The sequence below is a fragment of the Dendrobates tinctorius genome, unplaced genomic scaffold (assembly GCF_039654945.1).
Source record: "Dendrobates tinctorius isolate UK_male_01 unplaced genomic scaffold, ASM3965494v1 ptg000116l, whole genome shotgun sequence".
Classification (NCBI taxonomy): domain Eukaryota; kingdom Metazoa; phylum Chordata; class Amphibia; order Anura; family Dendrobatidae; genus Dendrobates; species Dendrobates tinctorius.
Window position 1 is genome coordinate 38,704,221 of NW_027361784.1, and position 144,179 is coordinate 38,848,399.

Sequence of the window (144,179 nt, forward strand, 5' to 3'; positions counted from 1 at the left end):
AGAGAGGCTGGGGGCGGAGCCAATATAAAAGGGGCTCAGGACGCCAGGAAGTGTCAGACAACGGAGCAGGAGAGAAGGAGCCAGGAAGCTAGAGCGTGCCAGAGAGCCAGAGAGAGAGCCAGAGCCAAAGCAAGGAGCAGAGAGCAGCGAATGGAGAGGCAAAAGGGAGATTCGCCACTGACCGAAGGGGATGGCACCGAGCCACCCGACTCCAGCCCGCGGCCGCGGCCGCCACCACCCGACTCCAGCCCGCAGCTGTGGCCTCTCCGCTGCCACCCGTGGCCGCCACCGCTCCACTCCAGCCCGTGGTCGCTGCCTGCCCTTCGCCGCCCGCGGCCCCCACAGCTCAGCTCCGCCCGCGGCTTTGGCCTGTTCACCGTGCCGCTACCTGTCCGCAGCTGGTGGCTGTGGCTTACACGTCCCAGTCCCCGGGCAACGCCATCCCGCCTACATCGGGAGGTCCAACGCAGAGGGACTCTTCGGTGGCCTGCTGTGCCCTCACTTCGCCTGGACATAGGAAATTCCGAAGCCTCTGTCAGATCCTCATCGGCAGGGCCCAGCAGCTGAAACATCGAAGCAACACTGACCATCACTCTGCTGGACATCAGAGAGGATAAGTGACATGTTGTAATTAATACTCAGGACCCGTAGTTGGCCATACCTCTGCTCTATAGTGACTGGTCTTTGCCAAGTTAGTTGTGTTCTTTTTAACATTGTATTCTTGTTTTGATCCCTGCGAGGATATCTATTGTTAGCATGTTTGGTTGCTCAAGATAGCCCTAAGGCCTATATATATAAAAGTTACATCTTGAGTCTATCCCGTCTCCCGTCTCATCACTGCATCCCGCATACCTGCTATTACTACAGTACCACTCCAACTCAGATCCTGATACTGCAGCTGCCAATCCCAATTTTGGGTTAGCTGACACGGAGAGACGTGACTAAGGTCACTGACTATCAGAATACGGAGACTGACAGATTGTACGGACAGCTTGGATCAAGTAAATAGGTTCTTGTTCACATGCAGTAACAGGAAACAGTTCAGGAACTGGCCGCACCAGGACCAGGAATTTGAGTTCAAGACACTGGCGGCACCAGGACCATGGATGCAGGTATAGGCACTGCAGACATGGTTTCAGGATTAAGTTACCACCGAAGTGGTCACATGAACAAGTACAAACTATACTAGACAAATGGGAAACAAGATATGGGAATAACTTAGCAGACGAAGGGTGGGGAGCCAGGAAACATACAGTTGCACACACCAACACCACTAAGGCTAATTTCACACTAGCATTTCCTGGAGCTGCGGAGGGATGTGCATGGCCATCGTGAAGCTCCGCCCATGGCCGCACCTCCTCCGGTCAGCTCCGCCTATGGGCACATGATGCTGCATGTGACCTGCGTATAATATCTTTTAGCATTGGGTACTCAGGCCATGCGCAGGTATGCCAAGCACACCAAAATGCAACACGGTGCGCTTGGCGCAGGTTGGCGCACCGTCAAAAGGACGCATGCTCCGGCAAACACATACCTGCGCATGGCCTGCGTACCCAATGCTAAAGATAGGGTATGCAGGTCGCATGCAGCATCATGCACCCATAGGCGGAGCTTACTGGAGGAGGCGCAGCCTGGGCGGAGCTTCACGGTGGCCGTGCATATCCCTCCGCAGCTCCAGGAAATGCAAGTGTGAAACTAGCCTAACACTGACTATAGGGGCTGATGAGGCACCTCCCTATTGGGGAAAGTGCCTTTTATACAAGATGACTCCCAGTGATTGGCTGGGAAATATCTTGCAGGTGAACACTTAACTATATTCCTCCCAGTTGTTAGCAAGTAATAGACACATTTGCCAACAAGATGGTATTATACGCAAACATCATTGACCTACCAAACAGTTGGAGAGCCACAAGTTGGAGTGGTCTAGAGGCTACATTCAGCCGTCCAAGGACTAAGGTCAGTTACTACCCAAGAAATCTTTGCAAGTAAAAAAAAATAACATTTATTGTGTTTTGCTTCTGTTTCAATAGGGTCATCCAGGGAAAGGAAAAACACCAATCGTTATTACTCATCACCCAATTAGTCTGTTGGAAAAACCCCTTTGAGTTGCGTTATTTACTGGAGATTCAGTGGTTTTAGGTTAAGGAAATGATAAAATCTTTTAGAATTTTACCTTGTGAAAATGTTAAGACACCTGTCACATATCCGTCTATGGGATTTTTTAGCCTGCAGGAAGATGACCCTCATTATATCAGGTCACAGATCTCAATACAGATCTCTGCGTATTAACATTCTTCTTGAGGGACAGAGATCTGTGAGAATTTATTCTAAAGTGAATGAAAATGTTCACCTGAAAAGGTAATTAAGTACATTTGTATTTTGTCTCAGTCTCACAGCTCAACACATTTAGGTCATAGTGACTCACATAAGCTCTGCTCCTTTTAAAGAAATGATGTTGGACTTTAAAGCTGGAAAGTTTAGAATTTCTGAGATTCTCATAGCTCAGGGCTAGTACATTACAAACTTGGAAACTCACCCAGAATATCCGGGACCAGGAGGCTACCAATAAAGAAGGGAAACCTCCCTAATTGCCGGAGGAAGTGGCAAATTGTACAGATGACAACAAGGAGTCTTGGAACATCACAGAAAGTGTGTGTCAGAAGAGTATAGCATCACCTTAATTGACTTTAAAGGGTGTGATCAAGGCATGGTATGGGCAAGGCAGAGAAAAGGAGCAATGGCTAAACAGGAGGAAATGTTGGGTTTTGCATGGCAATTTATTTATCTATTACAGATCACATAGTGTGCATCGCTATATTGCAGTCTGTGGGTGTAAATGGGCCATTATGACCATCGATCGGTAAAGATTTACTGGTCGGAGGTAATTTAGGGCCACCGGTTCTGTCCCTGTCAATGGACTCCTATACAGTGTAAATATTTACATTCATTAACATTACTGGGGTTAAGCTGGACCTCATTCTGACCATCCGTCTGTTTAACCCCTTCTGCTCTGATCCGCTTATCCTCCTGGTATTCTGACCTTCGGAACCTTACCTGACCACACTTTTGTCTCTTCCTTCTGTTTATGATGCACCCTCCTGGCTTCTGACCTTGGACTCCTTGACGATCCTGTTTCACGGCTCGCCAGTGAGAAGTGACTAGCATTACAACGAGCACATGCACCGCCACCATTTCATTCTCGTGGGATATTTCAGAGGACCATTCTCTAGATTTATGTATGTCAGCATCCAGACTCCCAGCAAACTACTGTATATTTCCTATGGATAAGAAATATCTTTTTCAAGTAATAACTAAGGAATTACTCTTCGGGATACAAATGGTTAATATGTGAAAACGGAGAGTTCATAAATACAATTCATCTACGGAACAATATGAATGTGGAGAATCAAAAGTGTCCAAGACCTCTGAGCCAACGTCATGAGAAGGATATTTAGTCTGTATACGTGGGATTGTAATATATATGCATTTTTTAAAGCAGAAAAGTTCATAAAATCTCCTCTTCTTAAATGAGGGGAAGCCAACAGTAAATTAAGGCGCTATCTACTTTGTGCATTTGCTGAGTGCTGCGGGTTAGTTGGTTATTGGTATTTGAATCAGAGGCTAGAAGGACTTTCCTCTTCGGAATAGTCCATAATTTCCGTCTGAGTTTGTTCAGTAAATTCTCATTAGTGACTGTGTTAGTGAACAGCCCAAACAGAGATGGGTAATTGGATAGACTACATTTTGAGATTTAAGACAGATGCAGCGAGAACATTTTTGCTAGATATAAGCCAAAATTTACTACATGTAACTAGTTTAAAAAAATTATCAAAATATGAAAAAAAGTCCAAAAGTTATTCCATTATTGATGCTTTGAAAATGATTCAATCCCCCTTAGGTGAGTATTTTTTTATTCGGTCAATGAACCCTATGACATGAGAAAGGAAAGAATACAAAAAATCTAACATGTGTTACAGGTAAATTATTCTGAAAGAATAGCTAAACTTATTATTTTATCTAATTAATGATACATCTTATTTCCTTCTCAGAAACACCATGGTGAAGGTGGGTGCTGTTTAACTGCTTAGTTTATGCTCTTTTACATGCTGCTTTGAACTGCTACTCTGGCAATAATCCTCACGCAAACACGCAAACACTGTTTACAAACATTCAGATCTTTGCAAAGGCAAAAGCTGGTCCATAATTAAGTAGTGACCTCAAAGAAGCTATTTACTGACAAGTCTAAATAAAGGAAATGTTAGATGTACTCTTTAGTTTAAAATGGATAAAACTTTTAATACTGTATCATATTTTTTTTTTCCAGAAAAGATAATCTTATCAGATTTCAAAGGACGGATTCCAGGATATATAAAATATTTAGTAAAGTTCTCAGACTGGGTAAAAAGTTAAAGAAGTCACATTCACCCTCACCGATTCTGCTTTGCTCCCATTTTGACCCTTGCCTCCCAGCTGATCACTACTTTCTGGTCTCGCCTCGACCCAGAAAAATTTATCTCATCAATTATTGCCTAGGGTAGGTGTTTTTTTTTTTATTTTTCACCAGCCTGAGCCCAAACCCCTACAAATGAAATGAGTAAAATAGAATTCAGATTTTATTGTAATATTTATGTTTGGTGTATACCTTGCTTTACTGTAGCATGCACAATCTCTAGAGGCATAAAGTACTTATACCTGGGATTAGAATAAATATGTTTTCTTAAGTAATGTCATGATGAGATACGCTAACGGAATAGAATCCATAAACTGCAGATTGTTTCCATACAACGCTCGGTTCCACCACATTAATATATATATATAAAAAAAAAACCAACATCCTACAAATAGGACAATAAACATAATTAGTTACAATACAGCGGCGGAAAACGGTGTAATCTCTTTCGTACTTCTCTACAATAACTTTGCTGGTTCTACAGTCAAATGAATCAGGGTAACAGATTAGCAGCGATGATGGGTGGTGATTATGTGTATTTTGGCAAATGTTATTGCTTGATAGAATTATTCATAAGCTCCATTTTGTATGTTTATCCGATATTCATTTTACGCACTAATAAAAGAATTTCAAATCAACAGACTATAATACATTAACTTTGCATCGTCTCATTAAAATTTTAATATGCTGTTAAAAAAGCAGATAATATACTCAACGAATATGCAAATGAACGTCGACGTGCTAAATAATACATTTTTTTTTTAGTCTTGCGTGCAAAGCTGCTGTTTACTAAACGTGAAAAATGAACTCTTACGTTCTCTACTTGTAAAAATAAAAAAGAAATAAAGGAAACAATGTCCCTCATTAATTGTAAGGTGCTCATAAGGTATAGCCTGTACATTAGTTATTTCAGCTTTAGCAATGACTCTAAATGTATGTAAGGGGATTCTATAACCTACAGCCTGTAGCTAAGTCATTTCAGATGAAATAATGTCTGTAAATAAATGTAAGAAGTGTCATAAGCTACAGCCTATAGCTAAGTTATTTCAGATTTAATAATGAGTATAAATGTATGAAAGGTGCTCCATAAGTCACAGCCTATAGATTAGTTATTTCAGGTTTAACAAAGACTCTAAATATTTGTAAGGGGTTCCATAAGCTACAGCCTATAACTAAGTTATTTAAGCTGAAATAATGACTGCAAATAAATGTAAGATGCTGCATAAGTTACAGCCTGCTACTAAGTTAATACAGCTTAAGCAATGAGTCTAAAATGAATGCATGGAGTTCCATAAACTACAGCCTATAACTACATTGTTTAAACTTGAACAGTGCTCTAAATAAATATGAGGTTGCATAAGCTACAGCCAATAACTAATAGATTAAAAACACATGAGACATGCACAAAAGTGAACAAGTCGGTAGGACAGTGTTCACACCACCCAAAGACTGAAACACCAAAAAAACACAGTATGACAAACGTGCAAAAATACTCTGTTGTATAAATTATATATAACAGTAAACAGCCAGTGCTAGTAAAAAGATGATAACAAAAACAGGGCACTTAGTTGATACGTTTTTTGCAAAAAATGTATACTAAGCCACTTCACCAACATCATGGTATACCCATCTCAGAGCAGTCCTATCTAATGTATTTAAAACCTGATCATGTGAACAGTACCTATATGAGCAGGATTCAGAAAGGCGCTTCCTGATGTGGATATGCTGTGAGAGATGGCTTTTTATGTGCATGTCTCACAAGAGAGGGGCGGGAATCTCCCAAAACTTGCATAAGTAAGAAGCTAATAGATTAAAAACACATGAGACATGCACAAAAGTGAACAGGTCAGTAGGACAGTGTTCACACCACCCAAAGACTGAAACACAGAAAAAACACAGTGTGGCAAACGTGCAAAATACTCTGCTGTACAAAATTATATATATACTGTTATATATAATTTTTACAAGAGTATTTTTGCACGTTTGTTATACTGTGTTTTTTCTGTGTTTCAGCCAATAACTAATACAGCTTTAACAATGACTCTAAATGGTATGCAGGTACGGACTGGGGCTGAAATTCAGCCCTGGCATTTGAAATCACACAGACCAATGTTGTCCCCGTCCCCAAGCACCAGATGGGATATATTACTAATATCAACACAGATGGAGGAAAGGAAGATTTACTACAAGACTCATATTTCTAATGATACCGGTGGCCTGCTGGGGTAAGTGACGGAGTCAGCGACTTAGTGCTCCTTCACAACTCTTAACAGTATGGGTGTCTTGAAAACACCAATTCTGTAAGCAACATAGCAGACAAGGCGGCCCACAACCAGACAGGCCCTTCTGGCATTTGTCAGAATTGCCAGATGGCCAGACCGGCCCTGATGGTATGTAAGAGGTTCCATAAGCTGCAGCCTATAACTATGTTATTTCAGCTTACATAAAAACTGTAAATAAATGTTAGAGGCTGCACAAGTTACAGCTTAAATTAATACAGCTTTCACAATGACTTTAAATGTATGTAAGAGGTTGCATAAGCTACAGCCTACAACTAAGTTATTACAGCTTTAACAATTATTCACACTGTATGTAAGGTGCTCCATAAGCTACAGCCTGTAACTAAGTTATTACAGCTTAAATAATGACTGTAAGGTAGATGTGTGGCGCCCCTGAGGGTTCAGTCGCCACAGAGGTACTGCACCTCCTCCTGAGGTGTGGTACCCCACCATTCAGGTAAGGTGGAGACACCTGACCACACTCCAACACCTGCATCCCACACAACATAGTAGTGTAGCAAAGCACCCTTTGGTGGCTCCCTGCTTGGAACACAAAGATTGCTGGGAGGTGGGTGGAGCTTAGTCTGCACCAAAAGGTTGGGAAGAGTTTAGGATTTAGTGAGTCTGACGGAGTCAGTCAGAGAGAGAAGATCCCCGGAGAGGGATGGATGAGGGAAGTGCTGCAGCGGACCTCAGTGACCTGGGTCTGCTGGCACAGGAAAGAGACATTGATGGGAAGCCTGACTCTTCATAAGAAAGATAGATTTGAACGGAACGTAAGGAGAAAGGAGGACTGAGGATTAGGGTTAGAGCAGAACCCTTCCCAAGTTCACAGCACAAGGCCGGGGTCTGGTCCCCGAGGTTGTAGGGATACTAATGGTCCTGCAGCAGACACCAGAGGAATAGAAGTTGTCACCACTTTATTCCCACACAAGACTTGGGGGCACAACAGCAACGTGAGTGAGCCGGGACTTGGTAGCAAGGAGTCCCTGAAGCAGGCTACAGCTGTCTGCCATACAAGTAGAGTTCATAGGAACATCTGACAGGAGGAACTCCAGTGTAACTCAGTACTGAGAGTACTTCACTATAGGCGCGAAAGGGAGACGTTCAGAAAAGGCACATATGTTGGCAGAGTATTGGAACGAGTACTTCATCTTGCCTGGAGGTTGGCTGAGCTCCTGACCTGGAGGACACGGCACGGATGTGGGCACCTGTATGCTTAACAGACTGTGAGTAAAGCTTTGGAACTACATGCCCTGGTGTCCTCCGCCTATTCCTGCGCCAACACCCTCAGCGCTGCTACATCTCTGTGCCTGACACTGCACCATCTACGTCTCTCCTCTATCTCTTCACCTACACTGCCCTGGGACTACTGCCCTACCTGTGGAGTGCCACAACATCATTGCTGCACTACACCATCTGTCCCAGAGGATCTGTCTGCAGCGTCGGCTTAACATCTCCATTGCCGAACACCACAGGTGGCGTCATGAACCATTCAATGAACATTTCTGCTATTTACAATGGGTGCCCAGGGCCACGGACCGGGTCATAGCTGCCGTGACAACAACCCCATTCGTGGAGATCCGCGGACCCGGTACCAAGTACCCCGCCGCCCTGGATGTGAGGCCGACCGACCCAGATGTAAGGGGATGAATAGATTATAGTCTATAACTGATTTATTACAGCTTAAAAAATGTCCATACTGTACATGATTTCAGAAGTTACAGCGTATGCCTAAATTATCAAAGCTTAAGCAAAGGCTTCAAATAAATGTAAAGAGCTGCATAATCAACAGTTAACAAAGATTAAAGTGGTCATTCAGGACTATTTATTTTTTTTGTTGTGGGTCTAAGATTTAACAGGCTGGTAGTTACTTGCTATCTTCCTATTGTGCCCAGCACTGATATCTGCCAGCACAGAGTAATCACATACCACTCCTGCCAGTGAGCAGTGGCTTCCTCTGACGTCCCATCAATAGAGCAGCAGCTTCTCTTCTGCTCTACTCTGTAAGCTGGGAGTGACTGCTGACTTTATGCTGATTGACAGCCAGCCTAACTGCGAGGAGCCAGCTGTCGATCAGCATGACACCATCAGTCACGCTCCATCGACAGAGTAGCCTGAAAGAAGAGGCTGCTGTTTGTCCTGCTGTGATTTTACTGTACGCAGCAGATGACTTGACGGCTTTTTAAGGGACATCTGTGTGTAAAAATCGGACAGCACTCGCATGGTTCGAGAGATGTGCAATTTTTTTTCTCACACCCATAGGCTTGCATTGGCAAGTCTCGGACGATATACGCATACAATCATAACATTCTGCAATTTTACACAAATGCTGAATACGTCTGAGAAATAAAAATGCTGATCTGGATCGTCCCATATAGGGCCGAGTGCTACGCCATGTTTTCTTGTATAGCACTTGGCCGTATTCTACGGTAGTGTGAATCCGGCCTAAGACTAAGCTTCACGCAACATTTGTTGTGACTTCAAAGACCTGCTCTGTGCTTGATGCCATAGTGAAGATGGAGGAAGAGGATATTGTCTATGGTGGTGAAGTAAAGAAGAAGCTGGAAGGATCTGCATGGATTACCAACAAGGGGCTATGGTGTATGGAAAGGTGAGCATTATTTTTTTCACCCTACATGTATTAGGGTTCGGGGGTTTTGGGAGACAATCGAGCTTAATATGGCACATTTGGTTTTCATTGGATAAATTCCATGCAAATCAAATTTCCAGGTCAAATTTGAGAGATCTGCCAAATGCAATTTCCTCCAGATCCACTCATCACTATGATTCAACAATCCTCTGAGGAAATGTACCATGTATTTCTATGTATATTGAAAGTTTTATTTTTTGGTATACCTGGAGAGCCACAGGTTAGAGATTGCTAACAATGGTGGTCACTCCAATATATGATGTGTTAGGCTTTATGTTGTGGTCTTCTGATTTTTCTAACTTAGTTGTTGTCAAGAGAGGGGAACTTTGAGTTTAATTTTGCGTAAAAATTGAGATTTTTGTCAATTTCGACCAATTACGTTAACATTTTTGCAATGTCAGAAAATGTAAATATTTCGGAATTTAGCTTTATAACTTTTTCCCCAAAAACTGATTTTTCTACTTTTCCTCTTGTCCAAATTTGAGATGTACTAAATTAAGGTGACAGAAAACAAAATGTCAACCCTTTCAACAATTACCGAGATACAGTCTTATTTTCCCGATTTACCGTGCTTTTTTTTGTTTGTGCAATTATTACTTTCTTTCCAATTTAATTTTATTGACCTTCCGATTCTAAGCAAGTTTTAAAGCCAATAGCAATACGACCATCTGTTATTTTTTCAATAGACAAAGTGACATGAAAAACTCCAGAGGAATAGTGCAGTGTAAATTCTGCACTTCGCCAACATGAACACAATTACTTTATATGACATTTTGAAGAATTTACATTTATAGTTTGTATTCCGTCTGGAGGATGACCCAGAATAACCCGGCAGTATGGAATTTCATTAAAAGAAGAGAAAACAGAACAACAGTCGACATAGAAAACTTATCTTTTATTGATTTTATAGTTTTTTACATTTGAGATAGAGGAGAATAAATGTTAGTGAGGTGAAGAAAAAAAACCTCAATGCATGGAATAGAATATTTCCAGGAAAGGTTGAATAGGTGTTGTGGCATTAGTGCTTTCACCCCCCTCATAGGACGATGATAATATAACAATATGTAGCATTTTTCCAGTTTAACGTATGATATGTTAGAAAATGTAATTTAATTGTCATTGGCTTTTATTGACCTTGTATGAAAGGTCTTTTTCTAATGGTTCTGAGAGGCTGTAATATCCGTAGCAGGGAAAAAGGTAAACATTGGATTCGAAAAGTAGGAAGAGGAAAGAGTATGAAGAAAGAAGGAAAATGGAGAAGGGAGGATAGAAAGTAGGAGCCAATGGGAAAAAGATATGGGAGAAGGATTAAAAAATGAAACAAAAGAGAAAGGTATTAAAAAATGAAAAGAAAAAGAAAAAACAGAAGTAAGGAAGGAAAAGGATGGGAAGGAAATAAAAGCAGGAAAGAACAGAGAAAAAGGGAATAAAGAGGAAGAGAAAAGAAGAATAATGAAAAAAGGGAAAAGTAGTAAAAAAAGAAATAAAGGAATTAGAGTAAGAGGAAAAGAATGAAGATGGAATAGGAAAGAAATCAGGATGGAGAAGGAAGGGAATGAAGATGGAACAGGAAAATAATCAGCATGGAGGAGGAAGAGATGAAGATGGAACAGGAAAATAATCAAGATGGAGGAGGAAGAAAATGAAAATAGACCAGGGAGAAAATCAGGATGGACGAGTAAGAGAATGAAGACGGAACATGAAAAAAATCAGGATAGAGGAGGAAGAACATGAGGATGAAACAGGAAAATAATCAGGATGGAGGAGGAAGAGAATGAAGATGGAACAGGAGAAAAATCAGGATGGAGAAGGAAGAGAATGAAGACGGAACAGGAGAAAAATCAGGATGGAGAAGGAAGAGAATGAAGACGAAACATGAAAAAAAATCAGAAAAGAGGAGGAAGAGCATGAGCATGGAACAGGAAAATAATCAGGATGGAGGAGGAAAAGAATGAAGATGGAACAGGAAAATCAGCACGGAGGAGGAAGAGAATGAAGATGGAACAGGAAAAATAGCATGGAGGAGGAAGAGAATGAAGATGGAACAGGAAAAAAATTAGGATAGAGGAGGAAGAGAATGAGGATGGAACAGGAAAAAAAATCAGGATGTTGGAGGAAGAGAATGAATATGGGACAGGAAAAAAAATCAGGATATTGGAGGAAAAGAATGAAGATGGAACAGGGAAAATAGCATGGAGGAGGAAGAGAATGAAGATGGAACAGGAGAAAAATTAGGATGGAGGAGGAAGAGAATGAATATGTGACAGGAAAAAAAATCAGGATGTTGGAGGAAGAGAATGAAGATGGAACAGGAAAAATAGCATGGAGGAGGAAGAGAATGAAGATGGAGCAGGAAAAAATCAGGATGGAGGAGGAAGAGAATGATGATGGAACAGGAAAAAAATCAAGATGTTGGAGGAAGAGAATGAATATGGGACAAGAAAAAAAAATCAGGATGTTGGAGGAAGAGCATGAGGATGGAACAAGAGAATAATCAGGATGAGGAGGAAGAGAATGAAAATGGAACAGGAAAAAATCAGCATGGAGGAGGAAGAGAATGAAGATGGAACAGTAGAAAAATCAGGATGGAGGAGGAAGAGAATGAAGATGGAACTGGAAAAAAAATCAGGACAGAAGAGAAAGAGAATGAATATGGGACAGGAAAAATATCAGCCTGAAGGAGGAAGAGAATGGAGATGGAAATAAATCAGGCTGGAGAAGGAACAGAATGAGGATGGAACATGAAAAAAATCAGCATGGAGGAGAATGGAGATGTAACAGGAAAATAATCAGGATGTAGGAGGAAGCGAATGATGATGGAGCAGGAAATAAACCAGGATGGAGAAGGAAGATAATGAAGGAAACATGAAAGAAAAGGATGGAGGAGGAAGAGAATAAAGATGGAACAGGAAAATAATCAGGATGGAGGAGGAAAAAAATGAAGATGGAACAGGAAAATAATCAGGATGCAGGAGGAGGAGATTGATAGCAAAGCTGGAAATGAAAGAAGAAGGGGATAAAAATTAGGTTGTAGCTGTAAGAGAATTAAGATGGAGTAAGCAGAGAATTAAAACAAAGGACAAATATAATATTGGTAGAGCAGGAAGAAAATAAGGATGTACAAGGAGGAGATGGAATGCAGTGCAGATAGAAATTAAGCATAGAGGAGAAAGAGAATAACAAAAGAGGCAAAAATAAAGATGTCCCTGGAAGAGAATTAAAATGGAGGGAGAACAGAATGAAAATGTAAGACAAAGCTAACAAAGGTGTAGATTAAAGAGAATATAGATATAGTAGGAAAAGGGTGTAAATTGGGAAATAAGAATGTAATGAAGGCAGTACAGAAAAGGAAAGACTACTGTTAAATTGGAAACTGTGTGGACCACTTATGTTCAAAACTACTTTTTTTAAAGAAAAAAATGTAAGGCTTAGATAAAATCATCATATTTATGGGAAGTCTATCAAGAGAGATGAGTCGATATGCCACATGAATATTTTGAAATATCAATATTTAATTATATAACTTTATGAGCTATGATAATGCAGATGACATTGAAAGAAAAATTCACTTTACTTTTTCCTCTTACGAATTTCATCTTCATAATTTTTTATATATATTTTATTCATATATGTCCTAAAAGTGTGTGCAAACCAACTGTGTAATGTCTTTCAGCTTCGGTTTAACAGGAGCCTACAATCTCAGAGAATACCAGTGCTGTGGAAGACCACCTGCCTGGTGCCAGTTCCCAAGATCACCTTTCCAACTTCCCTACACGACTATCGTCCAGTGGCCTTAACATCGCATGCTATGAAGTCGTTGGAGAGAATAGAACTTACCTACTTGCGCCCGAGGGTGAGGGCATACACTCACCCCCTGCAGTTTGCGCACCAGCAGAGATTGGGGGTGGATGATGCTGTAGTATCTCTGCTACATACAATACATTCATTCTTGGACAATGATGGAACTGCAGTGCACGCCATGTTCTTTGACTTCTCTAGTGCTTTCAACACCTTACAGCCGCTCTTATTACGAAATAAGTTGACTGATATGGCAGTGGATGAGGGGATGGTGAACTGGATAAGCGACGACCTGATGGACAGGCCGCAGTTTATAAGGATGGGGGAGGTGGTATCTGTGAGTGTACGGAGCAGTGTGGGAGCCCCTCAGGGTACAGTGCTGTCGTCCTTCCTCTTCACATTGTATACAGCTGACTTTCAGAATAAATCCGATTTCTGTCACCTCCAAAAATTCTCAGATTGTAGGAGGCATTGTGGGGGACTGGGGGGAGGAGGAAAACAGAAGGGTGGTTTCTGACTTTGTGGATTGGTGCCAGACTAACTGTCTAGAACTAAATGTAAAGAAAACCAAGGAGATGGTGGAGAGTTATAGAAGGAAAAAAGATGACTACTTACCGATCACTTTTGCTGGCCAGAAGGTGGAGAGGGTTGAGACCTACAAATATTTGGGTGTTCACCTTGACAGCAAGCTTGATTGGAGGTGTCATACAGAGAAGATTCACAAGAAGGGAATGAGCAGACTGTACTTTCTGCGGAAGCTCAGGTCCTTCAATGTGTGCTGTAAAATGCTGGAAATGTTCTACCAGTCCGTTGTAGCAAGCGCCATCTTTTTTGCTATCATTTGCTGGGGCTGTAGTGTGCGAGTAGCTCACACCAATAAGCTCAACAAACTTATCAAGAAGGCAAGAGCGGCTGTCGGCCTCCATCTTGACTCTTTTGAGGAGGTAGAAGATAGGATTCAAAAGAAGTGCAGGGCTATAATGAACAATAATACACACCCACTAAACGAGCTGTTATTGACTCAGAAGAGCACATTCAGCAGCCGTCTAATCCTACTAAGGTGCAAGAAAGAGAACTTCAGGAAATCGTTTGTGCCTACTGCTATGGGGATGTCGAACAATTCACTAAGGGTGAAAGATGGCTATGACCTAGGGCCGGCGCACTAATGTAAAGGATCAGAGACTTGTGTACCTTTGTTTGTTATGTATTGTGGTTATTCATGTGCAGGATCTGTATCTAGTAATTACTCTAGGTAATGCTATTTGTAATGTAATGTATTAATGCTGTTCGTAATGTTTTGTTTGTAATGCTGTGGTGATGCTGCTGTGATACCATCATTTCCCTCGGGATCAATAAAGTGTATTGTATCGTACATATATATTATTTTTATTTTATATTTTTTTAATATTTCAATTCGCTATATTGTTTTCATTAATATTAATCCTTTCCACTACATTACATTGTCAAAACATGCACTGCGGCCTTTAGCTATTAGCCTGAATGGCTCCAGATGTTGCCCATTACCTATTTCACCACTTTCTTTGTCTCTTGCACCAACTACTTGCCCTCCACACTATCTTTCTACATAACAATGATTGCTTGTTCCCTCTTCCTTTATCCCCACTTCTATGGCATGTCCTTTTACTTCTCATCTTCTCATCCTGTTCTCCGGTCATCTCCTCTTCCCCTTCCTCCCAGTAGCTCAATCAAGTCATTCACCGTTTTCTTTTTCTCCTAACACTGCACAGGTTCGCTCCTCGCCCAATCTATTCCTTTTTTTTCCTAGTTTCACCTCATTTCGCTGCAGATTTTGTTTCTTTCCTATTGTTCTTTTGTCATCTTCTCGTTTTTTCTCATACTATATTATTTTATTTTCAATGTTATATACATATATGTTATTTATTTTTTCCCTATCCCTTTTACAATCCTTTCATTAGTCCAGTTCTCAATTTTCTCTCCTTCCCCTCTCCTCCTCTTCCATATACTCCTCCTTTTTTTATAATCTCGTGGGCGTTTTCTTTAGTTGAAGTCACACCTCCAGCCTTTTTAAGTCCTCTGCCCTTGAGCACTTACTATGCAATTAGTTTTTTCAAAACGACGCATGCGGAGGCGTCCACATACATCCGCACAACCTGCGCACCCAATGCTAAAGATAGGGTATGCAGGCCGCATGCAGAAGTATGCTGATGTAGGCGGAGCTGACCAGAGGAGGTGCGGCCTTGGGCGGAGCTTCACAGAGGAAGTCCGCAGACAGCCGCAGATCCTCCATACGCAAATGTGAACCTAGCCTAAGCCACTCTGAGGAGATCTCTAGTTCGCAGTTCATGCTAGACAGCCTAGTAGAAGCACCACTGCAGCATGAAACGGCTGTCATCCCTTCCACTCCTGCTCCCATCCTCCCGCGCCGATGTTTTAAAGTATTGGAATAAAGAAGTTTTTTTTTATCGGTGAGTGCCATCCATTTCTTTCAATTTTGGGAAACATGAATGCGGCCAAGTACAGAGATATTCTGGATGAAAACCTCTTCCAGAGTGCTCTGGACCTCAGACTTGGCCGAAGGTTCACCTTCCAACAAGACAATGACCCTAAGCACACAGCTAAAATAACAAAGGAGTGGCTTCAGAACAACTCTGTGACCATTCTTGCCTGGCCCAGCCAAAGCCCTGACCTAAACCCAATTGAGCATCTCTAGAGAGACCGGAAAATGGCTGTGCACCATGTTCACCATCCAACCTGACGAAACTGGAGAGGATCTGCAAGGAAGAATGGCAGAGGATCCCCAAATCCAGGGGTGAAAAACTTGTTGCATCATTCCCAAGAAGACTCATGGCTGTACTAGCTCAAAAGCTGCTTCTACTCAATACTGAGCAAAGGGTCTGAATACTTATGACTAGAGTTGAGCGAAACGGGTCGGTCAAATTCAAAAAATGCCGACTTTAGCTAAAGTTGTGTTTCGCCGATCGAAACCCGACCATAGCATGAAGTCGCATTTCAAATAATGCTTCCAGCACCTTTTCTCAGCCAATGATTGAGGACGCACACTGTGGGCAATGCGATGACATGGGCAGCGGCCATCACCATCTTAGAGAAGGGCATTGAAGTGATTGGCTGGCTTTGTGTGGCGTCACAGTGGGTATAAAAGGCCGTGGCCGCCGACCTCCATCTTACTTCTGCCGATCTTAGAATAGGGAGAGGTGCTGCTGCTGATTCTGAACAGGGAGAGCGTTAGGCAGGGAAGAAGAAAAAAAAATTGCTTCTGCTGATAGCGCTTTTCACTGTACAGTTAGTGTGCAGTGAAAGAGGAGGATTTTTGTTGTGTGCAGCAGCGCTGGTGGTGATTAGGCTGTCTTTTAAGGCTACCTGCTAGCTGCATTGCTGTGTGCACACTGCTGTTCAAACTGCTTTTTTCAAAGCACTCCAACTTTTATTATTTTGTTCTGGTGAGTTACCGAGCGTTCATTTTTTCACACACCATATAGCGGTGTACGCTCCTCACACACTACCGTGTACCGCCTTGTATCACGGACAAATAGAAGCTATCTGTGTGTGACTCTGGAAAAACAAGCCGAGGAGATTTTCCATTTTTCCAGACCTACACCTTATAGAGCTGTCTGCTTTTCAAACAGTTTCGTATATCTGCTGTTTGATAACGGTCAAAACTAGACAGAGACAACGTGTGTCAGTCCATATGCAAATAGATGGAGATTGACAATTTTCCATACAGACACCGGATAGCGGTGTACACTCCTCACACACTACCATGCACCGCCTTGTATCACGGACAAATAGAAGCTTTCTGTGTGTGACTCTGGAAAAACAAGCCAAGGAGATTTTCCATTTTTCCAGACCTACACCTTAGAGAGCTGTCCGCTTTTTCAAACAGTTTCTTATATCTGCTGTTTGATAACGGTCAAAGCTAGACAGACAGCGTGTGTTAGTCCGTAAACAAATAGACGGAGATTGACAATTTTCCATACAGACACCGTATAGAGCTGTCCGATTCTCAAACAGTATTGTATATCTGCCGTTTGCATTACAGTCACATCTATACAGAGTCAGCGTGTGTGTGTGACACACCGTAAATACCTATATGGAGATTGTTAGTTACACAAAAAACGAATACACATGTACACTTCTGATACAGTTCTGTATATCTGCCTGTTGGATTACGGTCAAATACATACTGTGAGAGCGTCTGTGACTAACAAAATATATTCGTATATTTAATTTTTTTAATATACCTTACACAGCTGGACGCTCCTCATACAGTACCATCTCTCTGCTGGTATTTTTGGTACATTTTCCCAAACAAGAGGAAGTATGGTGGAAGAGGCAGCGGACGTGGGCAGGGGGGCGCAGCTGGTTCTGATGGTGGTGATGCATCGGCTGGTTCTGGCAAAAGTACAATAGCAGCTAAGGCAGGAGGTGTTGAGCCTGCGTCATCGCCTGGCCCAAGAAGGCCTGTAAGGTTCCCTTTTCTTGGAGTAGGAAAACCGCTTTTAAAGCCGGAGCATCACGAACAGGTTTTGGCATACATTGCCGAAACAGCCACCAGCTCAATTGTCTTCTCTTCTGAACGTTCGAAACCTGCAAGCACGGAGTAGTCAGTGCAGGGTTCTGGTCAGGAAAAACACCTTTCCTTCTGTCCTTCACCCCCTCCAAAAGTTAGGGATGCGGCAGCCCACACTTCAGATTACTCTATGGAGCTCTTTACACATACCATGCCTGGTTTAGCCAGTCAAATCCTGAATTCCCCAGTCCAAGATGAATCTGACATGGAGTGCACTGATGCACAGCCACTGCTAGATGATTCTGCTGGTACATTCACCCAGAGCAATACATTACCCTCGCAGTCTACTGAGCCAGAAGCTGACCCTGATGAAACTCAGGTGCCCCTTCCTGCATACTATGCCACCTTACACGGTGACACAGAGGAAGGTAAAGAGGAAGGTGCAGATGACTTTGAAGAGGAGGTGATGGATGACCCAGTTTTTGACCCACATTGGCATTCATTGGGGGAGGAGGGTGGCGCTGGCAATAGTTCAGATAAGGAGAAGGATCCGCAGCAGGCATTGACAACGCATCAGCGGTTATCTGCCAGACCCATAGCTGTCCAAAAACGTGGACCAAAAACTAAAAGAGTTGCAGGACAGCTTGGCCAGACGGTCAACTTAGCACAGCGTGCAAGGCCAGAAAATGTATACCATAGTAGGAAGAGTGCAGTGTGGCACTTCTTTGTCCAAAATCCTACTGATGAGGCAAAGGTTACCTGTAAGAAGTGCGGAAGGACCTTTAGCCGAGGTAAACAACTCCGAAATTTGAATACCAGTTGCATGCTTAGACATTTAATTAACATGCACTTACAAGCGTGGAAGGACTACAAAACCTCAGGTAGCACATGTGGACCTGCTCCGACTGAAGGTAGCCAGCAACACTCCATTGCTTCCCCCACTGTAAGACCACCGCCACCGTTAAGCACACCACCAGCACTAAATATGGAGGTGTCGTCGCAAGGCCAAAGCACTCAAGGAATCACAATGGTTTTGCAACACAACACTGAATCTAGGCCATCACCACCAATGCCATCACCAAACCCCTCTCACTCCATCTGGTCCACCGCTACTTCCCCCCATATTCAGCTCTCCAGTCCAGCTCACCCTACCAGACACTCTGAGTAGGACAAGAAACTACTCATCCTCTCATTTGCATACACTGTGTTTGAACGCCAACATTGCCAAACTAATCTCATTAGAGATGATGCCCTACCGTTTGGTTGAAAGCGAAGCTGTCCCACGCTATGACCTACCCAGTCGGCACTTCTTTTCTCAAAAAGCCATCCCTGCCCTACACCGGCATGTGAAAGACTGCTTTGTCCATGCACTAAAACAGTCAGTGAGTGGAAAGGTGCACCTCACAACAGATGCATGGACCAGTAGGCATGGCCAGTGCAGTTACATGTCCATCACTGCGCACTGGGTTAATGTGGTGGATGCAGGCTCCACAGGGGACAGCGGCGGTGGAACATTGCTGCCTAGTCCACAGTATAGGAAACAGTTTGCTGTAGGCTTTCGACCCTCCTCCTCCTCCGTCATCAGCAAAAGCTTGTCCACAGAGCGCAGTTGCACAAGCAATCCATCCGCAGCTGGCAGTGTTGCACACGAGGTGTCCCACTATTGAACAGCTAGTGGTAAGCGTCAGCAGGCTGTGTTAAAGATGATGTCTTTGGGCAACAACAGACACACCGCAGAGGTACTGGCCGACTATTTACAGCGACAAACTGAGACATGGCTGGGCAGTCTACATCTTGAGACATGCAAGGTAGTCAGTGATAACGGCCGTAATTTTGTGGCAGCCATAGCCCATGCAAAACTCATACACATACCTTGCCTGACTCATACTTTGAACCTGGTGGTGCAGTGCTTCCTTAATAATTATCCGGAGTTAACATCCCTGCTCCATAAGGTGCGAAGACTGTGCTCGCACATCCATCCCTCAAACGTCCACTCCACTCTTATGCAGAAGCTGCAGCGATTGCTCCACCTCCCCAAGCACCACCTAATCATAGACGTTGCAACAAGGTGGAACTCCACCCTGCACATGCTTCAGAGGCTGTGCGAACAAAGGCAGGCTGTAATTCATTTGTGGGAGGATACAAAGGCAGGCAGTTTGAGGGAAGACATGGAATTGTCGGGTGTGCAGTGGTCAAAGCTGAAAGACCTCTGTAAAGTCCTTCAGTGTTTTGAGGAATGCACACGGCTGGTAAGCACAGACATCGCCATCATAAGCATGAGCATCCCAATTATGCATCTGCTCATGCAATGTTTGACGCACATTAAGGATCAGGCATCTGCAGCGGAGGAGGAGGAGGGAAGCCTTGCTGACAGTCAGCCATTGTCTGGTCAGGGAACTGTCCTGGACGAGGTGGAGGAAGAGGAGGAAGAGGAGGAGGATGATTATTTTGGGCAGGAGGATGCTTCTCAGGGGGCAAGAGAAAATGTTGGCGTTCCACGGTCAGGTACAGTGTTTGTGCGTGACTGTAGGGATGTGGATTTGCCAGAAAGTGCTCCTTCACCCAGCAGTGGCAGTGCATCATTGACACCTGGAACATTGGCCCACATGTGCGATTATGCCTTGCGGAACCTAAAAAGGGACCCCTGCTTTGCCAAAATGATGAGGGATGACGACTACTGGCTGGCCAGCATCGTCGATCCATGCTACAAAGGCAAATTACACAACATCATGCCACAGGAGAACCTAGAGATAATATTGGCTAATAAACAAGCAACCCTGGCGAACCGTTTGTTTGAGGTTTTCCCAGCACACAGCAGCGGTGCTGGTTCTCCCACGAGCCGTAGTGGGCACAATGGAAGAGGTGTTCATGGTGCACACAGCCGAAGTGATGTTGGAGACAGGGGTTTAATGACCACGTTGTGGAATGATTTCTCAAGCACCGCTCACACGATTGCTAATACTGCATCGATTAAAAGCGACAGGAGACAGCAGTTGTCAACTATGGTTACAAACTACTTCTCCCATATCGATGTTCTCCCTCACAGGTCATTCCAATTTGACTATTGGGCCTCTAAACTGGACACCTGTTTTGAATTGGCACAATATGCCTTACAGGAGCTCGCTTGCCCTGCTGCTAGTGTGTTATCTGAAAGAGTCTTCAGCGCTGCTGGATCAATCCTGACAGAAAAAAGGACCCGTCTGTCGATGCTGATGCTCTAACCTTCATTAAAATGAACCATGCATGGGTTTCAAAGGATTTTGTCCCACCTTCCTCTGATGACACATAGGTTGCCAGTAAACTGCCTCGCTTTTGTCCTCCTCTTCCTCGGACTTGCCCAATTCCGCCCTTTGCAGCAGCTGAATGTCCAGTCAACACATCAACATATGCCATTTTTTAAACCTCCGTAACTGGGCTGCCCACCCCCTAAGGGCTGGGGTCAACACCTGGCGCACCCGGGCAAGTGCCATTGCTCTGAACAGGTGGATGGGCCCTCTGATGGCCGACGGCACTGGCACAGGGCCCCTCATAGTACAATGCAGTGTCTCTGATGGTGGGGGTGCCCACTCGCCATCAGACACACCAGCGTACTATGAGGGGCACTGTGCCAGTACCGTCGATCATGAGTGTGCCCTGTTGTGAACTCATTTTCTGGTTTACCTCTGGCTTCTGGCGAGGGTGGTGGAGCTGGCTGTGTTGACAGAGGAGTCGTGAGTTCTCCATCCGGGCTCCGTCTAGTGGTGACAGTAGGTAATGAAACTGATCTAAATGGCAGAGACCTGCCACCTGAGGAGGAGGACTGTGAATGGACATCAGGAGTCTCTGACTAGATTTAAGACAGCCGACTCCCTAATTTTGTGCTGGTGATTTTTCCTGCCCTGAGGTTCGGGTTTCCAGTCCTGTTCCTGCCTTCTCAAGCTAAGTGTGCTCTGCTATTTTTTCACATGAGATTTGGTCTGGTTTACTCAGTTTTTGTGGTCAGCCAGCCCCTGCTGGGGCTGTGCTGAATTTCCATTCTTATGTCTCTGTTTATGCCAGTTTGCTTTTGTCCCTGATCAGATTGGTCTCTTTTGCTCTGTCTTCAGAGTGCTGATATAGGGAATTGAAGTCTAGCAACTTCAGGGTTTTTGTTATCAGAAAGTGTTGGACATTTTTTGGCAGGGTTTTGCACGTGATTGCAGACAGCATCTTTCCTTTCCTGTCCTTTCTAGTTAGTGTGGGCCCCATCGTTTGCTCAGCCTATTTTTCTATCTGTGTTTGTGTTTTCATCTTGTCTCACCGACAATACATGTTTGGGGGCTGTCTATTGCTTTGGAGTCTGCTCTGGGGCAGTTTAGATTTCCCCTTTTCTTGCTTTAGGCTTATTTAGTTCTCCGGCTGTGACAAGGCGTCTAGGATCATCTTAGTTACGCTCCACGGCTACTGCTAGTTGTGTGGATAGGATCAGGTGTCTGCAATCTGCTTAGTTACCAACCTCTCTGTTTTTTTGTGGCTTGGCTTGTTTTTGTTTTTCCTCCTCGGTGACTCATCCATAACAGTGCCCCCCCTGCTGGGTCATGGCCACAGCACTTGCAAGTTGCAATACTTACCTCTACCTACTCCACCGCTGTGTAGTCTGGGCAGTTAAATCCTTCACAGGGACGGCCACTTGTAATTTGGTGTATTGATCGATTATGGTTAAAATGTAGCTATGGCCTGTCCTGCTGGCCTCTACCTTCAGATGATCAATGGCTACCATCTGTAATGGACGTCAACTTACAAGCGGATGCAGTGGTGCTTTATGATCACCTTTCACAGTTGTGATAGTCACAGATGTGTGACATTCCTGCCACCTCTCCTCTCATGCCAATCCAATAGAATCAGCTACGGCCTGTGGCTTCTGTCTTTTGCACTCCAAAATGACCAGACACATCATGATAGGCAGTGAGGACCATGTCTACATCTCTCCCTGTGATGACAATTTGATGGAGATGAATAACGGTGATGTGATCCACGCTACTGCGATAAAGCAATCCTTTCTTCACAAAGAACTGTTTTCGCTGTCTCCACAGACACAGTAATTGAGGGTCTGCATCGCCTCTGCAACATCTACCGGGAGGTTTTCCCGTGATGAGTAATTCCGAAATTTCTGCTAACACTCGACTTTCTGTCTGTACTTGTAATCATGTGGTTTCCAGTAGCGGAGAGTCTGGACTGGCTTACTGAGATTGAAATATATATGAAGAATTAAAAATACCACAACTGTTGTGAGTTCATTTTCCCCTTCACCATCGATGTCTGATGAACTCCCTTTTCTGGTGAAGGAAGGTAGTGAGGCTGATTACCAAACACCTGATCTGGTAGATGATGACTGGGTAACAGGAACTTCTGAATGGATATAAGGCAGCCGACGCCCTTCTGAGTCGCTGGTGATTTCTCTGCTGGATTCTTGGAGACCAGTCTGACTCCTGCTTCCCAAAGATAAGTTTTTGCTCTGCTTTTGAACTTATTAGTTTTGTTTTGTTTACCTTGTTTTTGGGAGTTCAACCATCCCCGGTCGGGGGTGTGCTGAGTTCCATTTTTGTCTCTGATCAGTTTGTCTCTTTGCTCTGTTTTCAGAATTTACCTGAGTGCTGATATAGTCATTTTGAAGTCCTAGCGACTTCAGGGCCTGTTTTTCCTATCAGACGGTTGGGACATTTTTTGGTAGGGTTTTTTTACGGATTGCAGACAGCAGCTTTTCTATCCTGTCCTTTTTATTTAACTTGGGCCCCATCGTTTGCTCAACCTATTGTCACGCGGCGGCTGCCGTGCACTCCTTCCCTTACCTCCCCCCGGCCCCAGCTCACCCGCTCGCCGGTGGCCTCCTCGCTTCGGCGCCGGCTGCTGCGGTTCACGGTGCGGTCTCTCCCGGCCATCCTTCCTCGGCCGGCGACCGCCTCCGTCCGGCCCTCTGGATCGCGCCAGGTGCGCCCCCCCGCTCCTCCTCCTCGGCGGGCGCGCGTCCACTCTATGGCCGGGCGCGCGCTCTCCTCCTCCTGAGGACGCGCACCTCCTCCTCCAACTGGAGGTCACGACCCGGGAGGCCTCCCACTTCCCTATATCAGGCCGCCTCCTCCTGCTGGCGATGCCTGACTATCACTAGACCTTGCTAGTGACTCTGGCCCGCTCTCCTTGTGCTTCCCAGCCTCCTGACCTTCCGTTACTCATTCCTCCTTGTTCTCTCTCCTAGGCTCAGTGTCTCCAAGCCGTGTCCGTCACTTCAGTGTCTCCAAGCCGTGCCCGTCACTTCAGTGTCTCCAAGCCAAGCCCGTCACTTCAGTGTCTCAAGTCTTGCCCGTCACTCCTGTGTCTCCAAGCCGTGCCGTCTCTCCTTTGTCTCCTAGCCGTGCCCGTCTCTTCTGTGCCGCCAAGCCGTGCCGTCTGTCCAGTGTCTCCAATCCGGATCTACCTGTCTGTCCGCTGATACGTTCCCTGGGTACCAGCTGCCGTGGTGATAGTTACCTGCGGGCTTGCCCCATACACTCCCTGTATAGGGGGTGGTCCACCAGGTCAGCTCGTCCCTCGGGAGGTTCGTTGCCACGGTCTAGTGGGTCCACCCCAGGAGTACCTTACAGCATAGTCAGGCCATGGATCCCGCTGGTACCTCGACCCCGACCTAAAAGGAACTTTTGTTCCTTCGTGAGAACCAGGCGAGGATCATGTCGTTCCTCAAATCGATGGAGTCCCGACTGTCGTCTTTGCAGACCTCCGATCCGGGAATTGCCTCCCAAATCTCCGGCTTACAGCAGGAACTGGCTCAGCAGCGCGACACCCAGGCCCATATTTTGAATTATATAGCCTCTGTAGATAACCGCTTACTAGCTCTACAGACGGCAGCCGCTGTCCCGGCGCCTGTGGCAGTTCCACACTCCTCCCCCCAGTTGGCCAAACCCCCACGCTATAGCAGAGATCCCAAACTCTGTCGGGGGTTCATTAACCAGTGCCAGTTGCATTTCGAGTTGGCACCCCTACAGTATCCCTCCAACTGGGCCAAGGTGGCCTTTATGATTTCCCACTTTGAGGGTGAGGCACTGGCCTGGGTAAATCCCTTGTGGGAGCGTGATGACCCGATAGTCTCCCAGCTCGCGACCTTCTTGGAGACCTTTCGTAAGGTCTTCGATGAGCCCGGTCGCCTGGTCTCCGCCACTGAGTCTTTATTTTGCCTTCGCCAGGGTACCCTCTCGGTGGGACAGTACGCCATCCAGTTCCGTACGTTATCCTCTGAGCTTGGGTGGAACAATGAAGCCCTGGTAGGGGCTTTTTGGCGTGGCTTGTCGGTCCGAATCAAGGACGAGTTGGCAGGCAGGGATACACCCACATCTTTGGAGGATCTCATCTCGCTGGCAACACGAATTGATTTGCGTTTCCGGGAGCGTTCCTGCGAGGTCGCCAGGGAGAGAAGGCCCACTCGTTTTTCCTCTCCGACACACAGCCCTCCACGCTCGCGGTCCTCCGCCTCGGCCGCAGCTCCCGAACCCATGCAAGTGGACGACTCAGGCCCGCGGAGCTACGCCGCCTGGAGAGACTCGCTCACGGTCTTTGTCTTTATTGTGGCAGCGCCTCCCATCTCCTGTGTTCCTGTCCTGTGAGGCCGGGAAACTCCTCCGCCTAGGACAGGTAAGAGAGGCCTCCCTAGGTGTCGTTGATACCTCTCTACCCCTGACCCTTTCTGTTTTGTTTCTCCTGGGCTCCAAATGTTTTTCGGAGATAGCCTATATTGACTCAGGGGCTGCTGGAAATTTTATCCAACTCGAGGCGGTGAAGAGATTAGGGATACCTGTCAGGTCCTTGGAGGTTCCCCGGGAGTTAGCCTCTGTCGACAGCGTTCCCTTGCGCGAGGCCGTTACCCTGGTCACTGAAGAGCTGGAGTTACAGATCGGGGTTCTGCACCGTGAAAGGATAGCCTTCTTCGTGCTGCCGTCTTTGTCCCACACCGTGCTCCTGGGCCTTCCGTGGTTGCGGATGCATGAACCTGTCCTGGATTGGCGGTCCGGAGACGTTCTTCGCTGGGGCCGCTTCTGCCAGACTAGATGTCTCCGTCCAGTACAACCCCTCAAATGCTCGTCTCCTGTCTCGGGCCCTGCGGAGTTGCCTTCGGCTTACTGGGCCTTTTCGGACGTCTTCGATAAGAAGGAGGCAGAGGTCCTTCCACCGCACCGGCAATATGATTGTCCTATCGAGCTTGTTCCTGGTTCAACCCCGCCCCGGGGGCAGATCTATCCGTTGAGTCCACTCGAGTCCCAGGCCATGACCGATTATGTACAGGAGAATTTGGCCAGGGGCTTCATCCGGAAGTCATCTTCTCCCGCTGGAGCTGGGTTCTTTTTTGTCAAAAAGAAAGACGGGTCTCTGCGCCCCTGTATTGACTATCGAGGTCTCAACGAGATTACCGTTAAGAATAGATATCCTCTACCTCTCATCCCCGAGTTGTTCGACCGGCTACGTGGGGCGCGAATCTTTTCTAAATTGGATCTCCGTGGAGCCTACAATCTCATCCGTATTCGCTCTGGAGATGAGTGGAAGACCGCCTTCAACACCAGGGATGGACACTACGAGTATCTCGTCATGCCCTTTGGGTTATGCAACGCTCCCGCGGTCTTTCAGGAATTTGTGAACGACATTTTCCGAGACCTTCTGTATTCCTGTGTGGTCGTGTACCTCGACGATATCCTTGTCTTCTCTCCTGATCTGTCCACCCACAGAAGAGATGTCCGCCGAGTACTGTTCCGTTTGAGGGAGAATCGCCTGTACGCCAAATTGGAGAAGTGCGCCTTTGAACAGTCTTCTCTTCCATTTCTAGGCTATATCATCTCCGACTCTGGCCTGCGTATGGATCCTGAGAAGGTCTCTGCCGTGCTTAACTGGCCACGTCCTCAAGGGGTGAAAGCCATTCAGCGCTTTCTCGGCTTCGCAAACTACTATCGGCAGTTCATCCCCCATTTTTCCTCTTTGACTGGCTCTATCTCGTCTTTGATCCGTAAAGGAGCCAACCCGCACGTCTGGACCCCTGAAGCAGAGGGAGCCTTTTTATCTCTGAAACGAGCATTTGCCACGGCTCCCGTACTCCATCGCCCTGAGGTCAACAAACCATTCGTCCTCGAAGTAGATGCATCCGCGACTGGAGCTGGAGCGGTTTTGTCTCAAAAGTCTTCCTCTGGTAGGCTCGTTACGTGCGGTTTTTTTTCCAAATCATTCTCCATCCCAGAGCGGAATTATTCCATCGGAGACCGAGAACTGCTTGCCATCAAGTTAGCCCTAGAGGAGTGGAGATACTTACTGGAGGGCGCCGCACATCCCTTCACAATCTTCACTGACCATAAAAATCTAGCTTACCTTCGGTCTGCACAAAGACTCAACCCTCGGCAAGCCAGGTGGTCTCTGTTCTTCGGTCGATTCGATTTTGACCTGCATTTTCGTCCAGGTAACAAGAACCTCAAAGCCAACGCCTTGTCCAGGTCCTCTCTTTCCGCAGATGTCGAGGAAGAACCCGCGCATATCTTGGACCCATCCAGGTTCATCACCGTGGCACCGCTTTCTCTCCTCGCAACCCCACCAGGCAAGACTTTTGTTCCGGAGAAGGACCGAAGACGAATCCTCCACTGGGGTCATGCTTCCAAGCTGGCTGGTCATCTCGGCCATAAAAAGACACTTCTCCTGGTGTCCCGCTATTACTGGTGGCCGACTCTTTCCCAGGATGTCCGGGATTTCGTCGCCTCCTGCCTCTCGTGTGTCAAGATCAAGGTGCCTAGGCAGCTGCCTTCTGGTCTTCTACATCCGCTTCCAATACCCTCGTCTCCTTGGCAACACATTGCCATGGACTTTATTACGGACCTACCCTCGTCTGCCAACTGTACTGTCGTCTTAGTGGTGGTAGATAGGTTTTCTAAGATGGCACACTTCATCCCTCTTCCCGGCTTGCCATCGGCCCCAGCCTTGGCGAAGATTTTCGTTCAGCACATCTTCCGTCTTCATGGACTGCCCCAACATATTGTTTCAGACAGAGGAGTCCAGTTCACCTCTCGCTTTTGGAGAGCCCTATGCAGATCGATGCATGTCACCCTCGACTTCTCCTCTTCTTACCACCCACAGTCCAACGGTCAGGCAGAACGAACGAATCAAAGTTTGGTAAATTACCTCCGGCATTTTTCTAACATCCACCAAGATGACTGGTCTGAACTACTCCCGTGGGCTGAGTTCGCCTATAATAATCACGTCAGTGAGTCTTCTGGCAAGTCCCCTTTCTTTGTCGTCTACGGTCAACATCCTGGTGTTCCTCTACCGGTTCCTCCCGCCTCGGGTGTACCGGCGGCTGATCTTCTGTCCGGTGAATTCTCCAGGATCTGGCAGGAGACCAAGACCGCTCTCGAGTTGGTACGTAACAGGGTTAAGAGACACGCAGACAAGAGGCACCTGGATGTCCCGCCATATCACCCAGGTGATAAAGTTTGGCTAGCCTCCAAGTTTATTCGCCTCAAAATCCCGTCCCATAAGCTGGGTCCCCGCTATATTGGACCTTTTGAGGTCTTGTCCCGTATTAATGATGTCTCCTACAAACTACGGCTTCCCGCCTCTCTCCGCATCCCTAATGCTTTTCATGTGTCTTTGCTTAAGCCAGTCATCTTCAATCGTTTCCTTTCTAAGGCCCCTCACTCACCTCCGCCTGCCTCCGCAGACGATGTATTTGAGGTTAGAGATATTTTGGCCATGAGAAAGCAAAAAGGGAAAACCTTTTTTTTGGTTGATTGGAAGGGCTTTGGCCCTGAGGAGAGGTCCTGGGAGCCCCAGGAGAATATCCAAGCTCCTCGAATCTTGGCTAAATTTTTTTCCGGTCTGCGGAGGGGGGTGCGTAAGGAGGGGGGTACTGTCACGCGGCGGCTGCCGCGCACTCCTTCCCTTACCTCCCCCCGGCCCCAGCTCACCCGCTCGCCGGTGGCCTCCTCGCTTCGGCGCCGGCTGCTGCAGTCCACGGCGCGGTCTCTCCCGGCCATCCTTCCTTGGCCGGCGACCGCCTCCGTCCGGCCCTCTGGATCGCGCCAGGTGCGCTCCCCCGCTCCTCCTCCTCGGCGGGCGCGCGTCCACTCTATGGCCGGGCGCGCGCTCTCCTCTTCCTGAGGACGCGCGCCTCCTCCTCCAACTGGAGGTCACGACCCGGAAGGCCTCCCACTTCCCTATATCAGGCCGCCTCCTCCTACTGGCGATGCCTGACTATCACTAGACCTTGCTAGTGACTCTGGCCCGCTCTCCTTGTGCTTCCCAGCCTCCTGACCTTCCGTTACTCATTCCTCCTTGTTCTCTCTCCTAGGCTCAGTGTCTCCAAGCCGTGTCTGTCACTTCAGTGTCTCCAAGCTGTGCCCGTCACTTCAGTGTCTCCAAGCCGAGCCCGTCACTTCAGTGTCTCAAGTCTTGCCCGTCACTCCTGTGTCTCCAAGCCGTGCCGTCTCTCCTTTGTCTCCTAGCCGTGCCCGTCTCTTCTGTGCCGCCAAGCCGTGCCGTCTGTCCAGTGTCTCCAATCCGGATCTACCTGTCTGTCCGCTGATACGTTCCCTGGGTACCAGCTGCCGTGGTGATAGTTACCCGCGGGCTTGCCCCATACACTCCCTGTATAGGGGGTGGTCCACCTGGTCAGCTCGCCCTCGGGAGGTTCGTTGCCACGGTCTAGTGGGTCCACCCCAGGAGTACCTTACACCTATCTTTCTATCTGTGTTAGTGTTTTCATCTTGCTTCACCGTCATTATATGTTGGGGGCTGCCTTTTGCTTTGGGGTCTGCTCTGGGGCAGTTTAGATTTCCCCTTTCTTTCTTTAGGCCTATTTAGTTCTCCGGCTGTGATCGAGGGGTCTAGGGCATCGTAGGAACACCTCACGGCTACTTTTAGTTGTTGTGGATAGGATCAGGGGTCTGCAATCCGATAGCTACCAACCTCTCTGGTTTTCTGGACTTAGCTTGTATTTTTGTTTTTTCCTCCTTCGGTGACTCATTCATAACAGAATCACCAGTCATACCGCAGATCCTAGGGTACTCAATAGCAGGAAAGAATTGTAAAAAAAAAAAAAGAGTTTGTCAGAATTTCTTTTTGCGTATATTTTTTCCTCTATGTCTCTGAGGCCGTAGGGGGAATTTTTTTTTCTCAATGGAGATGAAGCAATTGTCTGATCGTGTGGAGCAGCTCACTGCTGAAGTGCGGGGAATTTCTGCCTATCTTGCTCATTCACAAGCTGCTGAACCAAAGATCCCTACTCCTGATGTGTTTTTTGGGGATTGGTCTAAATTTTTGAATTTTAAGAATAATTGTAAATTATTTTTTGCATTGAAGCCTAACTCGTCTGGGAGCTCCGCGCAGCAGGTTAAAATTGTCATCTCTTTGCTGCGCGGTGATCCCCAGGATTGGGCATTTTCTTTGAAACCTGATGATCCTATTCTTACTAATGTGAGCGCATTTTTTCAAGCCTTGGGGTTGTTGTATGATGAACCTAATGCTATTGATGAGGCTGAAAAGGCCCTGTTGGCATTGAGCCAGGGTCGGGATTCTTCAGAGTTGTACTGTCAAAAATTCCGAAAGTGGGCGGTCCTTACTACCTGGAATGATGGTGCCTTGGCAGCTCTCTTTCGGAAGGGTTTGTCAGAAACCATAAAAGATACTATGGTGGGATTTCCTGTTCCCTCTGGTCTTGACGATTCTATGTCATTAGCCATTCAGGTTGATCGGCATTTGCGTGAACGCAAAACTGCACGAGAGGTGTTGCCACCTGTTGAACAAATGTCTGAACCTATGTAATGTGATAGAGTTTTGTCTAGGGCGCAACGTCAGGAGTTCAGAAGGCGTAATAAGCTGTGTTTCTTCTGTGGTGATGCCTCGCATATAATTTCTGTCTGCCCTAATCGAGAGAAATGTTTTGCACACACATTTGCTGTGGGTGGTGTTCAACCTAAGTTTTTTCTGGCAATTACTCTGATCTGCTCCCTGTCCACATTTTCCGCTAAGACTTTTGTGGATTCGGGAGCAGCTCTGAACCTGATGGACTTGGATTTTGCTAAACGTTGTGGATTTCCTATGACACCTCTGCGGATGACTATCCCTTTGAGGGGTATTGATGCTACTCCTTTGGCAAAGAATAAACCTCAGTTTTGGACCCAGGTGGTAATGCGGGTCGCCCCAGACCATCAAGAGAATTGCAGATTTTTGGTGTTGCATAATTTGCATGATACCATTGTTCTGGGGTTTCCCTGGTTGCAAATCCATAATCCAGTTTTGGATTGGAAATCTGTGTCTGTGGTGAGTTGGGGTTGTCGGTGTGCCCTTAGTGATGCTCCTGTTTTCTCCACCTCTCCCCAGTTGCATGATGTTCCTGACTATTTGGCTGATTTTTATGATGTATTTAGTGGTAATGAGTCTGCGTCTTTGCCTCCTCATAGGAGTTATGACTGTGCAATTGAGCTGAGCCCTGGGTGTAAATTTCCCAAGGGTCGACTTTTCAAGTTATCTGTACCCGAGCACGAGGCTATGCGATCCTATATTAATGAGTCGTTGGAGAAGGGTCATATTAGACCATCCTCTTCAACCTTAGGTGCTGTTTTTTTTTTCATGGCTAAGAAAGATGGGTCATTAAGGCCTTGTATTGACTATCGTTCCCTCAACAAAATTACTGTTAAATATCACTATCTGTTACCCCTGATTTCTGATCTATTCTCCAGAGATAAAGGTGCTTGCTGGTTTACAAAGCTTGACCTCAGGGGGGCGTATAATCTTATTCGCATTAAGCATGGGGATGAATTGAAGACGGCGTTTAATACTCCGGAGGGACATTTTGAGTACCTGGTGATGCCTTTTGGGCTCACTAATGCCCCTTCTGTCTTCCAGTGCTTCATGAATGATATTTTCAAAGACTTGGTGGATACATTTTTTATCATCTATCTGGATGATATTTTGATCTTTTCCAAGGATTAGGACTCTCATGTGGAACATGTTCGGACTGTGTTCCGGATTTTGAGGGAGAATGCCCTGTATGTCAAGGGATCGAAATGCCTTTTTGGTGTACAGAGGATTTCGTTTTTGGGATTTGTTTTGTCTCCGTCAACTATTGAAATGGACCCGGCCATGGTACAGGCCATTTATGATTGGGTTCAGCCCACTTCTTTGAAGGCCCTCCAGAAGTTTTTGGGTTTTGCTAATTTTTATCGTAAATTTAAAGCTAATTTTTCTGGTATTGCCAAGCGATTGACTGATTTGACTAAGAAGGGTGCTGATGTGCTGAATTGGTCTCCGGAGGCTGTTTCTTCCTTTCAGGAGCTGAAGCAAAGGTTCACTTCTGCTCCGGTTTTGCGGCAACCTGATGTCTCACTCCCGTTTAAGGTAGAGGTGGATGCTTCTGAGATTGGTGCAGGAGCTGTTTTGTCCCAAAAAGATCCTGTAACATCTAAAATGAATCCCTGTGCTTTCTTTTCCCGAAAGTTCTCCCCATCCGAACGTAACTATGATGTGGGGAATCGGGAACTGTTAGCCATGAAATGGGCATTTGAGGAGTGGAGACATTGGTTGGAGGGAGCTAAACATCAAGTCGTGGTCCTTACTGACCACTAGAATTTGATTTACCTGGAGTCGGCCAAACGCTTGAATCCTAGACAGGCTAGGTGGGCCTTGTTTTTCACACGTTTTGATTTTGTGGTCTCTTTTCTTCCGGGCACTAAGAATGTCAAGGCAGACACCCTCTCTAGGAGTTTCTTTGCTGATTCTCCTGTTGTGACCAAGCCTGCTACCATCTTAGGTGAGGGGGTGGTTCTTTCTGCCATCTCGTCCGATTTGAGATGTGCTCTGGAAGAGTTTAAGGAGGACAAACCTGAGCGTTGTCCCATTGGAAAATTGTATGTTCCTGACCAGTGGAGGAAGAGAGTGATGTCTGAAGTTCATTGCTCTGCATTGGCTGGTCATCCAGGTATTTTTGGTACTAGAGATTTGGTGAGTCGGTCTTTTTGGTGGCCCGCCTTGTCTCGTGATGTCAGGAATTTTGTGCAGTCCTGTGGGACTTGCTCTCGGTCTAAACCTTGTTCTCACTCTAGTGGGTTGTTGATGCCTTTGCCGGTGCCAAGGAGGCCATGGACCCATATTTCAATGGATTTTATCTCTGATATGCCTGTCTCTCAGAGAATGACTGTTATTTGGGTGATTTGTGATAGATTCTCTAAGATGGTCCATCTTGTACCACTCCCTAAGTTGCCATCTTCCTCAGAGTTGGTGCCCTTGTTTTTGCAACAGATGGTTCGCTTGCACGGGATTCCTGAGAACATTGTATCTGACAGAGGAGTTCAGTTTGTGTCTAGATTTTGGAGGACTTTCTCTTCCAAGCTGGGAATTCAGTTGTCCTTCTCCTCTGCATTTCACCCTTAGACCAATGGGCAGATGGAGAGAATAAACCAGACTTTGGAGTCGTATTTGAGATGTTTTATTTCTGCTGATCAGGATGATTGGGTTTCATTTTTGCCCTTGGCTCAATTTGCTTTAAATAATAGAGCTAGTTCTGCCACTTTGATGTCACCTTTTTTTTGTAACTTTGGGTTTCATCCTCAATTCTCTTCAGGGCAGGTGGAGCCTTCTGCTTGCCCAGGTGTTGACACTGTGGTGGAGAGAATGCACCAGATCTGGGACCAAGTGGTGGATAAGTTGTCTCTCTCCCAGGAAAAGGCCCAGCAGTTTTCCAACTGGCATAGGACCATTGGTCCCCAGTTTAAGGTGGGTGATATGGTTTGGTTGTCATCAAAGAATATCGCTATGAAGGTGGCTTCTCCAAAGTTTAAACCTAGATTTATTGGACCTTACAAGATTTTGGAGATTCTTAATCCAGTCTCTTTTCGATTGGCTATTCCTGTTACATTTAAGAACCATAACGTGTTTCATAAGTCTCTGATAAAGAGGTTTGTTGAGCCAGTAGTTCCTGTGGTGGCACCTCCTGACCCGGTATTGGTTGAAGGTAATGTGGAATATGAGGTTGAGAAGATACTGGATTCTCGCCTGGCTAGACAGGGACTCCAGTATTTGGTTAAATGGAAAGGTTATGGCCAGGAGGATAATTCTTGGGTCCCTGCATCCGATATTCATGCCGAAAGATTGGTTCGTGCCTTTCATCGGGCCCATCCTGATCGCCCTGGTGGTGTGGATGAGGGTTCGGTGACCCTTCCTCAAGGGGGAGGTACTGTTGTGAGTTCATTTTCCCCTTCACCGTCGATGTCTGATGAACTCCCTCATCTGGTGAAGGAAGGTAGTGAGGCTGATTACCAAACACCTGATCTGGTAGATGATGACTGGGTAACAGGAACTTCTGAATGGATATAAGGCAGCCGACGCCCTTCTGAGTCGCTGGTGATTTCTCTGCTGGATTCTTGGAGACCAGTCTGACTCCTGCTTCCCAAAGATAAGTTTTTGCTCTGCTTTTGAACTTATTAGTTTTGTTTTGTTTACCTTGTTTTTTGGAGTTCAGCCATAATAATAATAATAATAAATTTTATTTTTATAGCGCCGACATATTCCGCAGCACTTTACATTTCAGAGGGGATTTGTACAGACAATAGACATTACAGCATAACAATAATCACATATAGTAGATTATAACAAATACCAAGAGGAGTGAGGGCCCTGCTCGCAAGCTTACAGTCTATGAGGAAAGAGGGAGACACGAAAGGTGGGTGGTAACAGTTGCTCTGATTGTATGGACCAGCCATAATGTTAAGTGTGTAACAGTACAGACACAGAGGGCTAATGGATGCATAAAGCATGTGGGAACATGATGCTGGGAACCTGGTTATGGTAAAACTTTTGGCTCTGCCACACAGGGATAGGTTAGGTTAATGTGTTGAGGCGATAGGCCAGTCTGAATAAATGCGTTTTCAGGACACGCTTAAAATTGTGGGGATTGGGGACTAATCGTATTGACCTGGGAAGTGCATTCCAAAGAATTGGCGCGGCACGTGTAAAGTCTTGGAGACGGGAGTGGGAGGTTCTGACTATTGAGGATACTAACCTCAGGTCATCAGCAGAACGGAGGGCGCGGGTAGGGTGGTATACTGAAACAAGGGAGGAGATGTAGGGTGGTGCTGAGCCATGGAGGGCTTTGTGGGTGAGGGTAATAAGTTTATACTGAATTCTGGAGTGGATGGGTAGCCAGTGTAATGACTGGCACAAGGTAGAGGCATCGGTGTAACGATTGGTGAGGAATATGATCCTGGCTGCAGCATTCAAGACAGATTGGAGAGGGGAGAGTTTGGTAAGAGGGAGACTGATTAGAAGAGAGTTACAATAGTCGAGACGAGAATGAATAAGAGAAACAGTAAGAGTTTTTGCAGAGTCAAAAGTAAGAAAAGGTCGAATTCTAGAAATGTTTTTGAGGTGCAGATGACAAGAGCGAGCCAGTGATCGAATGTGGGGGGCAAAGGAAAGCTCGGAATCAAGTATGACCCCAAGACAGCGGGCATGTTGCTGGGGAGTAATAGTGGAACCACACACTGAAATGGCAATGTCGGGTGTAGGTACATTAGTAGCGGGAGGAAACACCAGGAGTTCAGTCTTTGACAGGTTCAGTTTCAGATATAGTGAGGACATGATATTAGACACAGCGTTTAGACAATCGCCAGTGTTTTCTAGAAAGGCTGGCGTGATGTCAGGAGAAGAAGCATATAATTGGGTGTCATCAGCATAGAGATGGTACTGGAAACCAAATCTACTGATTGTTTGACCAATAGGGGCAGTGTACAAGGAGAAGAGGAGGGGGCCTAGAACCGATCCTTGAGGAACCCCAACAGTAAGGGGAAGGTGAGAGGAGGAGGAACCGGCAAAAGAAACAGTAAAGGAGCGGTCGGTGAGATAGGAGGAGAACCAGGAGAGAACGGTGTCCTTGAGGCCAATGGAATGGAGCATAGTGAGGAGGAGCTGATGATCCACAGTGTCGAATGCTGCAGAGAGATCCAAGAGAATTAGCATGGAGTAATGACCATTTGATTTAGCTGTTAGCAGATCATTAGAGACTTTAGTGAGGGCAGTTTCAGTGGAGTGTAAAGAGCGGAAACCGGATTGGAGAGGGTCGAGAACAGAGTTTTCTGAGAGATAGCGGATAAGACGGGAGTGGACCAGGCGTTCCAGGAGTTTAGAGATGAAGGGAAGATTAGAGACAGGTCTATAGTTAGCGGCATAGTTTTGGTCGAGGGATGGTTTTTTAAGTAGTGGATGTATGATGGCATGCTTAAATGAGGAGGGAAAAATACCAGAAGAGAGAGAGAGGTTAAATATTTTAGTTAGGTGAGGGGTGACAGCAGGGGAAAGGGACTGGAGGAGATGTGACGGAAATGGGTCACTGGTACAAGTAGTTGGGCGAGAAGATGCAAGGAGCCTGCTTACTTCTTCTTCTGTGACTGGTTCAAAATCAGAGAGTGAGTTAGATGCAGTGGGGGAGGGAGGACAGTGCATGGTATGAGGGGATTTGGAGATAATTTCCTGTCGGATCTGTTCAATTTTTTCTTTGAAGTAATTGGCCAGATCGTCAGCTCGGAGCTCCGTGGTTGGGGCCTGTACTCTTGGATTGAGTAGAGAATGAAAAGTGTCAAAGAGACGTTTCAGGTTATTGGACAGTGAGGTGATGAGGGTGTTGAAATAGGTTTGTTTGGAGAGGTGAAGGGCAGTGTTGTATGTTCTAAGCATAAACTTAAAATGGATGAAATCTTCGTGTAGATTGGATTTTCTCCACAGACGTTCGGCGCACCTGGAGCACCGCTGCAGGAAACGTGTTTGCACCGTGTGCCAGGGTTGTCGCCGTCTGTGTTGTGGTGTTCTATTTATAGGGGGTGCAAATTCATCCAGGGCACTTTGAAGTGTTTCATTGTAATGTTTCAATGCAGAATCAGGACATGAGAGGGAGGAGATTGGGGCCAATGAAGACTGCAAGTTCTTCAGAAGTTTCTGGGTGTTAATGGCCTGTATGTTTCTATAAGTCTGGACAGTGGGGGTGACCTGAGCAGCCTGGCAGTTCTTTATAGAGAATGAAAGAAGATTGTGGTCAGAGAGCGGGAGAGGGGAGTTTGCAAAATCATCCACTGCACAAAGCCGAGAGAAGACCAAGTCGAGGGAGTTTCCGTCTTCATGCGTTGGAGAATTAGTAAGCTGCGAAAGGCCAAATGAGGAGGTTAGAGATAAAAGGTGAGTAGCAGATGGGGAGAGGGGAAGAGCAATGGGGATGTTGAAATCTCCCATGATGAGGGTAGGGATGTCACAGGAGAGAAAATGTGGAAGCCAAGTGGCAAAATGATCCAGGAACTGATGGGAGGGGCCGGGAGGACAATACACCACCGCCACTCGCATGGAGAAGGGGGTGTAGAGTCTGACGGCATGGACCTCAAAAGAAGGGAAGACAAGTGAGGGTACTTGAGGGATAACCTGAAAGGTACATTTTGGTGATAGGAGCAGACCAACGCCTCCACCAGCTCTATTGTCTGATCTTGGGGTATGAGAGAAGTGTAGCCCCCCGTATGAAAGAGCAGCAGCAGCGGTAGTATCTGACTGCTGGATCCAGGTTTCAGTAAGAGCCAGGAGGTTAAGAAAATTAGAAAGGAAGAAGTCATGAATGAAGGAGAGTTTGTTACACACTGAGCGAGAATTCCAAAGTGCACAATTAAGAGAGACAGATGGCATGAAATTAATAAGATTAGAGGGGTTTCTGAGTGTAGCAGTGGGGGGGTTTGACTTTCTATAACATGGGGGACCAGGGTTGGGAGCAATGTCTCCTGCAACTAGGAGAAAGAGGATAGAAAGAGTGAGCAGATGGTTAAGTGATTTGTGAGAGCGTCTCTGGTGTTGAATGGTGGGACTGACTGGATCTGTGCAATTTAACAATGTGAAAAGAGCGTGAGTGCTATACATAGGAGAGGAAAGGAGTGAGGGGCCAATATGGATGGAGTGTGGAGAGTTAATGCCAGGGCGGTGGATGTGTGTGAATGCAGCGGCCAGGATATAAATTACACAAATGCATATGGTATATATTTGTTGTACTCCAAATGTACAGAGAGTAGATGTATATAAATGTCTTACCTGTCTAACTGCCATGTTATAACTGCCAGAAGTACTTTGATACATGTGCATAAATGCCACCCCTGCATAAATGCTCCCCCTAGCTAGGTCTGAATATATAGGAGGTTAAGGCTAAGTTTTTTTTTTTTTATTTTGGCTCTCTCTTCTCGTTAATCAATCACACTAAATTGAGACACCAGGACCCAATAAAATGTTGTGGTCAAATAAACACATGTCCAGCACTACATGGATCATAAAGCACTTTGAAAAGTTTCTTGACCTCACAACATAAGGGGACAAGCAGAGTAAGTTGAAAAAAACTATATACCAGATATAAGCTTGCAGAGTTGAAAACACATAGATAGCATTCAGGATTAACTGCTTGCTGACATTGAATGGAGACACAGGAGTGGATTCAGAGCAGAGATTGGAAAAGCTGGTTACCAGATATAAGCTTGCAGAGTTGAAAACACATAGATAGCATTCAGGATTAACTGCTTGCTGACATTGAATGGAGACACAGGAGTGGATTCAGAGCAGAGATTGGAAAAGCTGGTTACCAGATATAAGCTTGCAGAGTTGAAAACACATAGATAGCATTCAGGATTAACTGCTTGCTGACATTGAATGGAGACACAGGAGTGGATTCAGAGCAGAGATTGCAAAAGCTGGTTACCAGATATAAGCTTGCAGAGTTGAAAACACATAGATAGCATTCAGGATTAACTGCTTGCTGACATTGAATGGAGACACAGGAGTGGATTCAGAGCAGAGATTGGAAAAGCTGGTTACCTGTATGAAGAGAATAGAGATGCGTGTCACATTCATCCATGTTATAACTGCCAGAAGTACTTTGATACATGTACTTCGATTACATGTGCATAAATGCCACCCCTGCATCCCAGTCGGGGATGTGCTGAGTTCCATTTTTGTCTCTGATCAGTTTGCCTCTTTGCTCTGTCTTCAGAATTTACCTGAGTGCTGATATAGTCATTTTGAAGTCCTAGCGACTTCAGGGCCTGTTTTTCCTATCAGATGGTTGGGACATTTTTTGGTAGGGTTTTTTTACGGACTGCAGACAGCAGCTTTTCTATCCTGTCCTTTTTAGTTAGCTTGGGCCCCATTGTTTGCTCAACCTATCTTTCTATCTGTGTTAGTGTTTTCATCTTGCTTCACCGTCATTATATGTTGGGGGCTGCCTATTGCTTTGGGGTCTGCTCTGGGGCAGTTTAGATTTCCCCTTTCTTTCTTTAGGCCTATTTAGTTCTCCGGCTGTGATCGAGGGGTCTAGGGCATCGTAGGAACCCCCCACGGCTACTTTTAGTTGTTGTGGATAGGATCAGGGGTCTGCAATCCGATAGCTACCAACCTCTCCGGTTTTCTGGACTTAGCTTGTATTTTTGTTTTTTCCTCCTTCGGTGACTCATTCATAACACACAACACTGTATACTGTTGTACGCTTTGACTAACTTTCCTTTTTTCAACTTTTTAAATTCTGGTGTAATATATAGTGAGCCTGTGAGTGTCTGTGTCTGACTCCGGAAGTATAGACAGAAATTTACAATTTCCCCTAGACTGGATACACCTGGTATGTGCTGATGCAGTACCTTTGTTCAAAATTTTGTATTACGGTATCATCCATAGTGAGTGAGCGTGTGTGGTTTATGCCTTCTATATATACGGTGAATCGGAGATACCAATTTTTACACTATACTCGATACAGCTTGCATCTTGTTATACAGTACCTTTGTTCGCCATTTAGTACTACGGTCAAATCCATACTGAGTAAGCATCTGAGAGTGACTACGGTACTATGTATACAGAGATTTCAATTGTACCCTATATTATATACTTGCTATCTTGTTATCCAGTACCTTTTTTACAACATTTTTTATTATGGTCAAACCAAGACTGAGTGAGCGTCTGAAGGTGATTCCGGAAATATATACCAAGATTTCAAATTTGGCCAACACTGTATACAGCTGTATGCTTCTGATACAGTAACCTTTTTAGCTATTTAGATTCTGGTGCAATCCATAATGAGCCAGTGAACGTCTGTCTGTTACTCCGGCAATATATTTGGAGCATTAAGATTACCCCAACACTGTATACAGCTGTACGCTTGTGTTACTTTACCCATTTACAGCTTTTCATTTTCTTGTGTAATCCATACTGGGCCTGAGAGCGTTTGTGTCTGCCTCCTGAAATGTATACGGAGATTCAGAATGTTTACACTATACTATATATACCTTGTATCTGGTGATACTGTACCCTTTTTCACCTTTTTATTTTATTGGGTAATCCATACTGAGCCTGTGAGCATCTGAGTATGACTCATGAAATATATATGGAGATTTACTGTTATCCCTAGACTGTATAGAGCTGTACGCTTCTGATACAGTACCATATATCTGCTGGTATTTTGGGTCCATTTTCCAAAACATGCGGAAGTATGGTGGAAAAGGTCGCGGATGTGGGCGTGGGAGGCCACCAAGTACTGATGGTGGTGGTGGTGCATCTGCTGGTAGTGCCAAAAACAAAATGGCAGCTAAGGCAGGAGGTGTTGAGCCAGCATCATGGTGTAGCTCTGGAAGGCCTGTAAGGCTCCGTTTTCTGGGAGTAGGTAGACTGCTTTTAAAGCCAGAGCATCAGGAACTGTTTTTGGCTTACATTGCTGAAACAGCCTCCAGCTCTATCACCTCCTCTTCTGAAGATTAAAATAATGTAAGCACTGAATTGTCAGTGCAGGTTTCTGGTCAGGAACAACCCCTTTCCTTGTGTCCTTCACCCACACCAAAAGTGAAGGATGCGGCAGCACACACTTCAGATTACTCCATGGAGATCTTTTCACATACCATACCTGGATTCATTAAAAATGGGGCCCATCATATACTGGAGCTTTCCAAATGGGGGACATCAGACACTGGAGCATCATTTACGGGGCCCATTATACACTGGAGCATTAGAAATGGGGCCCATTATATATGGAGCATTATTTGGGCCTATCATACACTGGAGCATCATCCATGAGGCCCATCATATACTGGAGCATTGTAAATGGGGCAGTTCAGACACTGGAGCAGCATCTATGGGGCACATTATACAGTGGAGCATTAGAAATGGGGCCCATTATATATGGAGCATTATTAGGGCCCATCATACACTGGAGAATCATCCATGAGGCCCGTCATATACTGGAGCATTCCAGATTGGGGACATCAGACACTGGAGCAGCATTTACAGGGCCCATTATACACTGGAGCCTTAGAAATGGGGCCCATTATATATGGAGCATTATTAGGGTTCATCATACACTAGAGCATCATCCATGAGGCCCATCATATACTGCAGCATTATGTGGAGCTCATTATACACTGTATGGAACATTATATGTGACCAATTATTCTGTATGGAGAAATATATGGGGCTCATTATTCTGTATGGCGCACAATGTGGTAGCCATAATACTGTATGGAGAAATATACTGTCCTTTTTTTGAGCTATTGAACAATTTAAATTAGATCAGTCATGTCATGTAAGCAGTGAAGTATTTGTCATTGTACTATACCTATATTTCTGTGCCGTATCGGAGCATAATGAGATGTGGTATGTGTTAAAAGGGCGCACTTACACTCTTTGGCCCAGGGCACACGAAAACCTGGAGCCAGCCCTACCCCCCACAACTTTAGCCAAATAACCCCCAGTTTTCAATGCGTAACTATTATTATGAAGTAAATTAAGGTTGACAAGCTTCAGTAATAAGAATTGATGTTTTTGGCATTGAAATGAGCACTGTAGGTGTGTTTACTGTCCTCCACTCCCTGCTGACTTTGCCTCTCCATTGACTTGCATTGGGTTTCTTGTGTCAGTCGGCCTCTGACTTTTCGCTATAGTCGGCCGATTTCGTTCGACCCGACTTTTTCGAAAGTCGGGTTTCATGAAACCCGACTCGACCCTAAAAAATTCAAAGTCGCTGATCTCTACTTATGACCATGTGATATTTTGTTTTTACTTTTTTAATAAATTTGCAAAAATTTCTACATTTCTGTCTTTTTCGGTCAAGATGGGGTGTAGAGTGTACATTAATGAGACATAAAAATGAACTTTTTTGAATTTACCAACAAATTTACCAACAAATTTTTTGCTCTTTAACAAAGAGCAAAAAATTTAAAGGGGTCTGAATACTTTTCGTACCTACTTTATCTCCTGAAAAAAAAATCCTCCACACTGTGCTCCTGAATATAAATATATACCCCTTCAATACATATATGTACCCTACAATTGATATATCATTAGCCACGCACCAGTCAATATATATAGTGATAAGTCAGCACTGGGCCCCCCATTAACTAAAATTTTTGCTGACCAATAAATATAAATTAGTCTCTGTGACTCTCCCCAATTCATTTTAAGACTATGTACACATGTTGTGGTTTTGCTACATTTTTTACACATGGATTTGTTATGAAAAATATGCAGAGTTGGGTCTTGTATACAGGGGTGTCCACATGGGCTGCATTTAGAGAGTGCTGGCCAGCCCGCCTGATCGAATAGTATGGGCATGACTCATAGGCTGAGAACCAGGCACTATGCATAACCTACAAAACCTACAAAAGACAAAATGAAAAAAAACCCTGTTATAATTAAATAAGTAAAAACAAAAGTGCATTTAAATCTTACAGAGTTCTTAGTAATACTGTATTTGATCAAACATAGCATAAAAGCCGTCCCACCATCGACAAGGTGACTATGTGGTCGGGGCGGTCCTATATTGTCTAGTATTAATAACCTTATCATGTGTCAAAGTTGACGTCTGTGTGAATAAGGGCAGACAAGGACCGGGTCCCAACCACTAGGACACCAGTCAGGGGAAGCCTTTAAATACAATTTCCAGCTCAGGAGAGGGAGGCCACACCCCAGCTTGCACAGAATGCAAAAATACAAAGAAAAACACAAAAATTGCCCTTATTCACACAGACGGCAACTTTGACACATGATAAGGTTATTAATACTAGACAGTGTAGGACCGCCCCGACCACAGAGTCACCTTGTCGATGGTGGGATGGTTTTTATGCTATGTTTGATCAAATACAGTATTACTAAGAACTCTGTATGATTTAAATGCACTTTTGCTTTTTACTTATTTAATTATAGCAGGGGGTTTTTCATTTTGTCTTTTGTAGGTTTTGTATGCTTTTTGGCCATGTGAACATGCATTTATATGCTACATGTGTACCAACTCAAACCAAGCTCAATTTTTGAGTTTTTACTAGTGTTGAGCGATACCGTCCGATACTTAAAAGTATCAGATCGGATGGTATCGGCCGATCTAAAAAAAATATCGGGTATCGCCGATTCCGATACCGGAAGTCCCATTCAAGTCTATGGGACTTCCGGTATCGGAATAAGAAAAACCCTATTTTTGCCTGTACAGCTTCTCTGGGGTCTGTACGGGCCTTTCGGGGGGCTGTGCCGGCCTGCTGGGGGGTCTGTGCAGGCTCCGGTGGTCTCTGCCGGCCTGCCGGGGGACTGTGCCGGCCTGCCGGGAGGTCTGTGCAGGCTACGGAGGGCTGTGCCGGCCTGCCGGGGGGCTGTGCCGGCCTGCCGGTGGTCTGTGCAGGCTCCAGTGGTCTGTGCCGGCCTGCCGGGGGGCTGTGCCGGCCTGCCGGTGGTCTGTGCAGGCTCCGGGGGTCTGTGCCGGCCTGCCAGGGGGCTGTGCCGGCCTGCCGGTGGTCTGTGCAGGCTCCGGTAGTCTGTGCAGGCATGGTCCGATGGGACTACAAGTCCCATCGGGCGATGCCTGCTACCATGACAGAGATTGACACATTAGCCAATGATGGGACAGTAGTAGTCCCATCATCCGGCTAATGTGTTGAATGTAAAAAAAAAAAAAAAAAAAAAAAAAAATTTACATGCTACATACATGCTACATACATGCTACATACATACAACATGCATACTACATATATACTACATGTAACATACATACTACATACATGCTACATACTACATGCATGCTACATACTACATACATGCTACATACATACTACATACATAATACATATATACTACATGCATGCAACATACATACAACATATATACTACATGCATGCAACATGCATACTATATATATACTACATGTAACATACATACTACATATACTGTATACTACATGCAACATGCATACTACATACATGCTACATACATGCTACATACATACTACATACATAATACATATATACTACATGCATGCAACATACATACAACATATATACTACATGCATGCAACATGCATACTACATATATACTATATACTACATGTAACATACATACTACATATATACTACATGCATACTACATACATACTACATACATGCTACATACATACTACATACATACACTACATGCATGCAACATACATACTACATATATACCACATGCATGCAACATGCATACTACATATATACTGCATATATACTACATGCATGCAACATACATATATACTACATACAATACATACATATAGACATACAGTACATATAACATAGAGTACATACTCACCGTCACTTGTCACTTTGATCCCCGAAGCCATTGTCGCCTGAGGAATAAATATCAAAATAAAAAAACACCAATATACTTACCCCAATCCGCAGAAGTCCACGAGGGTCCCACGTCCATCTTGCGTGGAGAACAGCAGCATCAGCTGATGCTACCGTTCTCTACCAGCTCCAGGAATACAATGACGGAAGGTAGGTATCCTTCCGCACTCTATTCCTCCACCACTTTAAAAAAAAAAAAGTCCCTAGTCTCACTTTAGGCCATTGCTGCGTGGGAAATTCCCACGCAGCAATGGCCTAAAGTGAGACTAGGGACTTTTTTTTTACAGTGGTGGAGGAATACAGTGCGGAAGGATACCTACCTTCCGTCATTGTATTCCTGGAGCTGGTAGAGAACGGTAGCATCAGCTGATGCTGCTGTTCTCCACGCAAGATGGACGTGGGACCCTCGTGGACTTCTGCGGATCGGGGTAAGTATATTGGTGTTTTTTTATTTTGATATTTATTCCTCAGGCTACAATGGCTTCGGGGATCAAAGTGACAAGTGACGGTGAGTATGTACTCTATGTTATATGTACTGTATGTCTATATGTATGTATTGTATGTAGTATATATGTATGTTGCATGCATGTAGTATATATGCAGTATATATGTAGTATGCATGTTGCATGCATGTGGTATATATGTAGTATGTATGTTGCATGCATGTAGTGTATGTATGTAGTATGTGTGTAGCATGTATGTAGTATGTATGTAGCATGTATGTAGTATGTATGTAGTATGCATGTAGTATGTTGCATGTATGTAGCATGTAGTGTGTATGTTGCATGTATGTAGCATGTAGTATATATGTAGTATGTATGTTACATGTAGTATATATAGTATATATGTAGTATGCATGATGCATGCATGTAGTATATATGTTGTATGTATGTTGCATGCATGTAGTATATATGTATTATGTATGTAGCATGTATGTAGTATGTATGTTACATGTAGTATATATGTAGTATGCATGTTATATGTATGTAGCATGTATGTAGCATGTATGTAGCATGTAATTTTTTTTTTTTTTTTACATTCAACACATTAGCCGGATGATGGGACTACTACTGTCCCATCATTGGCTAATGTGTCAATCACTGTCATGGTAGCAGGCATCGCCCGATGGGACTTGTAGTCCCATCGGACGATGCCTGCACAGACCCCCGGAGCCTGCACAGACCACCGGCAGGCCGGCACAGCCCCCCGGCAGGCCGGCACAGACCCCCGGAGCCTGCACAGACCACCGGCAGGCCGGCACAGCCCCCCGGCAGGCCGGCACAGACCACCGGAGCCTGCACAGACCACCGGCAGGCCGGCACAGACCCCCGGAGCCTGCACAGACCACCGTCAGGCCGGCACAGCCCCCCGTCAGGCCGGCACAGATCACCGGCAGGCCGGCACAGCCCCCCGGCAGGCCGGCACAGACCACCGGAGCCTGCACAGACCACCGGCAGGCCGGTATAGACCCCCGGACAGTCGGCACAGCCCCCCCAAAGGCCCGAACTGACGGCGCATCATGATGCGCACAGACAGCGCATCATGATGACGTCATTTCGGCAGCCAATCAGAGCCACAAAAGTGGCTCATTGCATTTTGGACTTCCGATTCCGGTATCCGATACAAAAAAAGTATCGGTACTCGGTATCGGAATTCCGATACGGCAAATATCGGCCGATACCCGATACTTGCGGTATCGGAAAGCTCAACACTAGTTTTTACTATGCGTAACCTGCATGTGAACAGCGCCCTATACAAGACTCTATTGTGCACATACCCTAAGCAGTCACCTCCCCCATTAACTGGTAGGTTGTGAATGGCTGTCTAGTATTTTGCACCTGTGTCGCCATCTTTGCCACATGGGCTGGCTGCATCCTGTAATGCATTTGTTGAGAGACCTGGACAGGTAAGATGTGCTGTCACTTTTTCAGCTGTATTTTTGAATTTTTGGAGGATTTTTAGTCCTCTTCTGGCTTTGCTACTAAGTTTAGAGTTTTACTGTACCAGCAAAGTAAATAAGATTTCTGAAGTCTCATGCACATGTTACTCTTTTTCCTTGGAGCAGAGTAAAATCTTGAGCATGTTAATTCTTGCTGCGTTTTTGCAGTGTATTTTACCCATACTATTAAGAGGAGAAAAATATGCAGAAAATTGCGTATTTTAAGTAGCAGTTTTCCTGCCAACACATCAGAATTTGCAGCAGAAATTTCTACGGCAAATCCTGAATGTGTGCACAAAGCTTTAGTGCCTGTCCTGTGCCCCACCTCATTCATGACAAGTCACCGATAGCGTAATAGTGATTTAGGGAGTGGGAGTAGACATTATCAGCGTCTTATAATGAGTGAGTCAGCAGGATGCTATCAGGTACTTAGCAAACTTTGGACCTGGGCCACGACCTGCTGGTTGGTCAGCTGTGTGGACCCTTGTGGCATTCTAGATTCTATAAAATATGCGTCCGCCCCCATATAATAATGTCCTCCATCCTGGTATAATTTCCCCCATCCTATAATGATGTCACCCATCCTGAGCCCATTCTAGTAATAATGACCCCTATACTGGACTGCTTCAATTAATGATGTCCCCAATCCAGGACTCCTTCAAGTAATAATGTCCCAAATGCTGAGCCCCTTCCCATATAATGTCCCCCTTAGACCCCATCCTACAACAATGTCACCCATCCAGAGCCACTTCCTGGAAAAATTTCCTGCATCTTGAGCCCCTTCCTGTATAAATATCCTTCATCATGGGTCCCATTGTATAATTATGGCCCCCAACTTGAGCTCCTTCCTGGTATAGAGAGAAGAGGGGTGGAGGGCACCATTACATATCCATAAGCTATGGTGTATAGACCTGGAGTATGTCAAAAAGAGTCAAATACATGCAAGAAAAGGAGACATACTATATACCAGGGATCACCAAACAATACAATTTTAGTATCAAAAAATTCTTTATTCAATTAGTCTTAGAAAAAACACTCACACCAACAAATAATTAAAAACAAAACAGGACAAAAAAAAAAGCCCCAATGAGATGTTATATACCCCCTGAACACAATCCGGTAAATCCCATATGGAACCTATACATAGTAGGTTAGACACTGAATGTTTTTAATTATTTGTTGGTGTGTGTAGTTTTTCTAAGACTACTTGAATAAAGAATTTTTTGATACCAATTGTATTGCTTGGTTATCCCTGGTGTATAGTATGCCTCCTTTTCTTGCATATATTCTCCATCATGGTATAATGTCAGTGTTAGGTTCTGGGATTCTCCTGCTGCACGGGATAGATTCCAAGCCTTGTCTGGACTGTGGTTTTCCATTCATGCTTGGCCATTGGGATGACCGCTCAGCACAGATTCCGCTCCCAGCACCTTGCCCAGACTCATGCTGCATGTGTAGTTGCTGCTGGCTCTCCAGCTAAATCTATGTTGACTACTGGTATACACATGCAGTGTTGTAGTCTGGAGCCTTAGTCCAGAGTTCACCCAACTGAGCATGTCCGCGAGGTGGCGCCTTCTTATTGGTGCTCGGACATCAGCGGCTTGGGTGATGTGGCAGCTTCAGGTTGGTCCACAGGCAAGGTCCTGTCTGTCTGGGCTTGACCTTAAGATATAAAAGGCTCTCAATGGTGCACGCCTGTGCGCTAGTATCATTTGTGATTGTCAGTGGATAAGCTGCCACTCTATGAGCTCTTGTGTGTGGGCCACTCTCATAGCGGTGGTTGTGTGTCCAGGCAGGCAGTGTAGGGTGGGAACTCCCACTTGGCTCAGCATCTGACATCAGGCATCCTAAGTCGCTAGTGCCATTTGCACAGCCATGTGTCAGAGCGAGCACCACCACCAGCCTAGACTTCCTGGGGGTAGCTATAGGGACCTCCAACTAGCGTCATATTTGCTGTTTTCCTGTGACGGTAAACAGGGTATAGTACTCAGTGCTATGCTGTACTTTGCCACTCTGTGGAGTAACAGAGCTTACTACTTAGTTTTCTGTTCACATAGTGTGATGGTTAACACTGTGTTTTGATTGCTGCTTTGCTGCCTTTAGTTCGCCATTGTTCATATTAGCTGCAGTTTTACACCTCTACACCGTGGACCCCGGGTTGCAAACGCACTTTATTATTATATTGTATTTAGTGCATTCCACCAACCCTAACGGTATACTAGGGCCAGGGTCTGGCTAGCAAATGCAGACGATCAGCGCATTCAGCTGTACTTCAAGCAGCTTGAGAGCAGGTTGACCTCGCTTGAGTGGGCTTCTTCAGCTGTGGACCTCGCCGCAATGGTAGCACAAGCAGCTGCCGAAGCCGCTACTAAGGTTACTGCTGCAGTTCCTGTTTCTTCTGTGCCTCATTTTTCGCTGCCTGAAAAGTTTTCCGAAGACAGAAAGGCTTGTAGAGGGTTTATGAATCAGTGCTCAATCCACCTAGAGTTGCTGGCTTCACAATTCCCAACAGAGAGTACCAAGGTGGGATTTATAATTTCCCTTTTGTCAGGCAGGGCGTTGGAGTGGGCTACGCCATTATGGGAACGAGATGATCACCTGATCCTTAGCACCACTCTTGTTTTGGGGGCCCTGAAAGAGTTTTTTTTGGGGGCCACAAGTAACCCATGATACTGCGCTGCAGCTCCGTGCTTTAACTCAGGGTTCGTTTTTGGTTAGCCAGTTTGCTATTCAGTTCCATACCCTGGCTACCGAGTTGGAGTGGCCTGATAAGGTTCTAATACCTATCTTCTAGAAGGGATTAGCAGATCACATCTGGGATGCTTTGGCCACTAGGGAGATTCCAACTACCCTGGAGGAACTAATATCAGTGGCCACCCGCATTGATCTGCGGCTTGTTGAATGTAGCTTGGAGCAAGCTCATACTAAACCCAGGGTTCAGTTGGCTCTGAACTTCTCCAATCCCATGTGTCCCCCAACTCTGGTTCCATCAACTCTAACAGTCTGTCCCCCATCCTGAGCCCCATTTTATAATTATGGCCTCCATCCTGAGCCCCTTCCTGGTATTATGTCCCCCATCCTGGGTCTCATTCTATAATTATGGCCTCCATCCTTAGCCCCTTCCTGGTATAATGTCCCCCATCCTGGGCCCTACTTATAAATAATTTTCCCTTTTCTGATATTCTCCAACACATTTAAAAAAAAAAAAATAAACGATTCTTCTTACTTTCCTCTGTTCCCATGACGTCCTCTTCTATAATTGGAGCAAGATCTGGCATTTGAATTTTGCTTTCCCACCATAGAGCATGATGTCACTGCCATGCACCACCCATGATGTGCACTCCGTCGTCAGCTGCCATCCTCTGTTTGGTTGGTGGCACGTATTGCTATGCAGTGAGCTGGCTTGTTTCTGCGTTGGAAAACATTTCAGCAAAATGTGTGCCCTCAGATGCCCATCCAGCTGAAATAGGTGCTGGTGTCAGCATCCCCCTTCTCCTCTGAGCCCTGTTGCAGCTGCACCAGCTGCATTGGCCGAATGTCCAACCCTGACATAAATATTTCCCAACATAGTTTCACAAAAATCAGGATTTTTTTTAAATTAAAGTTGGTCAACTCATGTCTTTTGTCTTGGTATAGATAATGAAGAAAGCAACTTTATATTTTTTTTTAAAATAGGAAGCAATAGGTAACATATATAAAGGCATGTCTTAACTTATAGGCTGGGAAAAAATAGATGCTTAGTTGATTTGATTTCCTATAAGATCTTCTTTACGTCAGCCAGTGCAATGATCTGCCAAACCATAGTGAATAAGATAATTTTGACTATCACAAATTACTAATAAAAGAAGAAATGATCCAGCTGAAGTGCTCTGGTGATTTATTGAGTGCTGTTCAGACAACAGAACATTGTTTACGCGTTTCTGGCTAGACGCCCTTAATCATGGTTATGATTAACCCCTTCACCCCCAAGGGTGGTTTGCACGTTCATGACCGGGCCAATTTTTACAATTCTGACCACTGTACTTTTATGAGGTCATAACTCTGGAACGCTTCCATGGATCCCGGTGATTCTGACACTGTTTTCTCGTGACATATTGTACTTCATGTTAGTGGTAAAATTTCATTCAAATAACTTGCGTTTATTTGTGAAAAAAACAGAAATTTGGCAAAAATTTTGAAAATTTCACAATTTTCCAAATTTGAATTTTTATGCCCTTAAATCACAGAGATACGGCACACAAAAAACTTGATAACTAACATTTCCCACATGTTTACTTTACATCAGCACAATTTTGGAACCAAAATTTTTTTTTGTTAGGAAGTTATAAGGGTTAAAAGTTGACCAGCGATTTCTCATTTTTACAACACCATTTTATTTTAAGGACCACATCACATTTGAAGCCACTTTGAGGGGTCTATATGATAGAAAATACCCAAAAGTGACACCATTCTAAAAACTGCACCCCTTAAGGTGCTCAAAACCACATTCAAGAAGTTTATTAACCCTTTAGGTGCGTCACAGGAATGTTTTTGAATATTTTAAAAAAAAATGAACATCTAACTTTTTTTCACAAAAAAAGTACTTCAGGTTCAATTTTTTTTATTTTACCAAGGGTAACAGGAGAAATTGGACTGCAAAAGTTATTGTGCAATTTGTCCTGAGTACGCTGATACCTGATTTGTGGGGGGGAATGACTGTTTCGGCGCATGGCAGAGCTCAGAATGGAAGGAGCGCCGTTTGACTTTTTCAATGCAAAATTGGCTGGAATTCAGATCGTACGTCATGTCACGTTTGGAGAGTCCCTGATGTACCTAAACAGTGGAAACCCCCTACAAGTGACCCCATTTTGGAAACTAGACCCCCCAAGGAACTTATCTAGATATGTGGTGAGAACTTTAAACCCACAAGAGCTTTACAGAAGTTTATAACGTACAGCGGTACAATTAAAAAATCATATTTTTTCCACAAGAATGATCTTTTCACCCCAATTTTTATTTTCCCAAGGGTAACAGGACCCTAAAAGTTATTGTGCAATTTGTCCTGAGTATGCTGATACCCCACATGTGGGGGTAAACCACTATTTGGGCACATGGCAGAGCTTGGAAGGGAAGCAGCGCCATTTGACCTTTTTGGCTGGAATTGAGATCGGACATCATGTGGCGATTGGAAAACCCCTGATGTACCAAAACAGTGGAAACCCCCCACAAATGACACCATTTTGGAAACTAGACCCCCTAAGGAACTTATCTAGATGTGTGGTGAGAACTTTGAACCCCCAAGGGCTTCACAGAAGTTTATAACATAAAGCCGTACAATTAAAAAATCATATTTTTTCCACAAAAATGATCTTTTCACCCTTAATTCTTATTTTTCCAAGGGTAACAGCACCCTAAAAGTTATTGTGCAATTTGTCCTGAGTACGCTGATACAACACATGTGGGGGTAAACTACTATTTGGGTGCATGGCAGAGCTCGGAAGGGAAGCAGCGCCATTTGACGTTTTTGGCTGGAATTGAGATCGGACACCATGTCGCGATTGGAAAACCCCTGATGTACCTAAACAGTGGAAACCCCCCACAAATGACACCATTTTGGAAATTAGATCCCCCAAGGAACTTATCTAGATGTGTGGTGAGCACTTTGAACCCCCCAGTGCTTCACAGAAGTTTATAACGCCCGGGCGTGAAAATAAAAAATTCGTATTTTTTCCACAAACATGATCTTTTAGTCACCATTTTTTTTATTTTCCCAAGGGTAACAGGAGAAATTGAACCCCAAAAGTTGTTGACCAAATTTGTCCTGAGTACGCTGACACCCCATATGTGGGAGAAAACTACTGTATGGGCACACATCGGGACTCGGTAGGGAAGTAGTGACGTTTTGGAATGCAGACATTGATGGAATGGTCTGCGGGTGTCATGTTGCCTTTGGAGAGCCCCTAATGTACCTAAACAGTGGAAACCCCCCACAAATGACCCCAATTTGAAAACTAGACCCCCTAAGGAACTTATCTAGATGTGAGGTGAGCACTTTGAACCCCCAAGGGCTTCACAGAAGTTTATAATGCCAGGGCATGAAAATAAAAAATTGTATTTTTTCCACAAACATGATCAATTAGTCCCCAATTTTTTTATTTTCCCAAGGGTAACAGGAGAAATTGAACCCCAAAAGTTGTTGTCCAATTTGTCCTGAGTACGCTGACACCCCATATGTGGGAGAAAACTACTGTATGGACACATGTCAGGGCTTGGAAGGGAAGTAGTGACGTTTTGGAATGCAGACTTTGATGGAATGGTCTGCGGGTGTCATGTTGCCTTTGGAGAGCCCCTAATGTACCTAAACTGTGGAAACACCCACAAATGACCCCATTTTGGAAACGAGAACCCCTAAGGAACTTATCTAGATGTGTGGTGAGCACTTTGATCCCCCAAGGGCTTCACAGAAGTTTATAATGCCCGGGCATGAAAATAAAAAAATCGTATTTTTTCCACAAACATGATCAATTAGTCCCCAATTTTTTCATTTTCCCAAGGGTAACAGGAGAAATTGGACCCCAAAAGTTGTTGTCCAATTTGTCATGAGTACGCTGACACCTCATATGTGGGAGAAAACTACTGTATGGACACACGTCGGGGCTCGGAAGGGAAGCAGTGACGTTTTGGAATGCAGACTTTGATGGAATGGTCTGCGGGTATCATGTGCATTTGGAGAGCCCCTGATGTACCTAAACTATTGAAACTCCCCACAAGTGACCCCATTTTGGACACTAGACCCCCCACGGAACTTATCTAGATGTGTGGTGAGCACTTTGAACCCCCAAGTGCTTCACAGAAGTTTATAACGCTCGGATGTGAAAATAAAAAAATCATTTTTTTCCACAAAAATTATATTTTTGCCCCCAATTTTTTATTTTCCTAAGGGTAACAGGAGAAATTGGACCTCAAAAATTGTTTTGCAATTTGTCCTGAGTAGGCTGATACCCTACATGTGGGGGTAAAACACTGTTTGGGCGCATGGCAGAGCTTGGAAGGGAAGGAGCACCATTAGTGTTGAGCATTCCGATACCGCAAGTATCGGGTATCGGCCGATATTAGCTGTATCGGAATTCCGATACTTAGTTCCGATACTTTTTTCATATCGAATACCGGAATCGGAAGTTCCCATAATGCTAGGAGCCCGCTCGATTTGATTCAGCCAATGGGGATCCTCAGAAGTGTGGGCATATCCTGTTAGGCATGTAGGCATGTTAACTACTGGCATGGCTGTGATTGGCTGCTGAAATGATGTCATGATGCACTATAAAAAGCGCTGCAGCCGCCATTTCTGGTCACTCTGCTGTGAATTCAGTTAGGGACAGGCTGCTGTTGAAGACTGTGAGGGACAGTTAGAAATAGCGATTCTAAAAACAATATTGTGCTTTATCCAGGCTACATAAACCACCACTGTAGCTTGCTTTTCCCTAGCAGCGCTGTTTTCACAGCTGTGTGCAAGGGCTGTGTGAGTGCAGACCCACGCTGTGTAGTGTGTCCTGCAGGCACGTCTGCTTGTAGGCCGGCCAGCGTGTGTCTCTGCCTCATACACATTTTTCTTTTATTGCTGCTTTTTTTTTCTCCTGTATAGTGTGCTTCCATACGTATCCATATACGTTGGTTGCAAACACTAAAGGAGTGGACAGCGGAGCCTTTCAGCAGCCTTTCAGTGCTATAGCCCATTTCTCTGCACTGTTTTTGGCTATCTGATAGGTCTCTCTGTGTGTGAGTGCAGCTCACGTTGCAGTGTGTTCTACAGCCACCGCTAGCTGTAGTCCGCTCAGCGTGCGTCACTAACTCATACATAGTCCTTTTTTTGCAGCAAATTTAGCCAGATTTTTGCTCCTATATTAGTGTGCTTCCAACTGCATCCATTGTCATTGGTTGGTTGCAAACACTATATAGGATTAGATAGAGGAGCCTTTTTGCTGGCTTGTGCCCTTCAGGGCCAGCCAGGCTAGTATCACCCTATTTTTTGGAGCCTCATCAATTGCATTGTAGGTTAGCTTCCTGCATTGTAATCGCTCCAAAAAGTTTGTGATACTATAGCTTTCAAACTTTGGTCACATCCTTTCCTTTCCCCCCCACCCAAAAAAAAAAAGGAAATAAAGTTCACCAAACACTCCACTTTACAGTTGTCTAGGCCACATTAGATCATATTAAAGTGTAGTACACACACTCTTAGCCAAATTAGTATTTCTTATACTGGTTAGCAGGTGTTCAGGAATAAGAACACTAAGCCACTCCTTTTTTACTTTTCTGCCTATCTTTATCAGTCTACCAAGATGAAGAAGGCAGGGAGTAAGGCACGTGGTCGTGGCCGTGGAGTTTCAGCAGGGAGAGGACGGGGGGATTCAGCAGGGAGAGGACGTGGGGATTCGGTATCTGCTGTGGCCACCAGTGACCCGGCATCACCCACTTTTACCAGGCAACAGTCCTTCATGCGCAGCTTTGTAGGACCTCGCCGTAACCCACTGCTGCGTGACGAACAAATTGAAGCCGTTGTCGGATGGATGGCAGCTAACGCATCCACTTCAATGACTTCTGCATCCTCCCAAGGCCAGAGCACTGAAGAGCAACCATCTGTCTCTTCACCACCTGCCAAATTGCCCAGGCAGTCTGAGAGCCCTGGACAGGAGCCATCTCAATCTTTACTTCTGTTCTCAGAATCTGTTGGCTTAGAAAGAGGTGGCCAGCCAAGCAGCATTCTAGAGCGTGAAGAAGAGGGAGTATGCAATGATGCGCAACTGCTTTGTCCCTCTGAATCTGAAGAGGCGGGTGGGCCAGTGCCTATGGTCAGCACACCTCAGTATGCATCAGATGATGATGAGACTCAGTTGCCAATTTCTGGTGCGTACGGTGCTGGCGAGACAACCCAGGACCAGCTGGTGCTTGAAGAGGGGAGTGGAGATGATGAGGTCCTTGACCCATCATGGCGTCAGCCACAGGAAGGTGGTGGGAGCAGCTCTGAGGAAGAGATTCCCCGAACAGCCAAAAGAGGAGGGAGAGGGCGGGGGCAGACTTGGTTGCCTGTAGCCTCCACTTTGGCACCCGTGAGGAGCAATGCTCTTCCAAAACACAAAACGGGCGCTCCCAGGACTTGCAGTGCGTGGTATTTTTTTGACACAGTTGCAGATGACATTTGCTTTGTCAAATGCAAGCTGTGTCATCAGAAAGTGAAACGAGGCAAAAATGTGACCAACCTCAATACCACAAATATGTGGAAACATGTGCGTACCAAGCATGAGGTGGAGTTACACAGACACACTGAAGATGTAGGCCAACCTTCAGCAGCACCTACCACCTCTTCAGCTCGTGTTGGGGCCTCTTCCTCCAGCTCACACACAGCTGGTTCGGCTTCCTCACTGGAACGCCATGGAAGAACCACTGCCACTGTTGTCCAGAGACCCAGTGAAATTCCACCCACTGAACCACGTTCGCAGTCATCAGCACCCTCCCAGGCCACTCACCAGCAATCGGTAGCACATGCATGGGATAAAAAGCGGCCATACTCGGCAAACCATCCCTGAGCACTGGCTCTGAATGCCGGCATTGCCAAACTACTGGCCCTTGAGATGCTGTCATTCAGGCTGGTGGAGACTGACACATTCCGGAACTTTATGTCATTGGCAGTTCCACAATACAATGTGCCCAGCCGCTTTTATTTCAGCAGGCAAGCTGTCCCTGCCCTGCAAAAGCATGTGGAGGGAAAAATTAAAAATGCGCTACTAAATGCCGTCAGTAACAAGGTCCACCTGACCACCGATGCGTGGACCAGTAGCCATGGACAGGGACGATACCTTTCCCTCACTGCCCATTGGGTCAATGTTGTGGAGCCGGGTACAGATCTGGAGAGTGGCTCTGTACGTATTCTGCCAACTCCAAGGATTGCAGGAATGCAGTCTGTACATATTGAGTCCTCCTCCTACTCTAGTTCCTCGGAATCAGCACTGCGTGAGCCTGTTAGGCCAGATATGAGCACAGGTGTGGCCAAACGTCAACAGGCCGTCCTTAAATTAATTTCTTTGGGGAATCGGAGCCACACAGCACAGGAGCTCTGGAATGCCATCAAGCAGGAGAGCGATGTGTGGTTTGTGCCAGCGAATCTCCAGCCAGGTTTGGTAGTGAGTGACAATGGCCGAAATCTAGTGGCAGCTCTGGGCCTAGGCAACCTCACTCACATACCATGTCTGGCACACGTGCTCAATTTGGTCGTGCAGAGCTTTCTGAGGGACTATCCGGATCTTGATGCACTGCTGCACAAGGTTCGCCTAGAGTGTGCTCACTTGCGGCGTTCCAGCATGGCAAGATCGCGCATTGCATCTCTGCAATGCCGATTCCGCCTGCCAGAACATCGCATCATATGTGACCTCCCCACCAGGTGGAATTCAACGTTACATATGTTGGAGCGGTTGTGTGAGCAGCAGGCAGCAGTAATGGAGTACCAGCTGCATCAGGCGCAAACAAGTCGCACTGTGCGCCGGACACACTTCACCACCACTAAGTGGGCCACTATGAGGGACATCTGCCAAGTTTTGCGTGCCTTCGATGACTCCACACGGATGGCCAGTGCAGATGATGCACTAATCAGCATGATTGTCCCCCTCATCTGTCTGCTTCAAAAAACCTTACAAGCACTAAGTGAGGAGGTTTTTGAAGAGGTCGAGGATGAGCAGTCAGAAATGCCATCTGCTTCTGGCAAGTCTGCGAAACGTGCTTCCACACAAAGGCCCAGGCGGGGGACACTAAGGGTATGTGCACACGCTGCGGATTCTGCTGCGTTTCCGCAGCGTTTTTGGCTCTGCAGAAACGCAGCAGATTTTGCTGCGTTGTACAGTACCTTTATTTCCTATGGAAATAAAAAAAAGCTGTGCACATGCTGAGTTTTTTTCCGCGCGGTTTTGCTGCGGTTTACAATCCGCAGCATGTCAATTGTTTGGTGCAGAAACGCTGCGGTTTTACACCTCATCCATTATGAGGTGTAAAACCGCAGGGCAAAACCGCAGAAAAAACGCAGGTAATCCGCAGATAATCCGCAGAAAAACCGCAGCACTTTGTCCTGCGGATTTCCTGCGGTTTTCTCTACAAAATCCGCAGAGACTAAAAACTACGTGGGAACATACCCTTAGTGAGGAGGATGATGAGGAGTCAATGGAGGAGGAGGAACACATCTCTCCAGAGGAGGGAGGTACACAAGGCTCTAGTAGTCAGTGTGTACAGCGAGGGTGGGGTGATGCTGAGCAGGCAGAGATGCTGCCTCAAGCTGGGGACAGCGTTTCCGGTCCAGTTGGCAGTCTGCAGCACATGGTTGATTTCATGCTGCAGTGCTTGTTAAATGACCGCCGCATCGCCAACATTCTCCACACAGCTGATTATTGGGTGTACACCCTCCTAGATCCTCGCTACCGGGACAACTTACAAAGCATAATACCACAGTTGAACCGGGAGCGAAAAATGCGGGAGTACCAAGAAACACTTGTGCAGGCCATCATGTTCTCCATTCCCCCCACAAGTGTTGCTGGTAGTGCTTTTCAAAGCAGCCATGTGGGTAGAGGCAGTGGAGGAAGCTCTGCACAAAGAGGTAGCAGAGGCAGTGCCGCAGGACAAGGCAAGGCCAGTGTGGCCCAAATGTGGAAAAGTTTTGTGGGACTGCCACAAACGGCTACACCATCACAGACGGCTCCAGTCAGCAGGAGGCAACGTTTCCGTCAGATGGTGACAGACTACTTGTCGTGCCCTGTTAGTGTTCTCCCAGATGACTCTTCCCCGTTCAAGTATTGGGTCTCTAAGCTGGATACATGGCCAGAGCTTAGCCAGTATGCATTGGAGGTGCTGGCTTGCCCTGCTGCCAGTGTATTATCGGAACGTGTCTTTAGTGCTGCAGGTGGTGTGGTAACAGACCGTCGCACGCGACTATCCACCGATAATGTTGACCGGCTTACTTTTGTGAAAATGAACAAGGCCTGGATCTCACATGAATTTGCCAGTCCTCTTCCAGAATAAATAATTGGCTGGCAACAGGATCCAGGTCTCCTGTTGTGTTCATGTTTCTATGACCTGAACTTTATTTCCTGGGCTACAGCAACGCCCGTTGTTGCTCAGAAGTGCTGTCCGCACAGACAAAACACTCGCTCATGTGTAAGTGGGGTTCGGTAACGTCAGCTGATCCCCTGCTGTGTGTACGGCAAACTCTCCTGCTGCCTACAACTTCTGACTACCTCTGATTTAATATGTTCTCTGATTTGCCCTCTGTCTCCACTCTGTTTTGCGTATTTCCTCCGGCCTACAACACCGCCTGTTTCTGCTCTCAAGTGCCGTCTGCACAATCCACACTTGTTCCTGTGGTACCTGGGTCCTGTAACATCTGCTCATCTCCAGAGTTGAGCACGGCAATGTCTCCTGCTTTGTCTACATTCCCACTACTTGAAGTGGAAATGTGGACAGAGCAGGAGACATTGCCTGACTCACCTCTAGGGAGAAGCTGCTGTTACAGAACCCCAGTAACACAGGAACAAGTGTGGGTTGTGCAGACGGCATTTCAGAGCAGCAACTGGCGTGGTTGGAAGCCAGCGGAAATACTCGAAACAGAGTGAAGACAGAGGCCTAATTGGAGTACGTTGACAGTTAGTAGTAGTCTAGAAACAATCGCAAACTGCCACCAAGTAGGCCTCGGCCTACTACCTGATTTTCCCTGGGCTCCGACACCGCCAGTTGGTGCTCAGAAGTGCTGTCCGCACAGACAAAACACTCGCTCATGTGTAAGTGGGGTTCGGTAACGTCAGCTGATCCCCTGCTGTGTGTATGGCAAAGTGTCCTGCTCCCTCCACAGTCAAACAACCTCAGATTTACACCTGGCTCCAAGTAGGCATCGGCCTACTACCTCATTTTCCCTGGGCTCCGACAACGCCAGTTGGTGCTCGGAAGTGCTGTCCGCACAGACAAAACACTCGCTCATGTGTAAGTGGGGTTCGGTAATGTCAGCTGATCCCCTGCTGTGTGTACGGCAAACTCTCCTGCTGCCTACAACTTCTGACTACCTCTGATTTAATATGTTCTCTGATTTGCCCTCTGTCTCCACTCTGTTTTGAGTATTTCCTCCGGCCTACAACACCGCCTGTTTCTGCTCTCAAGTGCCGTCTGCACAATCCACACTTGTTCCTGTGGTACCTGGGTCCTGTAACATCTGCTCATCTCCAGAGTTGAGCACGGCAATGTCTCCTGCTTTGTCTACATTCCCACTACTTGTAGTGGAAATGTGGACAGAGCAGGAGACATTGCCTGACTCACCTCTAGGGATAAGCTGCTGTTACAGAACCCCAGTAACACAGGAACAAGTGTGGGTTGTGCAGACGGCATTTCAGAGCAGCAACTGGCGTGGTTGGAAGCCAGCGGAAATACTCGAAACAGAGTGAAGACAGAAGCCTAATTGGAGTACGTTGACAGTTAGTAGTAGTCTAGAAACAATCGCAAACTGCCACCAAGTAGGCCTCGGCCTACTACCTGATTTTCCCTGGGCTCCGACACCGCCAGTTGGTGCTTAGAAGTGCTGTCCGCACAGACAAAACACTCGCTCATGTGTAAGTGGGGTTCGGTAACGTCAGCTGATCCCCTGCTGTGTGTATGGCAAAGTGTCTTGCTCCCTCCACAGTCAAAGAACCTCAGATTTACACCTGGCTCCAAGTAGGCCTCGGCCTACTACCTCATTTTCCCTGGGCTCCGACAACGCCAATTGGTGCTCGGAAGTGCTGTCCGCACAGACAAAACACTCGCTCATGTGTAAGTGGGGTTCGGTAACGTCAGCTGATCTCCTGCTGTGTGTATGGCAAAGTGTCCTGCTCCCTCCACAGTCAAACAACCTCAGATTTACACCTGGCTCCAAGTAGGCCTCGGCCTACTACCTCATTTTCCCTGGGCTCCGACAACGCCAGTTGGTGCTCGGAAGTGCTGTCCACACAGAAAAACACACTCGTTCATGTGAAAGTGGGGTTCGGTAACGTCAGCTGATCCCCTGCTGTGTGGAGGGCAAACTGCTGCTGCCTCCAAATTTTAGCTACTTCAGATTTAAACATTCTCTGATTTGGCCTCTGTCTCCACTCTGTCTCTAGTATTTCCCCTGACCTCCAACACCGCCAGTTCCTGCTCACAGTTGCCGTCCACGCATTCCACACGTGTTCCTGTGTTACTGGGGTTCTGTTACGTCAGCAGATCCCCCAATGTGTGTCCGCCACTGTCTCCTGCGCTGTCCACCTTCCCACTGCAAGTGGTGGGATTGTGGACAGAGCAGGAGACATTGGCAGACAAACATCAGGGGATCTGCTGACATTACAGAATCCCAGTAACACAGCAACACGTGTGGATTGGGCAGACGGCTACTGTACGCATAAACTGGCGGTGTTGGTAGTCACGTGAAATCCTGGAAACAGAGTGGAGACAGAAGCCTAATTGGAGCACGTTGACAGTCTGTTGTAGCCTACAAACAATCTAAAACTGCCACCAAGTAGGCCTCGGCCTGCACGCTGGTTCTCCCTGGGCTCCAAACAATGCTAGTTGGTGCTCAGAAGTGCTGTCCACACAGAAAAACACACTCGCTCATGTGAAAGTGGGGGTCAGTAACGTCAGCTGATCCACTGCTGTGTGGAGGGCAAAGTGTCCTGCTCCCTCCAAAGTCAAAATACCTCAGCTTTACACCTGGCTCCTAGTAGGCCTCGGCCTGCACCATGATTGTCCCTGGGTTCCAACAATGCTAGTTGGTGCTCGGAAGTGCTGTCCACACAGAAAAACACACTCGTTCATGTGAAAGTGGGGTTCAGTAACGTCAGCTGATCCCCTGCTGTGTGGAGGGCAAACTGCTGCTGCCTCCAAATTGTAACTACTTCAGATTTAAACATTCTCTGATTTGGCCTCTGTCTCCACTCTGTCTCTAGTATTTCCCCTGACCTCCAACACCGCCAGTTCCTGCTCACAGTTGCCGTCCACGCATTCCACACGTGTTGCTGTGTTACTGGGATTCTGTAATGTCAGCAGATCCCCCAATATGTGTCCGCCACTGTCTCCTGTGCTGTCCACCTTCCCACTGCAAGCAGTGGGAATGTGGACAGAGCAGGAGACAGTGGCAGACACACATCAGGGGATCTGCTGACATTACAGAATCCCAGTAACACAGCAACACGTGTGGATTGGTGTCATGTCGGACGCTGTTCACACCACAGCATCCGGCAGGCAAAGGTAGTTCCACCTCCAGCCACTATAGCCTCAGTGGCGCCGGCCTGATCTTCAGGCTCTCGGGGGTTAATCCTGCTGGAGACCAGGTTGGATGGTTAGTCACGCCCACGGTCTTTAAATAGTCATACTGGCCTATGGGCGTCGCCGATTATAGCTTGTGTTTCATACCAAGTGGTTCCGGTCTGGAGTGGAGGTGTTCAAGAGAGAGAGATTCATATCTGGTGTCGTATGATCCGTCGTTATCCTTTCTCCTTCCCATATTTGTGTTTAGTTGTGCCCTGTTCACATTACTGTTTATTCCTGTGTGTGTGCGGCGCAGTGCAGTTTAAGTTCTCCCTGTCTGTCATTATTTGTGTGGGAGCTTTGGTGGTGACTTCTCACTGGGTGGAGGGTGGAGGGTTAAGTGCAGGGCTGAGCAGGAGATAAGGAAAGGTCGGAGGCTCAGGCATTTGCACCTTCAGCAAAAACCCTGGGTTGAGGGTCAGACAGGGTTTCCCCTAGTAAAGGGACACCACAGGGGCCCCGGGTCTTTCAGCCTTAGTTGAACTTAGCCCCCGTGACATTATAATCGGCCCACATTTTTCAGGAGTCCATGGATCCATTAGATTCCATAACCCGCCAGTTGGCGGCGCTGTCCATACAGGTCTCCGAGTTGAATGGGGCAGTTCAGCAGCATGGCCTGGTAGTAGCAAAGGTGCAAACGGCATCTGCAGGTATCGGTGCAGAGCCGAAGTTTCCGCTGCCAGAACGATTTTCAGGCGATCGCAGCAAATTTGTCGTATTTCGGGAGGCCTGCAAATTATACTTCCGCATGCGGCCAATATCCTCAGGTAATGAGGCCCAGCGAGTAGGGCTGGTGTTGTCATTACTGAGTGGTGACCCCCAAGCATGGGCATTTTCCTTACCACCTGACTCTGCTACATTTCATTCGGTCGATAATGTTTTTTCTGCCCTCGGGCTCATTTACGATGACCCTGACCGACTGGCTCTAGCGGAATCTAAAATCCGCGCCCTCCGCCAGGGGGAGCGCTTGGCAGAAGACTATTGTTCGGAATTTCGCCGCTGGGCTGTAGACACACAGTGGAATGACCCAGCACTGCGGAGCCAGTTTATTCATGGGGTATCAGGGAGGGTGAAACAAGCCCTCCTGATGTATGAGACTCCGGCATCATTGGAGTCTGCCATGAGTTTGGTGATACGTATTGATCGCCGTTTTCGTCAGGGGGCACAGGAGACGCTACCTCTGGGGGAAAACAGAGGTGCAGGTGTGGTTGAAGTAGATGAGTCCCCTGAACCTATGCAGATTGCTGGCGTGGCACAGGTTCGGCCTCGCGCTCCGGGAGTCCGGAAGTCCGGAGCATGTTTCTACTGTGGTAAAGGTGGTCATTATGTTAACGTTTGCCCGGTACTACCTAAGAGGGTCACACCGGCGGAAAACTGTTAAGCTCAGAGGGTATGGAGGAGACCCAACTGAGCGTATGCATATCCTCCATGATGGTATCTCAATGTATGCTCCCTGCCAAGGTTATTGTCGCCGGCAGAGAGCTACCTATATCAGTGTTTGTGGATAGCGGTTCCGCCACCAATCTCATAGATGAGGAGTTTGCACACACCGCCGGGTTTAAGATTGAAAAACTTCCTCACCCCATACAGGTGGTGACCATTAATGCTGTTCCCCTCCCTCAAGGGGAGATTACTGAGTTTGTGGCAGAGGTGAAACTCCACATTGGGGTCCTACATTCTGAGTCGGTTACATGTAGGGTCCTCCGTAATCTCCCAGCTCAAATGGTCCTGGGTTTTCCATGGCTGTCCAGGCACAACCCGGTAATTGATTGGAAAACTCAGGACATAGTACAATGGAGTGGTTTCTGCCAAGACAATTGCTTGGCCACATGTGTGTCCGCCGTGACGCCCAGCCTGCCGGAGGCTTTGCAGGATTTCGCGGATGTTTTCTCTGAGAAGGGTTGCTCAGAACTGCCTCCACATAGAGCCTATGACTGTGCTATTAGGCTAAAACCCGGGGCCAAATTACCTAAGGCCAGGATGTTTAATATTTCTGGTCCTGAGAGACAAGCTCTGAAAGACTACATCGCGGAGAGTCTGAGCAAAGGTCACATCCGGCCTTCGTCCTCGCCTGTAGCCGCGGGGTTTTTCTTCATTAAGAAGAAAGATGGGGGGTTACGCCCGTGTCTGGATTTCCGAGAGTTAAACCAGATTACTATCCGTGATCCCTACCCAATGCCGTTGATCCCGGATTTGTTCAACCAGGTAGCGGGGGCAAAATGGTTTTCCAAGCTGGACCTCAGGGGGGCGTATAACCTCATAAGGGTCCGTCAGGGGGATGAGTGGAAGACGGCGTTTAACACTCCTGAGGGTCATTTTGAGAGTCTGGTTATGCCGTTTGGGTTGACCACCGCGCCTGCCGTTTTCCAACATTTTATTAATGATGTCTTTGCTCATGTCCTGGGGAGATTTGTGATTGTATACCTGGATGATATCCTCATTTATTCTAGCGATCGGGACACTCATTTGCAGCATGTTAGGCAGGTGTTACAGTTGCTCCGGGAGAACCAGCTCTATGCTAAGCTGGAAAAATGTTTATTTTTTGTCCAGGAGTTGCCCTTTTTGGGATATATTGTGTCCGCAGCTGGTTTTAAAATGGACACCGCTAAGGTGCAAGCGGTGTTGCAATGGGAGAGGCCGGAGAGTCTGAAAGCACTCCAGCGGTTCCTGGGGTTTGCGAATTATTATAGGAAATTTATAAAACACTTTTCGACTGTCGCCAAACCGCTCACGGACATGACAAAAAAGGGTGCCGATCTGGCGAACTGGCCTGAGGTGGCTATACGTGCATTTGAGCGTCTGAAGAATAGTTTTGCTTCAGCCCCCATTCTGGTGCAACCAGACGTGTCTAAACCTTTTGTGGTAGAGGTTGATGCGTCGGAGGTGGGAGTGGGGGCAGTACTGTCTCAAGGCTCGTCCTTGAGCGAGATGCATCCATGCGCCTACTTCTCCAAGAAGTTGTCGCCGGCCGAACGGAATTATGATATCGGCAACAGGGAGTTGTTGGCCATCAAACTGGCTTTTGAGGAATGGCGACACTTCTTGGAGGGGGCGGCTCACCAGGTCACAGTTATCACCGACCATAAGAATCTGCTCTACCTGGAGTCGGCCAAGCGTCTGTCTCCTAGGCAGGCTCGCTGGGCATTGTTTTTTACTCGTTTCAATTTTCTTGTGACGTACCGTCCCGGGGCTAAAAACACCAAGGCGGATGCTTTGTCTAGGTGTTTTCCGGGGGGAGAACCTCGGGAAGAGCCGGTACCCATCCTCCAGAAAGGGGTAGTGGTCTCGGCTCTCACGACTGAGGTAGAGGCGGAGATTGCCGAGGCCCAAGAGGAGGTACCACCAGGACTTCCCGCCAACAAATCATTTGTACCCCTGCATCTTCGGCCTAAGGTGTTGAAGGAACACCACGATTCGGTACTGGCTGGTCACCCAGGGGTGAAGGGCACCTTAGAGCTGGTATCGCGTCGTTTCTGGTGGCCCAAAATCCGGCAGGACGTGGTCTCGTACGTGGCAGCTTGCATCACGTGCGCTAGGGCTAAGTCACCCCGAACCCGTCCTGCTGGCACGCTACAGCCTCTGGGGGTACCCAATAGGCCATGGACAGAAATCTCCATGGATTTTATCACTGACTTGCCAGCCTCGGCAGGGAACACGGTCATCCTGGTGGTGGTTGACCGTTTTTCAAAGATGGCGCATTTTGTGGCGTTGTCCTCTTTGCCCAATGCTAAGACGTTGGCTCAGGTATTTGTGAAGGAGGTGGTCAGACTCCACGGAATACCGTCTGACATAGTATCTGATAGGGGTACGCAATTTGTGGCGAGGTTTTGGAAAGCTTTTTGCTCAAGGTTGGGGATCAAGTTGTCACATTCATCGGCGTTTCATCCACAGTCTAATGGACAAACTGAGCGCATGAACCAAAATCTTGAACAGTATTTACGATGCTTTGTGTCCGACAACCAGGAGGAGTGGTCTACTTTCCTTCCTCTGGCCGAATTCGCATTAAATAATCACCGCCAAGAGTCATCAGGAGAGTCTCCATTCTTTTGTGTGTACGGTCAACATCCTCAGTTTTGTACCTTACGTCAGGGTGACTCCGGGGGTGTCCCGGAGGAGGATCAGCTAGGAGCCCAATTGTCATCAGTCTGGAGGCGGGTGAAACAGCGTTTGTTGAGCATGAGTGCCAGGTACAAACGGGTGGCTGACAGTAGACGCGTGCCAGGTCCGGACCTGTGTGTGGGTGAATGGGTGTGGTTAGCTACGAAGAACATAAAACTCAAAATCCCTTCTTTAAAACTGGGTCCAAGGTTTATTGGGCCTTTTAGGATTTCTGCCATCATTAACCCAGTGGCTTATCGGTTGGAACTTCCCGCAGTGTACAAGATACACAACGTGTTTCACAGGGCTTTATTGAAAAAGGTGGTAGGCTCTGTGGACACAACGCCGATGCCACCTCCAGTCATGGTGGATGGCGAGTTAGAGTTCGAGGTCGCCAAGGTAGTGGACTCTCGAGTAGTACGCCGTACTCTTCAGTATTTGGTGCACTGGCGGGGGTATGGTCCAGAGGAGAGGTCTTGGGTTCCAGCCTCAGACATACATGCGGATCGGCTGGTCAGTTCTTTTCACCGTCGTCATCCGGACAAGCCGGGTCCTATGAGTCTTGAGGGCCCTGGGGTCCCTCGTAGAAGACGGGGTACTGTCATGTCGGACGCTGTTCACACCACAGCATCCGGCAGGCAAAGGTAGTTCCACCTCCAGCCACTATAGCCTCAGTGGCGCCGGCCTGATCTTCAGGCTCTCGGGGGTTAATCCTGCTGGAGACCAGGTTGGATGGTTAGTCACGCCCACGGTCTTTAAATAGTCATACTGGCCTATGGGCGTCGCCGATTATAGCTTGTGTTTCATACCAAGTGGTTCCGGTCTGGAGTGGAGGTGTTCAAGAGAGAGAGATTCATATCTGGTGTCGTATGATCCGTCGTTATCCTTTCTCCTTCCCATATTTGTGTTTAGTTGTGCCCTGTTCACATTACTGTTTATTCCTGTGTGTGTGCGGCGCAGTGCAGTTTAAGTTCTCCCTGTCTGTCATTATTTGTGTGGGAGCTTTGGTGGTGACTTCTCACTGGGTGGAGGGTGGAGGGTTAAGTGCAGGGCTGAGCAGGAGATAAGGAAAGGTCGGAGGCTCAGGCATTTGCACCTTCAGCAAAAACCCTGGGTTGAGGGTCAGACAGGGTTTCCCCTAGTAAAGGGACACCACAGGGGCCCCGGGTCTTTCAGCCTTAGTTGAACTTAGCCCCCGTGACAATTGGGCAGACGGCTGCTGTACGCATAAACTGGCGGTGTTGTTGGTCACGTGAAATCCTGGAAACAGAGTGGAGACAGATGCCTAATTGGAGCACGTTGACAGTCTGTTGTAGCCTACAAACAATCTAAAACTGCCACCAAGTAGGCCTCGGCCTGCACCCTGGTTCTCCCTGGGCTCCAACAACGCTAGTTGGTGCTCAGAAGTGCTGTCCACACAGAAAAACACACTAGTTCATGTGAAAGTGGGGGTCAGTAACGTCAGCTGATCCCCTGCTGTGTGGAGGGCAAAGTGTCCTGCTCCCTCCAAAGTCAAAATACCTCAGCTTTACACCTGGCTCCTAGTAGGCCTCGGCCTGCACCATGATTGTCCCTGGGTTCCAACAACGCTAGTTGGTGCTCGGAAGTGCTGTCCACACAGAAAAACACACTCGTTCATGTGAAAGTGGGGTTCAGGAACGTCAGCTGATCCCCTGCTGTGTGGAGGGCAAACTGCTGCTGCCTCCAAATTGTAACTACTTCAGATTTAAACATTCTCTGATTTGGCCTCTGTCTCCACTCTGTCTCTAGTATTTCCCCTGACCTCCAACACCGCCAGTTCCCGCTCACAGTTGCCATCCACGCATTCCACACGTGTTGCTGTGTTACTGGGATTCTGCAAGCGGTGGGAATGTGGACAGAGCAGGAGACAGTGGCAGACACACATCAGGGGATCTGCTGACATTACAGAATCCCAGTAACACAGCAACACGTGTGGATTGGGCAGACGGCTGCTGTACGCATAAACCGGTGGTGTTGTTGGTCACGTGAAATCCTGGAAACAGAGTGGAGACAGATTGTCCCTGGGCTCCAACAACGCCAGTTGGTCCTCGGCAGTGTCTTTGGCATGGGGACTCCCTGTTGCCCAGCCTGGTTCCAGCACGCCTGCTGTTTCCGGGTAGCGTCAAGGTCACTATGCCACCAATCCGTTGTCCTGTCGTCTTGCGGCCGGGTTAGCCGACTCTACGGTGCCTGCAGTTTAGGTGACTCCTATGTGGGCTGCGGGAACTGGCACTGAAGGCTGGATCCGTAGTGCCAATGGGACATGGACCCCCCTGTGGGACTGTGGGTTTCGGTAACTGCGGCCGGCTTGCGGCCTGGCTACTTTGCTTTGAATGGGTACCTTCTGCTACCCACCCGGGTTCCAGCACTGTCTGCTGGTTCTCGCCAGAGCCTTTGGCCTAGGTGCCTCCATCTCGGTATCCGAGGTCCAGCACCGTCAGCTGGTCCTTGGTAGTGCTTTCTAGCACAGGTACCTCCTGCCTAGTAACCGTGGTCCAGCACCGTCAGCTGTTCCTCGGTAGTGCCATTGGCTCTTGTAGCTTTTGATACCCATCTGGGTTCCAGCACCGTCAGCTGGTTCTCGGCAGTGTCTTTGGCACGGGGACTCCCTGTTGCCCAGCCTGGTTCCAGCACGCCTGCTGTTTCCGGGTAGTGTCAAGGTCACTATGCCACCAATCCGTTGTCCTGTCGTCTTGCGGCCGGGTTAGCCGACTCTACGGTGCCTGCAGTTTTGGTGACTCCTATGTGGGCTGCGGGAACTGGCACTGAAGGCTGGATCCGTAGTGCCAATGGGACATGGACCCCCTGTAGGACTGTGGGTTTCGGTAACTGCGGCCGGCTTGCGGCCTGGCTACTTTGCTTTGAATGGGTACCTTCTGCTACCCACCCGGGTTCCAGCACTGTCTGCTGGTTCTCGCCAGAGCCTTTGGCCTAGGTGCCTCCATCTCGGTATCCGAGGTCCAGCACCGTCAGCTGGTCCTTGGTAGTGCTTTCTAGCACAGGTTCCTCCTGCCTAGTAACCGTGGTCCAGCACCGTCAGCTGTTCCTCGGTAGTGCCATTGGCTCTTGTAGCTTTTGATACCCATCTGGGTTCCAGCACCGTCAGCTGGTTCTCGGCAGTGTCTTTGGCACGGGGACTCCCTGTTGCCCAGCCTGGTTCCAGCACGCCTGCTGTTTCCGGGTAGTGTCAAGGTCACTATGCCACCAATCCGTTGTCCTGTCGTCTTGCGGCCGGGTTAGCCGACTCTACGGTGCCTGCAGTTTAGGTGACTCCTATGTGGGCTGCGGGAACTGGCACTGAAGGCTGGATCCGTAGTGCCAATGGGACATGGACCCCCTGTAGGACTGTGGGTTTCGGTAACTGCGGCCGGCTTGCGGCCTGGCTACTTTGCTTTGAATGGGTACCTTCTGCTACCCACCCGGGTTCCAGCACTGTCTGCTGGTTCTCGCCAGAGCCTTTGGCCTAGGTGCCTCCATCTCGGTATCCGAGGTCCAGCACCGTCAGCTGGTCCTTAGTAGTGCTTTTTAGCACAGGTACCTTCTGCTTAGTAACCGTGGTCCAGCACCGTCAGTTGGTCCTCGGTAGTGCCATTGGCTCTTGTTCCTTCTGCTACCCATCCGGGTGCCAGCACTGTCTGCTGGTTCTCGCCACAGCCTTTGGCCTAGGTGCCTCCATCTCGGTATCTGAGGTCCAGCACCGTCAGCTGGTCCTTGGTAGTGCTTTTTAGCACAGGTACCTTCTGCTTAGTAATTGTGGTCCAGCACCGTCAGTTGGTTCTCGGTAGTGCCATTGGCTCTTGTTCCTTCTGCTACCCATCCGGGTGCCAGCACTGTCTGCTGGTTCTCGCCACAGCCTTTGGCCTAGGTGCCTCCATCTCGGTATCCGAGGTCCAGCACCGTCAGCTGGTCCTTGGTAGTGCTTTTTAGCACAGGTACCTTCTGCTTAGTAACCGTGGTCCAGCACCGTCAGTTGGTCCTCGGTAGTGCCATTGGCTCTTGTTCCTTCTGCTACCCATCCGGGTGCCAGCACTGTCTGCTGGTTCTCGCCACAGCCTTTGGCCTAGGTGCCTCCATCTCGGTATCCGAGGTCCAGCACCGTCAGCTGGTCCTTGGTAGTGCTTTTTAGCACAGGTATCTTCTGCTTAGTAACCGTTGTCCAGCACCGTCAGTTGGTCCTCGGTAGTGCCATTGGCTCTTGTTCCTTCTGCTACCCATCCGGGTGCCAGCACTGTCTGCTGGTTCTCGCCAGTTTCTCAGCCTTCTTGTACCTTCTGCTACATTTCCAAGATCAAGCTTTTTGAAATTGTCTTTGGTAATCCTTATTGATCTCCATGACGATGACGCTGATGATGACGACCCTGAAGACCACACCAAAGAAGACCAGAAATATGACCCTAAATAATAAGACCAAGAGGACAAAGAACATGAAGACAACCACCAAGATACAGAACAAAAGACAGAAGAACAAGAAGCAGAAGAAGCAAAAGCAGAAGAACAGAAAGCAGAAGAACATTAAGCATAAGACAAAAAATCAGCATAGAAGAAATCAAAATTATAAGCAGAAGAAGACTAAGCAGTAAATGGGGGTGAGTCCGTTCCTCCTCGTGGTGCCCCTGGAAAATGCCTGCTGCTGCAGGCCAAACTGAACGCGGACAAATCCTGTTGTAAATCTTTTTGTGACAGGCAGAACGTAAGGTGTAATCTTATAACTTTTATAGATAAGTACTACAGGAATGCCTGTCACCATAAGAAAATGAAGAAAAAGAAGAATAGGAAGAAGATGAAGAAATAGCATATGAAAATTAATAATAGCTGAATAAGAAGAATATGAAGAATGGAAAAAAAAAATTAATGGGAAGAAGGTGAAGAAGAAGAAGATGAATAAGGTGAAGAAAAAGTTGATGAAAAAAATGCTACTGCTGCGGACCATGAAGGAGAAAGTGTGGGAGAAGTACAAAAGAAGGTGAAGAGCATGGAAGTTGTGAAACATACATATCTGACTAAATATAAAAAAGTTAACATAGTCAATATCTTTTTAACTCCGAACGTCTTGAAAAAAAAAATTGGAATTAATGCTATGCCATGTGATTTGAATAAACCACTATGCTTTTAATGTCTCCTCCACCTCCCACAATACATTCTACATGATTCTTATTTGTTTTCAATTATGTAGAATTAGCCAACAAGGAAATAAAGGCCTTTTTTTAATTCCGATGCCGGAAGTCCCATTGACTTGAATGGGACTTCCGGTATCGGAATCGGCGATACCCGATATTTTTTTCGTATCGGGCGATACCATCCGATACAATATTTTTGGGTATCGAACGGTATCGCTCAACACTAAGCACCATATGACTTTTTCAACTCAGAATTGGCTGGAATTGAGATCAGACGCAATGTTGCATTTGGAGAGCCCCTGATGTGCCCAAGCAGTGGAAACCCCCAATTCTAACTCCAACCCGAACCCCAACACACCCCTAACCCTAATCTCAGCCCTAACCCTAACCCTAGCCCTAACCCAAGCCCTAACCCTAACCCTAACCCTAACCCTAGCCCTAACCCTAGCCCTAACCCTAACCCTAATGGAAAAATGGAAATAAATACATTTTTTTTATTTTATTATTTTTCCCTAACTAAGGCCGGTTTCACATTAGCGCTTTTTCAGCGCACGCACGGCCGGGGGTAGCTCCGCCCCCGAGCCGGCTCTCTGCCCAGCGTGCCCGCCCCTTGCTTGTAGCGCCGCCTACTAGCGGACAGCGGCGCCTGCGATCGGCGCACCCTATCATTAGCTGCGCAAAATCAAACTTTTCGGATTTTGGCGCGCACGGCGCACCGTCAAAAGTGCGCAGCGCAGGTCAAAGTGCAACTAGCGCACGGCCTGCGCACGATCTGCGCACCCTATGCTAAAGATAGGGTGCGCCGATCGCAGGCGCCGCTGTCCGCTAGTAGGCGGCGCTACAAGCAAGGGGCGGGCACGCCGGGCAGAGAGCCGGCTCGGGGGCGGAGCTACCCCCGGCCGTGCGTGCGCTGAAAAAGCGCTAATGTGAAACCGGCCTAAGGGGGTGATAACGGGGGGTTTGATTTACTATTTATGGCGGTTTTTATGTTTGGCAGCTGTCGCACGCTAAAATACGCTTTTTATTGTAAAAATAGTTTTTGCATCACCACATATTGAGAGCTATAATTTTTCCGTATTTTGACCCACTGAGTCATGTGAGGTCTTATTTTTTGCGGGACGAGTTGACGTTTTTATCGGTACCATTTTCGGGCACGTGACATTTTTTGATCGCTTTTTATTCTGATTTTTGGGACGCAGAATGAACAAAAACCAGCGTTTCATGAATTTCTTTGGGGGGGTGAGTTTACACCGTTCCGCGTGCGGTAAAATTGATAAAGCGGTTTTATTCTTCGGGTCAGTATGGTTACAGCGATACCTCATTTAGGTCGTTTTTTTATGTTTTGTCGGTTTTATGCAATGAAAACTATTTTATATAAAAAATAATTATTTTTGCATATCTTTATTCTGCGAGCTATAACTTTTTTATTTTTTCGCTGATGATGCTGTGTGGCGGCTCGTTTTTTGCGGGACAAGATGACATTTTCAGCGGTACCATGGATATTTATATGCTTCTTTTTGATCGCGCATTATTACACTTTTTGTTTGGCAGTATGATAATAAATCATTATTTTTTGCTTCGTTTTTTATTTTTATTTTTTAAGGGGTTCGCTAAAGGGGTTAACTAACGGGACAATTTTATAGGGCGGGTAATTACGGACGCGGCGATACCTAATATGTGTACTTTTATTGTTTTTTTTTTATTTTCAAAAAATGAATTTATTGGGGAACATTTTTTTTTTTTTTTACTAATTTATTTGGCGATTTTTTTAAAATTATTTTTACACTTTTTTTAATTTTTTTTACTTTATTACATAGTCCTAGGTGAGACATCACTGTCCTGTGACAGATCGCTGATCTGTCACATCACAGATCACTGTGACAGATCAGCGATCTGTCACAGGCAGTGCCGAAGGCTTCCTCATGCCTGCGCTTTGCAGGCACTGAGGAAGCCAGCTTCCTGCAGGCCCCCGAAGGCCCCCGTCACCATCTTGGATTCGGGGGCCTGGAGGAAAGGAGCCCCCCGCAGCAGCGCTGCACATTGCGCTGCCGTGGGGGGCTCAGGGAAGCACGGAGGGAGCCCCCTCCCTGCCGATGCTTCCCTTTAACTCCCGGTACACCGCGATCATGTTTGATCGCGGTGTGCAAGGGGTTAACGTGTCGGGGGCGGTCCGTGACCGCCCCTGACACATTGTGCTGGGTGTCAGCTGTGATAATCAGCTGACACCCGGCCGCGATCAGCGGCGCTCACCACGTGGGCGCCGCTGATCGCTGAGACGTACTATCCCGTCCATGGGCATAGGGGCCCAGGTCCCATGGACGGGATAGTACGTCGGATGGCAGGAAGGGGTTAAGGGCGTCTAGCCAGAAACGCATAAACAATGTTCTGTTGTCTGAACAGCACTCAATAAATCACCAGAGCACTTCAGCTGGATCATTTCTTCTTTTATTACTGCTGTGCGGCCAGGGCAGGGCCGGATCCGAGTCTGAGGTGCGGTGAGGTAAGACGTGGGTGAGCTGGTCTTTCAAACCAATTATCACAAATTACTCTTGGAAAATGAAGAGCAGGAAGGAATTGTCATTCAATGTGTTGCTGATAAAAGCTCGATGGCCAGATAAAATCGAAGGAGTTTTATTGGTTTACAGGTCAACGAGTTTCAAGATCCCACACGACCTCTTCATCAGGACATCCTCATCCTAGTTCATTCCTTTCCACAAATCACTCTTATTAGTCTTATTACCTAAGTTTGTGCCACACCAGTTCAGTAAAAATTTTCTTTTTTCTATATTTGGGATTTTTTTCTTTTTAGTAATCATTTCCTAAATTTGTATTTGAGCGCATTTTTAAATTGCGACATTCACCTAGAAGCTAAATGACCATCAGGGGAGTCAAAACTCAAGAACCACCATCTCAGTGACAAGAACAGAAGAGTTTCTTAATGTTTTCTTCCCGAGAAAGTGACACTTTTTAGTTACTTATTTGGTTACTCTATATCAATGATATCGATATTCTCGAAAGCCCGGAGCTGTAAAGGTGTCTGAATCAATAGCAAAAAAATTATTCACCCAACGCTATTCAATTCTCTTTAGCTCGAAAACATCTTGTGCTTGTAGAAGTGATTTAAAGACTCTGGCATTTGCCCATATCATTTCCTAATCCTGGAAAGAGCATCATTCTTTTAATTTAATCAACCTAAATTGCTTGCTGACCATTTTATTTTATAGAACTTTGCCTCTCGCTCGGACAAAATGCGTTGAACACAGCCTATAAATTACAAAAATTTGCAGCAACAAAAAGTTTTATGGCTAAATAGACCGAGCAATATTTTTTTCTGCTTGTCCCTTTACACTGAACTACTCAGCATGATTCACAGAAGAACATTGTCGTCAGTGGTACGGGATGCTCACAAAATAACAATACTATTCTCCTTTGTGAGAACGACATGTAGGAAAATGGAATCGTCCACTTTCTGTTTACTGAAAACTCTAGAGAAATCGCTATAAACATTTGTCAGGGGGGCTCTCGGTCATTCTTCTTTACGACAACATTCTCATTTTCTCCTTGTTACTTTTTTGAGCCGTTTTATATATCTTAGGCTATTAGCAGGGGTATTGATCTTTCACTAATACATGAGGCTTCCTACAATAAATGTAACGCAATGCTTGGTAAAAAGTTCTTAAGAAACGTAGGATCCTTCGAAAGAGGACCTAACATTGTTTCGTGAAATATAGCTGGCCGGTAGAGAAAAGATCTAACGTTCTCTCTGCAGTGTATAATTAATCAAGAAGGGCTTTAAAAGAAAACCTAAGCCACTCTGGGTAATTCAATGTAATGAATTGTGTCAAGCTTGATAACATAGCAAAGAACAAGACACAAAAATAAAACACATATCATTTAAAGGCGTCCATAAACCGAAACGCGTTTTAGAGAGATATCGCCTCAAATGTCTTTGAGTTTTTTTGTTTGCTTCGTGATACAATTGCAAAAAAAAAAAAATTGAAATTGAATGAGCTTTCTGTCCACAAAAGGACAAAAGGAAAAGAAAAAGAAAAAGAGAGGAGCAATTGATTTGAGTGCTTTTTGCTCAGCTGGCAACTGTGAAATGTGATCTCTAGTCGGAGGTTAGCCATTTTCTCCCGGCATGAGAGGTATCATTCATGCACTCAGAGAGGATTTCTGGTTGTTTTGAAATGTAAATAAATAGGAGTTAGCAAGAAATAACCAGAAATGTAATTGTGTCCGTGTACAATGTGGGTTCAATGGCCATTAAAGTGCTTTTAGCCTACTGTAAGTGGTCGGCACAATAGTAATTTTGACTTTGATAGGAAGCGATGAGCTGATGAGTGCCAGAAGCTGAGGACTGCATGTGAATGTGTATGAACTTTTCTTGGTCTGGGCAGACAAAGGTAGAATCAAGCCAAATGTTCATAGCAATGCATTAAATGGACACTTTTCTTTCACAAAACTTAATCTAATGTGATGGATAATGTGATAAAAAGTCAGTCTACATATCAATCTATTTTAAAATATGTTGTCTCTGTTTCCCAATATGTATAAAAAGATTATAATCCATCACAATGTCCTGTCTCTAGTTGGCTACCTTATATGTAACTTGCTGTCTCTTACCCTTGGTCAAGTATATTCCATCTCAAGCAGCAGAACTTTATCTTGCTACAGGAAGTGAGGGAGATGGGGAAATGGGGCATGTCTTTGTCTTTTTACAGGAAGCAAGGGCATGTCTTTGTCTCTCTACAGGAAGTGGAGGTGTGTCTTTGTCTTTTTACAGGAAGCAAGGGCATGTCTTTGTCTCTCTACACGAAGTGAACATAGTAACATAGTAACATAGTTATTAAGGTTGAAGGGAGACTTTAAGTCCATCTAGTTCAACCCATATCCTATCCTAACTTGCCCTAACATGTTGATCCAGAGGAAGGCAAAAAAAAAACAAGTGGCAAACAGTAAGCTCCACATTGAGGAAAAAAATTCCTTCCCGACTCCACATATGGCAATCAGACTAGCTCCCTGGATCAACGCAATATTAAGGTAACTAGTGTATATACCCTGTAATATTATACTTTCCAAGAAAGGCATCCAGTCCCTTCTTAAATTTTAGTAGGGAATCACTCATTACAACATCATATGGCAGAGAGTTCCACAGTCTCACTGCTCTTACAGTAAAGAATCCGCGTCTGTGAGTATGCTTAAACCTTCTTTCCTCCAGACGTAGAGGATGCCCCCTTGTCCCCGTCACAGGTCTAAGAGTAAAAAGGTCATTAGAAAGGTCTTGGTATTGTCCCCGCATATATTTATACATTGTAATAAGATCACCCCTAAGCCTTCGATTCTCCAAACTAAATAACCCCAAGTGTAATAACCTGTCTTGGTATTGCAGACCCCCTAGTTCCCTAATAACCTTGGTCGCTCTTCTCTGCACCCGCTCCAGTTCAGCTATGTCTTTCTTATACACCGGAGACCAGAACTGTACACAATATTCTAAGTGTGGTCGCACCAGTGACTTATATAGAGGTAAAATTATGTTCTCCTCATGAGCATCTATGCCTCTTTTAATGCATCCCATTATTTTATTTGCCTTTGCAGCAGCTGCCTGACACTGGCCGCTAAATGTGTGTTTTTTATCGTCCACCCATACACCCAGGTCTTTTTCAGTGACAGTTTTGCCCAGTGTTTTAAAATTAAGCACATAATTATACATCTTGTTCGTTCTACCCAAGTGCATGACCTTACATTTATCCCCATTAAAGCTCATTTGCCATTTATCAGCCCAAGCTTCTAGTTTACATAAATCCTCCTGTAATATAAAATTCTCCTGCTCTGTATTGATTACCCTGCAGAGTTTAGTGTCATCTGCAAATATTGAAATTCTACTCTCTATGCCCCCTACAAGGTCATTAATAAATATGTTAAAAAGAAGCTGGCCCAAAACTGACCCCTGTGGTACCCCACTGCTAACTGTGACCCAGTCTGACTGTGCTCCATTAATAACCACCCTTTGTTTCCTATCCCTGAGCCAGCTCTTAACCCACCTACACATATTTTCCCCTATCCCCATTGTTCTCATTTTATGTATCAACCTTTTGTATGGCACCGTATCAAAAGCTTTTGAAAAGTCCATGTACACCACGTCCACTGCATTCCCTTGGTCCAGTCCGGAACTTACCCCTTCATAAAAGCTTATCAGATTAGTCTGACAGGAACGGTCCCTTGTAAACCCATGTTGATATTGGGTCATAAGGTTATTCTTCTCCAGATACTCCAGTATAGTATCTCTTAGAAAACCCTCCAGGATTTTACCCACAGTTGAGGTTAAACTTACTGGCCTATAATTTCCAAGTTCAGTTTTTGTCCCCTTTTTAAATATTGGCACCACATTTGCTATATGCCAGTCCTGTGGTACAGACTTTGTTATTATGGAATCTTTAAAGATTAAAAATAATGGTCTATCTATGACTGTGCTTAATTCCTGCAGTACTCGGGGGTGTATCCCATCCGGGCCCGGGGATTTGTCAATTTTAGTGATTTTTAGACGCCGCCGTACTTCCTGCTGGGTTAAGGAGGTGACATTTAACGGAGAATTTTTATCCCTGATCACGTTATCCGTCATGGGATTTTCTTGTGTAAATACTGTTGAAAAAAAGTCATTTAGCATATTGGCTTTTTTCTCATCCTCATCCACCATTTCACCCAGACTATTTTTAAGGGGACCAACACTATCATTTTTTAGCTTCTTACTATTTATGTAGTTAAAGAATATTTTGGGATTATTTTTACTTTCTCTGGCAATGAGTCTCTCTGTCTCAATCTTTGCCGTCTTGATTTGCTTTTTACAGAATTTATTTAATTTTCTGTATTTATTTAATGCCTCATCACCACCTACTTGCTTTAATTCTCTAAATGCTTTATTTTTATCTCTTATTGCGCCCCTTACAGCTCTATTTAGCCATAGTGGTTTCCGCCTATTTCTAGCATGTTTATTCCCATACGGTATATACTGTGCACAGGTCCTATTCAGAATGCTAATAAACGTCTCCCATTTTCTTTGTGTATTTTTATGTCTTAGGATATCGTCCCAGTTAATTACACCAAGATCATCTCTCATCCGTTGGAAATTTGCCTTCCTGAAGTTTAGTGTCCTTGTATCCCCTCTACTACACAATTTATTAAAGGATACATGAAAACTTATTAATTTGTGATCACTATTACTCAAGTGACCCTCAACCCTTACATTTGATATGCGGTCTGGCCTGTTGGTTAATATTAGGTCTAGCAGTGCCCCCCCTCTTGTTGGATCCTGAACCAGTTGTGAAAGGTAATTGTCTCTCATAGTAGTCAAGAACCCATTACCTTTGCTTGAACTGCAGGTTTCGGTTCCCCAATGTATTTCAGGGTAGTTGAAGTCCCCCATAATAATGACTTCTCCTTGAGTCGCAGCTTCATCTATTTGCTTTATGAGGATATTCTCTGTTGCTTCCATTATTTTTGGAGACTTATAGCAAACCCCTATCAGTAATTTATTATTTTTCCCCCCTCCCCTTATCTCCACCCACAGGGACTCTACATTTTCATTAGACTCATATATATTATCACGAAGGATGGGTTATAAGGATGATTTTACATATAAACACACGCCTCCCCCTCGCTTATTTGTTCGGTCATTTCTGAACAGGCTATAGCCCTGTAAATTAACCGCCCAGTCATGGCTCTCGTCCAGCCATGTCTCAGATATCCCCACCATGTCATAATTATGTTCCAACAACATTAACTCCAATTCCTCCACTTTGTTGGCGAGGCTTCTGGCATTAGTATACATGCACTTTATGTATCTCTCTGTACCTCTATTCTTTCTTAAGTTATTAACTGTTCTACCCCACCCCCCATGCCACCCCCACCCCCAATGTCATTATTTGTGCCCAGGTCTCTATCTGCACTGTATTCCACTCCTATAAAAGGAATACCCTCCCCCCGTCCCTAGTTTAAACACTCCTCCAACCTTCTAGTCATTTTCTCCCCCAGCACAGCTGCACCCTCCCCATTGAGGTGCAGCCCGTCCCTAGCGTAGAACCTGTAGCCAACTGAGAAGTCGGCCCAGTTCTGCAGGAACCCAAACCCCTCCTTCCTACACCAATTCCTGAGCCACTTATTAACCTCCCTAATCTCCCGTTGCCTCTCTGGTGTGGCACGTGGTACAGGAAGTATTTCCGAAAATAACACCTTGGAGGTCCTTGCTTTAAGCTTACAGCCTAATTCCCTGAAATCATCTTTAAGGACCTTCCACCTACCTCTAACTTTGTCATTTGTGCCAATGTGCACCATGACCGCTGGATCCTCACCAGCCCCTCCCAGTAATCTGTCAACCCGATCAGCGATGTGTCGGACTCGAGCGCCAGGTAGGCAGCACACCGTTTGACGATCCCTGTCTTTGTGACAGATTGCCCTATCTGTTCCCCTAATAATTGAGTCTCCCACTACCAGAACCTGTCTGGCCTGCCCTGCTCTCCTATTTCCCCCCTTATTGGAGCAGACACTCCTCCGGCTTTCAGAGGACATGCCTTGCTGCAGCAGTGCTACTCCTGCACTAACACTCCCCTCATCTGCCAACTTAGCAAACTTATTGGGGTGTGCCAGATCAGGACTAGCCTCCCTGGTGCTCTTCCCTCTACCCCGCCTTCTAACTGTCACCCAGCTAGCTGCTTCATTGTCCTGCAGCTCCAACCTAGCATCCCCCCCCTCATCTATCCCATTGAGCGTCTGCTCAGTGAGCAGAAGACTCCTTTCCATATTGTCTATGGATCTCAGTGTTGCCAGCTGCACATTTAGATCCAGTATCTGGGCTTCCAAATGCACAACGTGCTCACATCTTGCACAGCAGTATGCACCCTCGACCGGCTGTTCAAGGATTTCATACATGCGGCAAGACGTGCACTGGATGGCATTGGCAATGGTGGAGCACATCTTATTGGGGATTGCACCAGACAATAAGATAAGCAAAAATAAATTAAAAAAAAAAAAAAAAAGTATTAATATAATATAACAGCAATTCAGTAAGAGCTCCCTTGGAAACTCCCTGAATCCAAAGTCACTGAATCTCAAGTCACACACTTACCACAGTTCGCACTTACGCTCTGGTCACACTCAGCTCGTTCACACTCGCTCAGGCAGAAGATTTAAAAGAGTTTTTTTTTTTTGGTTTTGTTTTTCCCCTTTTACCAGCACACCACCTTGCTGCTCAATGCACTTCCAAAAGGAAGGTGAAGGTGAAGGTGTGTCTTTGTTTCTCCACAGGAAGTGAGGTAGTGTCTTCTTTGTACTGGAAGTCAGGGAGACTCTATTTCTTTATACAAGAAGTGGGGACATGTCTTTTGTCTTTTTATTGGAATGGGGTCATGTCTTCATCTTTACAGGAAGTTATTGTGGTCATTGTCTCTATAGGAAGTGCGAGCAAGTCGTTGTTTCTATACAGGAAGTGGGGCATGTCTTTTTATCTTTATAGGAAGTCAGGGCATGTCTTTGACTCTACAAGAAAAAATGGTGGTGCGTCTTTGTCTCTCTACAGGAAGTGGTGGTGTGTTGTGAATTCCCTTGCTCGAAGTTCTGAGCTGAAGCTCCCTCTGCTCCCTCTGGTGGTTACTGAAAGTAGTGAAGCTGGCCAGGAGGATGGAAGTTCTCCACCTGATGACAATAATTGGGAACCTGGGATTACTGGCTGGGAGCATATAATTGAGCTGGCCACTCTTGGAGGTTGCTGGTGATTCCTCTGTGTGCATTTGGAGTTCTTTTGTCCCCTGCCTGATCTGCATGGTTCAGCTAAGTGATTCTTTTGCTAATCCTTTGCATCTAATCTGGTTGTTTTTTTTTGCTTTCTGCTTTTCTGCTAGGGTACAGCGTGCTCCCTGCTAGGGGCAGTGCTGGGCCCTGCTTCATATGTTGCAGCTTTTTCAGTCCCCTGTTATGTTAGTATCTTTTTGCTTTGCTGCCAGTTTATACCAGAGTGTTGATCTAGCGGGGGTGAGGTCGTGTGACCTCAGATTTTTTGTATATCAGAAGTGTTGGACTTTTTCAGGGTTTTGTGCGTGATTGCAGACAGTATATGTTCTGTCCTGTCCTGTCTAGACCGCTTGGGCCCCACTGTTTGCTAACTCTGTTCTCTGCCTGTATTTGTGTCTCATCTTGTCTCACCGACAATATATGTTTGGGGGCTGTCTATTACTTTGGGGATTTGCTCCGGGGCAGTTTAGATTTCACCTTTATGTCTTTAGGCTTAGTTAGCCCTCCGGCTGTGACGAAGCATCTAGGGCATCATAGGAACGCTCCACGGCTACTGCTAGTTGTGTGGATAGGATCAGGGGTCTGCAATCCGCTTAGTTACCAACCTCTCTGGTCTTCTGGTGGCTTAGCCTGTTCCTGCCATCCTCCTCGGTGACCCATTCATAACAAGGGTGAGTCATTGTGTCTCTACAGGAAGAGGTAGAGTCTTTGTACATGTGAGTGCATGTTTTTGTCTTTACAGGAAGTGATGTTGTATCTTTGTATATTTACAGGAAGTGAGGGAAAGTTGTCTCTGTACAGGAAGTGGGAGCGAGTCTTTGTCTTTTTAAAAGAAGTAAGGGCATGTCCTTGTCTCTAGAAGAAATGGTGGTGTATCTGTCTCACTACAGGAAATCAGCGTGACTCTCTCTATAGGAATTGATGGCGTGTCTATTTCTACAAGAAGTGAGGGGAAAATCTTTATCTCTCTAAAAGATGTGAGGACTGGAAGTTGGGTTGGTTTCTTTACAAGAAGTAGGGCATGTCTTTGTCTCTCTGCCAAAAATGGGCATGAGTTTTTCATTCTTTACAGAAAATAGAGGCAGGTCTGTCTCCCTAAGAAAGAGAAGGCAGGTCTTTGTTTCTCAACTAAACGTAGTGGGGACTTTGTCTATCCCCCCAGCTCTCCTGTCTGTCTCTCCTGCAGCGGGACATGACAGAATAGGTGGGTAAGCCACTAAACAATGGCAGAAGCAGTACATCCTAGGAAAAAGTAACCATAATGTCCATGCACTTATAATGCCAGCAGAACGCAGTTTAACCCCTTTCTGACATGGTACGTAATAATACATCCCTGTGCCCTGGTATTTATGGATGCAAGACAGATTGTTACGTAATTTTTTTTAACTCGACACTGTGACTGAAGTCGCGGTGATTGCATTAGAGTTCCGACACCATCTTACCTCAGGGTAGATGGCGTTGTCTTCCTGCCGCCCCCCTCAACTACAATAGTTTGGATTGGCTGTTCGAACTGCCAATCACAGAATTTCTTCGTGTTTCAGGGAGTCATATTGCTCTAAGAGCATCAATCATAGGCTGGTGCCTGGCAACATCAGGTATCGCCTGAACCCACTGTGATTGGTGTGATCAAGGATTACATTGATCACACCAATCTCAGAGCACAGATGAAGTGTGACCGCCTTGTGACCTACTTAGGGTCGGAGCTGAAAGGGCACCAACTCTAGGGTAGTGCCTGGCAATGCCAGAGTCACCTCAGCCAGCTCTGATTGGTGTGATCGTCAATGACATTGATCGAACCAATCACAGAACACAGACGTGGTGTGACCGCTCTACACATCCTCATAGTAGCTGAGGATTTGTACAGGGTGGTCATGGAGCACCCTCACTCGCCAGGGCAGTGGGGTACTCGGTACCGGGCCGGTTGATTTTCTTAACGGGAGTTATCACGGCAGCAGTGACCCGGTCCGTGGCCCTGGGGCTCCATTGCAAAAAGGGGTTGTTTCAGTGTGCTTATGGTGGCGAAAGTTTATAAGTGATTCGTGACGCCACCTGTGGTGTTCGGCAAATGTTAAGCCGACGCTGCAGACAGATCCTCTGGGACAGATGGTGTAGTGCAGCAATGATGTTATAGCACTCCACAGGCAGGGCTGTAGTCCCAGGGCAGTGTAGGTGAAGTGACACTTAGATGGTGTAGTGTCGGGCGCAGGAGGGATGTAGCGGTGTCGGGCAGGCTGGCGCAGGAATAAGTGGAGGACACCAGGGCATGTAGTTCCAAAGCTTTACTCACAGTCTGTTGTGGTAAAGGTGCCCTCATCCGTGCCATGTCCTCCGGGTCAGGAGCTCAGCCAACTTCCAGGCAAGATGTAGTACTCCCTTCCAACACGCCGCCAACATATGTGCCTTTTCTAAACGTCTCCCTCTTAGCGCCTTTGAGTGAAGTACGCACAGTACTGAGTTACACTGGAGTTCCTCCTGTCAGATGTTCCTAAGAATCCTACTTGTACGGCAGACAGCTGTAGCCTGCTTTGTGGACTCCTTCTACCTTGTCCCGGCTCACACACGTTGCTGTTGTGCCCCCAAGTCTGGTGTGGGAATAAAGTGGTCACTACTTCTATTCCTCCGGTGTCTGCTGCAGGGCCATTAGTATCCATACAACCTCGGGGACCAGACCCCGGCCTTGCGCTTAGAATTTGGGAAGGGTTCTCCTCTAACCCTGGTCCTTGTTCTCTTATTCTCCTCACGTTCCATACTAATCCTTTCTTTCTTATGGAAAGTCAGGTTTTCTATCAATGTTCCTTTCTTGTGCCAGCAGACCCAGATCACTGAGGTCGGCTGCAGCACTTCCTTCATCCATCCCACTTAGGGGATCTCCTTTCACAGACTGACCTCGTCAGACTCCTGTGACTAACTGACCAAATCCTATCCTCTTCCAGCTCTTTTAGTGCAAACTAAACTCCACCCGCCTCCCAGCACGCTTCATGTTCCAAGCAGGGAGCCACCAAAGGGTGCTTTGCTACACTACTATGTTGTGTGGGATGCAGGTGTTGGAGTGTGGTCAGGTATCTCTACATTACCTGGATGGTGGGGTACCACACCTCAGGAAGAGGTGCAGTATCTCTGTGGCGACTGAACCCTCAGGGGCGCCACATACCCCCCGTTAAACACAGCATGTCCGCGAGCTGCAAGAAAGCAAAGATTGACAAATACAGGACAATACAAAATTTTATAATGCTAATAAACAGTTCTTATCTAAACATCCCAATGTGGGAGGCACTGAGTCTTGAACGTTACAAACAATTTTAACTAACTGTCTATATCTTACTACAGTTCCTGATTCAAAGTGCTATTAGCAGTAAACACACTACCACTTTCAAGTGTTATCATTATCATATTTCTTTTTTCACATTTTCTACTTTCTATTATTAACCTTAAGTGACAACCGTTGATGCCTGGTTCGTCATCTGCATCTTTTCAAATCTTTTTCTTTATTCAAATCCTTCATCTCTTTATTAAAACATTCCTAAAAGTTATTGCTATTAATTAGAAAAATATTCAGAATTGAGAGTCCTCAGTGGTTGATACCTTTTAATGGCTAACTGAAAAGATGGTAACACATTGCAAGCTTTCGAAACTACTCAGGTCTCTTCTTCAGGCTAGACTAAAACAAAATCTGAAGAGTCACATATTTATGTACAATACAACACAGAAAAAATGCAATAGATAAGACAAGTGATGTGAAGCAGAACTATCAATATGGGAGAGGGAGAAACATAAATATTGGACCAGTTCATAGATAAGGAGTCCGGATGTTTTATAGTCCTCTGATTGGGGTCTCCTAATGTGTTGTGATGCCTCCACAAGGTCTTGAAAGCAAATTCCTTAATTGATATAAAAAGACATAAATCCATGCAACACATTCATTCCAGCACTGAGAGTGTCAAAGGTCGTCATAAATTTATACTACCAAACACGTCTCTCTCTCTGAGATGTGAAGTTACCTTTCAATACCAGTAATTTCATATCCATGTTGCTGTGATCAGGGATACAAAAAAGTTTTGCCACAGGTAGATCCATTCTTTTTTCTCTTATTGTGTGAGGATGAGCATTCATCCTTGTTCTAAGCTTTTGCCCTGTCTCTCCCACATACAGACCCCCAGTTGGACATTTAGTACAAATAATTAAGTACACCACATTAGATGTAATGCAGCTGAAAGTACCTGGGATCTTGTAGTCCTGAAGTGAGTTGGGGATCTTTATCTTGTCCGTGGTCATTATAAATGGACAGGTTTTACATTTTGTCTAGTTGCAAGGAAAAGTTCCTGCAGCTGTTGGAGAGGACAGGGAGCTTCTGACAATGATGCTTCTTAAATTTGGGGGCTGCCTAAAACACAGCAGTGGGGGGTCTGGAAAAATGGATTTTAATCGGGCATCTTTTTGTAGTAAAGGTTGTAATTTCCGTGCAGCTCCCCTTAGCACTTCCAGATTTGGGTTGTAGGTGACCACTAGAGGCACCCGGTTATTTTCTTCTTTAGCTTTGTAATGTAGCAGGTGATTCCTTGACATTCTGGTGGCTCTTTTAATTTGGTTTTCAATTGTTCTTGGATGGTAGCCCTGATTCAAAAAGGTCTTTTTGAGGCGACCAAGGTGTTTGTCTCTATCCATGGGGTTGGAACATATACGATTGTATCTGATGGCTTGGCTATAGATAATAGAGTTCTTTATGTGTTTTGGATGGAAACTGTCCCTTTTAAGGTATGTTGGATGGTCGATTGGCTTTTGATACAGGGATGTCTCTATTTCATTGTTTTTTAGCTTAATGATGGTGTCCAAAAAGTTAATCTCAGTGCTGGAGTAGTTGAGTGTTAAATTGATGGTGGGATGAAATTGATTAAACTGTTCGTGGAACGTCTTTAGCTGTTGCTCATACTCCATCCAGATGATTAAAATATCATCAATGAAGAGGTAGTAGGCCAGGGACCTGATGGGGCATGAGGACAAAAAGTCGCTTTCAAGCTTGGCCATGAAAAGATTTGCATACTGTGGAGCCATTTTACTTCCCATAGCTGTGCCAGTCTCTTGTAGATAGATCTTGTTGTCAAATTCAAAGTAATTGTGGGTGAGGATGAATTTTATAAGTTTCACCACTAAAAAACTTGGTGAAACTTATAAAATTCATCCTCACCCACAATTACTTTGAATTTGACAACAAGATCTAGAGTCAGGCTTTCTATCAATGTTCCTTTCTTGTGCCAGCGGACCCAGATCACTGAGGTCGGCTGCAGCACTTCCTTCGTTCATCCCACTCAGGGGATCTCCTTTCACAGACTGACCTCGTCAGACTCCTGTGACTAACTGACCAAATCCTATCCTCTTCCCGCTCTTTTAGTGCAAACTAAACTCCACCCGCCTCCCAGCACGCTTCGTGTTCCAAGCATTGAGCCACCAAAGGGTGCTTTGCTACACTACTTTGTGGTGTGGGGTGCAGGTGTTGGAATGTGGTCAGGTGTCTCCACCTTACCTGGATGGTGGGGTACCACACCTCAGGAGGAGGTGCAGTACCTCTGTGGCGACTGAACCATCAGGGGCGCCACAGTCACGCTGTTCGAACTGCCCTGTGCTGGGCCTTGTGGTGCCACAGAAGCCTGTGACACCACAATCACTCGCTGCTCCTGCTGCTAGAGAAGAGAGAAGAAAGAAGAAATAAGATAGAAGACATCTGTAGGAAGATCCTCTCCTGATCTTTCCTCATCCACACCAATCCCTCTCTCCCCTCCTCCTCCCTCTTTTCACTCCCCTCTTTTTACCCCCCTCCTTAACCCTTTTTTCTTTCGTCACACCATTCGATCATGGCTGTGTTTGGTGTTTTGGTGCCACGGAAGCCTGCTGCACCACGATTACTGTTTCTGAAGAACATAGAAGAAGGAAAAGAAGAGATAAGACAACTTTAAGTTTTTGGTCCCGGATCCCTGCTTGATCTTTCCTCATCTACCCACTCCCCACTTCCCCCTCTTTTTAACCCCCTCCACCATACCCCTCTGCACCACCTTCGTGCACACATCCAGCAGACTCCGAGCGTTATTTAGTGACGCAGTTCACTGATCAGCACTCCTGCTCGCTGTTTTACACTTTGTTTTTCACTGACTTTTTTATCCCCAGTTGCTGTTTTTTTCTTTTATCTTTTTCTTTTAAAAAACAAAAAAAGTTGCTACTAAGCACTCTCTCACACACAACTGAATATAGTACTAACACCACATACATAAAAAAAGTCTTCCCGCTCATTCCAAAAATGCTATTAAGTGGATGAGGCATATGCTTTCCTTGCCTCCAACACTGACAGTGTGGGAGAGGATCCCACCTTTTTTTATTTTTCAGACACTGACTTCTCATACTCCTTCTCTTCCTTCTCCTCTTCCTCCTCAGGTGCTACTGAACTGCCACGAACATCCCGCAGGACAGAAGGTGAACTAATTTGTGTACTCATAAATTTTTGGCACAAAACCCCGGTTCATCATTTTTTAACTGGGCTCCTGTAGATGTAGATGAAATGATGACGTTTTGGAGTCTGGTCCTTCACATGGAATTTTATACAACACTCCAGTGTCCCGAATGGTTATTACCCAGACACGTTTTGAGGCCATCCACAAATTTATGCATTATAATGATAATCCACAGTGTTATCCCCAAGATGATCCCAACTTTGACCATCTGTTTGTCAGGAACCCCGCACTGCACTTGCTCGCTGAGCCAGTGCGTGTGTCCTGAGTACAAAAACAGTGCTCAAAGATACCTGTGGAGCAGGGCAGCAGCGGTGACGATGCGTGTTTCAGAGTATCAGGACCTGAAGCACGTGACTGCAGGGGGCGTGGCCTAAGCTCCACAGAGCTAGGAGCTGCAGGGAAACTCCTAGAAAGGTAACTACAGGACAATGTTACCAAGGGGCATAGACAGAGACAGAATCCAGATGAAGCCGGGTTCAAAGCACAAGATAGCAATACAGTACCAAAGGGTTAGACAGAATGGATAGTCAGGATGTAGCAATAGATCAGAAAACCAGAACGGGCAATAGACGGTACAGTAGGGACAAACTGTAACGGAGTAACGATAGCCAAGCCAGGAGATCAGAACCAGAAAAGACAATAGTACCAAAACGAGAGACAGAGTACAGAGTGAGGGAACAGACCGGGTCATACACGGGAAGCAAACAAGCAACGCAGAATACACGCACACCAGGGGTCAGACACACCAGAACAACAGTATAGCTGACAGAGAACCCTGGTAAAGAGTGAGTATAAATACAAAGTACTATTGGCAGTTATAACATGGATGAATGTGACACGCATCTCTATTCTCTTCATACATGTAACCAGCTTCTCCAATCTCTGCTCTGAATCCACTCCTGTGTCTCCATTCAATGTCAGCAAGCAGTTAATCCTGAATGCTATCTCTGTGTTTTCAACTCTGCAAGCTTATATCTGGTATATAGTTTTTTTCAACTTACTCTGCTTGTCCCCTTATGTTGTGAGGTCAAGAAACTTTTCAAAGTGCTTTGCGATCCATGTAGTGCTGGACATGTGTTTATTTGACCACAACATTTTATTGGGTCCTGGTGTCTCAATTTAGTATGATTGATTAACGAGAAGAGAGAGCCAACAAAAAAGAAAAAAAAAAAAAACTTAGCCTTAACCTCCTATATATTCAGACCTAGCTAGGGGGAGCATTTATGCAGGGGACATTTATGCACATGTAATCGAAGTACATGTATCAAAGTACTACTGGCAGTTATAACATGGCAGTTAGACAGGGCAGGAAACAGGTAAGACATTTATATACATCTACTCCCTGTACATTTGGAGCACATCAAATATATACCATATGCATGTGTGTAATTTTTATCCTGGCCGCTGCATTCACACACATCCACTGCCCTGGCATTAACTCTCTACACTCCATCCATATTGGCCCCTCACTTCTTTCCTCTCCTATGTATAGCACTCACGCTCTTTTCACGTTGTTAAATTGCACAGATCCAGTCAGTCCCACCATTCAACATCAGAGACGCTCTCACAAATCACTTAACCATCTGCTCACTCTTTCTATCCTCCTTCTCCTAGTCGCAGGAGACATTGCTCCCAACCCTGGTCCCCCATGTTATAGAAAGTCAAACCCCCCAACTGCTATGCTTAGAAACCCCTCTAATCTGATTAATATTCCCTGCCTGCCATCTGTCTCTCTTAATTGTGCACTTTGGAATTCTCGCTCAGTGTGTAACAAACTCTCCTTCATCCATGACTTCTTCCTTTCTAATTCTCTTAACCTCCTGGCACTTACTGAAACCTGGATCCAGCAGTCAGACACTACCGCTGCTGCTGCTCTTTCATACGGGGGGCTACACTTCTCTCATACCCCAAGATCAGACAATAGAGCAGGTGGAGGCGTTGGTCTGCTCCTATCATCAAAATGTACCTTTCAGGTTATCCCTCAAGTACCCTCACTTGTCTTCCCTTCTTTTGAGGTCCATGCCGTCAGACTCTACACCCCCCCTCTCCATGCGAGTGGCGGTGGTGTATTGTCCTCCCGGCCCCTCCCATCAGTTCCTGGATCATTTTGCCTCATTTTGCTTCCACATTTTCTCTCCTGTGACATCCCTACCCTCATCATGGGAGATTTCAACATCCCCATTGCTCTTCCCCTCTCACCATCTGCTACTCACCTTTTATCTCTAACCTCCTAATTTGGCCTTTCGCAGCTTACTAATTCTCCAACGCATGAAGACGGAAACTCCCTCGACTTTGTCTTCTCTCGGCTTTGTGCAGTGGATGATTTTGCAAACTCCCCTCTCCCGCTCTCTGACCACAATCTTCTTTCATTCTCTATCAAGAACTGCCAGGCTGCTCAGGTCACCCCCACTGTCCAGACTTATAGAAACATACAGGCCATTAACACCCAGAAACTTATGAAGAACTTGCAGTCTTCATTGGCCCCTATCTCCTCCCTCTCATGTCCTGATTCTGCATTGAAGCATTACAATGAAACACTTCAAAGTGCCCTGGATGAATTTTCACCCCCTATAAATAGAACACTACAACGCAGACGGCGACAACCCTGGCACACGGTGCAAACACGTTTCCTGCAGCGGTGCTCCAGGTGCGCCGAACGTCTGTGGAGAAAATCCAATCTACACGAAGATTTCATACATTTTAAGTTTATGCTTAGAACATACAACACTGCCCTTCACCTCTCCAAACAAACCTATTTCAACACCCTCATCACCTCACTGTCAAATAACCCAAAACGTCTCTTTGACACTTTTCATTCTCTACTCAATCCAAGAGTACAGGCCCCAACCACAGAGCTCAGAGCTGACGATCTGGCCAATTACTTCAAAGAAAAAATTGACCAGATTCGACAGGAAATTATCTCCCAATCACCTCATACCACGCACTCCCTCCCCCACTGCATCTAGCTCACTCTCTGATTTTGAACCAGTCACAGAAGAAGAAGTAAGCAGGCTCCTTGCATCTTCTCGCCCAACTACTTGCACCAGTGACCCATTTCCGTCACATCTCCTCCAGTCCCTTTCCCCTGCTGTCACCCCTCACCTAACTAAAATATTTAACCTCTCTCTTCTGGTATTTTTCCCTCCTCATTTAAGCATGCCATCATACATCCACTACTTAAAAAACCATCCCTCGACCAAAACTGTGCCGCTAACTATAGACCTGTCTCTAATCTTCCCTTCATCTCTAAACTCCTGGAACGCCTGGTCCACTCCGGTCTTATCCGCTATCTCTCAGAAAACTCTGTTCTCGACCCTCTCCAATCTGGTTTCCGCTCTTTACACTCCACTGAAACTGCCCTCACTAAAGTCTCTAATGATCTGCTAACAGCTAAATCAAATGGTCATTACTCCATGCTAATTCTCTTGGATCTCTCTGCAGCATTCAACACTGTGGATCATCAGCTCCTCCTCACTATGCTCCGTTCCATTGGCCTCAAGGACACTGCTCTCTCCTGGTTCTCCTCCTATCTCTCTGACCGCTCCTTTACTGTATATTTTGGCGGTTCCTTCTCCTCTCACCTTCCCCTTACTGTTGGGGTCCCCCAAGGATTGGTTCTAGGCCCCCTCCTCTTCACCTTGTACACTGCCCCTATTGGTCAAACAATCAGTAGATTTGGGTTCCAGTACCATCTCTATGCTGATGACACCCAATTATACGCTTCTTCTCCTGACATCACGCCAGCCTTTCTAGAAAACACCGGCGATTGTCTAAACGCTGTGTCTAATATCATGTCCTCACTATATCTGAAACTGAACCTGTCAAAAACTGAACTCCTGGTGTTTCCTCCCTCTACTAATGTACCTATATCCGACATTGCCATTTCTGTGTGTGGTTCCACTATTACTCCCCAGCAACATGCCCGCTGTCTTGGGGCCATACTTGATTCCGAGCTTTCCTTTGCCCCCCACATTCGATCACTGGCTCGCTCTTGTCATCTGCACCTCAAAAACATTTCTAGAATTCGACCTTTTCTTACTTTTGACTCTGCAAAAACTCTTACTGTTTCTCTTATTCATTCTCGTCTCGACTATTGTAACTCTCTTCTAATCGGTCTCCCTCTTACCAAACTTTCCCCTCTCCAATCTGTCTTGAATGCTGCAGCCAGGATCATATTCCTCACCAATCGTTACACCGATGCCTCTACTTTGTGCCAGTCATTACACTGGCTACCCAACCACTCCAGAATTCAGAATAAACTTATTACCCTCACCCACAAAGCCCTCCATAGCTCAGCACCACCTTACATCTCCTCCCTTGTTTCAGTATACCACCCTACTCACGCCCTCCGTTCTGCTGATGACCTGAGGTTAGCATCCTCAATAGTCAGAACCTCCCACTCCCGTCTCCAAGACTATACACGTGCTGCTCCAATTCTTTGGAATGCATTTCCCTGGTCAATACGATTAGTCCCCAATCCCCACAATTTTAAGCGTGCCCTGAAAACACATTTATTCAGACTGGCCTATCGCCTCAACACATTAACCTAATCTATCCCTGTGTGGCACAGCCAAAAGTTTTACCATAACCAGATTCCCCGCATCATGTTCCCACATGCTTTATGCATCCATTAGCCCTCTGTGTCTGTACTGTCACACACTTAACATTATGACTGGTCCATACAATCAGGGCAACTGTTACCACCCACCTTTCGTGTCTACCTCTTTCCTCATAGACTGTAAGCTTGCGAGCAGGGCCCTCATTCCTCTTGGTATTTGTTATAATCTACTGTATGTGATTATTGTTATGCTATAATGTCTATTGTCTGTACAAATCCCCTCTGAAATGTAAAGTGCTGCGGAATATGTCGGTGCTATAAAAATAAAATTTATTATTATTATTATTATTATTATTATTATTATTATTACCCCTCCCAGATCCAGAAACAGGCCATGAATACTTAACCCTGTGAGTGCGAGGCAAGAACCCTGTTCAAACCATGACACTGTTCATCGGTCATCGAACACTTCAACAAAAAGCTTGTTTAACTATATGTGCCTATAGGGACTTCTGCGTGGATGAGACCCTAATCCAGGTCAAGGGGAGGCTCAAATTCTGGCACTACCTGCCCAGAAAGAAGGCCAGGTACGGCATAAGCTTTGTGAGAGTACTTCAGGGTATATCCACAGGTTTAGAGTTTTAAGAAAGGAATGACACCTGGATTGAACCCTGTCCTGGGAGTGAGTGGGAAAATTGTGTGGGATTTGGTACACCCACTGCTGGATCAAGTTTATCACCACTGCATGGATAACTATTATACCAGCAGCCCACTCTTCAAGTCTCTGTCTGCGCGAGTTACCGCAGCCTGCGATACTGTCTGCAAATAGCAGAGAGGTCTCCCGAAAACACTAATTTGGCAAATGCTCAGAAGGGGTGAAAGCAGAGCCCAATGTAGCCACCACCTGCTGGTGTTCAAGTGCAAGGACAAGAGGGATGTCTTTTTCTTGACCACCATATATGGTAATGGCAGTGTGTGAGGTACACTGTACGAGCTGCCTTTATGGATCGCCAGCCAGGGCAGTGGGGATACTCGGTACCAGGCCGCTTCTTAAAGGGGAAGTGTCACAGCAGCAGTGACCCTGTCCATGGCCCTGGGCATCCAATAAAAGGGACAGTGAAAAAGTGATAATAAAAGTGTTTGTGTTGCCACCTGTGGTATTCGGTCAGGGGACCAACGCTGCTATGCAGATCCTCTGGGATGCGTGCGGTCTTCTGCCCTCCAGATTCTGCTGCCGGGCTTTAGTACCCACACAGCCTCGGGCTCTGGTGCCTGGTCACTGGCTCTTAAGCCTGGGATAAGCTCAGATGGAGCTCCTTGTTCAGGCTCTAACTCTCTTCACTAACTTCCTCCTCCTGACAAGAGAGAGCAGCTCCCCTGAAGTCAGGTTTAGAGCTCCCCCTGCTGGCCTGGAGTGGGAACTTTGCTTCCAGGCATGACATCACTCCCCCTGGAGGGAGACAAGGCCATTGTGGCAACCAAACTCCTGGGGTGCCACATGTACGCAGGTCAACAAATCAGGCTGTGTACTGGGGTACAACAAAAACAAGTCCTACAGCCATACAGTGCTTTTAGAAAGGCCAAGGTGTGGTGCAAGAAGCTGGCCGTGCATATCGTACAGATGGCAATGCACAAAGCTTTCCTTCTGTTTTGAGATGCAGGTCAGACCATTGCGTTGTACCTTCAGTACCAGGAGGTAGTGATTAAAGCCCTGATATTTAGCAGTCAGGAAGGATCAGGCCCCAGTACTTTCGGAACTGAAAGTGCTCGTATCATACCAGGCCAAAATTTCCCAGGGGAGGTCCCTCAAAGCAGAAAAAGGTAAATGGCAAAAGAGGTGCCGAGTGTGTTACAAAAGGGGAATACTCCTCAAGGACACCATTTATCAATGTGATACCTGCCCCGTAAAACCTGGCCTGTATATGAAAAATTGCTTCACACTGTACCACTACTAAATTCATTTATGCCACTACACTATAAAATTCACATACCAGGAAACAGTAGATCAATTCCAAAATGGGAGCAGTGCAATAAACCTGGTCAAAAAGGAGCGCAAAAAATGGAAAGGGGGAGTTAAAAAGCTCTTTATTATCCACAACGTGTTTCAACAGAATAATATGCCACCTGATGAAGACGGATTATTCTGTTGAAACGCGTTGTGGATAATATAGAAGCTTTTTAACTCCCCCTTTCCATTTTTTGCGCTCCTTTTTGACCGGGTTTATTGCACTGCTCTAATCTTTTGCCTCTTCTGAGGTGCCCGGCTGGAGCTGCAGTTTACCCTAATCCACACACTGCTGGTGCTCCTTTCTGACCGTCCTTACATCACCCTGACAATTCCAAAATGGGGTCACTTGTGGGGTACTTCTACTGTTTAGACACATCAGGGGCTCTGCAAAAGCGACATGACGCATGCAGACCATGCCATCAAAGTATGCAATCCGAAACATCACTCCTTCCCTTCCGAGCTCTGCCGTGTGCCGTGGTTTTCTCTAACATAAACATGCCACAATCACGCCTATCCTTAAAATGCCAACCCTCGACCCAACCGCTATGTCCAGCTATCGCCCAATATCACTGCTCCCATTCGCTTCCAAACTCCTGGAGCTGCACGTCCACGCTGAACTTTCCTCCCACCTCTCATCTAACTTGCTATTTGACAATCTACAATCTGATTTCTGCCCCCATCATTCCACTGAGACAGCCATGACCAAAATTACTAACGACCTACTTACAGCCAAAGCAAATGGACAATACTCTATACTCCTGCTTCTAGACCTGTCCTCTGCATTCGACACAGTTGACCACTGCCTCCTACTACAGATCCTCTCCTCCTTTGGCATCAAAGATCTCGCCCTATCCTGGATCTCCTCATACCTCTCAAACCGCACATTCAGCGTTTCCCACTCCCACACTACCTCCTCATCCCACCCTCTCTCTGTTGGAGTCCCCCAAGGCTCTGTTCTAGGACCCCTATTCTTCTCAATGTATACCCTTGGCCTGGGTCAACTCATAAAGTCCCATGGATTCCAGTACCACCGTTATGCTGAAGACACTCAGATCTACCTCTCTGGGCCAGGCCCCAGACATCACCTCTCTGCTGTCCAGAATCCCGGAGTGTCTATCAGCCATATCCGCCTTCTTTTCCTCTCGCTTCCTCAAGCTCAATGTGGACAAACCTGAACTCATCATCTTTCCTCCATCTCACAGATCTTCCTTACCTGACTTATCTATCACAATGAATGACATCACGCTTTCCCCAGTACCGGAAGTCCGCTGCCTCGGAGTAACCCTGGACTCTGCCCTGTCCTTCAAACCACACATCCAAGCTCTTTCTACCTCTTGTTGCCTCCAGCTCAAAAATATTTCCAGAATACGTCCTTTCCTCAACCCTCAATCTACTAAAATGCTTGTGCACACACCCTCATCATCTCCCATCTCTACTACTGCAACATCCTTTTCTGTGGTCTCCCTGCTAACACCCTCGCACCTCTCCAGTCCATCCTTAACTCTGCTGCCTGACTAATCCATCTTTCTCCTTGCTACTCCTCCGCTTCTCCCCTCTGCAAATCTGTTCACTGGCTTCCATTCCCTCAGCGTATCCAGTTCAAATTACTAATACTGACCTACAAGGCCATATATAACCTGTCTCCCCCATTTGTCTCTGAACTAATCTCCCGATACCTTCCCTGACGTAATCGCCGATCCTCCCAAGACCTCCTTCTCTCCTCCACACCTATTCGCTCCTCACCCAACCACCTCAAAGACTTCTCCCGAATAGCATCCATCCTCTTGAATTCTTTGCCCCAACATGTCCGATTATCAACCACATTCAGATCCTTCAGACGGAACCTGAAAACCCACCTCTTCAAGAAAGCCTACAGCCTGCAATGACCCCGCTACCTCCTCACCACTACTGGAGCTACCTCCTCACCACTACTGGAGATATCACCTCAACCAACACCAGAACTGTTGCAACCCCTCTACCTACTGTCTCCTTCCCCTCCATCCAGTGGCATGTAAGCCCGAAAGGACAGGGTCCTCTCTCCCCTCTGTATCAGTCTGTGATTGTTAGTTTGTTTACTGTAAGGGTACTGTCACACTTAGCGATGTACCAGCGATCCCGACCAGCGATATGATGCTGTCAGGATCGCTGGTACATCGCTAAGTCGTCGCTAGTGAGCTGCCACACAGGCAGATCTCACTAGCGACATCGCTGGGGACGGGGATCGCTACTTACCTGTCACACCAGGCGATCCTGCGTCCTCCCGCCCGGCTCCATGCATCGCTCGTCGTCACAGCAGGAAGCGCCACAGGAAGCAGACGACGACAAACAGTCCAGCCTGTTCTCGCACGATCAGCGATAACCAGCGGGGGAGCGGGTTGTAGGTAAGTATCACACACAGCGATGCCGCTAGCAATATCGCTATAACGTCACTAGTTATAGCGATATTGCTAGCGATATCTCTTAGTGTGACATGCCCTTAAGTGATATCTATAATTTGTATGTAACCCCTTCTCATGTACAGCACCATGGAATCAATGGTGCTATATAAATAAATAATAATAATAATAATATGAGATATCAGTGTACTCAGGACAAATTGCTCAACAATGTTTGGGGTTCCGTTTATCCTGTTACCCTTATGAAAATAAAAAAATTGGGGCTACAAGATTTTTGTGGAAAAAATTAGATTTTCTATTTTCACGGCTCTATGTTACAGTGGGGCAAAAAAGTATTTAGTCAGTCAGCAATAGTGCAAGTTCCACCACTTAAAAAGATGAGAGGCGTCTGTAATTTACATCATAGGTAGACCTCAACTATGGGAGACAAACTGAGAAAAAAAAATCCAGAAAATCACATTGTCTGTTTTTTTTTCATTTTATTTGCATATTATGGTGGAAAATAAGTATTTGGTCAGAAACACGCAATCAAGATTTCTGGCTCTCACAGACCTGTAACTTCTTCTTTAAGAGTCTCCTCTTTCCTCCACTCATTACCTGTAGTAATGGCACCTGTTTAAACTTGTTATCAGTATAAAAAGACACCTGTGCACACCCTCAAACAGTCTGACTCCAATCTCCACTATGGTGAAGACCAAAGAGCTGTCAAAGGACACCAGAAACAAAATTGTAGCCCTGCACCAGGCTGGGAAGACTGAATCTGCAATAGCCAACCAGCTTGGAGTGAAGAAATCAACTGTGGGACCAATAATTAGAAAATGGAAGACATACAAGACCACTGATAATCTCCCTCGATCTGGTGCTCCACGCAAAATCCCACCCCGTGGGGTCAGAATGATCACAAGAACGGTGAGCAAAAATCCCAGAACCAAGCGGGGGGACCTAGTGAATGAACTGCAGAGAGCTGGGACCAATGTAACAAGGCCTACCATAAGTAACACACTACGCCACCATGGACTCAGATCCTGCAGTGCCAGACGTGTCCCACTGCTTAAGCCTGTACATGTCCGGGCCCGTCTGAAGTTTGCTAGAGAGCATTTGGATGATCCAGAGGAGTTTTGGGAGAATGTCCTATGGTCTGATGAAACCAAACTGGAACTGTTTGGTAGAAACACAACTTGTCGTGTTTGGAGGAAAAAGAATACTGAGTTGCATCCATCAAACACCATACCTACTGTAAAGCATGGTGTTGGAAACATCATGCTTTGGGGCTATTTCTCTGCAAGGGGGCCAGGACGACTGATCCGGGTACATGAAAGAATGAATGGGGCCATGTATCGTGAGATTTTGAGTGCAAACCTCCTTCCATCAGCAAGGGCATTGAAGATGAAACGTGGCTGGGTCTTTCAACATGACAATGATCCAAAGCACACCGCCAGGGCAACGAAGGAGTGGCTTTGTAAGAAGCATTTCAAGGTCCTGGAGTGTCCTAGCCAGTCTCCAGATCTCAACCCTATAGAAAACCTTTGGAGAGAGTTGAAAGTCCGTGTTGCCAAGCGAAAAGCCAAAAACATCACTGCTCTAGAGGAGATCTGCATGGAGGAATGGGCCAACATACTAACAACAGTGTGTGGCAACCTTGTGAAGACTTACAGAAAACGTTTGACCTCTGTCATTGCCAACAAAGGATATATCACAAAGTATTGAGATGAAATTTTGTTTCTGACCAAATACTTATTTTCCACCATAATATGCAAATAAAATGAAAAAAAAACAGACAATGTGATTTTCTGGATTTTTTTTTCTCAGTTTGTCTCCCATAGTTGAGGTCTACCTATGATGTAAATTACAGACGCCTCTCATCTTTTTAAGTGGTGGAACTTGCACTATTGCTGACTGACTAAATACTTTTTTGCCCCACTGTATAAACATTTGTGAAACACTTGGGGGTTCAAAGTACTCACCACACATCTAGAAAAGTTCCATAAGGAGTCTAGTTTCCAAAATGGGGTCAATTGTGGGGGGTTTCCACTGTTTAGGTACATCAGGGGCTCCCCAAATACAATTCCAGCGTGTTTCAAGTTGAAAAAGTCAAATGGTGCCCCTTCTTTCCGAGCTCTGCCGTGCGTCCGGACAATGGTTTTCTACCTCATATGGGGTATTGTCATGTTCAGGAGATTTTAAAAACAACTTTCGGATTCCAATTTCTCCTGTTATCTTTGTGAAAATAATAAAAATGTGAGTTTAAAGTAACATTTTAGTGGAAAAAAAGTTAAATGTTCATTTTTTCCATTCACATTCCATTAATTCCTGTGAAGCACCTGAAGTGTTCATAAACTTCTTGAATGTTGTTTTGAGAACCTTGAGGGTGCACTTTTTAGAATGGTGCCACTTTGGGGTATTTTCTGTCATATAGGCACCACAAAGTCACTTTCAATGTCATGTGGTCTTTATTAAAATGGTTTTTGTAAATTTTGTTTGAAAAATGAAATAGCGCTGGTCAGCTTTTAACTCTTATAACTTCCTAACAAAAAAATTTTGCACCAGACTCGTGCTGATGTAAAGTAGACATGTGGGAAATGTTATTTTTTTAGTTATTTTGTGTGACATATCTCTGTGAATTAAGGGCATAAAAATTAAGTTTGCAAAATTTTTCACAAATAAAGGCAAGTCCTATCGAAGAAATTTTTACCACTAACATGAAATACAATGTGCTATGAAAAAACACTGTGAGTCAGTGAGATCCGTTGACGCATTCCAGAGTTATAACCTCACAAGATGTGGGCCCGATGCTATCGCATCGGGAAGGCAGTGTGTGTGCATGGGGTGTGCTTCCCGCTGCTGCCTGCCCACCCACCTCCGCGCAGTCACAGCCTGCAGGAAAGACAGTGGTTTGCGGCCTGTGCTGGAGATGGCGTGCGGCGCCACCAGAGGACGCCCTCACCCCACCTCCAGCACAGTCCGCGGTCTTTCCTGCCGGCTGTGACTGGACGGAGGTGGGTGGGCAGGCAGCAGCGGGATCCGGCGCATGTAGTCAAGCGGCGGCGGGTCCTAGTGGGATCTGGCGGCGGGTCCTGGAGGGGGTCCAGCGGCAGCGGCAGGGGGGTCCAGCCTTGCTGTCCCGGCGGTGTCCAGCTGGTGGTACTGCGGAAGCGTCTGGTACCACCAGCACATGCCATATTGGAATACCCATCTGTTGGGTATTCCAATATGGCGGTCTGCGTATTTTCAGGTGCGGCGCGGTGGATTGTGGGATTCGAGGACATCCGGACGGAAGTGGATGACAGACAATTTTAGGTAAGTATATAATAGATACTTCTGTGTATCACTGTATACACCTCCTCCTGTGTATCACTCCTACCACCATTACTATTACTACCGCCACCACCATTATTACCACTATCATTATTATTACTACTGTTGTGGATTTATTTTTGATTTGGGTAGATTTACCCCTGTGCATACTGTGGCCTGTCCTAATTAGACAGAGTCTTATTGAGCGCTCAAAGAAGGAAAGACGCCAGACTTGGTTGGCAGCAATACCTCCCAGCAAAACTCTGGAAGTTTATTGAATATACTTGGTTTTATCAATTGTACAGAAAAGGAGTGGCTACTCATTAACATAGAGGCTTTACTTCTTAGCTAATTGGTCAGTTTTAATGCATAAACATATATGGGCGTCGACCTAAGGTGACTTAAGCGTCAGATGATATACTGCTCTTTGTCTTACAATGTCAGCAATGTTCTGATATCGGCTGGTACATCTGGCCTAAACTTCCTCTTTCTATGTCTGGGACAAATATCACAAGACGATGCTATCATAAAATACCATCTGCTCCCCAGACTATCTCATGGGGGGGCAGTAGGTCATTTCCACCAACTAGTTACAAGGTTCAAACTGTGAATATGTATCTGTGTGCATATAAGAATATATAAGAGTACATGAGTATATAGCAGTATATGGAGTATATAGCCTATAGCAGGTAAGTGAGATCTATATGAAATACATATACATATATATTTCCATAACAATCCCCCCTTAGATATCACTTGCCCTAAAACCCAGCTCCTGGCCCAAAGTGCTGCAACTCTTTTATGCTGCCAATGGACTGACATATGCCTAGTGCATACATCCTCCTCTGTACAGACTTTTCGCAAATGGGCAATCAGGAGATCTGTCCCTAAAGGGGGTGTGGTGCAATGTAATCAAAGTCTCTTAGTTAGCAGTCTATACAGTCAGTGCATGTGTATTCTCTGTCAGGTAGGTAATTTATTCAGTCAGGGAGGTCATCCACAGCATCATTCCAGCTCAGGTGTATCTTCTGGTATGAAGGCCTTTTCGTGCAATGCGATGCGTGGATCCAGGTGGGGGTTCTCCCTCCTGGTTGGTGGCGTCAGCACTTGAAGAAGGGCCATCGGATCTGGGATCGAGTGCTTCTCTTTACAGACTTTTTTTTCACCAACACTCAGCAGTCTCCTGACTTCAGGACGTGCATACCGGGCACCGAATCTGGACCTGGCAATGAGGGAGAAAAACTCGAAAATGGACATTAGCAAAATTCTTGATAAATTCAATTACACATGCAGACAAAGTATCATATTGCATAGTCAACTGCTAAGTAAAGAATACCCCTAAACTGGGTTTTTTACCCAAATAAAGTCTCATATTGGTGACAGCTTTCTCTGAGCCTACGGGAGTGTCTAATGCCAGGGTTTGTCTGTCTCTTGGGCAAATTTTTAGCATGCTGCTCTTAAGTGTCCCACCTAATCTATGGTGTGGGATGGTGAGTAGTGTGTAGGCCTAAGTCTGACCCTACTGCTGATCAGGTCTCTTGTGTTAGGTTTGCTGTGTATGCGGGTCCCTGATCACTTGCTATTGCTTCTGGAAATCCCATATCTGCACACTATTTTTTGAGAGTAGCTTCTTTGCAGTAGTCTTCGCCAACTGGTTCCTTACTGGGAAGTCTTCAGGCCAGACAATGTGGGGGAACTTTTCCCGCTTGTCCGATGTTAAATTTGTCGGTGGCCGAACAGTTGCTGGGAATCTTCGCTGTTTAGGTGTGAGTTGAGTCCAATCAGGTCATTCATCTGTGTCTTTGATTCTGTGTGGGGGCCATTTGCCCATTGAACCACCGTAGGGTACACACTTTGAGATAGACTGGGTCTGTCTTGAGGTAGACGGTTTGAGGTAGACGGTATGAGGTAGACTAGGCCTGTCTTGAGGTAGACGTTTTGATGTAGACGGTTTCTTGGAGCCCAGTGCTTTTGGCCTTCAGCATCCAGCTCTCCTTCTCCTCCTTCCGAGTCTGATCCTGTTACTTCTTGTACAGGTTTCAGGAAGTCATCTTGTCAGGTTTAGTGACTGGGTTGTGGTAATTGACATTCTCTGAGCTGATGGTGGGATTTTAGCTGAGGTTTCGTCTCTGTCCGCGCCTCCCTCTGTATGAAGACTCGGGTTAGACTGTGTCAGAGGAGGACTTGGGACTCTTTGCATTGGTACAGGTCCAGCTGGTATTCTCTGGGGATGAGGGGGAAGGTCAAACTGTTGTAGCCTTGGGATGCCTTCGGACTCATGCAGCTCGTCGCGGGGAGTGTTGCCGTGGACTGCCAATCATAGGACTGTGCTGGAGGAGAAGCTTCCCCACGAGAGGATGGTGGAGGACAATCTTCTGGAATGTTCTCCATCAAATACGTCCTTTCTGGTAAAGGTGGGCACCATTCTTCTGTCTCAGAATTCATATCCACGTCAGAGTCTTCGTCCTGGAAGTGATTCAGCTTGTTGACTGGTGGAGGAGGAGGCAGCACTTCTGTCCAATTCACAGATGGCATCTTCAATGGTTTTCCCATTGACTTCTGTTTGCCAGGTTTTCTCGTCTTCAGTCGTCATGTAGTAGCCGTCCGGCTCTACGACCTCTCCCATTTTCCATATTGTCTTCCTCTGGCTGCTTCTTTGGCTGCCACGTCTGCTGTTGATGCCCCGTGTCTCTACTGTGTTCAGTTTTCCATGTGCCTTGGCCTTCAGCACTGCCACCACTTTTAGTAGTTGAAGAGCGTCCAGCAGGTCTCTGATGGCTCCATGGTGCTTCACGGTCGATCAACTTGCTGTGATGAAGTTTCTTGCAGCCCTGATGAGTCCGAAGTCAGGTGACATGTCATGCGAGTGCCTGGAAGTTTTTGCTCTTCGCAATCTGGCAGGTCTTTCGTCAGCTCTATCAGCTCCGCTTCTTGGGCCCTTGGGCTGACAACCTTCTGGACCATAGAATGTCTTGATTGCTGGTCGCTGCACATCCCGTGTGGAACTTTCCTTCATCATTTTCAAGGCTGGAGCCATGTACGGTATCTTTAAGATTTTTCATCTGAGGGTCCGTATCCATATCCCCCCTTGGGAGTGGGAGTAGAGACAGGTAACGGCTGAGAGCTCTGAAGAGTGGTGGAGAGCAACCTTGTCAGGAGGGCGTGTGCAGCGGGTGTTGCTTTCATGCAGGAGGGCCCCCCCCTTGCAACTGGATCCAGGCCAGCTGAGAGGTAGTCTAGAGGCCTCTGGTTTTCCTCCGTGGGTCTGTTTTAAGCCTGGCCAGTAGCATGACCTTCTCCATCTTGGTCCTTCTTTTTCCGTTTCGTCAGGACGGAATGGCTTCTCGTAGTCAGGGAGGCCTAGAGTTGGCGCAGAGACTATGAAGTCTTTCAGTTTCCTGTACGAGATGAAGGTTGCAATGCGTTGATGCAATTGTACAGAGGCTGCATTAAGCCTGGAGCACCAGGGATCCAAGTTCTGCAGTACGAGACTAGACTAAGGAAGGACTGCATCTTCGGAGTTGTTGAGGGAGTCATCTTCTCCTCCGCGGCCCTCCGGTCATATGTCAAGTGATTCGTCTAGTGGGCGATACAGTGTCTTCAGGAACTTGCTTTTGACACCACTGGACTCTGTTTTGCAGAACTTACGTTGCTGCTCTGCCAGGCAGAGTAGAGGAGACTGGAAAGCGCTGTGCAGGTAGCGGTGTCGATGACTTCTGCATGCTCCGCAATCCAGTTGGTGGGGACGGAGGGCAATGCTCTTGCGAGCTGTGAAAGGCTGTTCCGGGCCCTCTTGGGCCTCACTGTCCATTTGTTCCGCACCCCCCTTGTGCATTTTCAGGAACTGGTCATCCAGGTGAGGGGGAACATTGAGGGAAGCTTCGGGCAGATCCATTGCCGTGAGCACCGTTGCTGTGGCTGGCACGTTTGTCAGCAGAGTGTGCAGATCTGGCACAACTGGGGTTTCAAACACGGTTGCTTCGCTCACAGTCCTCAGGTTATGCACCATTCAATCTGGTCTGGTTCTCCTTTCACAGTCTTCCTCTTGATCGAGAGAAGCTGGGACCGCATGATGATTCCCGTGGGTGAGGCGGCTCAATCTGGCCTTGCTCTTCACAGTGCCGTGAGCGACTCCCATCTTCTGGCACAGGGCTGGCAGGAAACCAAACCGTTGGCTGGGGTCCTTATTTTTGTCAGAGGTGACATTCAGCTGAGCTTTCTTGCTCTCACAGGGGGTCTTTTTGCTGGGGCATCTTCTTTACCAGCCAGCAGCAGCTCCTTTCACCCAGCTTGATTTCTGGTCAGCATATTGTTAACCAATTTGAGGAGCTGAGTGGCTGTCTTCTGGTCCAGGGCCTGGATTAACTTCAGGGAGCACCTTCAGAATCTTGTCCAAGATGATCCTCTGGCGCTGGAGCTGGAAGCAGTGCAGCCATTCCACGAAGCGGGTGTGGTCCCTCTGGGTTGAGAGTTTTCCTGGCCCATGCCAAAGTTCTTAGGCCGTTTCTTGAACAGCAGTTCCACTTAGACCTCCAGCTGGTCAGAGTCAGTTTAGATCTGGGTGATGAGCTGCGGATGCTGGGCCTTCGGAGCGTCCGCGGTTGTAGACATGTGACACCCGCACTGGCGCAACTTGAAGTCTCCCTTGGGCCATAGGCTTCTGGGTGCTATGTCCAGCACCTCCTTGGGTAGGCTTGCACCGGTTGTTCGAGCGAGGCTCTTGTAGGGCCACCAGCATGATTGATTCTTCTTGGGTCTGAGGTGGGGAAGAGGTCAAGGTCACATCTTCATGGGACACTTTGGTCACCTTCAGTTCCTGCAGTAGGTCTGCGCTCATCAGGTGGGGTGGGCAGGTCTCCACCGTAAACTGGAACAGGATGGAGTGTCCTGGCAGTGTCCTCATGCTTAGGGGCTTGCAAGCTGGGGAACGTCTGTCTTGACCTTAAATCCCCATACAAGACACAGAGTGTTCTGATAGACTGGTGGGGTCGGGGATTTTCACTTCTGACTGCACCAGTGTCCACAAGGAAAGATATGACAGCCCCCAGTGATTTGAGGTATTGGGTTCGCTGATGGGGTTTCACATGTCAGGGGCGTGATGTCTGGCGGACCTGGTTTGCCTCTGTCCTATGGACAGGGTTCTTCATTGTCTTTTGTGTTTCTTTCTTGGCCTACTCAACTGCGTGATGACCTGGGTTGCCGGGGTGCTGTGCACTGGTTCCGGAAATGGCCAAAGTTGCCACAGTTGAAACACCTGACAGGTCTTCTGTCTCTGCAGGGTGGTTGCTCCTCCACGTCAGTGGCCATCACAGGAGGGCCTGTCCTCCGTACTCCTGGGAGGGACTCAATTCTTCTGGCTACGGTAAGCAGGACACCTACTGCTATTGTCCTGTACTCAGGCCTGGCCACTATCAGTAGTTTCTTGATTGGTTCTCTTAGTCCATGCATAAAGGCCTGTGCCAACATCTGTCCGTGTATCTGATCATGAATAGTGAAGCCTAAAATTTGGAATACTTGCCTCACTCTGCCATGAAACCTGTCTAGAGACTCTGTCTCGGCTTGTCTCATGTTATGCAGGCTGAGTGCTTGTCTGGTGTTGGCCCACTCTCTAAGCTGTTCAATTAGCTTTGATCCGGGTTTCCATGAATGCACATCTAATTCTGATGGAAGCTTGAGGTGTTCCTTCATGATTTTAGAATACTGAACACCTGACTAGGGGTGAAGGGCACATAGTGTAAGAGTTCTGGCTCTATCTGCCCCTGCCTACTATGCAGCATAATCTCCTCTTCATGTTCATCAGAGGAGGAACTGTGCCACTGTGTGATTGTCTTTCTGTGTGTGTGTGTACTCCCCCCCCTTGAGACTGGAGCTCCGTGTGGCACATAGGATCTTCAGTCTCAGAGTTAGCAGGTGCAGTGTCTGATGGCCCACACCTCCCTACTGCTATCTGTTGTATCGGGAGGGCACCTGTGTTGTCATGTGTGGGGAGTGATTCACTTTCTTCTCCCGGCGACATAACTGTCTCTTTAGAGAGAGTCCCCTGTGGAACTAGGGACACTCCATTGTCTGGATCTGGCACTGGGCCAGCGGGTGACGATGAACTGAGAGGTGGGTGAGAAAGAAGAAGAAAAAAGAAGAAAAAAGAAAGGGTGGGGGAGATGGTGAAGACAAGGAGGAGGAAAAAAGGAGACGGGTGCAGTGGATGAGAGGGATGAGAGGTGGGCGTTGGTGATGAAGATGGAAAGGGAGGAGAGATAGGCGGAGGTGAAGAAGATAGAGGAGGGAGAGATGGTGAGGGAGGATGAGGTATGGGAGGAGAAATAGATGAGAGAGGGGAGGAGGTTGTAAAAATAGCAGAGATAGAGGGAGGAAGGAGATGGGAGGAGGGAAGAGTGAGGAGAGAGATAATGGGGGGGCGGACTGCTCCCCCCCTGCCATCACGGAAGGCATTCTTCGACCTGTGGTCCTCCTCAGACGGCACAGATTACTATAAAAACACTTTTTCCTACACGTAAAACAAAAAAAATCAATCCTGTCTTGTTCACACTATCTGCTAGCACCTACTGCGGTGTTAAATGCTCTGTCACTTTAAGAAATGCAGACTGCAATTGAGCTCAACTAGCTACTTCCCTTTTTTCCTTTCAATACATTATGCCATTGTACAGCATATGGAGCTGCCCGTAGAAACCAACATGCTTAACTTTCTGAATAACACCTACTGTGTCTGTTCCAGAAACTTAAAAAAAAATGGTAAGTGATTAAACCTTTTAACACCTTGCAACTCCTTTTAACCTGCTTAAAAGGGAACAAAAAGAAAACAAGAATATGGAAAATCAAAAATTGGCAAGATAACACAGGAATTACCAAAGCAGGTAAAAATTAAAAATTCTTTTTTTAACACAAAACTGGAAGAAAGAAGTGAAAACTAAAACTTAAAAAAACTGATAAAATATGTCACAAAAACGTGGAAGAAAAACTCGGAAGAAAAATTAAAAGAGATAAAAAAAGGAAAAATGTTTTTTTTTTTTTTAAAAAGATTTTTTAAAGGATGAAACCCCCCAAAAAATTGATAAAATCAAAAAGTATATAGTATATAAAACTTTAAACCAACAATAAAACGGTTAATGTAGAATGTAGGCACCCAACTTCCTCTTTTTTGTGCCTGTGTCTTTCAGTGACATGAAGAGGAAAAAAAAACAAACATTGATATGCTCAAAAAGACCCAGCTTTCCCGAAAATTCTCACACTGCAGTAACAAAAGCCTCTACCAAAAATGCAAAATAAAGGATAAAATAGGGAAGAACAGAGTCCAAAATACAATCTGCTTCAGATCTTTGCGAAAACCTCCAATAAATTCACATATAGACGTCCGGGGAGAGAGATCGAAAGCCCTTCTGCGACACGTCAGACAGCTGCTGACAACCGGTAACTGCCAATCACCCATGGCGCTTTGGTTAGCACCAGGATGTATCACCCTCCGTCTGCTGGGAGACGGGAGCCGTGATATCCCATTAGATTATTACCCCTCCGTGTGCACCCGAGAACCGTGATAATCTCTCCAGTGATCAGTCTGTGATATCCCCCCGTCTGCCGCATCCGCGTGTGTGCGGGGACTGTGGCAGCCGAGGGATTCACCTGTGATGCCTCCCTTAAGCTGACACCTCCGTGTGTGTGTGCGGGGACCGTGACAGCCGTGGGGTGGGATTCACCTGTGATACCTCCTTGAAGCTGACACCTCCGTGTGTGTGTGCGGGGACCGTGACAGCTTTTTCAGAGGAAACCACCTGTGATATCCCGTCTAAGTCAAAACCTCCGCATGGTGCGGGGACGTGACCTGACTTAGTCAGAGAGACTCAGTCTTGTTATCGGTGTCTCAGCAGCTACAAATCAAGTCACAGTCTCCACCAACTCTCTCACCCGAATCTCAGACACACAGGATCACAGTAGACACTTAGCTTATCCCAGGGTTTGGATTTTCTCGTGGACTTTTCAACACTACCTGGGTTTGGTGACCACACTGACCGGCTAGAGTTGCTGACCCGGACTGGGCACAGGGAACATTCAGGTAAGATAACTAGATTTTCTTACCTTACTTATGGAGTTGTGCAAATCTCCGTTCCCATGAGCCAAGACCTTGGCCGGCATCTCTGTCCTCTCCGGTCAGCAGGATCCCCGTGCGTTTTCGTCCACGGCCCCACGTTGGGCGCCACTTGTTGTGGATTTATTTTTGATTTGGGTAGATTTACCCCTGTGCATACTGTGGCCTGTCCTAATTAGACAGAGTCTTATTGAGCGCTCAAAGAAGGAAAGACGCCAGACTTGGTTGGCAGCAATACCTCCCAGCAAAACTCTGGAAGTTTATTGAATATACTTGGTTTTATCAATTGTACAGAAAAGGAGTGGCTACTCATTAACATAGAGGCTTTACTTAACTAATTGGTCAGTTTTAATGCATAAACATATATGGGCGTCGACCTAAGGTGACTTAAGCGTCAGATGATATACTGCTCTTTGTCTTACAATGTCAGCAATGTTCTGATATCGGCTGGCACATCTGGCCTAAACTTCCTCTTTCTATGTCTGGGACAAATATCACAAGACGATGCTATCATAAAATACCATCTGCTCCCCAGACTCTCTCATGGGGGGGCAGTAGGTAATTTCCACCAACTAGTTACAAGGTTCAAACTGTGAATATGTATCTGTGTGCATATAAGAATATATAAGAGTACATGAGTATATAGCAGTATATGGAGTATATAGCCTATAGCAGGCAAGTGAGATCTATATGAAATACATATACATATATATTTCCATAACACTACTACCACTACCATTACTACCATTACTATTACTAATACCACAATTACTACTGCTCCCCCCACCACTATTACTACTACCACCACCATTACTATTACTACTACTTGTGGTACTTCTGCTAAGTGAAGGGACTTTTTAACGCTGTTCTCCAGTGTAGAAAAAAGTCACCGTGCAATCTCAGGAGTTTGCTGGGATTTGTAGGTTCCCTAACAGTTTGGTGATCACACTGCATGCTAGGCCGGGGCGGTCAGATTATAACCCTCCTGTCATTTGCCTCTCAGCTGATAACTAGCACCTTATTTCCTCTGTTGCAATAGTCAGCATGCTTTTGTCACTCCACCTTACTTTACACTTCAGCTCTGACTGGACCCAAAATGTCATCTGTAGACAGAAAAGGAAAAACCCTTTAAGATCATGGTGAGAAGCCCCATAGTGCGCTGCAGTGGCGGCCATGTTGGCTAGCTGGATGAGCCGATGTACTAAGAGCGCAGATGTGTCAGCGGACGTGGTCTGATTACTGCATTATTCTGCAGCTGTCTTCCTGCAGGGAAACTACAACACCCAGCATCACAGGAATGAGCCGGTTTGCTGGGAATTGCAATTCCATGCCTTGTGTGCAGTGATGAGCTGCTAGAAGCCATTGTTGGCTTGCTGACCATGCTGAGAGTTGTAGTTCCCCAGCAGGCAGCTGTCTTGGGTGCAGTGATTAGTTGCTAGGGGTCAATGCTGGCTTGCTGAGCATGCTGGGAGTTGTAGTTCCCACCAGGTAGTTGCCTTGCGAGCAGTGATGAATTGCTAGAGATCAGTAGTGGCTTGCTGGGCATGCTGGTAGATGTAGTTCCCCAGCAGGCAGCTGCCTTGCGTGCAGTGATTAGTTGCTAGAAGTCAGTGCTAGCTTATGGGGCATGTTTGTAGTTGTAGTTTCCACCAGGCAGTTGCCTTGCATGCAGTGATGAATTGCTAGAGATCAGTGGTGGCATGCTGGGAGTTGTAGTTCTCATCTGGGTTACTGGGAATTCTGGGAGGTGTAGTTCCCGTTGCCTTGCATTTAGAGATGAGCTGCTAGAGGCCAGTGTTGGGTTGCAGGGCATGATGGGAGTTGTAGTTATTGTCAGGCGGTTGCCTTGCCTGCAGAGGTGAGCTGCTAATGGCCAGTGCTGATTGGCGAGGCATGCTGGGAGATGAGCTGCTAGAGGTTAGTGCTGGGTTGCCGGGTATGCTGGGAGTTTGTATGCCTGCCCACCCACCTCCGTGCAGTCACAGCCAGCAGGAAAGACGGTGGTTTGCGGCCTGTGCTGGAGATGGTGTGCCTCCAACACAGGCTGCAAGCCGCGGCCTTTCCTGCCGGCTGTGACTGCACGGATGTGGGTGGGTGGGCAGGCAGTTGTGGGATCCGGCGCGTGTCGTCAGGCGGCGGTTCTTGGCGGGGGTGTCCCACTGGTGGTGCTGCGGATGGGCCTGGTACCACCAACGGGTGCCATATTGGAATACCATCACTTGGGTATTCCAATATGGCGGTCGGCGTACTTCCGGTGCGGTGAATTATGGGATTCGAGGACATCCAGACAAAAGTGGATGACGGACAATTTAAGGCGATTATATGTTATAGATGAAGTGACAGTGGTCAGAAATGTAAGACTTGGCCTGGTCATTAACGTGGAAACCACCTTCGGTTGTAAAGGGGTTAATAAAGCATTGATACATCTGTCTTGTGTATATCTATGGGTTCCACATTGCTCTTTCGTTAAACTCCATTTTCACACAAACCATATGGAAATTATTTCTCATGATTTCAAAGATAGTCTGACATTTTTACCTAAGCATTCCAATTAAGGGTGCAATTGGTGCTTTACTAAGCACTATATGGTGGCCATAGATCTCCGTGTCCTTGATATGTCTTGGTCTTGTGAATAGCCACTTTATGGAATGGAATTAATTGACAATGTAAGAAAATAGAACTAATAAAAGTGCGAATACAATGCCAAGGTCCCAATCATGTCAATAAATTCTATGCTTCTGTGTGATGGGCTGTCATCCTATATAGTGGTCAGAATGGTGACCTAATTACAAATATAGGCCAAGAAGAAATGAAAGTATTTTTAAGGTGCTATGTATATCACGTCTTCTATTAGAATTGAAAATATTTTTTTTTATTTTAATTTCTCATTTTGGTACTATTGGTGTTAGTATACTGGATATTGTCCAGTAACAGAATGGTGGTGTCATGATCCAGGACGGGATTTCGCATTAGCCCGTCCTGGTCAGACTATGGGTTAATTGTTCTGCCTCTCTCTGGCAGATGGCGACTATTTAATGCTCACTGGACCTAGGTCCAGTGTCAGTTATACTCCTGCCCTGGGCTGAGTTAGTTGACCTCTGGTGTACGTGTGCCTTGTGCCTGATACCTTGTTGCTTGTTTGGTTTTGATCCGGTTCTGTCCCTGTTACGAGTTCTGCCTGACCCTCTCGTGCCGCACCACTCGCTCGTGTATGACTCTCTGCTTGTGACCCGACTACTCTCTGCTCGTCTCTTTGGTACCGCACCGCCCTCTTGTGTATGACCTTTGGCTTTGTCTGACCTCCCGTCTGTTTATCCCTCCTGTACCTCCGTTTTGCCCGACTCTTGAGTTTTCTACCATCTCTGAAAGCAGGACGCTAAGCCCTGCCCCCTTGCAGTCACATGACTAAAGCTTCAGCGTTCAGGTCCTGTGCATCTGTACTTTCTGGCTATTCCAGTCCCCGGGGCCCCTACAGTACAGGTGAGTCCCTGCTCAGCGGAGGCTGCATGCCGGCGCTGTCAGGAACCTGGTAGGTGGCAAATGTTAATTGTATAGTGGTATTATTTGCTAACTCTATCACTGTGTAGGCTTTATATACAATATGTGTTATATCAGTGGTTACCACTGGAGCCTTGCAGCGCTGGGGTCCTGGGTTGAAATTACACCAAGGACAACATCTGCAAGGAGTTTGTACATTCTCCCCGTGTTTGCGTGGGTTTCCTCCAGGTACTCCGGTTTCCTCCCTCATTCCAAAGACATACTGATACGGAATCTAGATTGTAAGCCCCATCGGGGACAGTGGCTATAATGTCTGTAAAGTGCTGTGGAATTAATAGCGTCATATAAGTGAGTAAAATAAATAAATAATTTTAGGGTTTTTTTAGGGAGGAGAAACATACTTATATCTTTATAGACCCTATCAGAGCCACAGGGGGGCACCCATCCAAGCAACAATTTGGTGCTTGTAAGAAGGGATCCAAAAGTTCCCCCACTCATATATAGGATGCATAGGACTTGTCAACATAGAATATAAGTTGATGAGTACAGTGGGGAAAATAAGTATTTGATACACGGCCGATTTTGCCAGTTTTCCAACTTCCAAAGAATGGAGAGTTCTGTAATTGTTATCGTTGGTACACTTCACCTGTGAGATAGAATCTAAAAATAAAATCCAGAAAATCACAGTGTAGGATTTTTACATAATGAATTTGCATTTTGTTGCCTGAAATAAGTATTTGATGCAATAGTAAAACAGAACTTAATATTTGGTGCAAAAACCTTTGTTTGCAATTACAGAGGTCAGACGTTTCCTGTAGTTCTTGACCAGGTTTGCTCACACTGCAGCAGGGATTTTGGCCCCCTCCTCCATACAGATCTTCTCCAGATCTTTCAGGTTTCTCACTTGGCAACATTGAGTTTCAGCTGCCTCAAAAGATTTTCTATAAGGCTGGCGTCACCCTAGAGAGGAATACGGATGAGTGAGAGGCGTTAAAAACATGCATTGCACACGGCCCAATGATTCTCTATGGGGTAGCTCCCATCAGCTGTATTTTTGTCGCGTATTTTTTACGGGCCGAGCCAATCGCAGCATGCTGCGATTGTCAGCGTATTACGACCGTAGTACACCAATGCAAGTCTATGGGTGCGCAAAACCAACGCATTACACACGGACCACACGTGTGACTTGCGAGAAATACGCCAGACTTCTCCTGGTGACAGGAAATGGGCCAATCTATCATCAGGAAGCTTAGACATGCAAATTAGCTCAGAAAGCGCTCCAGACATCCATGAAGTATGCCTCCACGGAGTACAGCATCATGTCTAGGCACATTAATGTGGAGCTCTTAATTGTGTTGGTCCAAGAAAGGTCCGAACTTTGGGACCAACGGGATGCCCATTATTCAGACTGGGTACGAAAAGAGGCAGCATGGAGGCGCATCTATGTGCACATGTTTCCAGACTATGCCCAACGGCCACATGAGGAGCAACAACAAATTCGTAAGTAATTGCCTTTTTTACCAATCAGCTTAAAGGCCAGAAGTGAGCTTTTTGAAAAGTAGCCCCTACAATCCTATACTGTGTAGGTAGGTATCCCTGTTTGCTAATGGAAAATTTAGCTAAAAAGCACCCCGTACTAGGCCACATGACTATGTAAAATGTTAGGAATATTGCTTGGCACATTTCACAAAGGTTAAAGTCCATTTTCACTTCACATTGCAGTTGAGGATGTGATGAGATGCTGGCGCAGCATCCGTGACCAGTACCGGCGGGAAAGACAGCAGAGGGCCAGGAGTGGGGCAGCAGCACAACCAAGCGGAAATACATATATTTTGACCGCTTGTCATTATTTGCACCCAGTATGGATCTCAGACCGTAAGTACAGACATCACACCACATGACACATATGCTTTTTAGGGTCAGAGCTACATTTTTTTTTGTACATTTCCTAACAGAACTCAGTCCAACCTCACAGAAAGGGAGACAGGTTCGGATACTGAGCCCATTATAGACCCTGACGGGGGATGTGAAGAGGTGGCTGGCCCATGTTCTGACCCGAGCTTTTGCAACCCCCAAGCTCCACCAGCACCAGGACCAGCATCAGGTTCTTGACCTGGTCCAGAACCAGCAGAGTCACCAGCAGCCAGCAACGTAGAAGACTCCGGCAACAGCAGCAGCCCTACTGGCCTTCTTGAGGGGTCCCCCCAGCCTGCAGCCGTAGGCCGCCATGGGAGACGGAGAAGAGACAACACTGACTCTGATACCCGGAGGCATGTAGACACAGGTGTCCTAAATTACCTGTCCACGGCTGCCCAGGATGAGGGTGAAGAGGCATATTCCTGAAGCCTGGCCCAGTACCTCCGTCCGCTACCCCGTGAGGTGAGGCTACGTGTGCGAGGATCCATTCAGATCCGAATTGATGCATGCATGAGGTGAAACAAAATACTGGGTGAACACATCACGTACTTTGAGTCCTGAGAGAGGACACCATAAAGGGAGCACATGTGGCCTAGGCCTATCCCCATTGTCCACCACACCTTCAGTCACATCAGATGAGGAGCAATCATGCAGTCTAGTGAAGTTATGGAGGACCACACAAGCTTTGATGACCTCATTGACGTTGGCTTCACTCAGCTGAATGGCAGACTGGAGGACACACCATTTGGCATAAAGAATGCCGAAGGCGCACTCCACCAATCTTCTTGCACGGGAAAGGCGCAAATTAAAAATCCTGCGCCGGTGGTCAAGGTTTCTGCGCGGGTATGGCCTCATGACATGCCTGGTCAATTGGAAGGCTTCCTCCCCCACTAGGACATAAGGCACCACTTCTTGATTTGAGCCTGGCAGCTGACGTGGTGGTGGTAGGTCCAACTGGTTATTGCGCAGCCGCCCACCCATAATGGAAGAATTGAATACTCAAGAGTCTCCAGTTCTTCCATAAGCCCCATTGTACACAATTATAAACCTGTAGTTACTGTCAACCAGAGCCAACAAAATTACAGAAAAATATTGTTTATAATTATAGAATTGGGACCCTGAGTTCGGCGGCTTACGCACACGGATATGCTTCCCATCCAGGGCTCCAATACAATTGGGGGATTGGCAGTGCAACTCAAATCCCCTGGCAATCCTCAACCAGTCTCCCATCTTGGGCTCTGGCATGACCAGATGATGAAGTCTGGACCAGATTTCAAAACATGTAGCACGAATGATGCCAGATATTGTCGATCGCCCAATCAAAAACTCCAGATGGAGTGCGGCATAAGAAAGGCCAGTTGTGAGGAACCTACAATTAAATGTCGAAAATATACACATTAATACATTCTAAAGGATGCACACATTACATATAGATCACCAGAACAGTGAGTAAGTAGAAGCTAGGCGAACAATACATATACACATGTACCACGGCTATGTAATGTGGAATAACACATCAAAGTGTTCTAACTTTTAGAGCATATATTTGGTACCAATTCATAATGTTACTTGGCCAAAAAGGTGTTACTGAGTAAGATAAATTTTTTTTAAACTAATCATCTACATACATTCTGTAGCTGAGGAATACATACCGTCACGTAAGGAGAAGCCTCTCCTCCGCAGAGATACATTTGCGCATCCGGGTGTCCTGGAAGGTGATCCCTGAGCGCACTGTCTCCAACAAAACATCAAAGGTAGAAACGGTCATCTGACAATAGAGGAAAAACTTGTCCGGATGTGTCCTCAGAGCTGCATAAAGCCTGTGAAAATAGCCTTTATTGAGGCGTTGTCTCAAATGCGGATGCACCCACATTTGCCTCCTCCTCCTCGGATCCACAATCACTGGGTATGGCTGGCCAAAGCGCCGGGACAAAACCCAGTTGAACAGAACACTGTCAGTTGGGGTGAACTAAAGTGCGTCTGACATGTTTGCTACCAACCACCAAGACACCAACACAAGCACAGCACCGAAATGGGTAGATTGGAGGCTGCCACCTGATGTTGAGGAAATAAATAGGGTTTGTGCTGATGATTTAAATTATGTGCAGGCCTCAAAACCGTTAAATGTCCATTTTGCAAGGTTGCGAGAAAAAAACGCTATACGGATCACATACGGATTACATTCGGATGCTTACATGAGAAAAATACGCGGCCACACCCTGACAACGGATGACATACGGATCACTATTTAGGAACAATTTATGCGTATTATGGCCGTACAATACGGTCCGTATTTTTCTACGTTGTGTGTGACTCCAGCCTTAGGTTCAGGTCTGGAGACTGGCTAGACCACTGCTGCAGGACCTTGAAATGCTTTTTACGGAGCCACTCCTAAGTTGCTCTGGCTGTGTGTTTTAGTCATTGTCATGCTGGAAGAACCAGGCACGAAACTTTCTCAGTGTTCTTACTGAGGGAAGGAGGTTGTGGGCCAAAATATTGTGATACATGACCCCATCCATCCTCCCTTCAATACAGTGCAGTCATACTGCCCCCTTTGCAAAAAAACATGCCAAAGTATGATGTTTCCCCCCACCATGCTTCACAGTTGGGAACGTGTTCTAGGGGTTGTAGTCATTCTTCTTTTTCCTCCAAACACGGCACGTGTTTTATTTTTGGCCACATCTAACTAAATGACCTTCTCCCATGCCTTCTCTGTGTCATCTAGATGGTGATTGGCAAACTTCAAACAGGCCTGAACATGTGTTGGTGTAAGCAGGGGGACCTTGTGTCCACAGCAGGATTTTAATCCACGATGGCGTAGCGTGTTACTAACTGTAATGTTTGAAACTGTGGTCCCAGCTCTCTTCAGGTCATTGACCAGGTCTTCATATGTAGTTGAAGGCTGATTCCTCACCTTTCTCAGGATCATCCTTTCCGAATGAGACAAGATTTTACATGGAGCCACAGACCGAGGATGACTAGCAGTCATCTTGTGTTGCTTCCATTTTCTAATAATTGTGCCAAAAGTGGCTGTTTCCTCACCAAGCTGCTTGCCTATTGTCCTTTAGTCCATCCTAGCCTTGTGCAGGTCTACAATTTTGACCCTGGTGTCCTTAGACAGCACTTTGATCTTGGCCATGGTGGAGAGGTTGGAGTGTGATTGAGTGTGTGGCCAGGTGTCTTTCATACAGCTAACAAGTTCAAACAGGAGCAATTAATGCAGGTAATGATTACAGAGTAGGAGGGCATTTTATAGAAAAACTAACAGGTCTGAGAGAGAGAATTCTTTTTGGTTGGTCAGTGATCAAATAATTATTTCATAGAGTGAAATGCAATTTAATTATTTAAAAATCAAACAATGTTTATATGTCCTAGTTTTTATTTTTAGATTCTGTCTCGCACAGTTGAAGTGTACCTACGATAAAAATGACAGACCTCTTTATGTTTTGTAGGTGGGAAAACTTGCAAAATCCGCAGTGTAGTAAATACTTGGATGGCTTCCCCATACACATGGGCCCTTGTTCGGCTGAGCACACTCGTGTTTCCTATAAGAAGGCTGGTGTAACAGGCCATAGTATACCCCAAGTCCAGACTATGCTCAGGGTTAAAGTGGCCAATTTTTACTCCGGGTTATAAATTGACCAAGACCATTTCATATCCCCTTAAGACAGATTATGCCCCCCCCTGCACACCTTCTCTGCGTCCAAAATACTGTATTCTAGGTTACAAGCACAGTGGATGGGATTTAAAGAAATCCCATGCCCACTGTGCTTCTGTTTGACGCTGTGCAAACTCACCCGCAGCACGGGTTGATGAGTCGCATTACGCCAATTATCTGCAGCGTAGGCGCTAATCTCCACTGCGTAGTCTCCCCCATAGCCATTCATTAGATGCGGTAAATTCGCATGGCTCAATGAACACATGCAGATTTACCTGCATGATTAGAAGGCAGCTATCACGAAGTGACTGGCCCTGCGTGACGCAACCCGACGATCGGTCATCACCAAACAACAAGACAAAACAAGGGGACACAATTACAATGGTGGGCCCTGCAATAGGGAACGGGGAAAGGGACACCTCCTGCACTCTCCTGAGGCTGTGTCCTGGACTATCCTGACATCCCTATACGGCTTCTTTCAAACCATCGCTGACCAGGATACCTCAGCCCTCACTTGCGCTCCACCTATCCCTCACTAGGGAATTGGCTAGGGCGGACATTGGTCCCACCACTGCACTAATACAGCACAAAGGAAGATACCAGACAGGGAAAAACAAACACTTAGCTTTCTCTGCTGTCATGCACAGGACAGCAGAGTAAGGCACCCAAACTCAGCTTTCAGCAGAAACACCAGCAGCCATCGGGGGGGAAAACTGACATTAACCCCCAATGGCCTGAAAGGAAAAAAGTTTATATCAGAGAAGCCCAAACTGACACAGATCCAAAAATGGATCGTGACAGCAGCGTTTTGGATGCAGTGAAAATACGCTGCGTTCAAAATGCTGATTGTGGACACATAGCTTTAAAGTTCTAAACCTATAGACTTATTACTTTAACCAGAAAAACTTAAATCAGTAAAAATATTAGACTTCCACAATGATATAAAGAGGTAAAGAACCTACCGCACTTCTCAGTAGTTACACATTACAAGCAGCTGTGTGTCTCAGTATGATAGAAAGAGATCAGCACACTTTCTTTTCAAATAATTTTATTGCTTTTCAGTCATTAAACAGGGTAAGGGAAGGAAGGTAGGAAGTGAGGAAAGGGAATGGGAAGTAAAGAACCTTGTACAGGTACGGAAAAAATTTAAAACTAGGGAACCCACAAATAGGCATTAAATAGCATATAGCAAATAACAACATAAAAGGAAAAGAAAATCGCCAATCCTTATTATGGGGTAGTAAGGTTGAAAGTGTGCAGATCGTTACCCCATAATAAAGATCTGCACACTTTCAACCAATCAGAGACAGTGGGAAAAACCAGTGAAGTAATAAGGTCATGGTACAATTGCACTCTAAGGTCAAATCTCTTATCTTAACAGACAGCAGTGTAATCACAGATGTAATGACTGTTGGCTGTTACCAGGCACATTGTATAGTAAGATCAATCTTCATCCCGTGATTAATATCACAAATACCTTCCCACTACGGGGAAGTCAGTTTTAGGTTGTTAAAAATGGCATCTAAAATCTCTCTCATTTACAAGGGCTCATAAAATAGAGGGGTATATTGTAGCCTGGAGGGACATAGTTTGGCCTAGGCTATATTATAGACAGATTATCTCCCGGGGTATACTCTGGCCTGGCCCAAACTGCAAGTTTATAATGGAAATATGGTCTTGTATGTGTTCTTATATAAGGAGGATGTAAGGTTGTGACAGAGACTGTCGTTTTCCCACCCCAGTGTGAATACTGTCATGCATTTCTACTGCGCTTTATGGTGATGTGTGAAATGTAAAATATGTAGAGTGTAATGTAACTAATGTATAGTGTGATAGGTACTGATGCTGATGTGTGGGTACAGCAAAGGTAAAGCCTAAGGTAACTCAGCTCAGGTATAGGGAAAGTATAGGATGTAGTCTTGTGCTTAGGATAGAGATAGGCAGTTACTGTTGGTACAGTGGGGCATGATACAATAATATTTGGGGAACAGCCCAGATTGGGAGGGGCTAGGGCAAGCAGAAAAGGGACCCACTTCCTGGTTAGAGTCAGTTAGTGAAAGTGTTCTTTGTAGGCAAGGTGAAGTTCAAGCTGCTGTGGACTGAAACATAGCTTGTACAAAATGTATGAGGTTATACAAAATTCCCAGTGGAGATTCCGTTGATGTCCGGATCTCAAGGATTAAGTTGGGGACTATGGAGAGCAGTGACAACCCTTCCATACAAAGGAAGATGGATGTAGAACCTCATGAGGGAAACATAGCGGATCTCAGAAATACTGCGGTGTCAGATCGGGTGTCCCCTGATGTCTCTGCGGCTGGTCCTGGAACTAAGGATCTGGAGACAGCCAAGGCCTCCGGCCTGCAAGTGAGTACAATGCAATGTGCGCAGCACGACACTTATAGACTGAGACACGATTTGTTTGTAAAGTGCCATGATGTTATGGAACAGCAGCTCGCCCACGTCTACCGTCCTGGGAATCTTACAAGGACACAACCACTGATGGGCAGGAAAGCAATGCAGGAGGACAGGAGAAGCTCCAGGAGGGAATACAGCACTGGTCCATGAACGACAGGTAAATAGTGGCCATTGAGTGTGACAGTAAATTTAATTTAAAGTTTAACTCTCAAAATATATTTTCATTATTACTTCTTGGCAAATTAATTTATTGTTACGTTAAAACCATAAATTTATCGTAACTCGGAGCTCATTGTTGTGTCTGTCTCATTTCTTCCACTTTCAGTAATTGGTGGGAAATTATCAATTTGACAGAGACGTTTCCTCCATGAGAATAAAGCGCATTCATTCATCCTGCTGATTTTTTTTTTTTCTATTGTTAATGTCTTGAATTGGAGCTGGATAATTGGAAGGAATAAAAATGATTGCTTTTGACTGATTTTGTTTGCTAAATTTAGAAACTATTTCCGTGAGTTTTTGCACTCATTTTGATGGAAATACAATTGTTAAAGGAACAGCTTGTTTCCTCACTGTTTTTGCACAAAATAGCTAAATATAAAGGGTGGCGCCTACTCTTAAATTGTTCAGGGTAACACCTAAAAGGGCTTTTCCCATATGTGCAAGTTATTACAGGGTTGGGTAACAGGTATCTTACTGATTGCTGGATCCCTGGGATGTCCATTGTTACCCAGAACCAGGCTCTTGGAAGATGGAGTGGTGGGCCACTGTTCCTTTTAAAAGGGGCATTTTAGAGACTCTTTCTGGTCAGACAACATTGTATAATCCACATCAATAAGTCTGCAGTCACTCCGTGTGACTTAGGAATCCCTCCAGCGTAGATACTGTCCACAGCTGGGATTAACTAGTTTCTGATCTGGGACCGGATGGTGTGTATGAGTTATACATACTGACCACTGAGCGTTTCCTCTCTCCATGCACTTGTATTGAACGAGGCAGCATCCCATCTAGGCATGGCCAACTGGAGGACATAACCTTGCTCCATACAAGTGTATGAAAGCGAGTCCTCGCCAACTGGCAGGGAGTATGTATAACTCATGCCTATCCTCAGGTCTAGAGTCTGAAACTGGCAAATCCCCACATTGCACAATGCATGCGCTGGTGGGATTTATAGGTCTGCCGTCACACAGAGTGACTGCAGGCTTATCAATTTGGACCGGACAACTACTTTTAAGTAAACTCCAACTTCACATACTGTTTGTGTAATGAGTGACCCTTAGAAATGCTGGAATAGGTGCTAAGTGGAATGGGAACCATTAGTCATTCCAACAAAACTGAAAAAAACTTTGCTATAATCTTTTTTCTGAAGAGGTTGTCCCATGATCATCATTTATCATCTATTCATAGGACAAATGATAAATGATTGCTAGAGGTCGGGGTGGAAAATCAGAATTGCACATTCAGTCAATGCACTTCCCCCCCAAAAAATGTAATAAAACGCAATCAAAAGGTTATATAGTGGAATGTTAAAGTTTGTGCACCTCTGGTCGAAATTACTGTTATTTTGAACAGTTAAGCAAGTTGAAGATGAAATGATCTTTAAAAAAGATAAAGGTTACACATTTCTTTTGTATTTCAGGCAAAAAATACGTATATTATTTTCATCTTTTACATTTTAAAAATTGCAAAAAGGAAAATGGGCCATTGCAAAAGCTTGGGCATCCCTAGAGATTTGAGTGCACAGATAACTTTGACCAAGGTATCAGACCTTAATTAGCCTGTTAGGTTTATGGCTTGTTCATTATCATCATTAGGAAAGGCAAGGTGATGCAAATTTCTCAGCTTTATAAAAACCAGCCTCCTCTACCACTTGTACCAAAAAATTGCAGCCATGGGTTCTTATAGAGCAGCTGCCTAGCACTCTGAAAATGAAAATGGTGGAGGCCCACAAAGCAGGAGAAGGCTATAAGAAGTGTCACGCTTACCGCCGCGGGTCCCGCTCCCGCTGCCTCCTCCGTAACTGCGGTCATGGCTCCTGCAGCCTTTGCCTCCGCTCATGGGTCCGCGCTGCCCGCGACCCCCTGGCGCGCTCGCCGCTCCCGGCACGCTCCCGCAGCGGGCGCGCGTCCTCCTGCTCCTCTGCTTCCTGTCCCGCGGTCAGCCTCAGTGCTCCGTCCAGTGTGCATGCGCCCCTCGCACCATAGATTGCAGCACAGGCTGGACCGCTCTATCTCACCGCCCCCGTGACCCTGGAGGATCCTGACCCGGAAGTCCTGCTACACTTCCTATATAAGGTAGGTGTTTGACAAGCCGGGCCACCTGGCCTCTACCACCGAATCAATGTTTAATCTTCATCAGGGCATGCTCTAGGTAGGCCAGTACGCCATTCGGTTTTGCACCCTGTCCTCAGAGTTGGGTTGGAACAATGAGGCCTTGGTGGGAGCCTTTTGGCGGGGTCTCTCTGGTTGAATCAAGGATGACTTGGCGGGTCGAGATACTTCAACCTCCCTGGAGGATCTGATCTCTTTGGCCACTCGCATCGACCTACGCTTTCAGGAGCGATTCCAAGAGGTAGCTAGAGAAAGAAGACCTTCTCGTTTTCTTCCGGTCACTGATAGTCCGCCCTGTACCCGCCAAGTGTCTGCTTCTGCGGCCCCGGCACCGGAACCCATGCAAGTGGATCGTCTCAAGCCATGGAGGAGCGTCGGAGAGAGCGGGTCGAACAGAGGCTCTGCTTCTATTGTGGGAGTGCATCCCACTTCCTTCGTTCCTGTCCAATACGTCCGGGAAACGCCTCCGCCTAGGACAGGTAAGATAGGCCTCCCTAGGTAATTGTGACTCCTCTCTACCCTTGACTCTTTCCGTCCTATTGCACCTAGGTTCTAAACGTTTTTCTGAGTGGGCCTATGTAGATTCTGGGGTGGCCGGAAACTTTATTCAACTCGAGGCGGTTAGGAGACTTTGGATTCCTGCCAAATCCCTGGAGACCCCTCGGCAGATTTTTTCAGTCGACGGACAACCCCTGCGGGAGTCCGTTACTCAGGTCACCGAAGAGGTGGAACTTCAGATTGGAGCCTTACACTGGGAGAAGATAGTATTCTACGTGCTGCCTTCATTATCCCATACCATCCTTTTGGGCCTTCCTTGGCTAAGAACACACGAGCCTACCCTAGACAGGTGCTCCAGTGACGTTCTGCATTGGGGCCAGCCTTGCCAAAATAAGTGTCTGCTCACCGTCCAGCCTAAGAATTTCTCACATTCAACGTTGGCGTCAACAGAGTTACCTTCTGCTTATTGGGCCTTTTTTGACGTCTTTGACAAGAAGGAGGCAGAGAGCCTACCTCCGCATCGCCCATATGATTTCCCCATTGACCTTGTCTCCGGCTCCACTCCGCCCCGAGGTCGGATCTATCCGCTGTCGCCCTCCGAGACTCAGGCCATGACCGAATATGTTCAAGAGAATCTGGCCAGAGGCTTTATTCGCAAGTCGTCCTCACCCGCCGGGGCCGGGTTCTTTTTTGTCAAGATGAAGGATGGGTTCCTTTGCCCCTGCATTGACTACAGAGGTCTCAACGATATCACCATTAAAAACAAATATCCCCTTCCTCTCATTCTGGAGCTATTTGACCGTCTACAGGGAGCACGGATCTTCACAAAATTAGATCTTCGGGGGGCCTATAATCTGATCCGTATTCGCTCTGGTGATGAATGGAAGACCGCTTTCAACACCTGTGACGGCCACTATGAGTACCTGGTTATGCCCTTAGGCTTGTGCAATGCCCCCGCAGTATTCCAGGAGTTTGTCAATGACATATTCCGAGATCTACTCTACTCCTGCGTGGTGGTATACTTGGATGACATCCTGGTGTTTTCCCCGGATCTGCCTACGCACAGAAAAGACTTCCGCCAAGTCTTACTACGTCTGAGAAAGCATTGTCTTTATGCCAAGCTTGAAAACTGTGCCTTCAAACAGTCTTCCCTGCTGTTCTTGGGTTACATCATTTCCGATTCTGGCTTGCGCATGGACCCGGGAAAAGTGTCCGCCGTACTCAACTGGCCGCGTCCCCAGGGAATTAAGGCAATCCAGCGGTTCCTGGGATTCGCCAAATATTACCGGCAGTTTATTCCACACTTTTCCTCTTTGACCGCTCCTATCTCTGCTTTGATCCGCAAGGGAGCCAACCCTCACCTCTGGTCTCCTGAAGCCGAGAACGCCTTCCGAACCCTGAGGCAAGCCTTTGCCACAGCTCCCGTACTTCACCATCCTGAAGCTAACAAGCCATTCACCCTTGAGGTAGACGCCTCCGCCACTGGAGTCGGTGCAGTCCTCTCTCAGAGATCCTACTCCGGACGGCTGATCACCTGCAGCTTCTTTTCTAAAACGTTCTCCCCCTCGGAGAGAAACTATGCCATCGGAGACAGAGAGCTGCTCGCCATCAAATTAGCCTTGGAGGAGTGGCGGTATCTTCTGGAAGGAGCTGTACATCTGCTCCAGATCTACACCGACCACAAGAACCAAGCATATATCCAGTCAGCACAAAGGCTTAACCCCCGGCAGGCCAGGTGGTCACTGTTCTTTACCCGGTTCGATTTTGAGCTTCATTTCTGTCCTGGCGATAAGAACCTCAAAGCGGATGCCTAATCCCAATCCTTTCTGGTCACCGATAACGAGGAGGAACCATCGCACATAGTGGAGCCTAGCAAGGTCATTGTGGTCGCTCCTGTTAATCTGACTTCCTTACCCCCGGTAAGACTTTTGTTCGAGGCAACGACAGGAAGCGAGTTCTACACTGGGTTCATGCCTCTAAGTTGGCAGACCATTTTGGCCTCAAAACTCTTTCCCTCATATCTCCTTTTTATTGCTGGCCCTCTCTCCCTCAAGATGTCCGAAGCTTTATCGCCTCCTGCCCATCTTGTGCCAAGAGCAAAGTCCCTCGGCACCAACCCTCTGGTCTCTTGCACCCGCTTCCGGTTCCCTTGGCCTGTGGCAGCATATTGCGATGGACTTTATTACTGATGTGCCTCGGTCATTTTGGTGGCCGTGGATCACTTCTCCAAGATGGCCCATTTCATCTCTGCCCGGATTACCTTCCGCCCCCGAGCTGGTGAGAATTTTCATCTCTCATATCTTCTGGATTCATGGCTTCCCCAAGCACATTGTCTCGGACAGAGGGGCTCAATTCACCTCGCGATTCTGGAGGGTCCTATGCAAGCTGATGGAAGTAACGTTGGATTTTTCCTCCGCCTATCATCCTCAAACTAACGGTCAAGCGGAACGTACAAATCAAATTCTTGTAACGTATCTCAGACATTTTTCCATCGCCCACCAGAACAATTGGTCCAGCTCGCTCCCTTGGGCCGAATTCGCCTACAACAACCATATCAGCGAGTCCTCCTCCAAGTCACCCTTCTTTATTGTCTACGGGCAACATCCTGGTGTACCTCTGCCGGTACCCCCGGCCTCGGGTGTGCTGACGGCCGATCTTCTGACCGAGGAGTTCTCCAGGGTCTGGCAGGAGACCAAAACCGCACTTGAACGAGCACGTGACAGGTTCAAGAGACATGCCGATAAGAGACGCCTGGATTCCCCGTTGTATCGCTCTGGGGATAAAGTATGGCTATCCTCAAAATTTGTCCATCTCAAGGTCCCCTCGTATAAATTGGGCCCCCGGTACATCGGACCTTTTGAGGTCTTAGCTCGTATCAATGATGTTGCCTACAAGTTAAAACTCCCCACCTCGCTATGGATTCCTAATTCCTTCCACGTTTCCCTCTTGAAACCGGTCATACTTAACCAGTTCCTCTCTTCTACTTGCCGCTCACCTTCACCCATTTCCGCACAGGATGTCTTTGAAGTTAAGGACATTCTTGCCATGAAAAGATCTAGAGGTAAAACCCTCTTCTTAATTGATTGGAAAGGTTTTGGCCCAGAGGAGAGATCTTGGGAACCCCGGGAGAACATTCAGGCCCCTCAAACTCTAGCAAAGTTCCTTTACGGTCTTAAGAGGAGGGGGCGTAAGAAGGGGGGTACTGTCACGCTTACTGCCACAGGTCCCGCTGCCGCTGTACCCTCCATCACCGCGGTCACTGCTCCTGCAGCCTCTGCCTCAGCTAATGGGTCTGCGCTGCCCGCAACCCACTGGCGCGCTCGCCGCTCCCGACGCGCTCCCGCAGCGGCCGCACATCCGCCTGCTCCTCTGCTTCCTGTCCCACAGTCAGCCTCAGTGCTCCGTCCGGTGAGCATGCACACCTCGTACCATAGATTGCAGCACAGGCTGGACTGCTCTATCTCACCACCCCCGTGACCCTGGAGGATCCTGACCCGGAAGGACCCTGACCCTGAAGGATCCTGACCCTGATCGCTGCCTGACTATCAATTGTGTGCCACGACTGATTTCGGGTCCATATTCTCCTGCATATTCCCTGCCTAGTGCCCTGCTTTGTGCCTATAGCCTGTCTTGTCTCACCTGGTGACCTCCTTTGTCTTTCCTTCCAGAGCCTGCCGTTTCCAGTCCGTTCCTGCCTGCTCCTGTGTCTCCTGCGCTCTCCTCCTTCCTGTTCAGTAGCAGTCCCTCCTGTGTTCGCCAGTCTTCCCTGTCCGTCTTCCAGCCAGGTATCCGTCAAACTCCTCCTCCAGCTGTCCCCAGGTATCAGCTTCCGCGGCGATAGTCTCCTCCGGGCCTTCCTCTAACACCCTGTATAGGGGGTGGTACACCTGGCCCGCTCGCCCGGGGGCAGGTTCGTCGTTGCGGTCCTGTGGGTTCACCCTTGGAGTCTACCTAGCCTCACAAGAAGATAGCAAAGCATTTTCAAGTCAAGCTGCCTTTTTTTCAGTTCAAAATGTATTTACTAAATGGCAGTTAACATAAACAGTGGAGGTCAAGATAAGATCTGGAAGACCAAGCAAAATGTCAGTGAGAGCTGATCATAGGATTCCTAGAGAGGCAAATCAGAACACCTGGTTGACTGCTAAAGACCTTCAGAAAGATTTAGCAGACTCTGGAGTTGTGGTACATTATTCTACAGTTCGGAGACAAATGCAGAAATTTGGCTTTCATGGAAGATTCATCAGAATAAAACCTCTCCTGTGTCCTTACCATAAAATTTAGTATCAGAAGTATGCAAAAACATATAACCAAGCCTGATGCATTTTGGTTACAAGTCCTGTGGAACAATAAGGTTAAAATAGAACTCTTTTGCCACAATGATCAAAGGTATGTGTGGAGAAAAAAGGGCACAGAGTTTCAGGAAGAGAACATCTCACCAACCATTTAGCAAGGAGGTAGATCAATCATGCTTTGGAGTCATGTTGCAGTCAATGGCACAAGGAACATTTCATAGGTAGATAGAAGAATGGATTCAATGAAATTTTAACAAATTATTGATGCAAAGATAACACAATCTGTAAAAAATGTGACATTTATAAGAGGATAGCTTCTACAAATGGATAATGATCCTAAACACACATCAAAATCCACAGTAGACCTCAGAAGGTGCAATCTGAAGGTTTAACAATGGCCCTCACAGTCCCCTGATCTGAACATCATTGAAAATCTGTGGCTAGACCTCAAAATAGCAGAGGATGCAAGACGACCCTGGAATCTCACAGAACTGGAGGAATTTTCCAGGAAATAATGGATAAAAATGCCTGAAACAGGAATTGAAAGAATGCTTGGCTGGCTACAAAAAGCATTTAACAAGCTGTGATAATTTCAAAAAAGGGGTGCTACTAGGTATTAACCCTGCAGGATGCCCTAATCTTTTGCATTATTAAAATGTAAAAGATGAACATATATTTGTTTTTTGCTTTAAAGGAAATGTGACATCTGTAACTTTAGGTCTTTTAGAAATCATTTCATCTTCAACTTGCTTAACTGTTCACAATTACAGTAAATTTGACCAGGGGTGCCCAAACTTTTACATGTCACTATATGTATCCAAAATGGTGTCAATAAAACAATAGCTCTGGGCACAAATAACATGCCTTCACACAGCTCCACTGGCAGAAAAATAAAAAAGTAATGGGTCTGAGAAAATGATGACAAAAGCATGTATATATATATATATTTTTTTAAATGCCTGAATTATTTTTTTTAAATAATAAAAATACTGGACAAGATTGGATTTTCTGTAATTCTATTGACATGAAGAATCATGTTGCCGGGTCATTGTTTGCACACAGTGAACGTCATAAACACAAAAAACAGTGCTTTTTTTGCAGTTTCATCACACTTTAATTGTTTTTTTCCATTTACCAGTACATTGGTGCCATTCAAAACTACAGCCCATTCCATAAAAAAAACATGCCCTCATACGGTTATGGATGCAGAACAATTTAGAAATTACAGTTATTGGAAGAAAGGGAGGAAAAAATAAAAGAATAAAAGCAAAAAAATTCACTGGTCCTTACAAAAAGGGATAAGCAAGTTTCCGAAGTTGAGCCTCAAATTTACTTTTGTTGCTAGTCTTCAGTGGTGTAACTGGGAATCGAAGAAGATATTATACACCCAACAAAGTGCCATCATTGCCTACTATATACCCCACAACTGCCATGATATGGGGCTCTTGGCTATGTAGGGTCTCTTTGTGGGTGGTACTGTTTGAGAGCTCTCAGATCACTTTGTACTGTGCATCTCATTCTCTGCCGCACTATATGGGCTCTGTGATCCGGAAAAAAACTATTACCATCAACAGCCTATAAATAAAAATCTTACATATATTCCCACATCCTATATTTCTTATCTGATGGAACGATATGACTTACTTTCCAGTTATTGGCACTTTTTTTAATCTTAGTTGTTAGAGGTTAACCTTAAAATGTAGATGGACAATCTCTGTAAATGTTAAGAACTGTTGTAAGGTTGTGAGCAGGAACGCGGGATGCAGGGACGAGACACAGGCAGAGCAAGGGTTAACAGGTTTATTTACAGGGGAAATACTCCATGCAGGGAGGTAAAGAGTTAAACAGTAACAGTATTAAAGGCACAGTACAATACAACAGTTCAAATATTTGCAAACGTACTCAATGGTGCCGGCAACGGCCGACGCAGTGTCCTCATTAATGGGGTCAAGCAGACAACAATACCCCCATCTTCTGGTGACAGTGGTCGGTCTCCGGTACCTTCCACTGCCCCTAGTCCATATACTGTAGTTTCCTACAAAGGTAAAGGCCACGACTAGAGTTGAGCGAAACAGGTTGGTCAGATTCAAAAGTCGCCGACTTTCACCAAAGTCGGGTTTCATGAAACGAAACCTGACCACAGTGTGAAGTTGGCAATGCGATCGGCGACCAAAGCATCAAAGTCGGGTTTCGCCGAATGCTTGCACATGACTTTTTTCAGCCAATGAGAGAAGCGGAGCGTAGCTAGAGTGGGAGAGAGAGGGAGAGGGAGAAGAGAGAGAGAGATTTTGCCGCCTCTGGGGTTAAAATTCATGCCAGGTGTGTTTACAGTCCTCCAGTCACTGCCGACTTTTCTCCCCATTGACTTGCATTGGGTTTTGTGTTTCATGACTTTTCCCGACTTTTCCCTAAAGTCGGACGATTTCGTTCGACTCCACTTTTGAGAAAGTCGACTTTCATGAAACCCGACTCGACCCTAAAAAAGGCAAAGTCGCTCATCTCTAGCCATGACTACTGTCGAAGCTTGACAAGACTCCTGAACAACTCTCCTCACAGTCTCGGTCAAGCGAGCCCAAAGTGGCTGACTGTAAAAGGGGACACGATCTGGTACAGGCCCCACGTGGCTCAGAAGTTGTTTAACAGCACGGTCAAGGGTGACATCTGGCACAAGCTTGCACACTGCCAATGTTCTCAGGACTTGGCATTTCTCTCTCTGGCTGCTGCACAGCTAGCTCAGCTCTACTCAGTGTGCATGTCTCAGCTCTATGTACACAGTTCGACTCTGCTTTGCACTGCTCCGCAGCGGTCTCTCTCTCTGGTGTGCTACTGTGCATGCTTGACTCTGCAGGTGATGTGGCACCATCTATGTGACACCTCGCAGCGTCGGTATTCCGTGCAGGGGTCAAGGGAAGCAGAGCGTGACACTCTCCACTCTGCACGCTGCTCTGCCCTGGTGCCAAACTGCTCTGCTTCTCGCGCTTTCTCCTTTTATCTCCCTGCTGCTGCGTGCCCTTTTCTAGCTCTTCCCACCCCCTCCTGTCAGCAGGAAGCTCCATTTCTCATGTTTCCCTCATACAGCAGGGGAAGGTCTGCCCCACTCAGGCCTACCCCCGGGAACAATGGATGCAGCCTTTCTAGTTCTGGACCTGGCATGCAGGTACCCAAGGTCCGGTCTATCTCCTTACACTCCCCCTCTCTTAACTTGCTATTCCAATGGCAAGGCTTCGTCGTACTCCAATACAGTCTTCTGAGGGCTGACAGATGCCCACAATTTCTGCTTCCTCTTCTACCTCTCCTGCATCACATTCTGCCAGTACAGCTTGTTAGAGTCACTCTGAACTTCAGGTAGAGTGGCAGGGGACAGGGGTCCATCCAGGTCCCATGGATCAGCAATCTCTTCTGAGTCAACACCTGACAAGTTGAGAAACTCTCTCTCTCCATACTCCAGAGCTGCTGGAGGTAGTGTTTCAGGACCTACTTCCTTTTCACAGTACACTACTTCTGGTGGAGGTACCTCTGGGACATCTTGTAACTCTTCCACTGGATCAGCGTCCCTTGAGCAGACGGGCGCCAAACTCTCAACTCCAGAGGACGCAATAAGAGGTTCTTTCTTGCCACAATCGGGTACCGTAGAAGCGGGCATCCCAGAAACACTTGTCACCTTCCGTTGGGAGCTTGTGGTGGGTAAGGTAACAAATTACTCTGGTGGGCCCCTTGAGCAGACATCCCTTCTCCTTCTGGTCGAGAATTGCAGACGAGACCTTCAGACCCAGGATGGAGTTCCACCAGGCTCGCCTCCACGCGCCTGGACAGCACAGACATCTCACCGCAGACGGTCAACACCTTCTTTATCTCTTCTCAGCTTTCGATGTTGTGACTCTGTCTGGCTCTGTGGGTGGCCCCCCTCTTCTTGCTGTAACTTTTCTCCCAGGGGCGGTGTTCTCTCTAATTAGCAGGTCCTTTGGAGGGATGAGTGGATTTTCTCTGTCAACTGTCTCGGGTAGGGCAACTTCTGGAAAGGTGTCCCATTCCTCCACACATCCAACACCCACTTCTGAGCCTGTCTGGTGGACGTCTCAGTCTGGACCTTCAACCTCTCCGAGAGGCATGCCTCCTTTCCTTTCGCTCTTCATTCCACAAATTGAGAGCAAATCTTGGGACAACTGCTGGGTGCTTCTGATGCTCTGCACCTCCCTGCTGACTTCTTCTGCCTTTTAGCCATGAGTCACCTCGGGGTAGGATGATGTATTCCAGGACAGTAGCAAGGGTTTCCTTCAGGCCCTCAACTTCTTCCCAAATTCTTCTCATTCCCTGCCGCAATTCGCAGGACCACTTCGGCTCTTCCTCGTTCGGGGTGGGTACTCTGCAACACCGGACCATCCCTGTCAAGGCTGCAATTCCCTTGTTCCTGCTCGCCTACTCACGCCTCTGCCCCAATTTCTGCAAAAGCCATGCACGGGTTAGCTCGCAGGCGCTCATGCGACGCCCGCCCAAGCAGCACATCTCTCAGGCCTGTAACTATCTGGTCTCGCAGCACTATGTAGTGGATCGTATGCCTATGCTGTCTTTCTTAGGAATTGTAGTGTGTAGCTCCTGTAGCGCATTCATGTACTGCGTCACTGTCTCCCCTCTCTTTGAATACGCCTAAATAAGCGTGTACATAACTCCTCCACGTCCGTGGGGTCTCTTTGTGTCTTTCCAGTATTTTCAGTACTTTGTTAAAGGTGTCTCACTAATGGGGAGGTCGTAACCTGACGGAATCCCTGGCCTCTCTGTCTAGAGTCATCAGGGCAACCTCCGCCTCTAATGCAGGAGTCATGAGGTACATTCTCATCATTCCCCTGACCCGCTTAGTCCAGCTCCATAATAGAAAGTTGCTCCCTGTTTATTTACTCCACGCAGGGAGGTAAAGAATTAAACAGTATTAAAGGCACAGTACAATACAACAGTTCAAATATTTGCAAACATATAAGGAAGTCAATACTATAGCTCCTGCTGCAAACTCAATGGTGCCAGCAACTTCCAACGCAGTGTCCGCATTAATTAGGTGAAGCAGACAACAATAACCCTGTCTTCTGGTGAAAGTGATCGGTCTCCGGTACCTTCCACTGCCCCTAGTCCATATACTGTAGTTTCCTACAAAGGGAAGGGCCATGACTACTGTCTAAGCTCGACGAGGCTCCTGCACAATTCTCCTCACAGTCTCGGTCAAGGAAGCTCAAAGTGGCTGACGGTAAAAGGGGTCACAATCTGGTATGGGCCCCGCCTAGCTCAGAAGTTGTTTAACAGCACGGTCAAGGTACATGGGTCTGTCCTGTCCTTGGTCAGTTGTATGGGCATGTGTGTTATACTCACGGACACGGAGCATTCTGTGCCTTGCTTTCTGACAGTCACCGGACTCACGCTGTACATCCCTTTCTCTCTAGTCCCCACTGCTGATGATCTCAGGACTTGGCACTTCTCTCTCTTTGGCTGCTGCATGGCTGGCTCAGCTCTACTCAGTGTACATAACTCAGCTCTATGTATACAGCTCGGCTCTGCTTTGCACTGCTCCGCAGCGGTCTCTCTCTCTCTGGTGTGCTACTGTAAACACTTGGCTCGGCAGGTGACGGGGCTCCATCTATGCGACCCATCACAGCGTCGGTACTCTGTGCAGGAGACAAGGGAAGCAGAGCGTGCCACTCACCGCTGTGCGTGCTGCTCTGGCGCCAAACTGCTCTGCTTCGCGCGCTTTCTCCTTTTATCTATCTGCTGCTGCGTGCCCTTTTCTGGCTTTCCCCGCCCCCTCCTGTCAGCAGGAAGCTCCGTCTCTCTCATGTTTCTCTCATGCAGCAGGGGAAGATCTGCCCCACTCAGGCCTCCCCCTGGGAACAATGGATGCAGCCTTTCTAGTTCCAGACCCAGCATGCAGGTACCCGAGGTCCGGTCCATCTCCTTACACTGTAATATGCTATTTTGCAATTTTGTTCTTTGTAAATCCTGTATGATGCTGCTTAAGAACAGCTTTCTACTTTATCGCTCCTGAGTCTACATTAAACCCAGATGCTTTTTGTTTTCAGGATTATTTAAAACTGAGCAGTAATTAGAAAACCATTATCAAATTATCCATGAAAATATACTGTCATTTCTAGATATCAGTGGATCTTTTGAAGTTCAAATTCACTGAATTTGCATGATTTTTTTTACTCAAAATTTGATTTATCGCTCAATACTGGAAAGCATGTATATGCTCGTAAAAACGTGGGGAAAAGGAGAGAGAGAGAAAGAGAGAGAGCCTTGCTGACCATAAAAGCCTACACTCTACAGGTGAGAGAGAAAGGTAGAGAGGACCCCACTAACTTTAAGAGCTTACACTCTACACGAGAGAGAGCACCCCACTGACCATAAGAGCTTACACTCTACACCAGAGAGAGGACCCTTTGGACCATAAATAAGAGCTTACACTCTACGAGAGAGCGAGAAAGAGAGAGAGAGAGAGACAACTCACTAACCATAAGAGCTTACACGCATACAGTCTAGATCACGTGAAGTCATTATTTCCCTCTACTCCTCTTTGGTCAGACCTCATCTGGAATTTTGTGTCCAGTTTTGGACGTCACATTTTAAAAAAGACATCAACAAACTGGAGCAAGTTCAGAAAAGAGCGACCAGAATGGTGACCGGTCTGCAAACCCTGTCTTATGAGAAAAGGTTGCAGGATTTGGGAATGTTTAGTTTGCAAAAGAGAAGACTGAGAGGAGACTTAATAGCTGTCTACAAATATCTCAAGGTCTGTCACATTGTAGAAGGATCATCTTTATTCTCATTTGCACAAGGAAAGACTAGAAGCAATGGGATGAAACTGAATGGGAGGAGACACAGATTAGATATTAGAAGAAACTTTTTGACAGTTAGAGTGATCAATGGGTGGAACAGGCTGCCATGAGAAGTGGTGAGTTCTCCTTCAATGGAAGTCTTCAAACAGAGGCTGGACAGACATCTGACTGGGATGATTTAGCGAATCCTGCATTGAGCAGGGGGTTGGACCAGATGGCCCAGGAGGTCCCTTCTAACTCTACAATTCTATGATTCTACGCTAAAGGAGGGGATAGAAAGAGGATCCCTCTGACCATAAGAACTGTCACTCTACATGAGAGAGGGAGAGAGAGGACCCTGATGAACATAAGAGCTTATGCTCTACAGCAGGGGTCCCCAACCACCGGTCCGTGGCCCAGGACCGGGCCGTTGCAGTGCTCTTGCCGTTCCGCGGACAAGAGGGCAAGAGCACTGCAATGGCCCGGTCCTGTGATGCGGACACAAGGGGAGCCAGCAGCTGTAGCTTCCATGGATACTCACCCTGCATCCCTGTCCCTGTCGGCACTGTGGCTTCATCCAGCGCTGAGCGGTCACGTGGTACTGTTCATTTAAGGTCATGAATATGGACGCCACTCCTCTCCCATAGGCGTGGCGTCCATATTCATGACCTTAAATGATCGGTACCACTTGACCGCTCTGCACAGGAAGAAGCTGATACGCCGCGAGATGCAGGGAGGGAAGTTCAGCGACGTGAGGGTAAGTGATGGGGGAGGACGGGGGAGTCCAGCCATGCATACACGGGTGGGAGCGGAGCCATGTATACAAGGGAGGGAGGGTGGGAGCGGAGCCATGTGTACAAGGGAGGGAGGGTGGGAGCGGAGCCATATATACAATGGAGGGAGCGGAGCCATATATACAAGGGTGGGAGGGTGCTTGCAGAGCCATAAATACAAGCATGGGATTGTGGGCGCGGAGCCATGTATACAAGATGGGAGACTCGGAGCGGAGCCATGTATACAGGATGGGAGACTGGGAGCGGAGCCATGTATACAGGATGGGAGAGTGGAAGCGGAGCCACGTATACAGGATGTGAGATTGGGAGTGGAGCCATGTATACAGGATGGGAGAGTGGGAGCAGAGCCATGTATACAGGATGGGAGAGTGGGAGCAGAGCAACGCATACAAGGGTGGGAGTGGAGCCATGTATACAAGGGTGGGAGCAGAGCCATGCATGCAAGGGTATGAGCAAAGCCATGTATACAAGGGTGGGAGCAGAGCCATGCATGCACCATGATTAAAAAATAATCAGCATGTACAGAACTCCAGTACAATTTTTTCTAAGTGCTCAATGCTCCATTTCCTTGTAGGTTCCAATCATCATTAGCAGTCACGGTCATCAGTAGAAGTAGCCCAGTGCTCCCACTGAAACAGAGAAACAAGCCAGGTGCTCCTACTCATTCAAAACCTATGGTGAGTTGAGTCACATTATAAATGTTATAATTAAATGATAAGTATGCGCCACTAAGCTACAACCCCGTCCATAGCCCCGTCCCCTTATTACCAAAGCCCCACCCTGCCACATCCCCATCCCCGCCCTGCCGGGCCATGGAAGAATGGTCTTGCTTGAAGCCAGTTCCTAGTGCAAAAAAGGTTGGGGACCACTGCTCTACAGGAGAGAGAGAGAGGACCCCGCTGATCATAAAAGCTTGCACTCTACAAGAGTGAGAGGACCCTGATAACCATAACAGATTACATTCTAAAGGAAGGAAAGAGAGTACTCCGCTGACCATGAAAGCTGACACTGTACAGGAGATAGAGAGAGAGAGGACCTTGCTGATCAGAAGATCTTACACTCTACAGGAGAGAGAGGACCCCACTGACCATAAGAGCTTACACTCTAAAGGAGGAGGAGCAAGGACCCCGTTGACCATAAGAATTGACACTCTACAGGAGACAGAAAATGAGAAATAGAGAACCCCACTTACTCAGTGACTTTGGAGACGGATAATGACTCTGCCGTTCAAACTGCTCCACTGGGAACCACTGATCTGTGCTGTCCTTGGTACCAACTACCACTGTGCAAGGTATGATAATTCGTTGGACATAATAGCTTCAGAGCATTATGAAAAAGCTCCCGTGGCAACGCAAGATGACCTTAGTCTGCTATTTGATTTCTCCAGTGTGGGAGATGGTACCTGGTAAGATTCTCGATCCACTCTTCTCTAATAAATAATACTCTTTAGCAGCCTCTGTAAGGACTGTCTGCATTGATTTGACTTTATAAGTTTTTAACTGCATTACTATTATATAGAAAATATGTATAAAATGTTCTTAGAGCATAAATTGACTAAGTCATGAGAGCCCACCAGATATGACAAGGCAGTGACTTAATCTCTTATAGGTCGCTAAATGTAATATTTTACAAATATATTTTACAAAGTCGACTTCTATATGACTGTGAGGATTACCACCCAGGAGGAGTCTGAGAGCTGAGGCTTGAGTTTGAAGAGAATAGACATGTTAGAGACAGAGAGAAATAAGTGTATGTGTGTGAGGAACTGTGATCCCGTAACTGAAGGAGTAGGTTGCAAAGTGTGTGCAACTTCCCAGATAAGAACTACTTCCAAGAGAGCTGAACGTAAGACGGCATTATAACCAGCACGGTAGATATATGCTGCGCTGATGTGTAAATTAGACTAAATGATTCTGTCAGTGTGAAGGAAGTGTGGCTGAAATGTTTGCCAGTAGATTGTTAAAAGTTTTGTCATTGCTGTATACTAACCACATTATTCCGCTAACGTTTAAAGAGACTTTATGGCCATCAAGCTCATTACCTTAAAGTGATTAAAATCCACTTGAACTGTTGCTGGTGTCCCTTTAAATTACTTTCACCACATTTTTTAATGAGCCAGTGTATCCATGCTTTTTTAAAGGGGCACATGATTTCACCCATTGCATCCCTTACCAGTAATAGCCTACACAGCTAATAACTACAACAGCTTTAGCTGTTTTTACTTTGACAGTGAAATTGCCCTAAATAAAAGTTTACCATAACAGCTTTGGGATATAAAGGGATAGGAGAAAAAAAAAGCTAATTCACTATGGTGTAGAATTCCGTGAACTACATCAACAATGAAATCTCTAACGAGTAGTTTGATCACCTTTTTAGAAATAATGACCTAACAAGTGGCCAAAAGGCTTAAACAATCAACTACTAAATCAACGGAACCAGAAAAACACCCACTTGCACAAAAAATGTTTAAATAATCCACAAAAAATAAAAAAAAAATTGGTTTCCGACACACAGGATATAGAAAAACTCCATCTGATCCAAGATATATGGCACAACAGCTCAGGTCGTAGACCTCCAAACTGATTTCTGGTAGTTACGGTGGACAATATGCTATATATGATTAATTTTACGACTTTATACAGATCCTACCTGCCTTATACAACATTGTAGGGAACAATACCTTTTTATCTATTGAAATGTACCATGACCTTATAATTATTCAGATTACTTAATGGAATAAAAGGGAAAAAGCCATCCTACATGGTGATATATATTCTGCAGAAGTCAAGTAACATTGATAAATGAGTTGACCTTCTCTCGGTTACGTCACTTGAATTACTCGCGTGTTAATTGTCTATTTTTCTTTCTAGCTCTCCCTTCATGGAAATTACAATTCCCAGCTCTCCGTAGAAGATGGTAGCGGAGGCGCTTTGTTCTAACATAGTAATTAAGCAGTATAATAATTAACATCATATCAACATTGCCTGTTTCTAAGCACAAATGTATGAGGCCAACCATAAGTCAAGGAACGAGTCCTTGTGAATTCGTCTGAATGGGAGAAGCACTGAGACCAAAGAGAAGCTCGAAGGTAACGGCCGTTGTTTTATTTAAAATAGCAATAAATGTCTAATAAAAAACAAAATAAAAAACATTAACAATCTTGTAAAATTGGAAGCTGTTGAATGGGTCCTTCATGAGAACAGTATTCAAGAGCACAATTAAATCAAAGCATGATGAATCCGACCAATTTCAAAAACCTAATAGAAGGCGTTGTGTGATTACATTTGGCAGAAATTGTCTCGGTATCATGAATATTTATGGAATCAAATAAGATTAGCTAGCGATTCGTCAGAACTGGAAATAAGAGTTCTCGGACAATTTGTGTTTTATGTTTTTGATTTACAACTGAAATCCTGATTTACAACTGATTAGGATCGATAAATGGAGCAAACTGAAGTAAATGATAAAGCTCGCTCTCTACCTGTTGGCTTGTCCGTAAAAAAATTATCAGTGAATCAGTAGTTAAAAACACAAAGGAGAAGATAAGAAGGAAAGTGGCTCATAGTCTGCTTGTGTCTGAGAAGATGCTACACATCTTCTCCAAGATAGGAAAAAAAGTGGTCAGACAATCCGCGCTGCGAATCACTGTGAACAATTCTTATCACAGTGGTCTTTATTCGACGCGTTTCGAAGTGACACAGAACTCCTTCCTCAGGAAAAAAACACATGCAAGTATCATGAAAAGGTTCTTAAATAGAAAAAACAGTACACTTGTCATTCAGGTGCTCGGCATCTAAGGCCTGTTTCACACTTCCGTTTTTGACCATCAGTCAAAATCCGCCGTTTTTTAAAAAAAACGGATCCGCCATTTTTTTTTGGAGGATCTGTTTTTTTCCCCATTGAGTTGCATTACCGGCGGATCTTGACGGATGGCTATCCGTTGGATCCGTTTTTTTGCGGATCCGCCAAATTTTTTGCATCCGCTGACATGCCTGGACGAACCATGCAACTTTTTTTTGCTGCAGGATCCGCATTTTACAGTGCGCATGCCCGGAGGAAGGAAGTCAGCCAGAAATTTAACCCTGAAATCCTTTCTGGCGGACGGAAAAAAATCTCTCTCTCTCTCTCCTGATTCAAAAGGATGTCAAAGTACATTGCTTGAACACATGATATACACTTAATTGACAAAATATATATAAATTTCTGTTTTAAAATTATTATAATACTTGCATTATAAAATGGCCAATATATATTAATTTCTTTATTAACAGTAATCAGAGGAAAAAAATATATTAAAAGAAAATTTATAAAGAAAGGGACAAGAACCTCCAAGTACGGGGGGAAAAAAGGAGAAATGCCTTACAAGGAGAACATCCTCTCCTTGTAAGGCATTTCTTAATTCAAAAAGGTTATAGATTAGGCCCCTGGACATCGGTCGTCGCATGCTACAGACGCGCTGTTCCTACAGAGATTGGAGCATGACATCCAGGCGCCTAATCCATAGCCTTTTTGAAGCATTATTATATGAGTTGAATTCAAATCCATTCATGTACACTACTGAACCAAACTGTTCTGATGAAGGACCTGTTGTGGACCAAAAACTTTCAATAATGTCTGGATGCATAATAAATTTAACTTTCTTTCTCCACTTCTTGATTGCCAAGTTTTTCTGCATTCTAGAGGGAGCAGGCGGGGCAGTTGCCCCAGGTGAAGCCAGCAGGGTGGGGGGTCTGTCATTCCGCCTAATGCGGCAGCCCAACATGTCTCTCTAGTGGGTGCCTTTTACCATCCACCGGAATGGGATTCAGCCACTCTCTGAGCAAGTTGTCAAGCGCAGAAATAGTGTCTTTCAGGCGCGAGTACAATTGAACCCATGACTGCCGGCATTTCCGTGACAGGGTGACATTAGGTAAGACTGTAGAGAGACTATATGTATAGCGACAAAGAAAAAGAGACTGAATCTTCAACATTGTTGGAGATTGCGCCTGGCAATTTTTTTTTTTCGATTCTCATAGGTGTAATCTCTAAGTGTTTGAATTGGCGCGAAACTGTGAATTCCAGGGAATTTGATTCATGCATTATTCTCCTACGATCGATCCACTCATTTCTAGAGGGGGCTAACAATTGGAAATATAAAAGGACGTTCTATCAGCAGCTTGATGGCCATTGTTGCCAAATTCACCTGTATGTTGTTGTTTTTCTAGAGGGATGGGTCAACGTATGGGAAATTTTGGATCAGTGTCTGTTCTGCCATCCATGGGATTTGCTATAAAAGAAGCTAAGATAGGGCGAAATACAAGTGTAATTGCAGCACAATTTCTAAAATATTTTGTGCATGCAAATGGATACATAAAAATTCCATGAATTCCGTGCAGCGCAATGTTTAACATTCTCTTATCAGATGCAAATAAAATATTAAATAAGATTTTTTGAAGCAAGAGTTGACAAGTGTTGGTGATACTGGCGCTCACTTTTGCAGCTAATGACTGCTAACATATTCATATGTCACAGCCAATACATGAGCGACTAATAAACCGGAGGTCTGACACTCAGCTTCCTACAGGGAACCTGGCCACAAAATACCAATGTCAGTGTGTACCAAGATATTCCCAGTGCTGATACTGTCAACTGTCTCGTCAACAGGCTGACAGCACAGATATGTCGAGAGTTTGTCACCCCGGAGTAATAAGGTTATTGTTATATGAGCTACTGACAGTAAAAGAAGAAGAACAACAATAATATTATTTTTTTTTTAAATATGTTTATTGTTTAAGTAAAAAAAATATTTGAAATATCAAAAATTGCAACAATTAAAAAAACAACGAATATACAGTAACATTCGAGGAATGAAACAGACAATAAAAAACAGACAAAATTAATGTAAAAATTAAAATAAAAAAATAAATAAAATTACACATTGAATGCTACCATCGTTAACAATGAGTAATTATTCATCTTCACATTGGAGCGATGAGTTATTCTTCTTTGCAGAATTAAGGCTTCGGTTATTTTTCTGCCCCATTGAAAACCTTTTCTGAAATTGCATTGATCAAGCCGCTCGTTTAGCTTCTTCCATCAATCACTCGCGTGTAATAATTATATGCAATTTGAATCTCAATATGGAGGCTTTGTCAGACGAGGCCTTTGGTGAATACTATGGATGATCTAAATTATACACGCTTGTTATCAAAATATTGCATATTAATATGCCTGGGCAAAGCACCTCTGTGAATTGTCTCAGTCAATATTCGGTGCAGATGGACGGAATACATTTACAAAGTAATCTTCGTATTAGAATAGGGTTTATTTCGTATTGATTTTTTTTTAAAGGGATCCTACCAGCTATGCCAACACTTTTAGCCTGCAGAGGCACCTGGGAGAAAAATAACTTTTGTTTCTCCTGGGAGCCGCCGGCTTTCAGTCATGTACTAGCACTTCCCCTGTACTAGTCCTGACTCCCATCTTGTAGGCACACCCTTATTTGCATGATTGACATGATTTGCAAGAGTGACATCATCAGCTTCTTGAAAATCTTGCACATGCTCGCAGTGTTTTGCCTCCTTGGGGTTCATCGGCCCGCTCCTCATGCCCGAGGGGGGCAGAAAATTGTGCATGTGGGAAATTTGCAAAATGCCAATGGTGAAATGTTTGCTCTTTTGAAGCATGTCAATTGTGTACAGAAGGGTGTGATTACAAGATGGAAGGGAGGATTAGTCCGGTGATATAGGTGAGCGGATTAGACAAAATTCAAATTCACTTGTTTGTGTGGATTTATCATCCCTTACTATATCTTGGGTGTCTACAAACTCCAAAGCACAATAAGCATTATATTTCGAAAATGAAGAAAAAAAACATACCTTAACACTAACCTCTCCGGCCCCTCCGCTCTTCATCACTTGTCTGATCCTTGTCACATCTTCTGATCCCTATCGCAAGTGCTGAAATCCCCGGGCCTCACAATGAGCTGCAACTTCCGGCTTTGAAGGGGCCCGAGAGGGTTCTGTGCAAGAGTGTGAAAGGTGATATCATCATGATGTTTGCCATGACCTTGTGCATGTACGTGAGAGGCCTGGGAATTTCAGCGATCCCGGCAGGGATCAGTAGATGCCTTGAAGACAGGAGGTCAACGGACTCAGTTTTACTGAATCTGCCTGGTAGCTGGTTACAAAAAAGTCAGCATTTTGGTGAATGCAGATTTTTGTAAAATTTGAGTAGAATTCAACTGCACTTTCATATATTCATCTCTATCCCAAACTTAGTCCTGAATCTCCTGACCAGAATCAAACTTGATCTTAAAGTGTATGACAAAGCCACAAGAAAGTGCATTATAATGCAGAAATAGGATGGTGTAGACACATGGTGGTGGCTTAGGGGGGGGTCTAGGGTTCCATTTCATTTATACATTTAGTGGGAGTCTCTTGGTGCCACCAATTTTTGCTCATGCCATGTCAGATTCTCAATGGTTAAATGAACCCGTTGCTTTACCGTCTCTATACCTGAAACGTAATATTAGCTGAAGAGCGATAGAAATTACAATATACAATACTTCATCAATGTAGACTTTTCCCAGTATGGGCGACCTTGACATTTATGTTTAGCTCATAAGCAGACAAATATTTCATTAGACATAAGTGTTGTACATTCTGTACAGCTATTTTTTTTCCAATCAAACATTAATGTGAATGTGTCACTCCCAGCCAATTCTGACACAAACTTATATTTACTGAGCGACTTCCCGTTATAATTGCCGAGGGAGTATAGAACATTTTCACTTGTTGTATGAGAGCTCTCTGTATTCACGGTTCTCTAATAAACAGCGAGAAATATGTAATATGTAATTTACTTTTTCCCCCTTGAAATATAATGGCTTATATTACAGAACAATAGAAGACGTATGAGCTCTATATAACATTATTCTATTTAGTTTGGAAAGTGCCTGGAGAAAGTTCAGAGGCATTTGTGAAAAAATACATGCAGTTCTCAGGCGAGAACTATTGTGTCTCAGAGGTCACCTAAGTTTACTTTTGGTTGACCATAATAAAGTCAAATATTAAGTTCCATGAAACATCCACCCTACGAGGATCTAAGCTTGGTGAGGTAGAACCATGTCTGGTTATGGTGCCTCAATGCTGTATACCTAAACTCAACTGACTATACTATGGATGTAATCAAGCTTTTTCTAAGTGGCAAAGATATTGTCTACCGCACCTGCATTGCTTCACCCAGTTCTAGCATCGGGTCATGCTAAACAGTTGTAGTCCCTGTAGAAGGTAGTAATTGGTTGGTAAAGCAACTCGACTTTCCTTTTGTTCCTTCCTGCAATAGTAGTCTGTGTTCTTCAGTTTTATATGCAGTAATGCTAAGTTGTCAATGGACAAAAATGACATTGGTCCTGGTGGCCTATTTAACCCCTTAGTGACGGAGCTAATTTTGACCTTAATGACCAGGCCAAATTTTAGAAATCTGACCAGTGTCACTTCATGGGGTAATATATGCTTCAACGGATCCCTGTGATTATGAGAATGTTTTATCGTGACATATTGTATTTCATGATAGTGGTAACATTTGTTTGATATGACTTGCATTTATTTGTGAAAATGTCACAATTTTGGGAAAAAAGTATTGGAATTTTTCTCACTTAAATTAGTGCTGCGCCGGCGTCCCTGTACGTGTCTCCTTCATCCCCCTGAAGGAATGCGGCGTGTTTGCTTAACTGTCCGCGCTTCTTGGCATCTGTTTCCTCCCAGGATTTGCACACTACATTAGGATGCCTGGGAGTGGACTTAAGGCACGTACGCGCCTGACCTCTTAAAGGGCCAATGCACGCTGGTAAAGAGGTTCCCAGTGAATCATTGGGAGACATCTGATATTTAAGGCACCAACTCCTATTGGGAGGTGCCTTAGAAATTTTAGTTACAAGTCTATTTCTGCATCATTTTTAACACATCATTTTATTTTGTTAGTAGGTTAAAGGAGTTAAAAGTTTGGCAGCAACTTCTCATTTTTTCAACAAACTTGCAAAACCTGTTCAGATTTCAGTGGACTTTGAGGGGCCTATATATTGGAAACTCCCCAAAAGTGATAGCATTTTAAAAACCACAAATACTTAAAAACTGCTGTCAGGAAATGTTTAACAATTCAGGTGCTACACAGGAATTAATGGAAAGTGGAAAAAAAATAAATTAAAATTTTACAGCTAAAATGTTGCTTTAGCCCCAATTTTTTCTCTTTTACAAGAGGTAACATTAAAAAGTAGACCCCACAGTTTTTGCCCACTTTGTTATGAGTGCAGTGATACTCCATATGTAGTCAAAAAGTTCTGTTTGGACAAATGGCAGGGCTAGAAGCGGAAGGAGCGATATTTGAATTCTTTAACCCAAATTTGGCTGAAACAGATTGTTGGCACCATGTCGCAGGGCCCCTAAGGTGTCTAAACAGCATAAACGCCTCACAAGTAATCCCTTCAAGGATTTTATTCGGGGGTGTAGTGAGCATTTTGAACACACAGGTACTAAGGAAATTTGATAACATTAGGTTGTCATACTGAATTTGTCATCATATTGTCATCATTTTATTGTAACTTTTGAAAAAACCCTAACCCTAAGCCCAACCCTAAGCCTAACACTAACCACAAAAATGAAAGAAATAAAAATTATGAAATAAAAAAAATTAAAATCTGGCTAAGGGGATGACACAAGGGGGGGATCAAAAGGGCACTGCAAGGCACAGTCCAAGTGCTATCCTAATTACTAATTATTGGGCTTTTGATCACTGTGATAGGATCTATCACAGTGATCAAAAGTCAGCAACCAATAGGAAAAATCCCTGTGCTTGCCAGGTGCCAGCTGGCAGGTCTCGGCAGGCGCATTGTGTATGCACCCGCCACAAAGATTTTAGGAGGAGGACTGGGAGATTGTGTATCCAGTACGAAAGTACTGTGGGAGTCCTTGGGACATAATTTCTCTCTCCTCTGACATGTTAGATCAAGTCAAAGGAAAAAGAAATGATTTTCAATCATGTCCCCCATTTTTTCCACATGATTGCCGTTATTCGTTAAATAACGGCAATCATGTGATCGGCCCTGATCGTGTTCTCCAGGGTCTCAGCTACCCACAGTAACTGAAACCCCGGAGATTTTCTGACCCTGGGGGGTGCTGTTACCTTATTCCTGATTGCAGTTTTAAAATGGCGATAAGGGAATAAGGCTCCTTAGCTGCCTCAGTTTTAATGCGTATTGGCAGTCTGCTGTGAACACGTGTGACCTGACTTCTGAGTTTGGGCTCCCTCTGGTGGTTGCTGCAGGTAATAGAGCTGGTCGGGTTGACAGAAGTCAATCACCTGATGAGGATAAGTGGAGATGAGGTGTTACAGACTGGGAAGATTTAAGTCAGCAAGCTTCCCTCAGTTGCTGCTGGTGATTTGGTTTTCTTCCTGTGCATTTTGAAGTCCGCTTTCAACCTGCTTGGTCCTGCATTGTTCAGATAAGTGATTTGTTTGCTGAAATCTTTTTGC